Source organism: Sinohyriopsis cumingii, chromosome 18 (genome assembly GCF_028554795.1).
Source record: "Sinohyriopsis cumingii isolate HCF-2022 chromosome 18, ASM2855479v2, whole genome shotgun sequence".
Taxonomy (NCBI): Eukaryota; Metazoa; Mollusca; class Bivalvia; order Unionida; family Unionidae; genus Sinohyriopsis; species Sinohyriopsis cumingii.
In genome coordinates this window covers 9546763-9677832 of record NC_142978.1, presented here as the reverse complement: position 1 = coordinate 9677832, position 131070 = coordinate 9546763, and the positions used below count along the sequence as shown (strand labels likewise).

The 131070-nt window shown below is 35.2% G+C and overlaps 1 protein-coding gene across 5 annotated transcripts; it reads right to left on the bottom strand.

Annotated features, from left to right (window-relative positions):
* Positions 1-11364: 11364 nt before the first annotated feature.
* LOC149776050 (uncharacterized) lies at positions 11365-128487 on the bottom strand. 5 transcript variants are annotated; one of them, XM_089942301.1, is made up of 27 exons: positions 128053-128481; positions 98410-98525; positions 97033-97248; positions 96460-96666; positions 94885-95010; positions 90355-90459; positions 87756-87834; positions 80057-80178; positions 73353-73571; positions 66618-66675; positions 57644-57727; positions 55990-56064; positions 51922-52000; positions 48608-48691; positions 47467-47550; positions 46386-46471; positions 44705-44786; positions 43331-43414; positions 42461-42546; positions 34604-34750; positions 33908-33991; positions 31936-32025; positions 29931-30017; positions 20992-21075; positions 17512-17577; positions 16785-16868; positions 11365-14065 (listed from the first exon to the last, which is right to left on the bottom strand). In XM_089942301.1, exons 2-27 carry the CDS (start codon positions 98509-98511, stop codon positions 14013-14015), a joined length of 2673 nt encoding a protein of 890 aa, XP_089798427.1. In that variant the 5' UTR covers positions 98512-98525; positions 128053-128481; the 3' UTR covers positions 11365-14012. The 5 variants fall into 5 exon arrangements, with proteins under 5 accessions (XP_089798427.1, XP_089798430.1, XP_089798428.1 ...); XM_089942304.1 differs by having other exon boundaries at positions 55990-56061; XM_089942302.1 differs by having other exon boundaries at positions 31936-32022; positions 128053-128477.
* Positions 128488-131070: the final 2583 nt, after the last annotated feature.

The following is a 131070-nucleotide window of genomic DNA, read 5'->3' as shown; positions in this document are numbered from 1 at the left end:
AGTTGATTCTGCCATAGCTGCTTACGCTGAAAGAGGAAACACGTATCATGCTCACCAAGAAAGTGCACAAACCAAAGATTACATCCATTTTAACACCAGTTACGTCTTCCTGACAAAGTTTTCCAAGAAGACAAAAGCAATCCAAATGTCGATGCCATATTAGCTCCAGTCAGCAATTTTACATATTCGTTGTTCGGCAAATTCGACTTGTACTTAAATAACAAATTAGTAAGAATCAGCAAGGACACTTACCCTTACCAAACGTTTCTGGAAATTCTCTTGACCTACGGAAAAAAAGTCAAGAATTCACAACTGGATGCTATTGTGGAATGAAAACTTGACACTTTGGACAATTTGGACGACAAAGAGTTAAGTTCCGCAGTGGTTGTTTCAGAGATTGTTGGAAAAAATTAAATAAGGAAGGAAGTTTAGAATGATGAATCATTTACATTTGGAAATGTGGCAGGAAATACTTATTTTTTTAATGTGTGAGTGAACACCTAAAACTGAATCGAAGTTATACTACGTTCCATTTAATGGATAATGCTAACGAGTTCAAAACAATCATTGAAGCTGCCAGACTTTACTTGCGCCTTTTTGAGGTCTTATATAAATCGCCCAAGATAGAAGTTACATAAGATGGTCAGAAGCTGTGGAACAGACCTTTTGAACCTAACTTTACGCAGAAATAGTACTTGAGATCTTATATGACATTGACTGAAGTCAGAAGATAGGTATGTACTTTGTAAATAAACAGGATGAGAGACATAATCCTAGAGTATTAAAAGAAACGGAAGACGGAAAATCGACAATGGTAGACATGCTATTCAGAATAACAACATCATAGGATATATATATATATATATATATATATATATATATATATATATATATATATACTGGCAATTCATTTATATTAGTTTCAAATACTTACATATATCAAAACTGCCGGATGGTCGAGATTGTATATGATTATTATTATATGCCTGCTTTGTAAAAGACTGATATTATAGAAGAACATGCGTCATATTAAATGGTAGTTTTCTACTCGGATCGTCTGCTGGGAGTACTAAGCTTCCATTAGAATAAATACAAAGAGTGGACTTAATAAATCAAGGGTCACCAGAATCGATGATGTATTTTTAAAAATTCCCATAACTTAATAAAAAAATTAACCTTGACATATTTTTTTTTTTAAATTCCCACCTGAAAGATGCAGTTGTAAAGCTGAAGTGACTGACCACTAGCAATATATAATTTCTGCATGGATCATTAGCCGCTTGCAGCCACAATACATAATTTACTGTTCAAAGTGGGAATAAAGACCTTAAATATATATTTTTTACTCTGGTATTCTTTGTCGATACCAACAAATTTGTAGGATAATATTTTATATGACTGCAGTGAAATTATAAAATCTGCTTCCGATTTGTTACACTGCTTGATGTATCATTTCGTTATAATATGCAAGCTGTTGATAAACCATATGGGAGTGGAAAATTAAAGTCTTCTAGCACAAAGGTTCTACGTAAAGAGAATGCTGAGTACTTCGGACCCTTCGGGAGTCATTTTATGTGTAATCCAATTGCAATTATTGGCAATAATGGCCGAAATCTTTGCAGAAATCAGGTCCGATAAGAAAGAAATAAACCGACTTAAACTGATACTGCCTCGAACTAACTTTGCGTGGCGACCCGCTTGTTACTTTTCAAGTGAGTAATGTGCTAAAATTAAAATAAAACAAACGGCCCATTTGTGTCTTTTGAAATATTTAAGTCTCAGTAAGCAGTTACTACAGCGATCCCATGCTTTTGCGTTATGCTGATATGTAGATTGGGTTGAAACTATATTGTTTCACTGAGCTTGTGAGTGGTAAGAATCAAAAATAGACGAAATAACCTGAGCAAATGTTTATCATGCAACTGTTTTATTTACACAGTTTATCTATCTTTTTTATCAGTACACATATATACATGATGTGACCACATCATAATCTAATTTATTACATACGCAATTAAACTCGCATGGCTATTTGGTGTTCGATACAGATTTTGAATCAGTTAGTACGTTTCGCACATTCCGTATAGTACAACTAAATTTTCCGTGTCCCGCACCCACCCTGGAACAACTTCTATAACGTAAACTATTCAATAATAGTCCACATGTTAGTAAGACGCCGAATCTTTGATTTTTGAATTATATGTTTAAAATATCACTTTAATTCATGTGCATTATTTATTTCTTGCATTAACTGAAAACACAAAATAGAGCTTTTGAATGTGCTGTAAATGCACGAGCTTTCAGTATAAAGTTGATTTTATTTACTTAATATTAGCCTGTCAGTTTTACCCTGAAATTTGCTTAGAGATTTTAATGAGCAAGAGGAGAGTAAGAGTAGGGGCCTTTTCAATGGTCTAAAACCTATGTTCCATTTGAGAAATAAGGAAACATTCACTTGACAGTTACTTCAGTTAAAATCTACTCTTACGATATAACATATTTAAAAATTCACAACTAAAGCGTAAATACATATTTGAAATAAAGACATACAGAAGAGTCAGCTACATGGTTTATATAGACTTAGATACGCGTACGTACATGTACATCTAGAAGATTGTACATTATCTTTCATAAAACACCAAATGCCAAATTTATATTTTTAAGCATACCATAAAATTTATTTCAGGAATGTCTGAATAAAAAGGGGGTAGGTAATAAATACAAAACCACTTAAGTGTTTTTTTCTTCCGAGTCGGAGCAATATATTCGTTTGATACGGCGTTGGAACATACTTTCGGCATAACTGCCTCCACATTCCTACGCCGTATTAAACTCAAGAACAAAACATATATGAAGTTTTGTCAGTGCAGTAGGTGATTTTAATCTGACATGCAGACATCTAATCAATAAGGGCTATTTTCTCTCCCCGTTTTTATGTTGCAAAAAATATTTATTAATGATGACTAGTTGCCTCTATATACAAATCACCACTTACTACATGAAATATGTTTATGAATTTCCTTTTGATACCAAAATATTACTTTTTAACATACGATGGTGTTGGAAAGTGAAGAAAAATGCTTCAATTGAGCAGCTTGAAACTTTAAATAAGATCGGAACGCAGGCTTACTCTAAGAATTATTTTCCGCAGATTGTGTATTCCTTAGGTAAAAATGCTTTTTTCATATTAACATATGGAGCAGGGTTGTGCTGATCACTAGAATCTAATCAATTTTCGAAGTTCACTGCCTAGGTAGAGTTAGCATTTGTGCAGTCGCTACTTGCGTATCACGACGCGGGAACAATTAGAAACGCGTTTTCTACAGTGCGTATTTTTTAAATCCAGCCTTGTACTAAAAAGTCCACACAAAAAACGAATGAAAGTTTGCAACAATATCAATCATTCATTTATTTGTTCATTCATTCGTTCATTCAATTCTTTCTTTCTTCCTCCTTTTTTCTTTCTAAATTGCCATAGACGCGGGTTATTTTTAAAAGAGTAGCTGACGTGGCATTAGGTAACTAAAGTGAACAAAGACTATTCGGGGTTAACATTCACTAGCATTTTCTTTTCCTTGCGACCGTTCCAGTGGCCTAAGTGGTTAGAGTGTCCGCCTCGAATGCAGGAGGTCGCAGGTTCAAACCCTGGCCGAGCCATACCAAACACATACAAATGTTACTAGCAGCTGCCTCGCTTGGCGCCAAGCATTAAAATGTTAGTGTTAGGACAGGTCAGCCTGGTTTCAGGAATTATGCTCACACTCTGGATGGAAGCTAAAGTGTTTGAATTATTGTATTGTTCTTTAATTAGAAAGCCTAGTTGTTTTACTTCTATCCAACACTCTCCAAAAAAAACAAAAGAAACAAAAAATACAGGTTCAATCTATTATCTCAATACTGCATATTTACGAAATTGGTAATTTTTTACACTTGTTTTATTAAATGTTTATCTCATCTCTTTATACACTTACCTATCAGGTATTAAAACACAAAGTGTAACCAAAAATATAAAGATATCACACTTCGAACCGAAACTCTTTTATTCAAAGGGAACATGCTTACAAATAATAACAATAATAATAATAATAATAAAAGAAAGCCTATCTACCACGTTTTTTCTAGGTGAAACAAACGTGGGGGGTCTTACTTACGACTGAAGTAACTGCATGAGCCAATAATTAGTAACAGTATTCAACAATACAATACTGCCTCATATGCATTATAGTATTTGTAAATATTTAACTCATCATCTAGCATAGACTCTCCAAACACAAATCATTATGATGATTAAGTCCATTAAGTCCATTATGAATCAAGAATTTATTTTAAAATAAGGTATCTCCAGTCACGATTTCGTTGCATTTTATATTTCTTGCAGATTATGTTATATTGTTTCTGGTCTATATTGTTGTGGGTTGAAGATTTCAACTTATTCAATATATAATGATATTGCATATTCAACTGAAATTTTTCACATATGTAAAAACAACGTAAAACTTGTATACAAAATGTATTATCCCTGGCATAATTTGTCCTTTTAACTGCAAATAACAATTCCTCTTCCAGCTCTTGACAGAATGCTACCCAGTTTAATTCAGTCAGCATGAATTTGATAGTAGTCTGTTCTCTGTCTAGTTATAAAGTCATCATTGATTAATCTTAGTGTAGGAACTGTTATCAACAATGTGTAATCACTTGAATGTGAGACGGTTATTTTCTGTATAGTAGATGTTCATCTCGTTTAGTATATATGCAGGGTTTCGGTTAGCTGGAGAATTAAATTGAACTGAAGGAGAAAGATGTACTGCATCTTACAGATGAAAATCTTGAATCGATTAATATTTTAAAATATTTATTCTAAATAAATCATAATCTGCATCACATTTACTCTCCTTTCCTTTCTCCTTAATAACTTGCATAATTCCTTCTAGGAATCTTTCTGTCGTTCATATTTTGGTGATATAAATTTGTCCTTCAGTGATTGTCTTTCATTGAGTCATACATAATCTCCCAACCACACTTACATTTAAGCTTTCCATCAGGCATAATTTCCAATTTGTCTTACTGCGATATCGAATATCTACAGTCCTTTTGATAGTATATGCCCACTGCTAAACAATTTGATAGATTGTTTCATGTGTTTCTGTCTCTTCTATTGTCAGATGGCGTAGGCTCTATTTTCATTTATTTCCATTACCAATTAAGTATTTTTAAATGGATGTATCTCCAGTAATGATTTCGTAAGGTAGTGAATTTATTACTGATTATATTACATTTTGTCTAATATATTTTGATAGTCGGTGACGCATATAGCTTGTTTAGCAGATAATGATAATGCATATTTAGATATTAGCTTTCATACCTGGAAATTAATGTGAAATACATACATACATACATACATACATACATACGTACGTACGTACGTATGTACGTACATACATACATACATATCACATTGTGTTCTATATCTATTACCAAAGTCATCATTGCCAAATCTTTAAACGTAGTTGTCACAAATGTTCAATGTATTTATATAGCAGGTGGTCATCTCCTTCAATATTTATGCAAGGTTGCGGTTAACTGTAGCATTAAACTACGTTAAAGGACAAAATAGTAATGACTTACAAACTGTACAGTGGGAAGAAAATAAATTGTTACAAATTTTCATACTAGAATACATAACATTTCCTCTCTTCTTTTATAGCACTCGTATAATTTCTCCTTAGCTTCTTTATCTCTTGCATACTGTGGTTATGTAAATTATCAGAATATTTGTGTCAATCATCAAATATTTTATATATTTAACCGCCTTATCACAGTTACATTTAAACCTTTCTTCATCCATAACATCCGATATGATGTGTAATAATGAGATATCAAATGTTGTTATGTATATAAATATTGTGCGTCTAACTTTTATCTATGATTGTAGATTATAAGGCGCATTTGTAAACATCGTATTACATATATATTGTTGTCTATGATTTTAGATTATATTTTAAGATAATGATACAAATTTAAGATGCAAATAGGTTGTTTCCTTCGGTTTCCGTTCTACCTCACTACTTGATTATTACCTTAGAAGGTTTTAGATAATGAACCTGTCTAGAGTATAGGATAATGTTTCGCTGGGATGATTGAGTTGTATTGCGGCATACGTCAGGTGGGGGATGTAATGTTTCATAAATCCGTTTGAGTTTATCTAAGAAGCAAGAAGCAACAATTATTCATTTCAATTTTTATATTAATATTAATATTTTAGGTGTCTTAAGCTATAATTTGAGACGAATCTTTAATTTAAAACTTATTTGGAATTACAAAGTTCTCATATGATTGTTTGGTCTAAACGCTATTTACTGACTAATGTTAATTCATTCAAAGGCATTCCAGATTATATCCTTGTGACATATCGAGACTGTAGGCATATCGGCATCTTCAAATCTACTCACGCATTAGCACATTAAAGACGACCTGGAATTCATTAGTTGCACTCTATATTTGACACAAGTAATTATTAATAGCCAAAGGTCCCTGATAATTGTCAACAACCTCCTTTCTTATATCAAGGTTTCTATCGGGGTTTTTTTAAACTATAAAAACAAACTACATTCATCTGCAAAACAACTCGGTGAATACAGGCTCTACACGCACATTCATAAGTCCTAGAATTTTAATAACTAAATTATACTCGAAACGAACCTACTTTGAAAATAAGCCTCTATATTATGGTCAAATTTTATATTATATTATATTATATTATATTATATTATATTATATTATATTATATTATATTATATTATGTATAGATATGCCGATATTTAAATACACTTATTTTAATAATAGGCCTATTCGTTAGTATCAAGATTTTGAATTAACAAACTATTCATATCCCAAACGAATTGCCTAATGCATTTACTTCACGTCAAGCTTTTATATTTGAAAACAAAAACACAGAAAGAGGAAAATTTAAATTATCACCAAATGACGCGGACATTCTAAATTATTTTGAATTATTCCTCTATCGTTTCCAACATTCAGATTTTCCATGTGCTTTTAATTTTTTCTTACGCATTCATATGAACAATCGAATGTTTCACTATCTCTAGCAAACTAGGGACAGAACAAAACATTTTCCTGGAACAATATAACTGGAGATCTTAACTGGGTGGGGGACAATATAGACAGAGTAGGAACCTTAACTACAAATGATTTAAGATATAGGCAAGAAATATAAAATTTTGTTAAAAATCATAATTTTGTGGATATATATAGACGATTAAATTTACCCAGAAGGGAATTTACATATGAATATAAATTGAATAACAGTAGCAGACTGGACAAATTCTTATGTACAAATTTTAAAAATAATATCTATAAAGAAGCAGGAATCATTGATTTCAAAGTGTCTGACCACAAACTTATATATCTAGAAATTGAGTTAAAAAACAAAAACAAATGGGATAGAGGGAGTTGGAAAATCAACAAAAGAGTACTAGACGATACAGATTTTTACCAAGGAAATCAGGAAAGAAATTAAAAAATTCTTAGAAGAAGGAAATAGGGATATCATTATAGAATGGGACAATTTAAAAAAGACTTTCAAAAGCAAAGCAATAAAATGTTCAAAAATAAGAATAGAGAAGCAAAGGAAGGAGAAAGAGGAGATAAAGAGGAAATAGCAAGAAGAAATCACGTTAGAAATCAAAAATAAACTAAATGAAAGATTAAACAAAATACTAGAGGAGGAACAATAGGGGAGGGAAATTAGAGCGGGACAATTTACACACATATATAAAAGAGCAGAAGGACTTTACAAACGGGAAGAATTAAGAAGATTGGGGTAAATGTATGGAAAGTCTAAAATTGGACAATAATGAAATAACGACGGACAAAAATAAAATCTTAAACCATATAAAAAAAAAAACTTTTACACTAATTTGTACAAGTCACAATATATTGAAGAGAAGACAATAGAATAATGCCTAAAAGATGTTCAGTGCGATATGATATCATCACAACATAAAGACTTATGTGATGATTTCATCTCCACTGAAGAAATCACCAATGCTATAAAAAAATCTAACAAAAGGGAAATCCCCAGGTGGAGATGGACTCTCTGCGGAATTCTATTCTAAATTCAGCGGAGAGTTGTCGCCCATACTAGAATGGCTATTTAATAATATTTTACTAAGAAACGATACTATGACAAAAAGTATGAGAGAAGGAATTATAAAATTAATATATAAAGGGAAGGGAGACAGAGAAGACCTAAAAAGAACCGGAGGCCCATCTCCCTCCTGAATACAGACTATAACGTTTTAAGTAAGATTTTAGCAGAAAGGGTGAGAAAAGGGATGAATATGATAATCAACAAAAATCAGACATGCGGGGCAAAGGGAAGGGATATTCAAAACAACATTTTAAGCATTAGGACAGTCATAGATTATATAAACGAATGCGGACAAAAAGCGCTATGCTACATTTTGAACAAGAAAAAGCCTTCGACAGATTAAAACATAGCTATATACAGAAAGATTTAGAAAAATTTGGTTTTGGAAACAATTTTCAGAAATGGACTAAAGTTCTGTATAATAAAATAAACTCAAGAGTACAGGTAAATGGAAAACGCACGGAGCAATTTGATATTAATAGATCAGTGAGGCAAGGATGCCCACTATCTATGCTATTATATGTCACAGCAATATAAATACCAAGTATAAGAATAAGAACTAATAAAAGGATTGAAGGTATAAAAGTTCCAAACAATATGGAAGAGTTAAAAATGCTGCAGCACGCTGACGATTGTACAAAGTTTATACGAGACCCAAACTCATTTAAACATTTGGAAAAAATATTCGAAGATTTTGGAAAAGCCTCAGGGTCTAAAATCAATCATGACAAAATGGAAATTTTAAAAATAGGGAACTGGTGGGGGAACCACCCTGAACCAACCCCACAATTAATTAAAGACAAGGTCAAAGCATTAGGGATATATTTGGAAGAGGAAAAGAGAAAGAAAACTGTAACAAAATGTACGAAAAGATCAATAAAAATGTGGAAATCTGGACGCTTACGCAATTATGCCTCATGGAACGGGCCCAAGTACGCTAATATAAATTTTATTCTAAAATCTACTGATATAGATAATAAGATACTAAAAAACTCGATATTCAAATTGTAAATTATATATGGGATTTTGAAACGCACTATGTAAATAAGGATACATTTGTACAGAGCAAGGGAAAGGGCGGGGGTGTGGTGGGGCTGGCAATACCCAGTCCAATACTAACCAAGTGCGCAGACATTTTAAATAGATTTAAAAGAATACATGCAGAACCAGAAGTACCATGGGAAGGGATCTATATTTACTGGTTTGGTTATATTATGAGAAATAGAAACGATATTTACCGGAACAATAATTTAGTTACAAAATTAGAAGCACCATGGAAATTCAGGAATATTAAGGAACTTTTACATCAATTTAGGGATAATACAGAGCTATGGGATTTAAATGAAAAACTTATCTACAAGTGGGTTAGGGAAACAATTACCAAGAAAATTAAAAGTAAGGTAGAACAAAGGAACATTCATATCAACTGGGACAGAGCATGGGGACACTGGGTCCAACTAGGTTTCCTCAAAATACAATGCCTCTGCTTCAAATACATGCACGGTGCATGGTTTACAGGAGAGGTCGCAGGGAGACGGCATATGGTCAGAGTACCGCCAAAATGTCCACTGTGCAAAAACGCTTTCTTCAGTTAGCCACATACCATGGTGCAATGCGAAGTGAGCAAGACAAAGAGACTGAAGTTAATAGCGGACATTTGTAAAACAGATAAGTATAACAAAAGAAACCATTTTATATCTAGACGGGAATTTTAATTCAAAAACGCTATATCAAGTAATAGATTATATTGTAGAAACAATGAGGGCATGCGGCCAAATAATTGTGATAGGGCAATAACTGAGGGTAAGGGGTAGAAAGGGGGAGGGGAGAGGGAAGGGGGGCAATGGATGACTACCCCATAAGGATAGTCGCCCGAATGGACCATGGCCCCCATACTCACCCCCTGGCCTTAAATCCTGCCTGCACTCAATATTGAAGTAAAACAATAAATTATAGTAACAATTTAACAAACAAAAAAACAAAAAAAACAAATTTCAATTAATTAGTCATCTAGAATTAGAGGGAAGGGAACACGGAACTTATATGGGGAAAGTATGCATTAATGACGTCATGGGGCTATGTCACAAGGCGCCACGCGAAGTGAACAGGTCTATGAAAGAGCTGGGAAAAACCACCCCATATGGAATATAAGCATACAAATAGAAAAACAGGGAAATAGGACCCTAACGCTCTATTTAAAGTCTCTATCCTCAACTATACAGCTCCCTCACTGTATAGTTTATTCCCCTAGTGGGCATTAATAACAAACTTTTGGACTGTTGATGAATAAATAATTAAGAGGTGGCCTACTCGAGTCAGGAGAAATACACACTAATAAAAAAAACTATGGAACCTCGCTCGAGTACAGCCGGTCTCATTTTAAGATCAAAACGAGACACGACTCACACAACTACATACATGAAACACTAGGATTTATTTTTCAAAATAACGCACCGATTTCTCGTCAAAATTTCAAAATTAATAGTAAAAGGTAAACCAACAAAAACATTGGAGTTTCTTTTCACCCAATGAGAAACATAATACAACTGGATTTGAATTTGATATATCTATGCCGTCCCCACACAAAAACTTTATAGCACAGATACAATATAGTATATATACACAGATACAATATAGTATATATACACAGATACAATATAGTATATATACACAGATACAATATAGTATATATACACAGATACAATATAGTATATATACACAGATACAATATAGTATATATACACAGAGCATACATGGGACATAGAAGACCTCTGGCAAATGTCAACAACAAAACTAGGGAAGGAATTACGAGTAAAAATACCCCAACAAAACATTTCTAATTTAAAAAAAAAAATTTGTTTCAAAATTCCTTTTCTAAAATAAACAAACAACTCACCTTAGTGGGTTACACGTACATATAAGCACTTTTATTTTTTTGGATAAGTGGGGAGGCATATGTCTGATGCCCCCCAAAAATGGAAAAATTGTAACTGGTCCACACTTTGCAATTCAAATTGGATCGTTATTGACGGGTATCAAAATATCTATAAAGACTGAATTTTGAACTTGTCCTACCGAAGACTGGGGATGTCAGTTATTACAATAATGTTATCTTTTGTGAAGTAACAACGCTTACCCATGTTTGTGCTACTGAGATATAAAGAAACATAAAATCATGTAAACACCAAAATATAGCAATTTTGAACTCAATTTAATTTCCAAGGAATATTCATACAATCACTTGTTTCAAAACAAGCACGAAAGAAAAACTAAGAACAAAACATTATTACAGGAACACATTAACAGCTGTTTCAGTAATCTGCCTTCAAACAAAAAGTGAATCATCCTTTATTAAGAAGAGTACATTATACGTACAAATCTTGTGGGAAAATTATTAATGAATTATTTATATAAGCCAACATCACCGAATGACCGTCATATTAAAATGAAATTGACGGTAGCGAGAACATTTTTATTGCTACTGCCTCTTACCCTGTACATATTAAAGAAAAGGACGGACAGTCGCCTTCCTTTCTGTTAGGTATGTGCATTTACTTGTCACAAAATGAAGTTTGTTTTTGCATGTTTCAGTGCTGAATGCAATGTGCATGCTACTTTGATATGATCAGCCGTGAACTGAACAAATCCAGAGGCTTTTGTTGCTCGATTCCACCATGAAAAAGATATGGTTCAATTAGAGTAATGAGCCTGTAGATGTAAACTTTTTATATCTATTCTTGTTTTGGAAATTTTATTTCTTATTGAAGCTTTTTATATGTGCATTAATCCTAAATTGTTATTTATTTGATAAATATAGTTTTTGGTAGTTAATATTTTCTACTCTACATTCTTTTTTGCAATCACATTGGCAATGTTAATGTTAAGAACGTTATATATATATGTATACCCAAAGGCATGTTCTACATTTTTTACAACATTCTACCAATGTACATTTCAGACCGCTCCGGTGGCCTAGTGGTTAGAGTGTCCTCCTAGGGTGCGGAAGGTCGTAGGTTCGATCCCCGGTCGAGTCATACCAAAGACTTATAAAAATTGTGCTTGGCACTCAGCATTAAGAGTTTAGTGTTAGCACTGGTCGACCTGGTGTCAGGATAATGTGACTGGGTGGGACGTCATGCTACATGTCTGCGGCATGATACCCCATGCTAGACATCACTATAAACTGCCACATTGCAAACATCGTAGCGATATGACTGAAAAATTGTTAAAGTTACGTTAAATATCCAACTCACACACAGAGAAAGAGAGAGAGAGGGAAACCAAACCAATACGGTGATTCCATGCAGATGCAAACTTCTGTTCCCCATTCTTTTGTCTAGATTGGTCAGACCACTATTGATTTTCCTATCTATTACATGTTTATCATAGCTGAACTCAAATCAGACATGTTTTCCTGTGGGTGACAATATCATTATATATCATTCACAAACAACGGGACTTTACAGCACTTGAGAAAAAGTTACCAAGGTCAAAATTCCATTTTTAGGTCAACCAAAATATATCTTTTGACGATCATGCTCTGATTTAACAGGTACACTTCCACCACCTTTCTTTCACAAACATAATGATATGCATCTCCAAAAGGAGAACGATTCTTTCTCAGTTACCCAATGGTAAATAAATTAGAACTTTCTTAATAAACCACAATAAGTGGCATGGCCAAATCAAGCCTTTAAGTTAGATATGAAGAACGTAACTAGGCGCTGTCTAGAAAGCATTTTATCATAGGATGGAACCAGATTACAATGTTGGCATTTAGGAACAAAAGCCAACCAATTTGTTCAGTGTATGGCTAATATTTTATATCGAAGCATTCTCCTTGAATTTATCCAAGACTAATTTGAACAAATAATTTGTTAGCAAGAGGTTTCGGCTCATATGACTTTACTGAATGGCAGCCAAGATTGTACAGATAAAAATAAATGCAACTTGCAACATTAGGATCTGTTACGAAACTGAAACTTGTTGACATGTCAAAGGAAACAAAATACATCTTGGCCAAGTTACTTAATGAGCGATTTTGTCTCCTTGCATCCGTTTTTAAGGGATGAATTGGACTATATTACAGCACAATCAATCTGTTTCAGTGTTAATATTTTTCATCAGTGATATGAAATATTAGTATCTGGTAATGAAATATTGAAAATATGACGGACGATATTCATTTTTACAGTAACAATAATGAAAACATAGCAATGAATGTGTACATGATATCATCCAACAGTCGTGAACAATAGAGGTTATTTGTAATTTTCGTGGAAGCTGTGGCTTTCCTCCATAAAATAATTTCTTATGCAAGCTAATTCAAAGAAAACCTATATTCTCATGTTAATTTATAATTATATTACGCTATGTACAATTAAGGATTATCTACCTGACAAAACAGTTTAAGGATTAATTGGACACAAGGAATGAAAACCAATTTAACAAACCGTTTCTCAGTACGCATGGCTTCATATCTGATTCCATTATACAATATACCAAAGAATATAAAAAGAGCAAACACGCCGACAAAAAATGAAGACATAAAACAGAACTAAAATTAGGCAGAAACAAAGGATGCTCTGTAGTTTACTCAAATGACCCAACTTATCAGATTACCATAAAATATTAAAAAGTTAAATAAGAAACAATAAAAGTAACATGCATGGCATACAAAGCAAACAGATAAGAAGCCCACAAAATGTACAGTGACAGACATTGGGCCAGTTAACTATTGTACATATTCTTGCAAAGTCCTCGGGAACAGGGCGTAAACGTAGCATGAATTCTCTAATCATAGATCAATACATTTGTCCATGGATCACCAAAATGCCAGTCCTCATTGACCCGTCATAAATGCTGGAAAAAAATATTTACTGAATGGAATCGACCCTGAAATAAAACAAAGTCAATATACTTTAATATTACAATGACCCATAACATGTTATTGAAATACAAAGGTATATTTTAAAAATCTTTAATACAAAAAAGCATCTGTTATCGTCTAAAATGAGAAGGGTATGCATATCGGGATGATACTTCCTTGAACTTCATGATGAAATAAACATTTCTGCAAATAACACTGAGTAGATATGTCCAGAAGATGATAAAATGGATTGGCATTGTTTGTTTATTTATTTCGTTTACATATAATGATACAATAATAAATTAAAGGTTATGTCGTCCTAATGCATTTAGAGTGAAGTATATTGTCAAGGAACACATGATAACTGATCTGGTTTAATCTCAACAGCGTTTTAACCAGAATTAGCCACTGGTCATGTATTCTAACAGGAAAGCCACAGTAGCTGCTGAAAGCAAATCATACAAAATACTATGCTAGAAACGGAAAAACGAGCGTTTGACTTACAATGGTATTTAAATTATTCCTCATCTGCTGAACCCTTAGAACTCTTCGAACCTTGACTGAGCTTTTGAGTGATGGCATTTATCTTCTTCAAATATTGTTTCTTTAAAATGGGGAAAATTGTTGTGACAAAGTTCTACTTGTCACGAGGTAATTAGGCTTACAGATGACAATATGCTATGACAACGTTTCTGTTGTTATGAAGTAAATATGCATAAATAATATTACCTCGGTAAGTTGCGACTTTCATTTATCAATCTGTTTTAGTTATGGTAACATATCTGAGTCAGCTTGAGTCAAACTAGTATCCAAAAAGTGACAAGCGTAAAACTGCTACAAGGTTTAGTGACTTTCCAATCCCTCTACTGAGAGTCTAGTGCTATATAGGTCATAATTAGTGACTGTTCAATACCACCACTGACAGTGTAGTGACAACATAATTAAAATAAGGTCATAACTTTTGAAAATGAAATGTGGTTTATAGTTAAGGAACATATATCATGACATAAAACATAAATTCCTGGTGTATATTCTTTCTTTTCTAATTTCCTCAATACCACATTTGATGAAGCATCTACAATAAAACTGCCTTTAAAAAGAACATTTTCTCGAAATAATTCTAAATTTTAAACAAAATAGGTACCAGAGTCCTTTCTTTTGGTTCCTAATACTGAATATTACATAATTGTACTCTTTAGCAAACTCCATTTGAATATGAACAGGTGTTTTTTAGAAACGATCTTCATATTCTGAGCAAGCTCTGATACATTGGTTGCCATCTCAGCAAAATGCTTAAAATTAATTGCACTTAGCTGAAAGCAAAATTATTTCCAACCACATTCATTGGAAATAACATGTAATTGCAATTATTGAAATGCCTCCGTACCCATCTGCTGTCGCAATCATTTCATCAAATTAAGTCTTTGATTAATTAACCCGCATAACGAACACCCTACACACTACAATATCCCTCTTCTTACAGCGGTATTACAGGGGATATATTTTCTCTCTTTGGAAACAAGTGAGCGTTAGAAATTCAATGAAACTGTTGCATTACTTGTACAAGCAGTATAAATCAGAAACGGAGCCGCAAAAATGTGATATGTTGGATTATTTTTACTTGTTACTTTTTACTTCACGCTTTCAAAAGTTTTATCTGTTTAAGCTTGGATGATATAGCGTGCATACCAAATAAATTTATTTCAATGATTTGCAACCGTTTACATTGTGTCTTAAATCATAAAGAATTAAACAGTTCTCATGCCACCTTACCCCATCAAAGGGAATGGTATGGTTATGGGATATATCTGTTGTCTTTATAACCCATCTGAAAACTAACAGTTAACCAAAAGATATCGTGATCTTTCTTTTTCTCCGATAAGCTGCATATGTACAGAACGATCGGTTTTGAGCGTTCGATCTTGAATTAAAGCGGTATCAACATGGTCTCTTTTGAATGAATAAAAAAGTATTAAATGGATAATGGATTAAAGCATTGCTTTCTGTGATGCTTATATAAAAAGAATCACAGTTCCATAATTGTATATATTTCACATGCTCTTATTCATCTTCAGAGTCACAGTAATGAATACTATTTTCAACTTAAAGATAATTTCTCCCAGAATCCATTTATTTATTTTTACATTGACCTGCTTCAAAATAAACTTACAAATACACTGTTAGAGAGAGGGAAGACAATATATATTTAATAGACAGTAAAGAATAAATTATACAACCAGACCGTCTGAGATAAAAAAAACAACGTCTTTATAACATTCTCCTATAGTTGCAATACTTTTTTCCACACCAACGATATCCCATCATTTCTGATTCAGCCTTTTATACGAGTAATTAATTTGTTCCAAAGAAATCAGTATATAAATTTCTTTTGTGTAGATTTATGACGAAAATAAAACCCCATTTTTATTAAGAGAAAAACTTTGTTGGATACAGCAAACATCAACAGATAAAGCAACCGTCCCCCTAAATTAATATAAAGAGAAGTAAGGTTTTCACTATTGTGAAACATAAATGGAAAACAATATAGCAGAGATTAATGTCAATATAAGCATTCAAGTAAACTGAAATAATATTATCTTTCTTGGTCACTGTTATATAGGTTTCATGTGAAGTGTTAATATTTCTGTGTTGTTGCAGCATAAAACTTACTGTGACTTAAATCGTGACAGCTAAAACAATGAAATGAAATATGGAAAATATAGACATATAATAGACTGTTCTTACCCTGATGTTCCCTCTTGTGTGTCTTCATCGCACGCTTGGTGGAAAACTTCTCGTCACAAACGTTGCACTTATAGAGTCTACGATCTGTTAATGAAACTATAATCATACAGTCTCTTTCGAAATGCACTTCCTGAATATTACTAAGGATACAATATACTGTGGAAGTAATAAAGCACATTAATATAATTCTATTCAAACTGAATCAGATTTGCATGTATATAGAAAATGATTTTTCATTGCATGTTCTAATAATTCACTAAGGAATACTACCCGAACCGCTGTTATAGGAAGAAATACAGATATTTCGAGGCATATCCATCATCCTCTACTTTCTTTAATGCGTTTTTTTTTTCACATCAAGGTTAATCATGTCCAGTTCTATTCAATTTATATGTTTATATAAAGACAATTTTTTTGTAATATTTTAACAAAGGTATGGAATCGCTTTCGTTCCTTTTAAAATAAAAGAAATGATCTCCAAATCGAAGGTTCCATGCTATTTTGGAACGAAGAGGATAACAATGTACGTGCAATTACATGTACTGACAATATAGGTTTAAGCGAAGCGGTAGAATATTATCTTTCTATAACAATGTTACGTTAGCGTTAATTAGATTTAGAAACGCCAATGCTTTATATTGGAGCAATGAAAACCAGCCTGACAAACAATGGATCGTTTAAAAGAATGAAATGAACTCTGCAAGATATTTTATAAAATCTATCTTACGTCCATCCTTCCCGCTCTTTTTGGAGACTATCTGGTCACAAGCGTCGCTCTGAGTGGGTCTGATTTCTGTTAGATGAAAATAAGACTGAAGAGTGATCTCTAAAAATACTTCCTGATTAGATAAATCAATATGATATACGGTGGAAGACATAATAATATAATTTTGTTCAACCTTAACAGGATCTCCATGGATTGAGAGAACGGCTTTTTTGTATCCCTTTGAATAAATGTATTACTATTTTCTTTAATATTGAATAAACGTTAGCAGTATACGCAAACAGAGAATGAGTTCAGAGCACTTCTTTATAACAAATTGTCCAAAACAATGGTCTGCTATTAGAATAATTTCATCAAATTAAATATCATAATAGTTAAACCAGGGCAATAAATACGCGACTGTAATCCTTCAATGATAATCGTATACACAGGGGCAGACTTAAAGAACGTTTCACTTTGAGGCCGACCATATCGTACTGCAACCTAAGATACAGACTTAAAACTTAACAGCTGTCAATAGGGCAACTTGTGGATGGCAAACGAAAAGTTTAATGACTCGTGGAAAGTCACAAAAATTACTTATTCCTGAATGAATTTGCTGAATTCTTATATAATTGGTTAAAACATATATGGAGCAAGAAATATATGAGTAACTCCTGCTGGTTTTTTTGTCAAATGAAGCGTTGACCTTCACGCTAAAAAGTTTTGATATTTAAACTGGGAATCAATAACATCTATTTTACATTTGCCGACGGAAACTGTAGTGCGACAGTATGATTTAGCTTCTTGGTCATTTTGATGCATGGAAATAACTTGTGTCGCTGATCATTTCGATACTGAGAAACCAAGAGAATATGATCCCTCCGAATGCGCAGTTTCCGACAGAGATTCCTCCTTTATCGTGTTACACAAGCCTGCTAAAAATTGGTCTTCGTGTTTGGCTAAGGTCAATAACTGCCAATCCTTTTGTTCTCAAGTTTTCAGTGTATTGATTTGGCGGCAAATCTAGATCCCCATGGAAATATCCACTGAAGTCGCTGCGGCATCCGAAGTGAGAGGTAAAATTAGCCAGGAAGGGGTATGAACTTTATAGCTAGATGCAAAGACTAACGGTCTCAGCATCGGGAGGGAGTGGACAATCCCTTATGTTATGTAGCAAAAGTTGCTGATATTTACTAATTCAATCATTCATGGAAAAGGCAAAGAAATATATATTAGAAATCTATGATGATTTTAAGATGAGTGGGAGTGCTGATCTGGTGCTGTTCTTGTCTAATTTGCCATCTGTACGACGATTCTCAATCCCCAACGTACAGTCCGGTACCTGGTGCCTACTGTGTGGACTATTATCGGCGCCTGGTACCCTATGACCGGTGCCCTGTGCCATGTGATCAACGAATGACCTGCGTTGTGTAATCGTTGACCAGTCGATGACGTCATAAGCGACTGAGATCTATAGGAATATCTTTCCCCAGAGCTGTAGACTTAGATCGTAATACTGCCCCTTACCGTGTGAATCGATCCCCTCACTAACAACGGCACCTGGGGACTGAAAGGGCCATGTTTCCCTAAATGGGGTAAGTGGGTGGCGCGACCCTCTTTCATCTCAACGAGCTGTGGGAGAGTAGATGGTACTGCTCTTCCATCACCGAGGGAAGGGAACATATTTAATATTTCATTCTGAATGGAAGAGGGTGCTACTCAACCTTTACGGGAGGACAAGGGAGAGCACGATTCAGTCTGTCCTCTCGAGAAAGCTAGATTTCTGCTTCTCCTTCACATGAAGGAGCAAGTCACTGAATGGGGTACTTGCTTCTCGTCCCTAAAGACAGTGTGCGATTCACTCTGCATTCGTTTATTACCTGCGAAGACACGTATCCACCCAACCACACCCTGTTTAGCAATTACTGCGAAAAATGCTGTAAAGGTTTATGTAAAAACTTATATACAAATAATTTTATAAATGTATAAATGTATTTGCATGGACTAAGTCTAATCTAACATTTTAAAAGAATGAACTCACCTTATATAGGTGTCGTCCAGGAGAACAAAAACAATGACTGATATTTTAATTCAAAATTGAAGAAATTCTATGCTGAGAACTAACTGGCGTTCGATAACAGAAAACAAAATAAAGGGAAAACGAGTGTGCCTGTTTTTCCAAGATATAAATATCAAATAACATTAAACGAAAATGTGACATATGGTGATTGTTTACTGTGATAAGCAAGAAACAGAACCAATTAGAGTCCGCAGGTAAAATTTACTTCAGAAAAGGCACAAACCAAAATAATAATAATAATAATAATAATAATAATAATGAAAACAATAATAATAATAATTAAAACTTGAGGTGAACCAGCTTTAATCGACGAAGGAAACACGACTAAATTAGCAACAAAAAACATCTTGGTACGATTTCTAATAAAAAGGGTAATAATATGGAATACTATCCTATATCTATTAGTATTATGAACTGGTGTTCAATAACTGAACACACAACATAACGGACAAATCAGGTGTGTAATCACCTTTTCCGAATCAAAAATAGCGCAGTACACACTAAAAGAAAATGGGAAATATCATGATTTGTTGCTGTAATAAAATAATAAACAGAATCAATCTGAGTTCGCAGACCAAATTCGGTATTAATAGAGATATTTAATAAATACCTACCTGAGCTTGAAAAACTTCTTAACAAAAATAACGCAAGGTTATACCAACCGTAACCAGCACAAAATGCGAATAACGAGAGAGAGAGACAGAGAGGGAGAGAGACTGATTATTGTATTAGGTGTAACTCCACGCGATACAAACGATGAACATACAAAAATGACATTCAAGACGTAGAATACAAAGGGAAGGCAATTTTTCTCTGCAACCAAGCATTTAAGTATCCACTGCTGCGCCATGAAAAATACAGAACAGCAGCATTGCATGAGATTCTGCGTGTCGGACCATGAATGTTTGGATGCTTCTGATTCATCATGTAGGAGGATGAATTTTCATCATAATTCATTATGTTTTTACCAGAAACTAGCAAAAGCAACTGATTTTGTATTACTGATAGCAAACTCAAATTCTTACAGAGACATTAGCAACCCTGGATAAAACAATCAGATCATGAAGCCAAAAGTTTTTGTTTCGGTTTGAAATTAAATAAAGATTAAGTGTTTCTAAAATCCAAATACCAGTCTAATGTGAAAGTAAGTGTTTCTAAAATCCGAATACCCGTCTAATGTGGAAGTAAGTGTTTCTAAAATCCGAATACCAGTCTAATGTGGAAGTAAGTGCAAAATGGGATATATGAAATTACTGACAATAAGTGAATAGACAGCATATTAGCTTTACAGATCACTGCTTAGTTAGATTTAGATATTCACAATTTGCATATGGGTGAGACGAAACAAATACCTGGCTTCACAGGAATCATTTAAAGCGACGAAATATGTAAGATGTGGACATAATATACATTTTGCATACCTTGATGATGTCGCTTATGCTGCTCCACCTCACTCATGGTGTAGAATCTCTTATCACAAATGTCACACCTTTGGTGACTTAAATCTGTCAAATAAACATATGTTTGAACTGTGATCATTTGACTCCATTATGTCCCATGATGTCCACGAGTAGTTAACCCACCACAATGAAGACGTTTTGTGATACAAACTCCATTCAATTATAATAATGTGCATATGGGGTAGAGTTTCTACCGTTGGTAAGTTTATAAATATTAAACGTTAATCTAACAATGCCAATAGTTTTCTCCTTCTTCTTAAACTCAAAGAATTATGACACATAGAGCAGTCGATTTTGAGATCTACTTATTTCTATTGCTATCAATAACTTGAACTAAAGCTGACAAGTTTAAATAAGGCTTCGAGTGGATGACTAAAGAGAACCGTAATGAATGATGGATCCAAGTCCTCATTTGTAGCTTATATACAAGTTTTCTAGCAACCACGGATCCAGAAATATATGAAAATAACAAGTTCAGAATATTGGTTACACGCTCATTACACATCCACACTCTCAACGGGTTTTTTGTCATAAATTATATTCTTTAATATGATTTCCCGCCAAATTTATATCCATTGCTTTTTACTCATAACTAAACGTGCCATACAAAAATGTTAACAATTTGTACAAATTAGTTATTTGAATAAAGATGATTGAAGTTGCTTAGTGTGCAAAAAAGTTTATTTAAAAAGGATCATAATAATTCTATAGTTAAATAGATTTTGTAAAATTATATTCATACAAGCTGAATTTTCATTACATGCAGCTTTTACATCGACACTCTCAACGTTTTGTTTAAGCTTGGGTTGTATACCATACCTACCCAAGAACTTGTCTCAAGCGATTGTCAAGCATTAATAATTGCAAGATAAAAATGACACTAATTTCAACAAGTTTGATCCTGACGTCATTTTCGATGTGGACGATTAGTGTTGCTTGATAAAAAAAAATGTTGCCTTCAAAAAGCCATCAAAACAATCATGTACTAAATTCATTTTGTTTAAACCAACCATATTGAGTGTCGAATTTACTTTAATATGTACTTCCTATCTTGATATCTTCTAGTTTTCTATCTCATATCCTTACATTCCAATCAGTCAACATAATTAAATATTACGCTTGGTAAACGTGCATGTGTTTAGGAGCAGCTAGTTATAAATGGGTCTTGATTGTCATTGCAATTTTGCTTCACAATGTTATCATTTTATTTGCTAGTACTGGTGATATAGACAAAATATCATTATAGACCAAAATTTATTTTCCCCACAATATTTTTCTATCTGAACGAAATTGAATCAATAGTATGCTCTATATAATTAACGTTTAATATACATAATTACATCTCCTGCACAAATAAAGATCTTGTATAATGTGCAGATACAAGAACTGGGACAGATACATGTATACTGAGAAAATAGCCATGCTGGATACAACGTAAATCTGTAGCTAAACATGTGACCCTTTTGTTAGGCCTTACAGATGAATATAAAGGGCAGAAAGGATTTGAAACAGGGAATACACCAGACTGATGTGAAATGCAGTGGCAAATAGTATGTTTGAAATTACTCACAATATGTGTTTCATTGAATTGGAATAATATTAGCTTTTTAGGTCACTAGTGTGTAATTCCGTATCTGTGTTTGTCGCATGGTTTTGCACCTAGGATTGGTCATCTTATCTATGTATAAAACATGTCGTCAATAAAATATCTAGCGGAGATGGCAAGCGGTTTAGTTATAGGGTTAGTTCCCTAGAACTTTCGTACAGGAACAGCGGGCTCGAATAAAAAAAAAAAAAACCCAGAGGTTATAGGAAACGGATATGGAAGCGGAAACATTAGAGATAGAATTGACAGTGGAGCCGGAAAGGAGGGTATTTAAAAGGAAGAACATTTCTTCAGGACATAAATATAGGGGCGGAGAAGGAAAAAGTCAAATTAGAGAATCAAACGGAGATGGTGAATATAGAATTAGAGTAGAAGGCAGAGAAGGGAAGGGTGGAACAGAGAACCCAAGTTGGAAGCCATAGAGTTAGAAGACAGGAAACAGATTGGAAGTAGGCCTACGTCGGTGACGAGGTCGAAAGAGATCGAAATAAAACTATGAGCTCTACCTCAGCCAATCTTTTATCTGCATTTAAAGTATTTTGATTTATTTTTGGGTGTACATGTATCGGCACGGTCGTCTAACTATAGGTATGAAAAGTGGTCATATTTTTATAGATGTTCTAAACGTGTCGCTGTCTGTCTCGCCAGAAAGGATCTTTATGCAAAATATATCAAAATAGATCATTTATAATCTATGATTGTCTGTGCAAGAGGTTATCATTAGTTAACTCTTGTAGAATTCCTATTGGAAAACTATAGATACTGACGTTTTGATCTGTGTTTTAGTGACATAAAAGATTCAGCAAGTGCTTCACAGCTTAAAATGCTATGGACAGAGACCAATGTACAGGTGCTTAATCCGTCTATTTGGGAAGTAAATTGTCTATCGTTAGCTTTTTATATTTATTTTATTTTCCGTTTAGATTTCAAGTTTAAAGTTTGGGTTATAGCACGCATGAGAATATTCAAGTTAAGTCGACGTGAATAATTTAATTGTTTTCATGTAAATATATCCTGAAGTATTAAGTTAAGCGGTATGTAAGTAGCGCCAGTCTTGCAAACAATTTAATGTGATTATGATATGAAACGATATGAGCTTTTATTCTGAACAAGTCATATATTTGCAAGAGTGTAGACCAGTTTCTACAAAGCGTGTTTTTTATTTAATAGAACATTGAAAGAACAAGAATTAAAACATTTTATTATAATAGTTCTTTTCTTTTCTTTTTTCTTCTGTCTTTCTTGTATATAGGTTCTACTTAAGTTTATAAAGTTTTCAATACATATTTCTTGATTTTCTGGCAGCACATACGACTTGTGACAATTACTTCATTACACTAATCTCTTATATTTTAAAGGCAATCGGAGAAAGATTGCACAAATCCTGCGAAAACCCTCTCCGCTGGCCCTAATACTCTTCAGTAAGGATCGGCCCTCTTGATCAAGTGGATACGTCCAACATGATTCTTAGAAATGTTTGTCAAAGAAAACGTATTTCATATGATTCATACATGCAGATGACATACACCTGCAGGAAAGGTCACACACAGATCAAACATGCATCAGAATGAAAGCTCATCAGAGACAGTATCCTTTGAAAACACTCTCCACTTAGTGTTTCGAGTGTTGGACCTTCTAATAAAAACAATTCTCATTAGCACTTGCTCTGAGAATTGTTTGCGTCTCAGGGCCTGTTTGATATGATCCAAATGGTTTAACCATTCCAGGTGCAAATGAAACGTTACGGTCAAGATTCTTGAAGAGATTAGGAAGATGACCTTTCTTTTGATTTCATCGACAAACATAATATTTTATTTCGAATACAATCAGGATAAGAGAGCACCTTTATCCCATCACCTTTCGCAAGGCCATCGAATAAGCGGGATTGAAAGGAATGTGTATGACCATTAAATGTTCAAAGAACATCAAATGGTCATGCTTTTGGACATAAAACAGGAGAGACTAATATGCGCAGCTTTTAAATCCACCTTCCTGCAAGTAAATCCGTGAGTTATCAATCGCAAGGAACGCAGATAAGTCTGACCACTAAGAGATGAAGAGAATTTGGTTTGAATTAGCTGATTATGTAGGGAAAATTAATCCTTAAGGACAATGATTATGCCAAACATGTAGGTTTGAATGTGAATTTTTTGTTGCGTCACCATCTGAATAAAATATGAAACAAAAATGCATACTTCACATGCATTTGATTCCAAAATAATATAATTATTACAGTATAGGTCGAAGAATGAGACTGTCCTTCTAGATAGCATCTCCATTCATGACTAAAATACATTAAAGGCGACTTTCATCTCATTGTTATAGATACGTGCTTCTAAATCGGTTACATTCCATCCCACTCGCTTCGCTAAATGCAAGGAAGAGTTTAGATCCCAAGTTAACTAATCTGGCATATATACAGATCGTAATTCACAGAGGCAGAATTTGTCAGGGTATCCTGAAACGGCAACCGTAGTTATTTCATCATTGGAATCATTTCCTCTAATCAATGAACCCACCACAATGAAAATCCCTTATGCGACCACATCTTATGATTAGAATGCTATGAAGGCAGATTTTATGGCTTTGTAAATATCTAAACACCAATAGTTAACTAAAACGATGTCATTCCCTGTTCTCTTTCGTTTGCAATACTCCACAGTAACGTCGCATATATTTCAGGTACAATTTGCTGCAAAACTAGCAAATGCTACCAACCGACACTAAGAATATGAAAATGTCACTCATTTCGAAGTAAATTCAACATTCCCTATCGACTTCAAACCTTTTCATTCTTGAAGAAATTGATTGGCTATTTAGTAGATTTATTGACACTTTTATGTGCATATTAATTCTTTGAAAATACGTATCCAATCCTGATACCTTTGGAGAATTACTACCTCGCAAATCCAGCCCTAACAGAAACTATTAGCTAAAGGGAGCTAAATGTTGTCTGCAAGCCAAAATGTTGGTCGGGCATAGAGATCTCCCCTTAGGTATAAGGTTTGGTGGCAAAGCCTAAGAATGGGTCGGTTACTACTTAGAACACTCTCTGTAGATGTAACTGCTCGACGGCCGGGAGGATAAATGTGTATTATGATTGGGTAAGTTTTCTCAAATAAACATTTTTTGCTAGGAAGAATTGCTTTCTTCTTTAAATACGGTACAGAATCATACTAGCTTAGGAGAATACGTTATAGCTTAAGGGAAGTATATCCCCTTACCCCTGAGATATCATTTCCGGTACCTTAAGGTATGCGAGACGGGTTCTAGGTAACCCGACTCGAGGGGACCTAATCTGTGGGGGCTAGGCTTCAAATATGGAAACTTACCAGCCCCAAATCCAACGGAAGTCGTGAAGCCGTGTCTTAAGAAGATGACGATCGATACGAAAGATAAAAGTGAGAGAATGTAGGCTCCTATACCATGCCACAGCTTGAATGATATTGGTTAGCGAAAAGTTCCGGTCGAATGCTAGGCTTGTATTAAATGTTCCAGCCTTGTGAGCCAAAATGAGTAACAAGTTATGAGGTTATTTCTTTATATAGCGAGCGGATAACCCATTTAAGCTAGGACAAGATAGTCGGTTTTGATATATCCCCCTGTCCTTTTTTGACAATTGGAAAGAGGCATGATCTCCCTTGACGCAAAGACTCTGTTCTATTAAGGTACCACTTGAAAGCCCGAACTGGGTTTGTAGGTGGCCGTCAGCTAATGTGTCCAGACTAGGCAGAGGTTTCATGACAAAAGTCTCGCTATCCGTGGAAGAAACCAAGTTCTTAGCGATGAAAGAGAGTGCCGTCATGAGTAAGACTGATCCGTCTTTTCGGAACTGCAGGTAATACGGCCTGTCGATAAGGCATATATTTCGCGCATTCTGTCTGCAGTCGCTAACGCCGTGAGGAACTATGTCTTGCGGGAAAGCTGTGCCAGAGATACCCTTGAAAGTGTTTCAAATATGTCTTATTCCGCCAGTTAAAGATGAGTTCCACACTGAGCATAAGGCTAACGTTTATGATTATGGCATACTCAAAGCTGGAGAGGATAATGTGATACACTGATTCTCTTGCTTTCTTTATCACTTTTTTGGAATCAGAGGTGCTGGAAGGTAGACATATGCTTTCAGCCAGTTTCCAATCAATTCATAGAGCGTCAACTGCACGGACTTTGAGTCCGGAAGTGGAGATACAAGGCTTGGAGTTGGTGTTGCACATTGTCGCAAACAGGTCCACCAGCGGTCGGTCTCATCGGGTACATATCTGAATGAAAACCAAAGGATGAAGAGACCATTCTGTCTGTAGCAGTTGACAAAGCTAGTAGTTAGAAGTCCATGGATATAGCACACTTGTATGTGGATTTGTTGTTGACAACGCCACTGCAGAAAGTCCCAAACCAGGACGCAATGGTCTTTAGATTTGGTTCCTCCTTTTCATTTGAGATAAGTCACTACTCTAGTACTTGGTTCCTTTTTATCGTCTTGAGATAAGTCACCACTGTAGAGTTGTGGGACGCAATGAGAACTCCCTTGACATGCAAATATTCTTGCCATTAGTTACAAGCTTTCTCAATGACCGTCATCTCCAGAATGTATTGCTATGACGACGTTGCTTCTGTGCAGAGCATGCACCGATGTTTTACCGACAGGAAGATTGCATTTTGGCTCCCCTGCCTTACATACTTGCATCTGTACAGACTGTAATCTTGGGCGGTTGTACTTGTATATTAATATCAGCCGTGAGCCAAGTTAGGTTGCCCAATGGTGCCTTTACTGTGTGAAGATGGTCCAGTGGCCAACTTTAGGCCTACATTTGGGCAGAAGAATCGTTTACAATGGGTGCATAGGAAGGCGACCTAGCACCATCCGCTGCCACGTTGAACAAGCCTAGTAGGCGAAGGAATTCCCGTGCGGATAGCATTCCTCGAAAGTGAAAGTGCTGCTACGGTTATGATTTAAATGTCCGAACCTGAGATGACCAAATATATGATGTCAGTGTAATGAACTCCATAACTATGTGAACAAGTTGTTGAAATGGTACTAGGTCGGATTATTTTGTTGTTGTTGACGTACAGATTGGTAACAAGGGTTATCATGTCTTTTTAGATCTACCTCATTAATGTTTCTGCAAGATGTCATATAGGAACTTTGATGCAGCAGCCATAGCAATGGTCTGGATGTTCGTCGTTGCTCGATTCATCAGATGATTGACGACCCAGGGGTCGATATTGAGACCCATTATGAATGCCATGATGTTGTAGGTGAAGGTATGAACGTCCTGGAAGCCTTACGAACATGGACATGAAGGTATGCGCCCTCTAAGTCCACATTGATGGCGAAGTCTCCCTAATTGATGGCGTTCAAAAAACGCTGAGGTGTTTTCATTGAGAACTACGAGGCGTAGATGAACTGATTAGGTTGATGACCGGACGCAGCGTACCGTTTGCCTATGAGACCAAAATAAGTCATTAACGAACGATAGGACCCTCTCGGTGCTAGATACGCTTTAGTATACGAGAACTGTTGTTTTTGCTCGGCGGATCTTCAAAAAGAAGGCTTACAGAGGTTCGTGTCCCATGAGTGGCCCTTGGGTCCTTTTGTTGACTTCCCGTACTATCCCTGTGTCAACGCTGTGGTATAAGGGTTAGAGTGGTCCCTACGCATGTCTGCAAAAGTTGGGTTCGACGTACTGGAAGCCGAGCTGTTAAGGACTGAGTCGATACTATTCATATTGTGGCCCCTCGTGATCCATAGTATATGGCCTTGGTCGTTCGCAACGGAAATAGGTCATCAATGTCGGCATCAGTTGGGACAGGTTATATGATATTTTATCAATGATACTTGTCCGTATCTTTGCTGAATGTGATCAACGTGGGTGCTTGAAAGCTCTGTCCCTCGCTGTTCCGCAGTAGGAATTAAATCGAACCCCGATAAATATTGTAACCCGAACCAATCTTGTGAAGTCTCATAAGCCACCCGTGCGAGTGACTAACAGCATGATTATGCATGCAGATAAACATGAATCAAGTGTCCCCTTTAGAAACATGCATGCTCAAGTAAACCATATATATATATATATATATATATATATATATATATATATATATATTGTACCTGTACTTGTTTGACCAGAGCGAAAACAATACAGAAATGTACACAAGTGTCTATAGTACATATAAAAACCTTCCCATAAAGAAACTGATGCTCTGTAATAGATACTTAAAGTAGGTGCGACAATATATATTAAGAGGCGATTACCTGCAGTGCAAAAGCCCACAGACTGCCTGTGTAAGTAAAGACATTGAAGTTGGCGTCCGGATGCTGCGAATACCTTGGAATACAAACTCACCAATATGTGCCCGTTTGTAATGGCATTAAACTTATATTTCAGTTTTTGAAAGCCCTAGAGCCTTGCTTGTACATAAAATATTGTTGCTGGAGTTTAATTTGAAGTCGCTTAAGCTCTCCGTGCAAATATCTAAATGTGTCACTATTACAAAGTGCTAGCAAATTGTAAAGGCACAACTTTGTCGGGATAGGAAGAGAAGACGTTCGAAGTATAAATGGAGCATACTTTCCTTAAATGTGAAGAACTCCTCCAACTTGCATTCGTACATTTTCCACATAGATGCGAGATTTTTGCGATGTCTATCGTGACGAGAGCATGTTTCTTGGTACGAGTAGCAACTGCCACTTTCTTAGGCTTTGCTGTCAGGTCTTTTACCTAAGGGGAGCTCACTCTGTCCGACCACAACATAGGTCAGCAGAAACATTTTATCTCCATTTAGCTATTGTACTGTATGGAAGGGCTAGATTTTCAATGTTCATAAGGTATTATGATTGAGTAACGTATCAAAAACAGAGAGTGTGCTCAATATACTTCTATATATAATAAATGTTCAAAACCTTTTTTCTTCTGTTAGTGTCTCATCAGAAAACTAAGTCATTAAAACATCACAAAGAACACCCCTTTATGCAATTACATCTCATTAATGAAAATGGTATGCACCGAAGGCAAAACCTTTGCTTTAGGTAAACACGTTAAGACAAAATGTTAACCATAAATCTCTATTTTGTTTCCTTTAGGTTGTCCAGTCTACTGAATACTGCTAATTACAGTAGCTTACGAAACACATGTTTTTGGATTAATTTATTTATATCACCTAATATCATCTTAAATTTAAAGCGTATTAGTTTTCAGTTATTGTGGATAACAAACTAAACCTTTCATAGGTGGTGGACTATACTAATCATTACTAACATAATGTTTTAAAAAGATATAAAATATATCGTAGTTACCCTGATGATGGCTCTTATGCTTCTCCATCTCATTCATTGTGGAGAATATTGCGCCACAAATCATGCAGCACTGATTGAGATGGAAACCTGTTCAATGAAAGTATGAATGTCAAATGGTCTTTCAGGCAATAATGTCTGAATATTGTCGAAACAAAATGGAACAGAACAAGTCAATCAGTTTCTCACCACTTGAACGCATAAATCATTCATTGTTAGAACTTTGAATTGTCCCGTTCCTAATTTATTCTAGTGTTCAAACAATCTTCTCCAGTTAGGGTCACTTCATCATCAAGTCCTTCAATAGTTGGCCCACCACAACCACAATTCTTCATGGCACCACATCCCCTCAGTTGGATTCGAATGCATATGGAGCAGATTGTAAGCTTTGATAAACATATAAACATGGTGTCAAATCCCAAAAGTACTTCAGTAACTTCTCGAGAAGAAAATCAAACACAGTCAATAAGATTTAACTGGGAGGAGAGTGTATGTGTGTCATTGTATTATGATTGGGCAAGTGATATTGCAGAAACACATTTTACCTTAACATTAATTTTTCTTCTTCAAATATATTACCAAACCCTAATACTTTAGAACAGATAAGTGCTGCAGGGAGTTACTTCCCCTTACCACAAGAAACACGTTCCATAAGGTACGTGAAGCAGCTTCAAATCTTGTGAAATATGTGGAACACAGTAGTGACTGCAGACATAGCTTAAGGAACGTATCAACCCATTCCTCCTCGACACATGCAGCAAATCCAATAAATGTCAGGTAACTGCATCATTCTGAAGTTGTCAATTGATATTATAGCATGTTGTACTGCAGCTATTTGCCTCATGGGATCAAACTGAACTAATTATGATGAAATATTTATGAGGATAAAGCATGAGAAAGACATTGTTGCCGTCTATGATACGACCTTAATAATGTCACGTAAATGTTATACACATATTTACTGTTATACCCACACAATAGTCAAACTGCAAAATGAACATCATTTGGCCTCGAGTTATATCTCGATGGGGACATGTAAAAGTCCATCACATTTTGTATGAAAAGGTCTGAGCTGGAAAATTGATCTTTCCTTCCTTCAAAGGTAAAAATTAATTAAGATCCATGTCTCTATACCAGGTCAGTTTTTTACAGTACCACTTCAATGTACTTTTGAAGCCTGAATTCTCCCCCAAGATACAGGATCCAATGACAAAGTAGGTTTCAAAATAGCAAACTGATTTCCCTTTGAGCAGACGCCTATTTCAGGCAAAGAAAACAGGTGTCGTCATGACTTTAATTGCACAATCATGATGAAACTGTATACAGTTTAAATCAATGGATAAGGCATGCATCGCACTCATTCTGTTGACGTGGCTAGAATGATTTGAATCAGATTTTATATGAGATGAGCCAAGGAGGTTCTATGTAGTGGTTAAAACATGTTTATTCAGCCATATCAGAACTCATTGTAGGTTGAACATAGAACCAAAGTCTTTGGTTATGACAGGTCAAACGTAAACAGAAGGTAAGAGGATGATTTGTGTCAGCCTATATTCTTACTTCTGTGGTGACAAAACAAGGTCTAAAATTGTTGAACAGTAAACATTTATCGTGTCGAGATTGTAGTTTTTTGTTCCATCTTGGAGAATGCCTATATGATCAATGTATCTCAAACACTTATCCAGAATGAGTAATATGTGTCATGAAATCAAGTAATAGTTCAATAGTTTTTAAACATTGGTTGTTTCAGACGTAGATCACTGTGCCTCTAAAATTAAAATGCAATCGCATAACTAAATTGATTGTTTTTAAACTAATCATGATGTGTGTAAAATTTACTTTTAAATCCACTTCACTACAATACACTATTAATACTATCATACGGCACCCATCGCCTGATCTAATCGCACAGTCCATATACCATTACGACTATGGCGCTGTTGTGTTGGATGGAGTTGTAACTCCAACTTTGCGTATAGGTGCAGTGAATAAAATATATTGTACCTACCCTTATGATGGACCTTATGCTTTTCCATCTCATTTATTGTGGAGAATATCGAGCCACAAATCATACAGCACTGACAGAGACGGAAATCTGCTAAATGAAAATAGTTCTGTAAAAAGGTCGTTCAGACTAAAATGCCTGAATATATCTAACTATCAAATCTAATCTAGGAGAAACATGGAACAATATTATCATATGGAACCATATGAACGCAGAAGTCAGTTGCTCATTATATCTTTGAATAATTTAGTTTCTAAATTAAAATGTATTTTATTGTGTAAAGGTAATGGGCCTTTTTATAATTAACTGTCCAAAGCAATCTTCTTCAGCTGGGTCAGTTTATCACAACGACTATGAGCAGTTAATCTACCACAACAGTCACGCTTGATGCAACCATATAACTTCAGTTGGACTGGCATGCGTACAGGGAAGAGAGCCTGCCTTTGTTAAACACATATACACTAAATGTTAACCGAAAGAGGTTCATTCGCTGTCCCTTCTTCTGAATAGTTTCATGCTATGGGGTTGTATACAACAATATATTCTGAGGCCTATTGTTCCATGTTGTGATCTTGAATTAAACTTAATAGCTTTCAAAAGGATCTCCTTTGGATGATAAAAGAAAACCCTAAAGGAACGTAATAAATAATAATAATTAATTGATTAAAGTCATCGTAGCAATCATGCTTTCTTAGAATTGCTTACGCAATAAATTACAAAAATATATAAAAAGCCAGATGTATATAATAGTGGCATATACCTAATTTTCATTACATGCAAATATTTTAACAGCTAAAGTCCTAATATATGTTTTCCTTAATTTTGGATTGTAAAACAGGCCTACACAACAATTTAAAACACGTTTCAACTGTTAATAATTGTGTCATAAAAATTGTGACGTATCAAGAGTTTTAAAAATAAGTCATTTCAGATACTGAAGATTGGCCTTGCTTGGAAAGCAAAACTATTTCCTTCAGAATGACTCATAAAGTATGCATGACTAAAACTACTTTGTTTGAAACTAATCATATGGTGTGTGCAAATTTTTTAAATTTGTTTTTCATACTTTCTTATTTTGTATAGTCCAATACATTCTATATCCAATATTCTAGTCAGCCAAATTAAATGTTGCAGTAGGTAAACTAAAATGTGTTTAGAAGCAGCTAGTTATACAAATTTATTCATAAAACATTTGCATCAAAATGTATTAACCTCAATGGAAATACCACCTACCCCTGAGTTCATTCATTTTTTTCTTAAATTCTAATAATGCTTATAGGTGTTATAACTTTAGTCACTTCTGAAAGGCGATTGCTATCAGTTTTAACAAGAGAAAAGGATGTATATATTTGAAGGCTAAATCTGGTTTATTGCAGAATTAAAAATTTTTATTAGCACCGCTGATGCTGACAAACGTAACACATTTTAAGCATATTTCACTTTATTGACTTCGATAATTTTCTTTTAAAATGAATAATATTCATAAGATGTAGATTACAACTGAGAATAAAACAAACAAATACACGTAACCAGAAGCTATACAGGACACAAGTTACATTAATATATAAAACCACAAAGTGAAGCATATTTTGTTGAGCACAATTAGACTCATCCCCGGAATAAGTGCTACTGGGACGAGTGCTTGGAGCTTTTTCTCTGAAATTTGTGGGGATGCTGCAGAAATGTGACAGAGCAGAATTATTTAAATTATTTGATAGGGAAACAGCTTTAAAAAATGGTTTGAATGATTATGACTTTAATATTTGCTGACACATGCTGCACCCAATTTTCAATTGACATTTCATCTGGTCTCAAATCACCACTCATCTGTCTCTGGTGTTTTTAATATGTGTGAGTTATAATCACTACCTAAACTATTTTGTAACTGTACTTAATCACGAGCATAATGTACAGGTATCACATTATATCAAGCAAAAATAGAGTAAGATATGGACATATAATACTTAATTCGAACCTTTATGATATCTCCTGTGTTCATCCATCTCCCTCATTGTAGAAAATCTCCTGTCACAAATGTCGCATTGATAGGTACCGAAATCTATTAAATATACATAGGATTGCACAGTTCACCCAATGATTACATTTAGAAATACATTTAACTATGGAAGAAATGAAGCACATTAATTATATTTGCATGTATACTGAAAATGATTGTTCATTTATATTCCAATAATTCTCTTCCTCTATCCTCTCTAAACGTGAATGGTACTGTGACGTACACAACATTCAATTCTGAGAACTTTCCTTACTTACGCCAATGAGATCTTTAAATTGCAGATTAATATATTTTAATCGGGCATCTTGTGGATTACAAAGAAATTTAAATTTCAGGTGCGATATTGCAATCACAAATTGATCAAAACCATAATAAAACTGTATTAGCTCCTAAAAGAAGTTCCATGTAACTAATATAATCGACATCGTATATATATATATATATATATATATATATATATATATATATATATATATATATATATATATATATATATATATATATATATATATATGGTATTGACAGTTGTTGGACTTTTGCTACCCTATTTTACACATAGTTAGTTTTGCCCCGAGTCAGGAAAGTTCATCGCGTTTAGATTCCAGAGCATAATACAATACAAAATAAATAAGACATAGATATAGCATTTCTCACCTTTATGATATTTCTTATGCTGCTCCAAATCACTGATTTCGGAGAATCTCCTACTACAAACCTTGCACCTATGACTCTTATGTAGGTCTAGCTCTCCCAATTTGGATAATTTATCTTCAAAACCGCCGATCTCATAGAGTGTGAGTTCTGTTAAATAAGAAGAAGAATTGCAGTGATCTTCCTCCTGTCATATATGTATGCATGCGTGCGTGCATGTGTGTGTGTGTATGTATGTATGTATCTATGTATGTATGTATGTATGTATGTATGTATGTATGTATGTATGTATGTATGTATGTATGTATGTATGTATGTATGTACGTATATTTGTTAATTTTCATGATTGTAGATTATATATATTATTGTGTGCAGTGCGTGCTCATCCATGTAACAGTGTCATCAACAGCAAGGTGCAGAGCCTGCAGACCACCAGGGAACTTTTTTGTCAGTGGACAGTTGTTCACAGTGTGTGACATGTTATGTAGAGCTCCACAGCAACAGGAACAGTCGTTGGCCTGGCCCCATCGGACAAGGTTAACTGCACAACGACCCTGTCCTCTCCGAAAGCGGTTCAGCGTGGTCCACAGCTGACGTGGAAGGTTGAAGCCAGGATGACTCAGTTACGAGGGAGTGGTTGACAACATCTGTTGAAGACCACTCGACACTTCATGCTGAATTAGGTGCTGTCATACCTCAGGTAACGAACCTAACCAGACTGGGCGTTTCGAAGTCAGACATACTGCTGAATGTGAGGTGATGTTCATGTACAGTGGAAGTTTCTCAATGGCATAGACCTTAGCCAACACTTTTGATTCTAGATTGAAGGGACTAAGCAAAAGATTAAATAGCTACTTCTCTATCGTTGTGAGTCTGTATTATATTATGAGGTCATTTCATTCTTGTAAACACTGTGATAGTTTCAGAGATAGTGAAAAATACTTTTATTGAAGTAAAGGTGTTGAAGAGACCAGATCAGGTCATGTGATTTGATTTCAAAATATGAGCTCCTCAGAAATCGGGCAGATCTATATCCTGACTGGTTAGTGGCTAGAAATTCATTCTAGTACTTAAACTTGTTGGCAATGGTGATTCGAAATTACTCAATTCGAACTTCATTATGCTATCTGTCTTGCGACTCAGTTTCTCAGATAAAAGATTACTAAATGATAATTATGTATCCCTAGCATTGTCATACGTCTTAGAAGATACAGATAGATTATTTGAGTGGATTCATTAATTTATTTCAATTATTCATTGGAATTACAAAAGTTCTCATACTTTTCAGAATTAGTAGATTATTGAATTACTGTGAGTTAATGCAAAGACATTTTGCATTAAATCACTGTAATACATCAAGACTATTGGCACATCAGCACAATAGTTTAATCTTCATTTGGATGTCCACTGGAACTCATTAGGATTACTCGATACTTTTGGACTTGTAATATAGCTGTTATGGCTATTTAGGATTTCATTCATCATACTGTAAGATATTTTTAATTTTTTAATTTCAATTTTACGGAAATAAATGATATTTATAATTTTTCAAAACATGCTGTCTTTCACTAATTTCTGTTGCTTAGTTTGAGAGAGACGTAAAATATATTTCATATTGTGGAAGGAACCGAAGTGGACGTTAGTAAGGGGATATTTAGACAGGAGTAACCTTGCAATGGCCCTGTGTACACACACACACGGTTTTTTTTTTCTTCTCTCTCTCTCTCTCTTTCTCTCTCTCTCTCTCTCTCTCTCTGTGACATACACACATACAAACACAAACATAAATACACACATATAGTGGATTATATTACAAGTTTTACAACTAGTAAAATTTGTGTTATATAGTTGGCTTGACTTCGCTTGCGAAGATTAGGAACGGGTATGTCCATGTCTATTGCACGCGCTGGTGGCTGACGAGCTCTATACGTGACAGGCACGTCCGTCCACAGAGGCTGCAGGAGAATGTCTGGGTTGTGGTGGGTGCTGCCTATGGTTCCTGGTTTGTTCTTCGCCATCGTTTTTCCTCCATGATGCCCCGTCTGTTTTGTTCAAAAGTGTAAGCGGCCTGGTGAATTGTACGTCGTCAGCTTTCACGGTCAGCAGCTTGTGATGCCCATTGTCGGTGATCGGTGTCACAGGTGGTGAGGGTCTTTGTCAATGTGTCTTTATATCTCTTTCGAGGTACCCCTCTATCACAATGGCCAGCTGACAGCTCACCATACAGTGGGATCTTTGGCAGGCGATAATCCTCCATCCTGGACACGTGCCCTGCCCAACGAAGCTGTATGTTCATGAGCGTGGCCTTAATGCTGGCGATCCATGCTTGTTTGAGGACTTTAGTGTTGCTGACGAAGTCACTCCAGTGGATGTTGAGGATGGTACAGAGGCAGCGCTGATAGAAGCGTTCAAGGAGGCGGAGGTGGCGGCTGTAGGTGACCCAGGATTCTGCGCTATATAGGAGGGTTGTCAGTACGATAGCTCTGTAGACGCTGATCTTTGTATCTCTCTTGAAACTGGCCTTGTGCCAGACTCGTTTTAGAGACTGCTAAAGGCGCTGTTTGCCTTGCCCGGTCTGTTGTCTATTTTTTTGTCAATCTTGGCATCAGAGGATATCACAAAGCCCAGGTAGGTGAACTGGTGGACTATGTTCAGCTCTGTCTGATCAATGAAGATGCTTGGTGGTCGATACTCTTCCTTGGGAGCAGGCTGGTGAAGTACCTCAGTTTTCTTTAGGTTGACCTCAAGACCAAAGAGCTGGCAAGCTTCTGCAAAGCAAGATGTTACGCACTGTAAGGCAGCTTCCGTGTGGGCAGCAAGGGCGGCGTCGTCTGCGAAGAGAAGTTTTCTAATCAGTTTTTCCAAGGTCTTGGTGTGGGCATGAAGTCACCTTAAGTTGAAGAGGTTGCCATCTGTCCTAAATTGGATATAGATGCCATCTTCGTCATCAAGGTCTTCTGTTGGTGTTTGGAGCATCGTGCTGAAGAAGATTGAGAACAGTGTGGGTGCTAAAACGCAGCCCTGTTTCACGCCATTTGCAATTGGGAAGGTCTGTGACATGTCGTTATTGTTTCTGAGCTGACCAAGCTGGTCTTCGTGTAGTTGGATGACCATAGTAAGGAACTTAGGAGGACAGCCGAGCTTTTCAAGGATTTTCCACAGTCCAGTTCTGCTCACCGTATCAAACGTCTTCGTCAGGTCCACAAATGTACAGTTATTCGTTTTGTTCTCGGCGTTTTTCCTGGATCTGTCTCAGGACGAACACCAAGTCAGTTGGCTCCGAAGCCACATTGACTCTCTGGAGCATGTTCTTCTGCAATGGTGGACACCAGTCTGTTTATCAACACTCTAGCAAGGATTTTGCCTACAATGGAGAGCAGAGTTATCCCACGACAGTTTGAGCAGTCAGACTTTTCCCCCTTGTTTTTGTACAAAGTGATTATGACTGCATCTCGGAGGTCTTGTGGAAGTTTCCCTCGCTCCCAGCAGCAAATGAAGAACTCGTGGAGTATGGTGTGCAACGCTAGGCCTCCTCTCTTCCATATCTCTGGTGGGATATCATCTTTTCCTGCAGCCTTTCCTGTCTTCGGTTGTTATATGGCTTTTACAGTCTTTTGCAGTGTGGGTGCCTTATCCAGTTCCATCTTACGTTGCTCTTGTGGGATGCGATCAATAGCTGCCTCCTGGTCTGTACGGCTAGTGCTGAAGAGGGTGTGGAAGTGCTCTGAGCAGCGGTTCAGGATGGATTCCCTGTCAGTGAGTAGCTCTTGGCCATCTGCACTCCGTAGGGGGCTCTGTATTTGGAAGGAAGGACCATACACTAATTTCAGCGCTTCATACAGCCCCTTGTAGTCACCAGAGTCAGCGTACAGCTGGTTTTTTTCTGCAAGCTTTGTCCACCATTCATTTTGTATGTCTCGGAGACTGGACTGGAGGGAGCTGCACATAAGGCGGAAGGCTGCTTTTTTCTGTGGACAATATGGTTGTGCGAGATGGACTTGGTACACTGATCTCTTTTTGGCAATCAGTTCTTGGATTTCTTGGTTGTTTTGTGGTGAATTCAAGGATTTCTAATGGTTTGCAGAATGATAGCCTTGATGTGATTCCACGTATCGTCTGGAGGTAGATCTGGCGGACAATTAAGTTCGTCAAGCCTAGACTGCAGGCTCTCTTGAAAATCTGCCTTAACGTCTTCAGACACCAGGTATTTTATCTGGAGCTTCCTTTTCGGGGTACTCCCTTGTTCTTTGGGTCTGGGCTTGAAGTGGAAGTCGAGCTTGCATAGGACAAGACGATGATCTGAATACACTCTGCACTGGGGATCACTCTTGTATGAAGGACATCTTTTAAGTCCCACTGGCGTACTATGATGTAATCAATTAGGTACCAGTCTTTTGATCTAGGATGCATTCAGGTAGTTTTCAGGCTGTCTTTCTGCCGAAATACGGTGTTTGTGATGGTGAGCTGTAATTCTGCACAAAATTCAAGAAGCAGGTGCCCATTGTCATTGCAGCCACCCAAGCCATGTTTCCCAAGGACGGCTTTTTAGTGTTCTAAGTCTCGGCCCACTCTGGCATTGAAATCTCCGAGGATGATTATTTTGTCGCTCTCTGGGACACTTTTGATAAGTCTGCGCAGGTCAGCGTAGAATTTATTCTTTTCAGAATGATCTGCTTGGAGTGTTGGAGCATATACACTGAAGAGTGTTGCGTGTTGTTGGTTCCCTAACGGAAGACGCATGGACATAATGCGGTCGTTGTGACCAGTGGGAAGGTCTTTCTGGTCTGTTGCTGCCGGTTCAGTCTAGCATTGTTCTGATGTTCCAACAAACCAGTTTTAGTCTTTTGCCACCATGTGAATCAAGTGGGGCATGCCTTGTTTTTTCTGCTAAGTTTTGACTGCGTTGGAAGATGCCCGTTGGCTGTGGCAGACCAAGGGGGGTGGGGTAAGGAGACGAGCCTTGGTTAGGGCACCTATTCTAGGCCCCTCTCCATACGAAGCCAGCAGTGCTGTCCCTAGAGAAGGCTGCTTGGTCACTCAGGCTGTTGCCGGGTGATCGTGTCGTCTCCGGATCAACACCAGACAACCAAAGGCCTGAGTCGCCTGCGTACAGGATTGGGACTGCTGTTTCCAGTGACATATTTCATCTGCCATTTTCGCCCCTTTCCCATCGCTGCAGGGCTTGATAGAATCGAACGTAAACAGTAGACAGTAGACAATTCCTTCATGCCTGCGCAATGGGGGAGTGCAGCCTGCGCAAACTGGCCCCACCCTTTAACCTAGGCTTCATCTGCCATGGCCCAGCAAGCCAGGACTTTGACAGCGTGGTCCACATGCCGTAGGTTTTATATCGAAGTTTCCCTCTCATAGGCAGATGGCCAACCATGACTGAAGTGATCTGACTTCCCTGCTATTTCGAACCATAGCTGGTCGGTTACAGCCGCAATCCAATAATACATATGGTGTGCCTTGGTCCGAACACTTGGCCGTTGATCTGTAGAGACCTTCCGCCTTAGCCGGTGACTTCCCTGTAGACGTTCATACGACAAGTGATGCAGTGTTAACATCACCCCCTCATATATTATATATATTATTCCCTATACTATGATCTTGAGCATATATTAATTTAGATAAAGGCAAGTAGGGACTGGGCTTGATAGCAAAACAGTTTTCTTCTGTCCGATACAAATCATGGAATTAAATCTGAGGTGTTAACTCACCACAACGTACACACCGTGCAATCTTAATTACAATGGCAAGCACACAGCGCAGATCATATGTCTTTGGTAATCATGCGAACTCTGAATGTTAACGAAAAGAGGTTAATCCTCCTAAGCTTTCGTTTCAATAACAATATTGTTTGATGACAAAGAGACAAATCTATCTTGAACATAATGATTCATAGTAGAAACTGAGATTTTCAATAAAATGTCAGCAGTGTTTAAAGGGCATATTTATCAAAACATAACCTTAATGGCTAGTAGAACACGATTATATATATATATATATATATATATATATATATATATATATATATATATTGAGCGAGTCGACGATAATGTCTCTAATTGACTCTTCAATGAAGTGTCCTCATTGCTTACATCAAATTCATGTACATCGATTTCGATGAGAATATTTACAATATTTCCACCCCATATAGTGTGTCACTTTCATTACGAAGTATTACAGTTGTTGGATGTTCATGTGAAGAGATGCAGAAATTAGAATTTATTGTGATGTTTTTGGGATTGGATATTTGCATTATTTGATTCGAAAAACGTTGACATAGAAACCGAGAATTTTTATCGAATTTCCGAAATGCACCACATGATAAGAAACATAATCTCGTTAATGGTATTTTACCGCGTAAAAAATGCTGTGGTTGATACCATTTGGGGACCGGAGTATGTCCATATTCTTCTCGAAACAGAGATGAGCTTATTTACTCTTAGATGTAAATATTTAAACCACGCTTGTCATCCTGTGGATTCCATATCCATGTCCCTCTCCTCTTATATCCCTCTACTTATTGACTGATACCCGGACTTTAATTTGTAATGAGCCGATGTGGGACAAATTTACATTATTCCGACATACAAAACCTTTTTCCCAATGCCCCATTGGTGAAATGATTAGAAAAATGCAGCCAATGTTGGTGGTAATAGTAACAAAGAATGTCCAGAATTTGGGGTAAGGAAAACTTCCTCCATTGCAGCCGATCAGCCAACAAAATACAGATCAAGACTTTCATCGGCTTATTAGGATCGATCAGATTCACATAAAGAGATATGTTAACATGTTGATATATCAAAAATAATAAACTGAACATACTAGTTGTAAAGTGTACCAACTATGTGAAAAAGTCCAGTACATGATACTATATAATTATAACAAAATCCTGACAGAAAAGATGTCACTTGGTAAACTATGTTTTCATAAGCAACCATTTATACACAATAATCGAATATATGTCTTATTCATTTACAAACCCGTTGAATTAAGACATTTACCTTTCGGTCATGTACTTCTCTAATGCTTATTTCTTTGATATATGTTGTGGAAAGGGAATATAAACACTATTATAAGTAAGAATAGAGTATTAATTTGATAATATTGTTCCACTGCAGAATTAATCAATATTTTAAGTGTCATTGATACAAAAACGAAAACAGATATCTACCGTTCCATTTTTACTTCAATACTTTTGTTTTGTACAGTACTGAATCTATATCATACCCTAAATGACTGCCACATTTATATACACAATTATGTTTATTCTCAGACATGAACTTTCAAATTGTTTAGATTCCAGACGATCATATAAACGTTACAGGGGTGCACAACCTTTTCCGGCTAAGGGCCAGATTGCATTTTCTTAAACTACTCGAGGGCTGCAAACACGACAAAAGCGACTTGGTAAACGAAATTAACGTTAATAAATGAGTCAGACTTAGGCAGTGTGTTAGGTTGGCATGGGTCGCAAATTTGTTAGTAGCCTAATGGATTTCTAATTTCCTTAGTATAATTACGGTTCACGCTGTGTTCTGCTGTGTTGTTTTAATTTATCCTTAGGGCTGGGCAGAACACGTTTGCAGGCCGCATCCGGACCGAGGACCATGGGTTGTATACTCCTGGTATAAAAACAGATTTATACTGAGACAAAGGCAATGCTGGAAATACGATGCATATGTAAATAAAGCCACATTCAGTTTCCAAAGATTTGCAAAATAATACAGAAAGAAGAAATGGAGATTCCAGATTGGTACGGAACGCCATGCAAAGCGTCATACCTAAAATTACTGACAGCATGTGTTCAAGTGAATAAGTAGCGAATAAGGATGCAACATGCATTGCTCTTACCCTCATGAAGACTCTTATACTCCTCCACCTGTATGTTGTTGATGGATCTCTCGAGAAATACGCAGCTCTCATATGGGTTGAAATCTATTAAATATAATGAAGACTGAACTATGATCTCAGGAACATAATTTCTGAATATTTCTACTGATACAGTATACATTGGAAAAAAATGACGCACAGTACTATCAGTTTGTTCTACTTGCATTTGTTTACCATTAATTTGTGATTATCTATATTAGAAATATTGCTTACTACGGCCTTTAGAGCGGAGTATATGTCAGAGATATAAGGAATCATGTTTACCATTAATTTGTAATTATCTATATTAGAGATATTGCTTACTACAGCCTTTAGAGTGGAGTATATGTCAGAGATATAAGGAATCATACAATTTGCTCCATGTATATTGTTATAATAAATGGACGAGACTAATCATCAGCTGTCACAGTATTTTCATCAGATAGAGTCTCTAAGTAGTTGCTCCAAAGCAACGAATACCCACATTTCTTAAATAGCGTTGGCATGACACTGGTAGCAATAGATTTAAAGCACTAATATTACCTTTTCAATTCCGCAAATTCCTTTCTGCACCAAATGGAATAGATAACATGCTGTATGTTGGTGACAAATTATGTACATAATAGTTTTCCTTTGCCAAGAAAGTTAAAAATGTGCACATTCATGTTGAGAAAAAAACACATTTTTGTTAAATACTAACACAAGAGACATTGTAGGTATAATTAACACTTGAAGACAAACCCACAACCCATTTGTTAAGATTCACAAATCAATAAATATAAGTAAATCAACAGAAGAAATAAATTGAAATCGGATGTAAAACGAGTATATAAAAATGAATTGTTCTTTCCTTTATGACGTCGCATATGTTGCCACAGGCTCATCAGTGTTGAATAGCCCATGTCACAGATCTTGCACTCATACCGTGTGGAATCTGTTAAAAGAAAAGACTTTATAATGCCGTCCCAGAATATTATACGTAAACGCTTCTAAGGATAGGGTATAATGTGGAAGTAATGCAGCATGATATCATTACGCTTGAATTTGACGAGATTTTCATTTGTATCATTGCGTAATTCTTTTATAATATTCTACAGCGCTGAATAAACGCTAACTGATTCAACAAATAGAGAATGTGCTCAATATGTTTCTTTCGCAAAAAGAAGAATAAAACAATATTCTTCTGTCTATTTTCATTAAATGAATTTGCTGAATTGTTATCCCGCAACATGAACACTCGACATACTACCAGATCCATTTTCTTATAATATCTATTAATTTATCACAGCAAAACCAGAAATCCTCTTTAGTCATGAAGTTGCTGCAAATCTCAGTTTCAAGCGTTATAAGCAGCAAGAAATATATGACAGTGCTATAGGTTACATGGTTTTTTACATCCAAGTTCTAAAATGTTGTAATTAAGAGTGGAATCTATTACAAGTTTTACAACTAGTAATAATAATTGTGTTTTATATATATATATATATATATATATATATATATATATATATATATATATATATATATATATATATATATATATTGAAACATCATTCATTTAAGATATAGTATTGCTTAGTAAGGAACATTTTGCATGGAACTGTACAACTAAATATAATTCTTTCAACACGCAGTCGTATTTTGTATATGACAAATTGAGATATATCTTACAGTCTTCTTATATTCTGGACAGACGTTATAATTAAATCTTGCACTTGATAAACAAAGATGAGTTGAGAAACAGTTACATATACACATTAATTAAGAGAATATTTTATTCTTAAGGTACTTAGCTTAAAATGCTCATCAGTGTAAAACAAATCCTAATGAATACATATATTTCTCCTTAAAACTTACATTCATTATTGATTTGGTGTCTAGCAGACAGTGAATTGCTATTAAAGAAATATAGGAAGAAGAAAGAGGAGTATTTATTGGGAGTCAATATTGTTTTACTCAGGAAATAATGAATGATCCCAGTACCGCTGATATAGAAATAACAACACGTTTCAAACAGGACTACGAGTCTCTTTACTGTCAATACTATTAGACGTTTTAGTGAGTTGCCATATAATTAGCTTTCTTCACCACTGTTAATTTGGTAAGATATGTTGTGCCTCCTTTGCACGCTGATACTGGCTAAAATATACCTGATACAAAAATAAGACATTATTGTGATCAAATGAAAAATGCAAAATAATAATATAAAAAGAATTATTCTTTCCTTCATGACAATGCAAATGTTGCAAGAACTCCCTCTTTGTCGGCCATCCCTCGTCACAAATGTAGCACTCATAAGGTCTGAAATCTGTTAAATGAAAAGATCTTGTTATGCTGTCCCAGAACACAATTCACGAATATTTTCAGTGATACAGATAGCGAAAGGTAAGCAATTCCGGTAATAGATGTTTCTGTCAGCCTAAATTTGATTCGCCGAAGTATAGAAAACTACGTTTCATCATTTTCTTCAATTTCGTTAAATGTTCTATAATACTAAGTACATGTCACTAATATAAGCAAGGGAAAACTGCTCAACGTGCATGTTTATAAAATAAATAAGGAAAAGCGATATTCCATTATTGGACTCATTTCACCAAATTAAGTATCCATGTAGTTAACCAGTCACAATAAGAACCCCTCACATCACTATTATTATATTGGTATGTTTGAGGCAGGTTTTTTACCATTGGTAAACTGGTGAACATTAATAAATTATCGAAACTGAATCATCTTTTTCTCTCTTTCTTGACAAATACTGCTTGGTATGATTACATATAGCACAGTCAATGTTCAAATATATTTATTCAACCTGCCATCAGGGATCTTGAATTAAATTTCATTAGCATTTGATGGGTCCCCTAATTGATGAAACAGTGAAACCTTAAATGGATAATGAAACACAATATTAATTATTTGATCAAAGCGATCACACAAATAATATTTAGTATTGAAAGAAGTTTCTCAAATCATAGTTTTCTATCGCATAATGAGCTACAAGTATATGATATTGATATATGCTGCATTTATATTGTATAGTACTCTTACAACTAAATTCTAAAAGGTTTTATTTGTTTAAGCTGGAATATATAACATATCTACCCAACAAATGCATCTCAAGCGTCTTCGAGCTGTCACATGTACATCATATTTTCATATATCTTATAATCCTATATATCTAGTTTTTTCATGTTCTAGAGAGCCAGCATAAAGGTATTCCCATTGGTAAAGTAGCATGAGTTGAGAAGCAGTTAATTGTACTTAATAAGTTACAGAATATTTTATTCTGAAGAAATTTAGTTCTGCAAACTCATCCGCTATAAAAGAATGTTATCGTTGAGTCCATGTTCTTCTCCTCGAACGTTACATAAATTATTTTTTTCGTTATGTTCTTAAGTGAATCGCTAGCATATGCTTTATGAATGAGGAGAGTGAGTATATATTTGATGGACAATATTGTTTTACTGCAAATCTAAAGAATACTTCCAGAACAGCTGATATACAAATAATAACAGACTTTAACAATAACTAATATTCTCCAAAAACCTTAGAAGTTTTTCTTCAGCAAAATTGGTTATGATTTCATGCTATGCTATTTACAAGAGACAGCAGTTACTAAATTCACAACCATTTTGTTAAATTTAGAAATTAATAAAAAGAGAAATGGAAAATATGAGATACCAGATTAAGAGGACGAAAATGGGAAACAGTAGACCGCAAAAAATACTGACAAAATGCATTAATTTGAATTGGCAAATATTCGCATCCTATGTAGCTGTTATATTGGTTTTATTGGAAGTCCCAACACTGCATTTGCATGCAATCCAAAACATCGCTGACATAAAATAACGTATTTATTATAATTGCATGCAAATTGCCAAGATGAGGATATAAAATGAAATGTTCTTACCTTTGTGATCACGCAAATGTTGCCACAGTTCCCTCTGTGTCGAGCATCCCTTGTCACAAACGTCGCATTCGTAACATCTGAAATCTGTTAAAACATAATACATTATATTGCCGTCCCAGAACATAATTCCTGAAAGCTTGTAAGGATACATTATCTTGTGGACGCAATTTCGTTATGCCTGAATTTGATTTGCAAGGATGAAAACAGCAATATTCTCTCTGAATCATTAAATTAAAGTAAGGTTCTGAGCAGTTAATCCATCATATATAACATTCCTCGTTCCATTCCATCCTGTAATTAAAATCAATTGCAAAAAAGGCATCTTTGCTCTAAATGAAGTTGCTGCTTATAAGGAGCTAGAAATATATGATAGTGATACATGATGTCTGTTCCTATAGTGATTGATATCTGCTTTACATTATATGTTTGCTTCAGCTTATATTCGATAATATTCCGATCTTACACATTTATCTCAAAACTTCGTATTAATAATTGTGTCATGTGGTGTTGCTTGGTATATAAACGTTTATAACAGTTGGACAACATAATTCTTTTAAAACTAGTAATATTGTGTGAGAGAAATTTACATACCGGTATATCTTACAATCCTATATATCCAATATCCTTATATTCTTGGCAGCCAGTATAATTAAATGTTACACTTGATAAACTAGCGTGTATTGAGAATGTATGTATTAGTCGATGGAATACTTTATTATTCGTAAGGCACATATATTCAAACCACTCATCAGCTTTAAACTTTAAAACGAATGTTTCATATCGAGTACATTTTGATGTCTAGCAGAAGGGTAATTGTTATCAAAAAAGTTTAGATGGAGCAAATGGAGATATTTATTTGCTGGCAATATTATTTTGCTGCATAAATAACGATTGATCTCAGTTCCACTGAAATAGAAATAACAACGTATTTTAATTTGGGTATCATTTTCTTTATTATTAGTACTATTATTTCCACACAAAAGAGAATTAATATTATAGATTATGCCCGACATACAAAGACATCTAAGCCAATCAACTGAATTATATTAAGATAAGGATATAAAACGAATTCTTCTTTCCTTTATGAAGACGAAAATGTTGCCATCGATCCCACTTTGCTGAGTATCCCTTAGCAGAAACGTCGCACTGTTGGCGTCTTGCACCTGTTAAAAGCAAATTATATTTTATAGTGCTATCCCAGAACATAATTCCTGAATACTTTTAACGATAACAATATGGACGTAATGAGGCATATTAATAAAAGTTTCTTGACTTGAATTTGATTTGTACAGCTGCAGGAAATCTTTCATTACTCGCTTGAGCAATTGATGAGTAACAATATTCCTGTGCCCGTAATAAACTTCAGTGATATGAACAAGAAGAAAATGTTTGCAAAGTGTTTCTTAATAACAAATTGGGAAATAATAATATGCTGTCTAACTTGTTTCATTAAGTTAAATTATGTTTAGTTAAGCCATCACAAATAACACGCGTCATGCCACCACATCAATTTCATTTTTGTATATAAACTTGGGGCAGATTTTATGCCTTTGAAAACAAGTGAACACTAAACATATACCATAATTGGATCATTATCTTTATCCTATCTTTCGAAAATTGCAAAGTACGATTGCAGATAGAATAATCAGTTCTGATATGATTATTCTCAGTACAAGCTAAGACTGATGTGAATAGCTTTTTCATCTCGAACCCAACGCTTACCACTGACCATGCAGAAGCGAGGTGGCACATTTTCCCATCCCCAACCTGAAATGCTGCATACCGTACAGATCGAATGTTTTGCCACAATCCACTTCTGTCTTGTCAATTAAGTAGGTTTTTAATTTAGGCTGAGTGCTACGATAAAAATCCAAATCACACAATTTAGGCTGAGATCAGAATCGGGTGTTATAAATGACCAACGCCTGCAATCACTGTTGAGACCGTATAGAGTCCACATTTATATGTGCGACTTTAAACCAGTTTGTAAAGTTCTCGCACATTACGGCTTCCCAACATGGTAAATTCATAAAATAATTATATGATTTGTAGTCCCAACTTAGAACAGATGTGAGAGGTACACTTAGCAGCACACATTTATAGTAAAAGAAAATAGGTAAGTTAGATATTTTAAATAATATGTTCCTTCCTCTGTAAACCTAACAGCAGACATTTAAAGTAATCAAAGTATGATCATGATATTAAATGAATTTTTCTTTCCTCTATTGTTACGTAAATGTTGCCTCGTCTCCTTCTCTGCTGAGTGTTCCTCGTCACAAACGTGGCATCCACAGGTTCTGAAATCTATTAAATGAAAAGAAGATTTAAAGCGCCGTGCCATTACACAATTCCTGAACGCTTCTAACAATAAAAATATAATGTGTCAACAATAAATACGATAATACCATCTTGCTTGACGTAAGGTTGATTTGCATTCATACTAAGAAAAACATTTCCTCATTTGTGGGAGCAATTCTGTTACACTATTATTTAGCTCTGAATAAAAGTCATTGATTTAAAAACTATAGAGATGATGCCCTATGTTCTTCTTTGTAACATATTTGGCAAAATACAATATTCTGCTTTCTGACTGATTTCATTAGATTGGGTCTCTGAGAAGTTAACCAGTCACAACAAAAACACCCCTCATTCCAACACATTCATATTACTGATTTGCTATAAACATGAGACAGATATTATCCCTCAGGTAATATACCATCGCTAAAAATCAGCTAACACTGAATCATTCTCTTTCTCTTCTGAAAACCGGAATGATGCGATGAAATAATGAGCAACTGATTTTATAGACTCAAATAAATTGCTCGCGAATATCTTGAAATAAAGAATAGCAGCTTTCTACAGGTCCTGTCATGAACGAAAGAAGAAATGTATGATGAAACGTAATGTTTGTAAATTGATGAAAGCAATCATACAATTTCTATTTACTCTTGAAAGAAGTGGCTACTTTTCGTACATCATATTTTGGATAATATGAGGAGCTTGAAATATTTGAGTGACATTACATGGTACATTTACATCAACACTATAAGTTTTGTTTGTTTAAATTTGGACTTTGATAATCGCGCTTAAGAGATTTCTCCAACACTGGCTGTCAATAACTCTTTGCTTCTAAGGGCGCATTTTAATACGATCCAGGCGAGGACGTTCCGAAACTCTGAGGTGGGATGAAGCATCTGTCGTCGTTGCTGCTTAGAGCTTAGGGTGAGATAATTTAGGTTCCTGTGATTCGGTTGCGAGATTGATGAGATTGCTCCAAGATTTTTCATCTGAGTGGTGTAATCATATTAAAGAGTCGCTTCGATTCATTTACTTTTTGTATCACCGTTCGAAACCTGAGGCGTTGGAGGAGATGTGTATGCATTTAGCCGTTCCAATCTATAGAAAGAGTTATTTGATCCAGGGCTGGTGAATCAAATGTTCGGATTTTGGCATTCCACCTTATCCCCAATCAGAAGTCGGTTCCGGCTGTGTCTTTAAACTGGCTTTTACAATACAATAAATCGCTAAATGCATTAAGCAATGTCGAACTTAGTCGAGTATTCGTCGTTGAGATTACCACTTAAAAAATTACAAACAAGAAAACAGAGACTGGGGACATGTTTCCGCATTGCCGTTTGAGAAAGTCATCACAGCGGAGTTGTCAAACAGAATGGAACCTTGTCCCATGTAGGGTTTTCAGCCAAAAATGAAACCTTTAGGAACTAATTTTATATTGGAAATGTTCTTATGTAACTACGGTTCCTAACGGTGCTACAGTCCAGTGACACCCCGAGATGATAGGAGACCTGCCCCGTCCTTTGTTTTCGCATCCATACAGATAGTGATTGCCGGTGGTTGTACCCTCTGAGGTATCTCCGACTTTAGTCTAGTGATCTAAATCACCTGTCGGGTATATATGCTGTCAAGGCAAATATTCCACTTTCGGCAGCCACAGATCGGAGCCTTCTCCCTACCGGGATCTATAGAGTGAGTGTGAAAGTGACGTCATTTAGATAGGGAGGGTCTCTTGGAAAGAACCGTTGCCGAAGATAATCGCCCTTTCTTTGCCTACTTTCCACTTTGGTTTAGTAGCGTTGCTCAGAATAGTTTAAAAAGAGATGACTGTTTGCAGGTGATCAGAGCGGAGGGCAGCATGTCAATGGCGGCTTTTAGGTGGCTAATGGCTCAGTTGATACCTAGTTCATGCTTGCAAAAAATTGATGGACCAGTTCATCAGATCCCCATATATCTCCACTACAGCACTACGGCCGGTTTGCATACGGAACGACTTAACAACGTGATATATTCCAGCTCACTGATTATCGATCACAGCCAAGTTGAAATGGCTAGTCGGCTCCATGAAAGATGTCACACATTCTGAATGTGTGGAAAAATAATTCCCCAGCATCCGAAAACGTACCCCATGTACTGTCAAGTACGAATTCTAATGTCGCACACGGACATGCAAGGGGAAGGGGTGCTTATCACATCCGACAGACTAGTCCTGGGCGTACAACCTCCCTTACATTCCAACTCATTATCGAAGAAAAAAGAGGACTGGTGGGAAACAAATTTAGATTAGTCGATCAGCTTTGTATTTACCATTTTTAATAGTTACTGTATCTGTAATTTTGACAATGAAAATGTCCCTACGTAATGGTCGCCATTGACACTGGGTGCATCAATTTCTACTTGGTGAAACCATCATGGTATCCAGGCATGACAGTCAGGCCCCATACATGTGCTCACATGCCTTAAATTGTTTATGCGTTTAATCGACATCGTCTATTTTTTGTGGGAGGATATCGAACTGTGTTCACCTACGGAAATAATAAACGCTTGTTTCTTAATAAGTGAACCTATGCTAGTAATGTACGCAAAAACAACCAACGACGGGCATTAACGATTACGTATTGGAGCACTGGGTCAGAAAAAACTAATAAAGTCCACAAATGATAAATTTACATATCACAAATTTCATAAAATAACTACTGCAATATGCAGTAAAAACTTATACTGAACGCTCTACAGTCTTTTCTTGCTTTTCCTCGACTGTGGAATTTCATTTTTTCATAACATTGATGTAATGTGATAATATGTTCAAAGTATAAACGTATTGCCGTCTATACTCGTTTAGAATCATTTTTGGCAGCCCTGAAAGGGATGAACACCTCCAGCTAATTCGTCTTACAAACGAGAATAAACGGTATACTGACACAATAGCCTCGTTAGGTATAACTGACTTCTGTGGATAAAGAGACAACTATTTTCTGAAGAATTACAAATTCATATAAAGAGAAGGCTTTCCAAACTAGATGATACCAGGTTCTTATGAAATTGAGGAAACGGTATACCTGAAATATCTAACAATCTGACTTTAAGTAAATTGGATAAATATTTGCTTACTGTGTCACTGTTATGTTGGTGTTATTTGTCATTCGGCGGAAATGTGAAGCATGCCTGACTAAAAAGAAGACATTTAAATTAATCAAACAAAATAGATCAAACAAGGATATAAAAGGAATTCTTCTTTCCTTTATGATGCAAATGTTGCCACGGCTCCGTCTTAATTGAGTATCCCTTGTCACAAACATAACACTCACAGTGTGCGTAACCTGTTAAATAAAATAAAACATTTTACAGTGCTGTCCCAGAAAATAATTTCTAAACTTTTCTGGCAATATAATATAATGTTTCAATTTATGAAGCGTGATAATACATTGACATCCTTCATTGTTAAAGGATACTACATTCTCGTGTCATGGTTCTCGAAATTTTATACTAATCTGACAAGGTGTGTTGTATTCTGAAAGAAAACATCCTACTATTCTTTATAGGGATACAGATGTTCAAACGTTCAATTTGTGAATGTTCATTTAAGTTGTCAATAGTCAATCGCTACACTTTACTCTTACATTTCAGTTGTCAATAGTCAATCGCTACACTTCACTCTTACATTTCAGTTGTCAATAGTCAATCGCTACACTTTACTCTTAGCTTAGCTTTGAAAGTTTTGAAAGACAACAGCTCTTTCAAAAATGAAAATTGCTGATCTGATTAATACTGAACTGTCAGCAGCAAAACTATTAAGTCTTATATGTTTTTAGTGTTAATGCATCCTGTGTAGAGTCATGGCATAATGATGGCTAAACAATAGTCAACATGTGTTTGATTAGTCAGCTGGCATATACAACCAAACACCAAACTATGGTGGTTGAAAAGTGTTTCTCACTGAAATTTATATATCAATTAAATTTACTTACCTAATTAAGGGAAAAGGAGATGATTATTTGGTAGATTATATTTCTCCCAAAATATGTACCCAATCACACTTACATTAGGAAATATAACTCTGCTACCTTCTAAATCAGCCCTTGAGTACAGTATACAGAATAACCTATTTACAGATTAACTTCCCTCGCTCTCACTAGGTGGTCACCCATATCGCAAAATCAACAGTTTTTGCTTGAGTGAAACATATAACAGGAGAGGAGGGTAGGAGGCACTGATGTGATCGAGTATGTATTTTTAGAGAAACATAATTGACTAAAACATAGTCCTTCTCGGTCAAATTTATTACCCGATCACTTTGACATTAGAAGAATATTTCGAAGGTGGCGCAGCGGTAGGGACCTGCATCAAATTGAAAGGACTATGCCTATGCCGTGTGCATTCGCATTTCTTCAATTCAACATCCAAACAGACGAGGGGAACTTAAGTGAATGTAGCGTATGGTCACTGTTTGGTAGTTAAAAGACATGTGCAAGAGTACATCTCTTCTTATTTTGTGGTGAGCAAGCCTATTTCCTGCATTGGGGATATGGAATTTAGATTCCCTGACATAGTCACATCCGAAATTCTTGGTTAGGCGAAAAATGGTTAGAGATGCCAGGTAGCGTCCAGAAGAAGTATACAAGATGTTTCTGACCAACTTGGACCTGAAGGTAAATACTTTCATGTCCACTTTATAACAGAATGGTGCAGACATGTTGACGGCAGTAATATCTGAGTCTAGGCTAGTTACATCCGAATGATAAACATCGATATGTAATTTGTACCACTGTCGTGAGAAATTTGCATGCAATTAATCCTCCAAAATAAGAACCTTGAACTACAGACATCACAATTTTTGTAAAGTACAAACACATTAATGTATGTAACCTTTAGCGGTTGTGGTAAATTTCTGAAGGATAATTGTTTGTCATTATCATCAATATACACCAAGATTTTGACCCTCTATGTAGTATTGACTGCCTGTATATGAGGGGATTCAAAAGACAACAAAATTCTGTATATATGTTCGCATATCGCTATAAAACTAAATTATGTCCTTTCCAAGGTTTTATCAGACTGTACAGACAAATCTGTATCGCTTTCGTCGTCAACCAAAGGAAGATCTTCCTACCATATTCATTGTGTCAATGTATATAGTATTCTGTTCGGCAATGATGACACCAAATTGTCACCATGTGTAAATAAGGTTCTACATGTTAGATATGCTAGTAGCGCCCTGGGAGTCATGCATGGAGCGTGGTCCAGCTGATGAATGTATGTCCGGTGCAGTCAGATGAGCCGGGTTGGAAGGCTACCGGTCTGCAATGGATATGGTCTGTCCGGCTAGTCGGTCGGTGGCAAGTCAAGGCGGTCAGCTGAGTATAGGATGTCATCGATGAAGGAACGTTCGAGAGACTTGCTATTCGCTAGTCGCATATGTCAGATTGATCGAAGGTGGCAAAGAGTAATTCCTAACGTTAATATGATCAGGTCATATATTTCATGGATAAATTATCGATCGTCAATTCCTGATCACTTAACTGGTTTAATACGTACCCATGCACGAAACAATGCTGCTTTTGATATATGACTTGAATTGTCATAAACAGTTTTGACAATTCCATAAAGATGTAAATATATCTCCACATTATGTATGTCATATAAAGGTTTAGGCTATTATATAGCTATACCCATATCCTCAAAATCTGAATGTATACGTTCAAATTTCTGAAAGCATGACACAAATTACAGAAATTGGCATTAAATTACTCAAACGGAGGCAACTTGTCACTGCAACGCTAATGTTATATGTACTGCAGTCGAACACAGACTGGAATAGAACCATTTAAGTTACATTGGTTGACATATTTGATTTTGTAATCAAACATGTTACCCATGTCTTTGCTCTGCAGTAGTACAACTCAGTTATCCACCAATGTTTCAAGCAACCTAGCAGTTCGTTGCATTTATTATTTTACTCAATTGAATGACAACTTCCTGGAGATCACTTTTTACCCATGTACGAACTTTTCAAGCCTAAACTTAAATTTCTCATTAGAAACTCCCAATGTCCAATTTGGAAATTTTGTTGTTGGCAAGCATATATGAATGTTTACATAATATAGTGTTTCGTAAGTTAGTGTGAGTGCATCAGCAGGAAATTAGTGGAATCTAGAAATTGTGAAGGTTCTTTGTGCAAATAAAATTTGGAATTATTATCATGATTACATTGAGATTGATTGTTGAGTAAATATACTTGAATCATTTGCACTTTTCAGTTGCCAATTTGTTAATGCTTGTCTACGAAAAAAAAAAACATGGTTCTGAACCAAAAAGAAAGAAAAAAATAGATAATCACTGATTAGGTATTTCTCATTTAACGTCCATCACTTTAAATTCATATCGGCATCACCGAATAGTGTTGCTTAGTAAGCAAAAATGTTTCCTTCAAATGGAATCGAAACAGATGCTTAACAGACTGTTAAAATAAATTATACTATGCGAGAGATAACTACTTTCACGGTCATGTATATTTTATAGTCCTATATATCCAATATCCACAGCCACCATAATTAAATGATACACTTGAAAAACTAGCATGTTAGACGTAGCTAGCTATACTCATTATATATAATTTTATTCGTAAGGAATTTTTCTTCGGAACACTATCAACAGTAAACCAAATTCATTATTGGATCCATTTATTTCTCTCAAAAGCTCATTTGAGTCATTTTTGTGGTGTGTTGCAGAAAGGAAACATTTTTATTATAGAGAACACTCTAAAGAATATAATTACAGCTATATCTAGCATTTTCCGTTTTTAATATCTTTCTTCTGACTAAACATTTAACTGTTATCGTTTCCAATCTCACTGACATTTTTGCCTACCAAATTCGTTTTTCTACGTCAACAAAGTTCATACTGTGTAGATTCCAGATGAGAATAAAATCACACATTTATACTTTGACAGTAAGTAGGTAATGCCAAAACCCATTTGTTAAATTTGCATATTAATTTAAAGAGTAGTTAGGATACTGAGATTAGAAGATACCACATGAATGCAGAAGGAAGTGAAGTAAATCGGAAATAATAGGCAATGTGCTAGAGTGAATAAGCAGAATATTAGTTTTCTAGGTCACTGTTGTAATAGTTAGATATGAAAATCCTAACTTTTGATGATTGTCTTCTTTTTGTTTTTGTTTTCATGTCACTTGTAGCACGTCACTAGCTATAATCAAGCCCAGAAGGTACGATGTCAACATTGCATGGCTTGAAGACACTCAAAGCACTGAAATGAAATATGTAAACTATTGATAACAAAATACGTAACTCTTTTGTCGCCTCAGCTTCGTCTTTGTGAATAATCTCTTCGTACAAAACTCGCATTCATGGTCACTGAAATCTGCTAAATGAAAATAAAATCATATACTGTTCTCTAGGAATATTGACCTCTTGTAACATAATTCATTAATATTTCTAACAGTGTTATTAAATATGGAAATAATGAAGATACCATAATTTTGCTCAACTTGAATTTGATTTTACACAGATCCATAATATGGCCTTTATGATGCTTTGAATAAACTTCCGCGATATAAGCAGAACGTCTGTTGTCGGAGTTATATCATCTGATAAAGTCTGAGTAGCTAACCTACCACAATGCCACCACATCCCTCGACTTCAACCGATATGCACACGGGCCTCGTACAAATACCGTTGGTAAAGATTTAAACATTAAACCTTAATCGAAAGTGAATAAGTGTCTCTCCTTTCCTTCCAAACAAACCCACAGTAGGGCGCAAGATAGAATAATGGATTTTGAGACAAACTGATTCCTTTTAGACGCTGAATTAAAGTTTAACAAATGACAAAATAAAACTTTAAAGACTGGTGGAACATGATAATAGTCACTTACTCTAAACAATCCAAGAAATCATATTTACTCTTGATACGGCTGCGTCACTCTTCTCATAGCTTTAAGGCAGATACAAAGTTAGCAAAATATGACAGTGACATAGAAAGGACGAACCACTGAGTCCGAGAGGATTCCACTGTGAGAAAAAAATTCCATTCCTTTTGTGAAGAGGCTGCATTGCTCACAAACAGTCCTCAAGCATATATGGAGTCAGCAATGTATAATAGTGACATATGACGAATTTCGTTACACGCCGCTTTAACATTCTCTCATATATTTTAGGCAGGCAGCACAATTACATTTTGTGCATTTTAAACAAGCACGTGTTCAAAAGATCTAAGTATTCAGTTCATAGATTTTTAAAGGAAATTAGAGCTGAGTTAAAGAAATGTCCTTTTCAAAGCTTGCGGGTACTATTACTTTGGTTGGTTGTGGAAGGAGAGTACTATCAAAAATTGTAAGAATCAAGAAAGATAATCTATATTATATATACAGTATAGTGCTTAACTAAGGAATGTTCCTAGTCCCGCTGATATAAAAATAATAACAGATTTCCAATAAATCTTAGTATACTTACTTCGACTCAAACTGAATTCATCTCATTTTCTATGCTACACACACTTGTGTGTACCTAATTCATTTTTTCCTAAGTCAATAAAATCAATAAAGTTCATATTACTTAGATTCCAGACTAGTATAAAATACATTAGGTAAATTAGATTTCGAAGACCCAACACTGCAAGTGGATTCTACGTAAAAATTGGCTGCATAATAAGGAGGCCTTTTAAAAAAAGAAACGAAATGTGCAAGAAATATATATACAATAAATTGTTATAACCCTTATGATGTCTGTAAAATCGCCACAAACCAGTCTTTAAGAAAATATCTCGACAAAATCCCAGTTCTCACTGGCTCTAAAATATCTTAAACAAAAGGAGGATCTTACAGTACTCTCAGGGAAAATACTATCTTATGTGGTGTGACAAAAAAATTGCCTGACTTAAAAGGAAATAATTAAAACAACAAAATGAAATATCTAAGCTATGGATATAAAATACATTGTTCTTACTGTTGTGGTGTCTTTTATGTTGCTCCATCCCACTCTTTGTGGCAAATCTCTTATCACAGAAACTGCACTCATAGGATTTTGAATCTATTAAATCAATGGAGAATTTTATGACTATTTCTCAGAACATAATTTCTTAATCCGTCTAATTATTACCACATGCTCTGAATAAGCAGTATAATATCATCTTGTTTTACTTTCATTTTTTTTTGTACATTTACCGGAAACAGTTTATATATTCCATCGTGTATGTTGTGACGTGGTAAATTCCACATTAAAAACTGTTTGCAGAAAGTCAGCAATCAAACATTTCTCTTTGTACAACATATCAATCTATATACCGGTAAAAATAATAGCTTATCAGCTTTGATGCAATTTGTTTATTTTTACAGGAAATTAAACTGGTTAAAATTATGTTATGTCATGAACAAATGGGGTTTTATCACCTTTAGTCCTATTGATATTATATTTGCAAGAATTGCTTTATAAACAACACAGTTAATAGTACATTATATTTGTCGATAATACTTACCCGGTCATATTAACAAGAGGAAAATAACTGCACTACTTCCAAGACACCAAAACGAAATAGTGTCTTCTCCGTGTATACAATATACAAAGGGAAAATATTCTTATCAATTACACCTACCCCTGTCTCTGCTAACAGACGACCTATCACCTGGTGGTGTACCTGTGTTTAGCTAATGTATACATCAATTTGAAGATCGCATTTGCATGGAGGTGTGAGGTTTTCTAGTAATTTGATCCGTTAAGTGTTCGTGCGGAAACATCATTTACTAAAATATTTACTTTCTTCTTCCCTGATCACGTTTCGTTTGGAACAGGATGAAGCAATGATGAGCATCCTGCCACTACTATGACTTAATTTCCTATAAGATTAATGATTCTTCAAATATAATACCAGTACAACGAAACAATTGTAGACGGAACGAGGAATTTTTTTTCATGCCTTCCAAGTATAACAAAGTCTTGATTTTATAGATCTGACTTGTAGATGACAAGAGTGGACATTCTGAGAGTGGCAAAACTTTAAACATTTCTGTAACAGTTTAACTCCAAAAGATCGAATCGAAATATACTTCATCATTAAGATCATTTCGCATCATCGTGAAATTTACCTACTAGCAAGGAATGTCGCTGGGAATAACTTGCCAGCCGGGTGAGTTGTCCGTCGGTCAAGCCACATAACGCGTCTTTTCTGTACTGGAGGCTGGAAGAGCAGCCTGAAAGTGTGCCGGAAGGTTATCTAGATTCTCAGTACAGCTGTCTACTAGATAGTCTGCTTTGCAGCTAACTGAACGACTGACTCGAAACGTGCTTGGACGAAATGTGCAGTGAAATAGATGGACAGATTCCGCTGATATCAGTATAATTCTGCATGCCATAGAATGGCCAAGCAGAATGTGTCATAGCTCATTATTTACTTATCTATGATTAATGTTAGTGTAACCGTGGATAATGGACACAATCTAAATGAATCAGTACAGTTGTAGTTATTATCTATAGCTAAAATAATGTGTATAGGCTCTGTTTTAAGACACGAAGAATATAAGCTTGCGTAGGATCTATAAATAAATGGTTGGGTAAGTATTTACAGTTACTAATAAAGATATCAGTAGTGTAAACATGTTGTCAAGTTTGGGGCTGTTTCTCATTGGATGGGTTAGGTTACGTGTGTTCTTTTACAACGATTTTTACATCATCGTGTCACATAACCAGTAGTAGCAAAATACGTTTTCACCTGTGATGGCTTTATACAAGTTCCAAGGACTATGCAATTTTCTCATTCTCATTTCTTGTGTAATAGTTATGATGAAGTCTGCAGATTATTTTATGCTGTATTTAGATATTATTTGAGAGGAAACATTTGTTTGTATTATTCAATGGAAATAGAAAGTGCTCATGGGACTAAACTATTATTCTGAGAATGTAGTGAATTATTCAAAAGCGGTTCTGAACAATGCCATTTTGACACGTCAGAACTGTTGGCAGACTAGTACATTCGAGAATCTGGAATTTATTTGGAACAGTTTATTTTTTAGGACTTGAATACAACTTTTTAAGGATTACTTTGGATTCAATTCATAATACTGCAAGTTCCTCATAAATTGTCATTTTATAACATTGATAATTAAATTGCTTGTTCAATTTTACTAAACTTTATGATTTTGCTTGTTTATGTTGCTTAGTTTATGACCATAGAGTCAAAACAACATATATTGCTTTAAGTTTTCATATGCAGCACTTTCGAAAGCAACTGACTGTCGTGCTGCATTTTAAAATAATATGTAGCAGTGATTTGCACACTGGTAGAGCAACAATCACTTTAATGAGACTAGGTCCACATTCAGGTTCTTTTTTTCTTCTTAACAAAAATGTGAAAATCTCTAACAGTCAGCATTAGAGTGGCAAGAAAATAACATTCTGTTCATAACCTGACTAGAATGAGGGAACTTACATATTCAATTTTTGGTCTTTTAGCTGGAAAATAAGGTGCAATTGCACAATAACCCTGCCTGCATGACATATTTTTCAGTAAGAATGCCAGCTTGATACTTTAGGAATTCTCCTTCCGAGTGATCAAAGGAAGATGAGTGTTGCAATAAATAGAGATAGCAGCAACCAAAACACTTAAAAGTGCTTCGTTTCCATTTGAAAATTTCTGGAGCATGTAAATACGTCATCACAGTGTGTAGCATAATAATCTCAATAATCATCACAGAATAAGTTGAATTCTGTAGCTGTAGCAGTCACTGCCATAGATCTTCATTGGCAAGGAGAAGGGGTTTGCTCTGTCATGAAAGTCAAACATCAGTTAAAAACTCGGCTGATCTGATTATTTGTGACTTCATAAACCCCATTAGTAAATCTGCCAACTGGAGTCTGACACAATCATATGTATAAAAAGAATAGCTGGTTTATTTGGATGTACAACAATATTTGCTTCATCAAACAACAGAATGGTACACTTCAAAAAGAAGAAATATGGATTATGACAGGATCGCTAAGTAATTTAGAAACCATGCCACACCCTGACCTTCTTTACAAAAAAAGATTATGTTTGTTTCTGTTATTTCTTGGTGTCCAATGTGTAGTTGTTCCAGTAAGAATACGAATATCCAGTATGCTTCTTACCAATTTCATTTGTGCTACGCATTTCCTTTGAAGAACAAAATCCAGTTGTTTTAGTTTATTAATAATTGATTTAAAATTTTGTCACAACATTTACCTTTTAAATATAGAACTGAGCTTAGAGGCTCTCATGCTGGATAGATAAATGTCTCTTAAATAAGGAATTCATAGATATTTTTTTTTCTTTCTGATCACCCTTTATCCTCATCTCTTCTGCCTTTACTTTCATCTTTTTATTTTCTGACTTGAAAGAGATTTTGCTTTAATAAGATTATTAATCAGTCTTTTTACCCACTTTCTCTCTGCTGACTTCCTTTCATTTCAAAATAAAGCTACAAGAGCTGCCTGCAGTTCAAGAATATGTCCAATAGACTTTCCAATGGATTACCATCTTGTACACCCATGCTTTATAACTCTAGAGTCTTCAAGGTCAAACTCATCTTGCAACAGCTCAAGTGTCTTTTTGTTTGAAGACTTTTCTCCAAATAATAATAGATGTCAATTAGCAAAACTGTATGGTCTGATTCTTATGGTTCTGAAATTCCTTGAAGTTTATATTGATAACCATTAAACAAGCAAACCTAGCTGTAATTTTTTTTGGGGGGTGGGCAAGTGGCCAAGTGGTCTAGAGCGCTCTCCATCACAGATCACTTCCATCTCACCTCTGTCTGCATGGGTTCGAGTCTTGGGCTCGACCAAGGTGGATATGTGAGAAAGCTTGCTGGTAGCTTCCCGTGGGTCAGTCGTTCTTTCTGTGGGTTTTCCCAGGTTCTTCCTCCACCATTAATACTGACTGCCATGTATAGCCTATCTTGTGCTGAAAAATGGCGTCAAACCCTATAACAACAACAACAACAACTGTAATTTGGGAACATCGCTTTAAATAAAGACTAGCTTTGCCTAGCTACTATGTGTGGACGTGCATGTTGCATTTATTACACTTGTGACTACAGCTGAGTTTTGCTGTGAAATAGTTACAAAAGTATTTAAATTACAGAGATGAGTTAAAAGCACATGCCTCTTTGCTTTCAAGTATTTTTCCACTTCAAATTTACCACCATTCCGATCATGAAATCTGTTCCACGGAGATTGCAATAGCTTAGACAGAAAACCTTATCCCATGCTGATCTTTAAAAACTTCTGATGGTCGTTATTTGGGAAAGACATCGGAATGCATAGTTTCCTTATGTATGCAAAATCTGGCCTTTAAAGTCTCTGGAGCACGTTCATATATGCATCATTGGAAAATCATACTTAGAATGCACAAAAATAAAAGGTTGTTCTATTCATCCATCACTAATTTGGTACTAAAATACCAATTTTACCCACCTTCATCAAGTTTCATTTCCAAGACAACAGTTTATAATAATAATAATAATAATAAATGGACTTAGTTACAGCACCTAATGCTTAGAAGCTCTAAGCGCTTCACAATATTAGATAACACATAAAACATAATCAACAATGAGATTACAAAAACAAACATCATGAAATTACAAAACAAAAGCCTGCTGACAATAGTTAAGGAAATAAACATTATTAAACATGTTCTTGCAGTCCAAATAGATGCATTTTAAGGTCCCTCTTGAATGATAAAACAGTTTCCTTGTTTCTAAGATCTGTGGGTAAATCGTTTCACGTAGCTGAACTTGGTAAGCAAAATGACTTTGTCCATAGGATTTCATTTAAACAGGGGGAACACTGAGAATATGTGTGTCGGAAGAGGAGCTTACATTTTAAGATGGGATGTATACTTGGTTGAGGTCAGATATGTATTTTTGACTTGAGCCAGTCAAAGTAATGTGTCCTACTGAACATATTTTGTGTTTGAATCTGTATAAAATCAGTAGCTAGTGAAAGTTGCATGGGTGAGGGAAGTGTTCTCAGTTCTTCATACTCTAAGAATGATCTTAGCAAACCATGAAGTCTCTGTAGTAGTTACATGGGTGAGGGAAGTGTTCTCAGTTCTTCATACTCTAAGGATGATCTTAGCAAGCCATGAAGTCTCTGTAGTAGTTACATGGGTGAGGGAAGTGTTCTCAGTTCTTCATACTCTAAGGATGATCTTAGCAAGCCATGAAGTCTCTGTAGTAGTTACATGGGTGAGGGAAGTGTTCTCAGTTCTTCATACTCTAAGGATGATCTTAGCAAGCCATGAAGTCTCTGTAGTAGTTACATGGGTGAGGGAAGTGTTCTCAGTTCTTCATACTCTAAGGATGATCTTAGCAAGCTATGAAGTCTCTGTAGTAGATACTTAGACCAATAAATCATCCACTCACCTGCGACAATATTGATTTTTGTTTTATGGGCTTATATCACCAATTCATTAAATGCTGCACAAATTTGAAGCCAATTTTGGCTGCATACATCGGTGTACATTGTATACACTTACCGGCATTTCTCGTGGCTGTTTTGATACTGTTGGCTGAAGTGTTATTTTGGTGACATGTTCATTATATTTTGGAAGCAAATCATCTGCTGAGTGACTTGTAAATCCACGTGGAATAAAACAACTATGTGTCCTGTGTCCATTTTGATTTCACACTAGATATGGTTGTTACCAATTACCAGCATGTGTCTAAAGTGTACGCAAGTTTATTCCGGAAAGATTTACATGCAGCGAAATTGCACATTTTAATGAACATGTGACAACAGATCCACATATCGTCCATCAGTATCAACACAGCTTTGGGGGGTTGATTTAGCAGGCTAGTAGATGCTGAATCAAACCAGACTGAAGCGAGTTATGATAGTAATATATAACTCCAAATACTCTATTCTGGCTCTTCCATCTAGTGAAGAGTCAATCAAATTGCATCATCACTGATGGAGCTGATAATGAATGTTACTATCACATGACTTCAGACTATCAATGAAATTAAGAGAATCTCACTTGCACTTGACTTATTAGCTTTCAAATCTACTGCGGTGTCACACTGTGAGAAGTAATGAGAACCATTGTCACAAGCCACTGCACTCCTTTATTCAAAAGTGCAGAGATTTCCTCATTTCTCAAGAATACACATAAACCTTCTTAACCCATCACTGCAAGCACCCATACACTTTTCTCACCATTGTGGCACAACATGACCCTGCATGCTCTTTTAATGAGCCAATCAAAATTCCTCTTCCAAGCGCTCAGGCATTTATCAATTGATAAAATGGGTACATTCATTTAAGTGTTGGAGAAATCTCATCAAAAGAGTGTCGTGAATAATTCTTAACAGCAACAGCAATTTTACTACTAACACTAATATTAATAATAACAATGTTGATGATTATTGTTTCTTTCCTTGAAACAATAATAATAATAATAATAATAATTATTATTATTATTATTATTATTATTATTATTATTATTATTGAGCTTATAAATAGTTTTTAACGTTTTCTCATTTACCCATAAATTTTGAAATAAAGGAAGAAAAAAAGTGACCAATTTAAAAGCCACATTGGAGTACGACTGATATTCAGGAGAATAATGGCATTGGTATTATTCTTACAAAACTTCTTTCATTTTCCATAGACTCCAAGCAAAAATAACAATAATAATAATAATAAATACATCAACAATGATGATGAAAGTTGTCATTAGTATGTGCAATAATAATGATATACATGACATTATAACTGAATATCTTAAAAAAGTAAAGGAAAATGATGATGATGATACCAGCTTTTCTCCTTTGGTCACTATACTCTCTTGTTCTTCAACTTTCCTTAATTAGAAAGAACATTAAGAGCAATTTATTTTAGACTTGAGGAATGAAAATGTAAAGTTAAATCAACAGAAATCACCACTTTCATACACCAGCTAAAAGTTGTCAAATTTGCTTTGTTTTAGTTAGTATTAATTATACTGTGTTAATATTATTATTAAATGGGTATGAAAGAAGATGAAAATAATGATAATAATAATAATAAATATTCTTACTATTTTTATTATTATTATTATTATTCTTACTATTTTTATTATTATTATTATTCTTACTATTTTTATTATTATTATTATTATTCTTACTATTTTTATTATTATTATTATTATTATTATTATTAGTCTTTTTATTATTATTAACCCATCAGTTTCCTATAAGAAAGGTTTGGATTGGTTCTTTATGGCACTTCAACACAAGTAAGTTATTTAATGCCTAAACAAGTGGAATAAAGTACATTCCCCAAGAACACACCATGGTAGTTGACCTATGCTGGTCTGATGGTAGGATTCAAACCTGCATCCTTTTAGTCATGAGTTTAGCATGCTAACCACTGTTCCACCATGGCTTCTCCAAAAATATAAACATACTGTGATAAAGTCCATTGGTCCAAACATAAGATCTTTTTAAACTAATGTCACTGAAATCTTGATGCACCACAAAAGCTTGACTAAGACAGACAATAATAATAATAATAATAATAAAAATAACAATAGGAAATGTTATAAAAAATTTAAATACTACTTACTACTACTACTAATACTACTGGTATTATTAAAAATAATAACTAGAATTCAGTCTTTGTATAATAAATATTCTGAACTTCTCTGTTGTCAACTCTACCACATACTTTGAACCACTTGGGTACGTCCCTGATGCTAAGTGTTACTCCGGAGAGACAAAAATAAATGTTATTGATCTGCATTTTATCTTTTCTTGACCAGTAAGTGTGCATGTAGTTATAGGGTTAACATTTCATTAGTTGTTACCCAGGTGTTAAGTCCATAATGGTAAGGATGGAACAAGGTATCAATGTCAGATGTATGTATATTTTTGTTATTTCAAGCTCAGTAAAAGTACATGAGGGCAGTTACAGAGTGGTGCTTTCAATAGTTTCAATGCAATGTTATGACCATGGGGTACAGGGAACAACTCCAGGAGACAGCACCCATGGTCTGAGTCTAATATTTGTTAACACTTGAACTACTGATTACATTCCCATACATATGCGACATAACAACTGAAGAGTTATTGCAATGTGTGCAACCCTTATGACCTTGGCCTATCCTTAGGGAACTGATCATATTTTTAAAAATGATGTCACAGTCTACACCCATATGACTTGTTTGCTCGAGTTTGATTGGCTTTAATAGTGTAGCAGGATTTCAGGAAATTAGTCACATAAGTCTGCATTTTTGGACTAGTTGATTTTATATCATATGCCGTGACTACTTTGAAACTGATGGTGTAATAACACTACAACTGAAAAAAAATTATTATTATTATTATTATTATTATTGTTATTATTGTTAATGTTGTTTCTCTTAGTCCTTCTTTCAATTACTTATTAGTCTGTCCACTTACACCAGACTGAGGGAAATGGATCCTATATTCAAGGTCATCTTCAAGGCATGATTATATATTAATTAATAAAATTCTCTCTTATGCAAGACTCTTGTGCTCTTTAAATGTAATGTATATGGCACTATTAATACCTGAAATGCATATATAATGATCATGAGAATAAAACAAAAAAGAATTGTTATTGAGACAGATTTATTGTACTGTCTTATTTAGAGTTTCCTCTAACTCTTCCCACCCCATTTTAGGTATTTTTTCCTTTATGTTAGGGCATGGGTCAATACACATTTCCTAGAAAAAAACTTGATGGCAAAGAGTAACCAGTCTGAATAAAACAGTGCAACTCATGAATATTCAAGATGCTCTCTGGTCATGAGACTAACAAGTCCTACTACCAATCCATGCAATCCAATGTTTACCTTGCCTACAACAACTAGAAGAAGAAAACTGATGTGATATATTCTGAAGGAAATAATATGCTAGTGATAGGGTAAACATGAATTGAATTTATACTGCTTTTATTTACATACCACTTTTGTGTGAACCTTTTCCAAACCCAAAACGTCTTTTGTTGGCTTTACTGATTGACTGAAATAAACCAAAATAATAGATATGAGGCCAAAAGATGGCAAAAATATTGAAACAGTTGAAATAGATAAAAAGCATTACTTATTTCAGCTAAGCAGTAAAATTTGAAACAATGTCTCAGCTAATTTGCATACTATACTGAATACTAATTATGGTCAAAGACCAAAGCTACATAGCACTGATGGGCTATAAATAGTTAAGGGGATCAAAAAAATTCTCAGTTTTGGAATTACTGTGCTTAATTCACCACAACTTTTCAAAGTTACCATATATTCTTCTGTAATAATAATAATAATGATCATCATTATAATTATAATAATAATGGTGGGCCCTAGAGAAAATGGTGACCTGTGCAAACTTTGCATCTGGCACACACACCACATACACACCCAACCCCCTAACTTTGCATTTGTTCACCCCAACCCTTCTCCCCACCCTCACCCATCATGGTGCTCTATATTGTTGCACATGCTGCTCCCTCCTAGGTCTGGCTTTGAAGATAATAATAATAATAATAATAATAATAATAATAATAATAATGGTAATAATAATAATAATAATAATAATAATACAGTAAAACCTGTTTTGAAAGACCACTCTTTCTTTCAAAAAGTAACAGTCTCTCAAGACAGATGGTCTCTCATGACAGGATTTAATACTATATAATCAGTAAATCTGTGCAAGAAGAACCTGGTCTCCCTTGCTGTAGCACTATGAGGCCAGCTAGGTCAAACAAGAAATCCTTTGTGCTGTTTATGCATGGATTATGCCAAAAGACAAGTATAATTACAAATAATGAATACACCTTTATGTACCAGATACATGAAAGGATGAAAATAAGAGAGAATTTCCAGCTGTGTTATCAAACTTTGATTAACTTTTGGATAGGTCAAGTTATTCCACAGGCAAAAGAGGTGGGGGGAATGAGAGAGAGAGATGGAAATTAGGAGAACTGCACAGAAATATTGCAGATCATTGCAGATATCAGTCAAAATGAACAGTACACACAATAAGCATGCAAATTTTAACTGTAGTAAATTCATATTTTCAAAATGTTGATATTTTTCAATAATACAACAGTTGTAAGTTTTATAAATCTAAACATTATAGTATTGCAATCAGCAGCTGTTCTTATTATATGTGTCTACATTATTGCACTGGGAATGGTCTTTTTCCTATATATTCATTGGAAACTTTTATAGATAATTGGAGGGATTATAAGTAACCATTTATAAAAGTAATGCATTATTTTTTAATTTTAGCAAAAGTGATGCATTGCATTTGGGAAAAGTAATGTGTTATTTTTTACTAGCTCTGGTTTTCTTTAAACAGTGGCCATCAAGATTTAAAGTCATTTATTTGGTATACCAGATACTTATATAACACATTTATTTGGTATACCAGATACTTATATAACACATTTATTTGATATACCAGATACTTATATAACACATTTATTTGGTATACCAGATACTTATATAACACATTTATTTGGTATACCAGATACTTATATAACACATTTATTTGGTATACCAGATACTTATATAACACATTTATTTGGTATACCAGATACTTATATAACACATTTATTTGATATACCAGATACTTATATAACACATTTATTTGGTATACCAGATACTTATATAACACATTTATTTGGTATACCAGATACTTATATAACACATTTATTTGGTATACCAGATACTTATATAACACATTTATTTGGTATACCAGATACTTATATAACACATTTCTTATATTAGTATGTGGTACTATGGTAATAACGGGACTCACATGTTAAACAGGGTCAAGAATGAATGGGGCATAATGTGAATTTAACAATAAGCAGCCATTTTGAAATATTTCGTAAAAGTGTAACATAATCAAACTCTTTGCTCTCTAACTGAAATGCCGTATTACAGGATACATTTCACAGGATCAATCTGTCTGTTTATAACATGTGGGTTATATTTTGGTGGGAAATGTGAGTTTGCCTGCATACTGTCTGAAATGCTATATAAAGTTTTGCTTGATAAATATATGGACATAGAAATTATAATATCCAAGTAGTGTATCATAACAGGTGTGCAGTCATTGCACATTTGAGGGAAAAGATAGATAGAGGATTTACTCAACCAACAGGCTAGACACCCAGTAACATTTTTTTACTGTTATTTTTATTAAATCTTCATAGCTTTTCATACTGTGTCTGATTAGAAAATGCATATATATTTATATGTGTGCATTTGTGTGTATGAAACTTTGAAAGAGAAGGAGAAAGAAATTGCTATTATTATTATTATTATTATTATTATTTGTGTTCATGTGCAATCAGACTCGTAATGTTGGTTGGTGTTTGTGTTCATGGGCAATCAGACTCCTGATGTGGGTTGGTGTTTGTGTTCATGTGCAATTAGACTCTTAATGTGGGTTGGTGTTTGTGTTCATGGGCAATTAGACTCTTAATGTGGATTGGTGTTTTCTGTTCATGTGCAATTAGACTCCTGATGTGGGTTGGTGTTTGTGTTCATATGCAATTAGACTCCTAGTGTGGGTTGGTGTTTGTGTTCATGAGCAATCAGACTCCACATGTGGGTTGGTGTTTATGTTCATGTGCAATTAGACTCTTAATGTTGGTTGATGTTTGTGTTCATGGGCAATCAAACTCCTGATGTGGGTTGGTGTTTGTGTTCAGGTGCAATCAGACTCCACATGCGGGTTAGTGCTTGTGTTCATATGCAGTCAGACTCCTAGTGTGGGTTGGTGTTTGTATTCATGGGCAATCAGACTCCTAATGTGGGTTGGTGTTTGTGTTCATGGACAATTAGACTCCACATGTGGGGTGGTGTTTGTGTTCATGGGCAATCAGACTCCACATGTGGGTTGGTGTTTGTGTTCATGTGCAATTAGACTCTTAATGTTGGTTGGTGTTTGTGTTCATGGGCAATCAGACTCCTGATGTGGGTTGGTGTTTGTGTTCATATGCAATCAGACTCCTAGTGTAGGTTGCTGTTTGTCTTCATGAGTAATCTGACTCCTAATGTGGTTTGGTGTTTGTGTTCATGTACAATCAGACTCTACATGTGGGTTGGTTTTGTGTTCATGTGCAGTCACACTCCACATGTGGGCTGGTGTCATGTTCATGTGCAATCAGAATCCTAGTGTGGGTTGGAGTTCGTGTTCATTAGCTATCAGACTCCTAGTGTGGGTTGGTGTTTGTATTCATGGGCAATCAGACTCTGATGTGGGTTGGTGTTTGTATTCATGGGAAATCAGACTCCTCATGTGGGTTGGTGTTTGTGTTCATGTGCAATTAGACTCTTATTGTTGTTTGGTGTTTGTGTTCATGAGCAATCAGACTCCTGATGTGGGTTGGTGTTTGTGTTCATGTGCAATTAGACTCTTAATGTTGGTTGGTGTTTGTGTTCATGGACAATCAGACTCCTGATGTGGGTTGGTGTTTGTGTTCATGTGCAATCAGACTCCACATGTGGGTTAGTGTCTGTGTTCATATGCAATCAGACTCCACATGTGGGTTGGTGTTTGTATTCATGGGCAATCAGACTCCTAATGTGGGTTGGTGTTTGTGTTCATGTGCAATTAGACTCTTAATGTTAGTTGGTGTTTGTATTCATGGGCAATCAGACTCCTGATGTGGGTTGGTGTTTGTGTTCATATGCAATCAAACTCCTAGTGTGGGTTGGTGTTTGTCTTCATGGGCAATCCGACTCCTGATGTGGTTTGGTGTTTGTGTTCATGTGCATTCAGACTCTACATGTGGGTTGGTTTTGTGTTCATGTGCAGTCACACTCCACATGTGGGTTGGTGTCGTGTTCATGTGCAATCAGACTCCTAGTGTGGATTGGTGTTTGTGTTCATTAGCTATCAGACTCCTAGTGTGGGTTGGTGTTTGTGTTCATGTGCAATCAGACTCCTAGTGTGGGTTGGTGTTTGTGTTCATGTGCAGTCAGACTCCACATGTGTGTTGGTGTCATGTTCATGTGCAATCAGACTCCTAGTGTGGGTTGGTGTTTGTGTTAATGGGCTATCAGACTCCAGATGTGGGTTGGTGTTTGTGTTCATGTGCAATCAGACTCCTAGTGTGGGTTGGTGTTTGTGTTCATGTGCAATCAGACTCCTGATGTGGTTTGGTGTTTGTGTTCATGTGCAATTAGACTCGTAATGTTGGTTGGTGTTTGTGTTCATGTTCAATCAGACTCCTTCTGTTGGTGGGTGTTTATATGAGAAAGAGAGATAGACAACTTAAAGAGGTAATTTTGAATATCATGTTCATCAAATTTCAGAGAAAAACATGTAGATTCTCATTTTTGTTATATTTACCCAATGAATTACAATTCAATTTCAAGAATGCATTCCAAACATAATCACAATCATAGGAAATCAAATCATTATTTCTGGCAACATCTCATAGGATTGAATTCCATTGACACATTTCTTCTTTCCTAAGCATGGATCTGATGTTTACAAAAATTCCAATAATTAATATCAATAAGGCTAGCATCCATTTATTACAAAAGCTATATCAGTACATTATTCTACTGTCTCTTCTACATTTTCACAGTGATGAAATAATTATTCTAAATACACCTGTTGCAAGTGCAATAAGGCTCACAAATATTTAGAAGGTCAATTTAGGTTTCTTGAGAACATTCAAAGAAAAACCATAAACTCCAAATGATGGTCCTGTTTCTTTGTCTTATTCTGGCCATCACTCCATATTTCATCAAGTTTATTTTCATATCATCGAATATAACATTATCTAACTCAATAACTTGGCTGACTAAACATGACATCATTTCTTTCCTGCACCAATGTGAAACATTTTGCTATTGGTACAAAAATGCTTCACACATGCTCAAGTGTAGGTGTATCTTACATTCATGCTACTCTGGGTCTTACAAACAATTCCACCATTTTAACACAGAAGTTGTTATCTTGATCTGACTTTAATTTTGGATTGGATAACCTGCAAACTTTTTGTTGCATCCATTTTATTGAATGTGATGATTACATTCTATCCAAATTAAACAAGATTATCATAAGTGTTATGACTCTATGGTCTTAAACTAAGTAAAAGAAAGAAGCAAAAACCAATACCTTTAGTAAAATCAGCCAATAATTTAACTCTCTATGTTATAAATGAACTTTAAGAGGAATTTATAGCACTTTGAACTAAATCACAAATAATCCTAAAAGTTATACAAGAAGTCCGAAAGTATAGGGTGTTCCAAATGAATTCCAATATTGAATGTGTTGATGTACAGTTGCCTTGAATGAGCTGATTTACCAGCAGTGTTGATGAATCATAATAACATAATCCAGATGATCTTTGAATTAAATCACAATAATTCCAAAGTAAAGTTTTAGTCCAAAATGACAATGAGCACTGTGTAATTCCAATCAATAATTTAAATAAACAATTCCTGTCAAACTATATATGAACACAACTAAACATGATTCCACAAAGACTGATATTAAATTAGGAATAAACTCTTTGTTTACAACCTCAGCTTTACATAAAAACTTACAACAGAATAAGATATCAAATTTTTAACAAGTTCACTTCTAAAACCATCTAAGGTCATAATTAAGGCTACATGTTGAACTCAAACTCTAGGACACATGGATTTTTAACTTCCAAACAAAACAAAAATGCAGGTATGCATCAAAACTCTATCCTTGTTCAAAACACGCAATACAAACATAACAGTGAGATTATTTGTTTGCATGTCTCTGCACAATTTTAGGTCCACCACTGGCAAAATTCAAAGTAGTTGCTGGTGTGAGTAACTTGTATTGCCAAAAGAAAAATGCAGTGTTAAGTCTAGCAGAATTCAGCACAAAATTTAACCATGTTTACAGCCATAAAAAAAACTTTCTGTTTATGCAAGTGAGACAAGCAAGCCAGAAACTCCTAGTACATGTATGTTAGCATACAGTGTAAAATCTTTTTCATAATGTAATATTATACAAAAAATTTCAGTTTAATGTTGCTATTGACATTGAAGATATATGACTTTCCAAAACTTTAACATACAATTTGGACATTGTTTACCATAATGCTTGTGCAATGTAAGATAGGCAAGATGCTTACAATGGCATAAACTTCAGGGCTAGATTGATATTATTTTAGAGTTTATTATGCAGTTGAATGTAACCAACTCATGTTAAATTTATATTTACATTTATACAAAACTTTAACATTGCTCTCACTGCCATCAGAAAATTAGCTACTGTATCTGAACATGCTCAAACAGGTGAGAAAGTAGATGAGTAAATGTACAAGATATCATATGACATTAAATACTTGCAGCATAATACAGAATTTTTGTTAACAAGACTAGCACTCTATTCTGCTATTTATGTTTTTTGTACCAGACAAAAAAGTTACATGATTATGCTGTCTTGCTGTTTCAATGGCATTATGATGAATTTGCCTTGTACCAATAGATAGGAGTGTTTTGGGGTACACAATTTAGACCTATTGATTGAATACAGCATATGATGTGGAAGATGCTCGACTCAAAACGATCAAAATTTTTTGTATTGTTGATGAAACAAAAAGCAATATAAGAACCTTCAGAATGTGTTACCAAATTCAGGCAAAACCAAATCAAAAGAAAGAAAATGTGCTTTAATCTCTCTAACCAACTCACCTTCAGTTTTTTGAATTCTAACAAGTGTTTTCTTGCATAGTGTGCACATCTTTGTGGTCCACGAATTACTATTTTGTCACTAGTGCTGCCCTTAGGGGGGAAATGGATAATTACATCACCACACTCATCCATAATTGAATGTATCAAGCATCCCTTTACACCAATAATGGAGGCATGGAGTTTGTGTGGGATCGTAATGGTAATTTCTTTTGTCATGGCCTGAAAGGAACAATAATAAAAAGATTGGAATCAAGTAAGATAAAAATATGTTTACTGTCACGCAGATGTAAAATGTCAAACTACCTAATTCGATTTGTTATCTGAATTAGATTGATCCATGAATTAGACTGATCCCAAGAATTGGACATTCAGAGAGTTTTGGACCATTAAAAATACCATGAATTCATTATTATTCATGAGCTGCCAACTTTTAGTCAAACTGACCATCGCCTCCATCCTGTGCTCAAATGCCATTGTAAAGCAATGGTATAGCATGCCTTGATCATTCGATCTACCGAGAGTATTTACAGTGATAACAAATAAAATATAGCATAAAATATTTATGAAAGATAAGAAATAATGTAATATAATTACAACTTGTTTTACAAGCAAAATATATGATGCTAAAGTAATAGATGCACAATTCCTCATGGTTTGTGTCTTTCTTTTTGTCAAAAAAACACATAGTATAATCATTTAAAATAATGAATACTCCATGAATTGTAAAAACTTTGTGAATAAATAGAGATAAATAGTTTTATTACATTCATTATTATTTTATATAATGCATTTATTTATAATATATTTTGACTTGATAAAATAATGAAGATTGTGCATAATCTTCAAAATATCAAAGTTTTTCATTTTTAATTTATCTGTCACTATCCAATTATTAAATGCAAAATATGTTACTTTAGAAGAAAAAATTTTAAATAGTGATATTTGAATTATGTGCCCTGGTACAATTATTTAAAAAGAATTCAATGTTGTTCTAATTTATCAATTTATAAAATAAATTAAAATATGTGAAAACGTTATAAAAACAATATCATAAGAGCATTTTTAATAACAAGGTTATTAAAACCTAAATATTTCATGAATTTATATTCTAACATATTTATTATTTTGTAGAATACATCTTTATCTCTATTACTCTTAAAATAATATACAAAAAAATTTAAAATTATATAATTTTGGTTAAAGTGGCAAAGCATGCAGTTCTCATTGCAACCAAGAACACATGAATACAAGAAAATGCGAATTATATTTTGAATGTATATTTTAATGATTGACATTTAAAAGTTTTGAATTTTGACATTTTGTATATATTATAAAAATGGTGGATAAAATAGTTTCCTTGTACAGATGTTCCATTCCAAATTAATTATATTAATAGGCTCAAATGAAAGATCTTTTAAAGTATGGAAACAGCTCAAATTCTTTTAATTTTTAAAACAAACACATGACATGACAGTGTTTAAGTTCAAGAACATAAACTGTCGATGAACATATTCTTGCATAGTTTTAGTCACAATATATGGATAGAAAAATCCATTTCCAGGGACAATTAAACATTAATGTCGGACAGCCATTTTTCCCAATTTGAAAGCCTTCACAGACATCAAAAATGTATATTTTAAAACCTTATCATGTAACAGATTATACTTGAATTTATAATTTTATTATATCTATATAATATTTTTAGAAAAAATTCTGTCTGCAACCTTTCCCTTGGCTCCCTTTAGGTAAAGGAATATTGAATAATACTGGATTAACAATAATGTGGACCATAATGGTGCAAATTCAGATATACGTAAAATGTAGATAAGTTCCAGGTCAAAGTGTTCCAGCAATAAAAATGCTGATGGACAACAAATTACAATTTTGTTTGCTAATCTCAGATTCAATAAGAGACACTTCCCACTAGCAGCCCTGGTGGTGAGTTACAAGCCGTGTGTGTAATTAGCAATGCCGGATCAAGGCCTTCTAGTGACCTCAGCACTGAAAATATTATTGTGCCCTCTCCTAAAAATTATGAAATTCAAAAAACACAATAATAAAAGCTAAAATGATGGGAAAATATCAGTGTTGCCATCATTCCAAATCAAAATACTTGTACATGCAGATTGAAATATATAGGCAGCCGTCACCGCCAAAATTACATTACTCAAATGATGTAGTATGAAATCAAATGATTTAATCCAGCAAATGAAATGATAAATCCAGATTCCAAATGATGTGGTGTCACAGGAAATGATTTAACGAACGAAACCAAATGATGACTTTAGATTTGAAATGATGTGGTAATAAATGAAATGATTTAATGTGAAATGAAATTATTTAACCCAACTAATGGAATGATGAATTCAGATTCCAAATGATGTTGTGTGATAGGAAATGATGTAGCATGAAATGAAATGATTGAACCCCAAAAATGAAATAATGAATTCAGATTTCAAATGACATGGTATTTAATGAAATGACTTAGTATGAAATTAAATGACTTAAAGAACAAAACAAAATGATGTGATTTAACTCAACAAATGAAATCATTAATTTGAATTCCAAATGATCTGGTATATTAATAAAATGATTTAAACAACAAAATGGAATGATGAATCCTGATCCCAAATGAAGTTTTATTAATTGAATTTACATAGCATAAAATCAATTGATTTAAACCAATAATGAAATGATGAATTCAGATTCTGAATGAAGTAATACTAAATAAAAGGATTTAAAGAAGAAAATGGGATGATGAAATCTGTTTCCAACTGACATGGTATTCAATTAAATGATGTAGTCTAAAATGAAATGATTTATTCCAACAAATGAAATGATGAATTTAGATTCCAAATGATTTGGTATTGAAGAAAATGGTCTAAATAAAAAGATATTTGCGAATTGAGCTGATGCGTCTCAGCTCAAGATATGCAGCCTTGCATATGTTCATGACATGTTGGTGCAATGCAAGAGTACTGTCTCGAGTAACACCTAGGTTTCGTACTGATTTTGTGAATTTAATGTTGGTGTTGCTGATATTTATTGTTTGAGGTAAAGGATGTGAATGATAAAGTCTTTGTGTTGTAATCAAATGGCCTCAGTTTTATCATCATTCATCTGCAGCTTGTTACATGTCATCCATGATTTCACATCAGAAATGCACCTCTCTACACCTTGGATGGTAGCATCAACCTCAGTTGGGTGGCTAGATTTGTATATTTGGGTGTCATTAGCATACAGTTGGTGAGACACTAGATGATGATCTATGACACTTGAGAGTGGCTCAGTGTACAGAATGAAGAGAACAGGTCCCATAACAGACCCCTGTGGAACACCACAACATAGGTCAACTGGACTGGAGTGTATTACATTTGCAGATACAATTTGTGTCTTGTTGACCAAGTAGGACTTGAACCACAGTAAGGCTGTATCTTGAATGCCAAATACATGCTGGAGATGGTGAAGTAATATGTCATGGTATATTGTGTCAGATGCTGCAGATAAATCAAGGAGGGTGAGGACTGTAATCTTTTCACTATCCAATGCAGAGAGAATGTCATTAACTACTTTTAGAAGAATAGTTTCAGTACTGTGGCAAGGGCGATATGCAGATTGTACATTGCTAAAAAGACTGTTTAAATTTAGATGATATACAAGCTGGGATAGAACATCCTTTTCTAAGATTTTTTATATGAATTGGGAGATTAGAAACTGGGCGGTAGTTCTTTAAATCGTTATGGTTTAGTGTTGGTTTCTTCAGCACAGGCTTTACAATGTCAGTTTTGAAAAATGATGGGAATTCCCCAGATGAGAGAGAGGTATTAATAACATCAGTTAGTGAAGGCAATACTGGATCTAAGCACTCAAGCAGCAGTGATGTTGGAATTGGATCAAGTTCACATGACTTTGGTGCACCCTTCATCAGGATTGTACGTACGAAATCCATAGAGACAGGTTCAAATGCTGCTAATGGTTGCTGATCAAATTATGTATCCCAACTGTATGGTGATGACGAGTCAATTGAAATTGTGGTGTCAAGCTTATCTCTAATGGTTTGTACTTTGTCACGGAAGAAATTTGCAAACATGGCCGGAAGTTCAACTGGAGAGAAGGTAGTTGGATTTGGTGTAGATTTGTTCCTTAACATTAGCTTGTTAGTAATCTCGAATAGCTCTTTGCAGCTGGAACTTTCCATGATCTTAGTAGTGTAGTGGGCTGATTTCGCTACATGGACTATATTTGTGACATTATTCTTTGCGGCTTCATAGAATTGCTTATGAATAGTGAGTCTGGTGTAAAGCCAAAGCCTCTCAGCTTTACGGCGGTCTCTTTTAGCAGTGCGAAACTGGTCCCTAACACTGCTATACCATGGCTAACACTTTTGAATTGATACTCTGCACTTGGTAGCTGGGGCATGTTTGTCAAGCAATGAACGCAGGCAGTTATCGAGTTGTTCTGGGGTAGGAGGTAAGCAAGTTGTTAAGATAGCTTGGATGTTCTTGATTAGTTTTGTTCTAGTTATCGTATGGCGGTTTCTCTTAGTAGCAGATAAAGGTGGAGGGTTAGGGACTGATACGTCAAGATGGCGTATAATGCAGAGCTGATCTGATGCAACGTCATGGGATACCAGGGAGGACGGTAGAATGTTATCATCATGTCTATGAAGAATCCAGTCTAAAATGTGACCATGTTTATGGGTGGGTTGGTCAACTGACTGTTTCAGGTTAAAAGCATTAATGGAATCTATGAGTTTTGATGTATTTGGGTTTCCGGGACAGTCAAAGTGAAGGTTGAAATCTTTAAGAATAACCAGGTTGCCACCTATTGAATTTCCTAGTCCAGGAGATTCGGAAACTGCTCCAAAAAGAGAGAGTCAGCCAGCTTGTTTTTTGTACTAGGAGGAGAGCGGTATAGGCAGAAAAAAATGGACTGACATTTGCTCCAGTGTGAGTGTGGTTTGGACTAGTTCAAACGATGTGTGGTCGAAATTGAATGTTGTGGTGTAGTTAAGACGTTTTATCATGGTGTTCTTTGTGATGACAGCAATTCCGCCTCCACGAGAATTACGGGGGAACGACTTGATGGAGTAACCAATGGGAGTTAGATCCGCACACTTCGGCTCATCGCCTGATGTTTTTAACCATGTTTCTGTCATGAAAAATACGTCAATATTTTGGTCGTTGATAAAATTAACTACTTCTGTGCACTTTTCCGGTGGTCCTACTGACTGAGCATTGAATACTGCAATATGCGGAGTTATCTCCTGGATAGCTGACACAAAGGATGACGAATTATTAGGGATTTTAATTAGGTTATCTAAATAACGGTCGATTTTGTTTTAAATTGTTGAGCCGAAATAATGGAGATAACTCGAATTCTTCTTCCTGTTCTACGCCGGCCAGCTCTGAAACAACGTTTCTTTTTTCGCTTCTGTTTACATTAAGGTAATGATGGATGCAGTCCCAGTTCATTTAGTCTAGAGCACAATGTAGTGTGGAGAGCCAAGGAGTGGTCATTTAAAGCAATTAATGAGGGTCCATCATAGCATAAACGGGTTGACTGGCAAGTATCACGTGTTGGCGGTTTGTTCAAAAATAGTGGAGGAAGACTGCTGAGAAAAAAACTCTTCTCGTTTCCGAAACAAGGAGATGAAGAAACACATACGAATTTAACAGCCAATACATAATGAACACAATAAAGTAGATGAAAACAGGCAACAAGCACAAATATCATGAAAACGGCAATAAAAAACGGAACAGCTGCTTATACTATGTTTCAATTATAGATATGACGATAGCTGACGTAACGAGAGACAAGATACTATTCCATCTAAGAAATAAAAACGAACAAAATATTTAAGTTGCCTGTTTTTTATTTTTAAAACGGAAATAACTACGTTCGCCCACACGATAGTGGAGAGAAAAGGCAACCCTGTTGATGACCCAAAAGAAGGTGGATGCTGGAGAGAAGCTATGGGAATAAGAAGACTCTAACCTTCAACCATGTTGAATCTGGAGTGACCCCCAACCAACCAGGATATTCAAGCATTCTGGACAACTGAGTTCAAATGCTCACTTGATTTTATGATGAAATTTGTCCTATCGGTGTAAATAGAAAAGATATTTACATTTTTTATAACTATTTGGCAATCATTCTCCAGGAGAAGTGTATCCCTTCAATTGCCATGTTAAACTTTAATTTGTTTATATAATTAATTAAATTGTTATATTCTGTATACGGGGGCTAGTGTTGTTCTATTCAATATCTTTGATGAGATCACTTTTATTATTCACTTGGTCAGAGCTATAACACCGAGGTCGTTCATCCTCTATATAATACCCCATTCCATGGATGAACAGCCTTTACAGATCTCTCACACGTCATCTCTGTACGTGTGCGTTCAAGGCCTGACTTGATCAACAAGGGTATGTGAGAGAGCTTGCTAGTAACTTCTCATGGGTTGGTGGTTCGTTCCTGGGTCTTCCCGGTTCTTCATCTACTAAATATACTGGGCACCACGTACAGCCAATCATGTGCTGAAAAAGTACCTTAAACTTCATGAAAGGAAACTAAACTTAAGAAAACACAACTGATACTCAAAATATGATTAGTCTGCTGCCACTGCAACAGTGTATATGTTTCTCATAGCACAAAAAGGGTGATTCCTGTGTTTAGTAAACATACTATTTTTATGCCATTACCATGAGCTGCCGTTTTGCCCTCTGCACTCCCTCTCTTTCTCCTTCAATGTGGATACTGGAGGTGTTTTCTGCATCTGAGGGGATACGAATCCTCACACCATTCTCATTCCTGATTCGGTTAACTGGGTAAAAAAATCAAAGTAGTAACCATTTTAGCATTTATGTGGCCTTCTTCATTTACCCATGTTAATTCTCGCAAGGACAAAAGCCTAGAAATGTGTCCATACTACATGGCTTTCCTCTTAAATATGTTGTGTTACGACTTTGTGGTCTTAAACCACGTAACAAGAAAGACAAAAACAAAAAAGTTATGTATAATTGAAAATATAAACGTATTTCCCTAAAGTACAAAGTGAAATAATGATACATAACATTCATGACGGTCAATGAATTCCTCAATTCCTAAATGTTATACACTTTCAATAGTTCCAAGTAATCCAAATACGTTCCAAGCGTAATTCCGAATGATCTTATCACTATATTGATAAACGTTACAGAAGAAATCACTGATACAACCACATATTGTCTACAAAAGAATTTAATGTAATTCCAGTACTGTTATTAAGCCAAATGTCTTTGAATGTATAAATTTACAGTAATTCCATATAGTTATTATATCCAAATAGTATTTAAATTAATTCTAGAGCGCTGTAATTCCAACGAACGGTTATATTAAGTAAATGAACCTCTCTTCTAAATAACTCTTCCAAGACCAATAATACTATTAAGAATGTCTAATTCTGCGTAATAATAGAAACATAATACTCAATAATCACAATATTAAACTTAGACAAGAGGAAACAGAATAATGCGATGGTCTACTTACAATTAATAAATACAACATGTCTCTATAACGCATGAAAAATGGAAATAGTCCTGGCTCAGATGGATTTACGGCAGAATTTTATAAATTCTTTAGGAAGACTATTGGGGGATTTCTATGCAGATCAATAAATTATGGATATACTATAGGAAAATTTTCAGGTTTTCATACTCAAGGCGTCATAACATGTCTACCAAAAGAATACAAAGAAAGACGATGTTGGAGACCTTAATCACCCCTAAATATGGACTATAAGACAGATTCAGGAACTATTGCATCTAGGATTAAAAAAGTTCTTCCATCAGTAATCAGTGACAATCAAAAACGATTTATGAAAGGTGGATTCTCTGAAGAACTACTAGGCTATTATATAATATCATGGATCAAGCAGAAAATAAAAATTGATATAGGTTTATTATTTTAATAGACTTCACAAAAGCCTTCGACTCAGTTAACTGGAGCTTCGTGGAAGAAAGCTTAACAATCATTTAATTCTGGTAATAAGTGGTTTAAGCTGTTTTGTAATAGCTCTGAAAGTTGTGTTATAATCAATGAAAATATGTCATTATTTTTTAGACTTGAAAGAGGATGTCGTCAAGGGGATCCTCTTGCATCTTATTTGTTTATAATTGGTGTTGAGATTTTAGCTATAAATTTAAAGCAAAATGCTGATGTACGGGGACTCTTCTTTGATGTCATTGCAGATAAACTTGGTCAGTATGCCGATGACGCTTTCATTTTTCTCGATGGATCTCAACATTCTCTTAAAACAACTAAGAATATCTTGCAAGACTTTTTTATATTAACTGGACATAAATGTAGCATAACAAAAGCAAATGTTATTTGGATTGGAAACAAGACTTTTTCAATGATAGACTATGTCCCGATATGGAACTAAGCTGGTCTTCTTCCAACTTTACACTCAATGGCACTGTTTTTTCTCAAAACTTAAAAATAAAATAGTGGAAATTAATATTAGGAAAAAACTAATAATAGCGAAATTTAATTTTGGCAAGCTGGAGTCAACGACATCTTTCAATACTAGGTAAAGTAATTGTTGGGAAAACTCTTGTTTTGCTCATATTCATACATCTTTTTTCAGGACATTCAAATTCATCAGCAAAATGTGACGCAGAACTAAATCGTACTTTATTTAAGTAGAGAGAATTAAACGCGATATACTAGTAGCCTGGAGAATAATGAAGGACTAAATATGATACACATTTATTCATTATTTAGGTATATTAAGATAAGGTATGCTAAAACATTCCTGGAAAACGAGAATGGAGCGTGGCAGAACCTAGTCAGTATAACTATTCAAAAAATGAAGGATATTTGGAATTTAGAGAGAGAAAATTAGAAAAAAAATTGGTAAGCTCCTTAAAACAGTTTTTCGAGAGATGTAAATTTGGCAGTATTAAAATGGAAAGAGGGTTCGTAAAATCCAAATGAGTATTAATTTTCCTGAGATTTGTTAAATTTTGCTCCACCTAAAAAGTCCCATAATTGCAAATCATTGAAATATGCCGGCATTGAAATTATCAATGATTTAGTTGATGATGACGATATGTTAATACCTTTTCAAATGATACGACCAAAAACCGGATGCGATGATTTTTAAATACGGTTCATTAATATCCAAACTTCCAAAAAGTCTTGGAAAGATGCAATCCCAAACCATTTGAAATACAATATATTTGATAAGCAGGAGAATAAAATAATGAACTTGCAAAATAATCTCACTGAAGTTTGCTTACAGTAATTGTTAAAGAAAGGTAAAGGCAACACACTGCTAAGCAGGAAACATGACTACAATTATTAAATAAAACATATCAGTAATGAAAAGTGGTCTAATAGTTATAGCAGAGCAAAACTTTGTACTAAGGATACAAACTTGATATCTATCAATTTTAAATTAATTCATAGAAAAATTGTAACTAATTTTGAGAAGAATAAACATAGTATGCGATGACAAATGCACTTTCTGTAAGAGTGAGAATGAACGTATTGAACATCTATTACGATTGCAATTTTACTTCAATATTTTGGCTCTTTTGTACTAAACGTGTTGCGCCTTGTTATCTAAATAATGTAAATTTGTCTAGAAAGGTCATAGTTTTTGAAAGTGAACAATTTGACATTTTGTGTAATTTTTTTAATTTATTTTGGCTAAATATAATATTTACCTTGCAGATTCAACATGCAAAATCCTTCGATTTATGGTTTCAAGCAAATAGTTGAAGCGCATAAGAACATTGGAAAAAATACTGCTAAGTTAACAAAAAAAAAGGACCTATCTCTTCACAAAAATGCATCTATTATGAACATGTAACATGCACTGCGGTAAACAGGAACCAATACTGTAATATTGCGATGTGGACGTCACCTAAACACTGTACTGGTTGGAGTCCAATTCTCGACAATTTTTCCTAGTTTTTATTTAAATCGCCCAATAACTACATGAACTTGTTCCTTGGTTATCGAATAAATAAAAGCAAGTTCCTTTAATAATATTTTTCCCCATGTTCAATGCGAAATCATCAACATGACCTGGTATGTTGGGACCGTTAATTAAAACGGTGCTTGTGGTGCATGCGATTCAGTACCCGTTGACGCCACGTGTTGAAAAATTATGATCCACTCCGATCAGATTAGTAAATTACTTTTCTTATTGAATAAAAGAAAAATATAACAATTTCTAAATATTTAAAATTTACTTTGTGTTGCTTTGTAATTCAAATCAATGTTCATTTATGTTTTAAGAAATATGACAGTAATGAATGTAGTTTTACTTGTTCAAGGGTTAAAAAGATGATAAGTTTGTGACACGATGTGATGCGGAAAGGTTGCAGTAAAGTTTACTTCTCTGTAGTTTTGAGAACTAATTGGAAGTAGTGAAGTTTCAGGAGTCGAAGATATATAATTTGACGTATAATTAGCTATTAACAAGCCTTTTTCCACATTGAACTCTGTTATCATTTCACGTAGAACAGCGAGGTATATAGTAAAATCATTTGCTTAATGGACACCTGTTTTATGAAATTCTCACGCTGAGTCATTGTAAATAATTATAAAAACAAGTTTGACAAGAAAATCTTGGAAGTAAATACAAAAGTAATAACACGTGACGAATGGAATTATAATAATAATTTCAATTTAATTTGGGCAACAAAAATAAAAGCTACACACTGTAAACAAATTATTATAAATTTTCATCAATGAAAATGTATTACTGATTTATTTATTTCTAATCCCAGGCTGTGTAATGTGTCTGGAAGAAGAGTGCATTATTGATTCATTACATCCATATTTGTCATTCTATTGCTGCTTCGGTCCTGTAGGTCAGCGTGTTTCTCAGAAAATTCAGGATGTCTTTTAAAAACATTTCCAGAATCATTTGTCACTTAGACGTTCATTCATGGTGAAAAGAGAACCCAGACCCATTTTCTATCGTGATGGTAATTACGTATTGCCGGGTAATGTTTCTGGTCAATGGAAAACGTTCTGTGCCGAATACTTTATATAACTGACAATGAACGAGTGAATTATTGAAATTGTGACAACAATTATAATGAAACACAAAAATACAATGCATGGATTTAATTTTCAGCTGAATAGTCCTTTCATATCTGTTTCATATACGTTTTTGATAAGCAAAATAAGCATAAATAAAACATCTATTAAATATCAATTACGAGGAGTAATTTAGAAATAAATTAGTATGGCCTGGAAAAATCCGTAGTTACTTTTGTGTCAATAATAATGGTGTACACTGTTCCATAGAAGGGCAACATTTGATGCTCAGTGTGATATTGTGTAAAAGAGTTATTTCCCCATTCTGAGCAGAAGAAAAAAATCAATGTTCCCTGGCTATTGACCCATAAAGTTTCTTGCAAATAAAATATGGAGCCTGGAGACACTGTGAATGCTAGAGGCGTGGTGTGAACAATTTCTGATACCATATTGGAGATGATTGCTCCTGTCATGCTATTGGGTGTAGGTTGTGTTAAGAGTGAAAACGGATAACTCAGTATGCTTTATTGTGGAAAATATGGACATCTCATTTACAGCATCTGCTGTAGAAGCTGGGCTGACATCAAGGTATGACAGTGCTGTCCACCCCGCGGCCGGTGAGCTGATTTTAAATGGTCCGCCAGAGCTCGAGCAGCTATATAGTTGCTGCTTTTCCATTTTCTGCTGCGGCCTTCGACTTCAAGAAATACAGTTTTCAGTGCCCCATAGTGTCAAAAAGGTTGGACAGCACTGATGTATGGTTTTATGACGTACTTCTTGTTGACCCATGTATGCTAATTGTACCACATGACTGCCCGCGTCCGTTAATGGGGGCGCAAGGGGCTAAAGTGGGAAGTTTTGTTCTTTTCTTTACCTAAACAACTTACTAACGCTTATTTTCGCTCTAACTTGTCAACTGCAATCACTCTTCTTATTTCTAAACAGGAAAACAAAACTTCGTGAGCGATCGCGAGCTGTTATTACTATGACGACAATTTGTGCGCGGCGAGAATCTCCAACCAGTATACTTGTGTCAGCCTAATTTGTGTCAAGAGATTGCATGATATATGCACGTATGCATGCAAGTGTGTGTGTGTGTGTGTGTGTGTGTGTGTGTGTGTGTGTTTATTTGTGTGCATTATATTTATTGTCCCTAGATTAATTAATAACCAGAGATGTTTGATTGTAAGGTGACCTGTGATGGTGTTCCCCGAATCAGCGGTCAACCTATTACGGGGATAATATTAATAATGCAAATAATAATAATCAAAACAATATTACGCATAGCTAGATTTGCACGTGGTTTATAAAAGCTAATCAGGAAAACGGTCTGGAGTCATTTTAGAAAACCAATGATCCTTACTGAATCACGTGAACTATTAATGCTACTGAACCTTGAAACTTAGGAATGAAATAGCGGTCGCACTACATAGTTCATCTTTAAAATGCAGACCCATTCATTGGATATTAGTATTAAAAATGTCATTAACTAAATGACCCTTACAAAAACTATTATTACGAGAGAGAAACAACTGCACATAATATAGATATACATATATGTATATATATATATATATAGATAACAGGTGGAAACGAAGTTGGTTTCTAAACCTAAAAATGGCTTCACAAAACATTGATTGCACGTGCTTGAAAGGGGACGTCATTCTTGAAACATCTATCATATTATGTTGGAACAATTGGTTCATATGTGGATTTAAAGATTTCCAAAGTAATTACATTTTCGCACACTCATCTCGTAGCTGTAACAAAGGTTCTGCAAAGAGAAAAATACACACACACACACACACACACACACACACACACACAGATATATATATATATATATATATATATATATATATATATATATATATATATATATATATATATATATATATATATATATATATATATATATATATATATATATATATATCGAATGTGTGGCCGGTTTCGCTTTAATACTTCATCTGATTGAATTCAAACTGAATTCAATATCATTGCTTACGTCATCAGATATATTCTAAGTGTTTAATGAAATAAACAATATGACATGAACAATATGACGTCATAGCTTACATTTTTAACGTAATTATCTTATACTTTAACGAATAATTGACATGGAGATATGCATATAGAGCACATATTAAGGATAGTTTAATACATAAAAATACATAAAACTTGATCTTAAAGATACGTATATCTCCATTGATAACCATCTCTAAAATTTATGACTAAATAGAGATAAAGTTTTATTATTATTTTATTATGCATAATGCACATTTATAAAAGATATAAAAATTATTAAATTTTAAAAATAAAAAATAAAAATAACAATTATAACAGTGTATATCTTGATATATTATTGAAGAATGTTCAATATTTCATCAGAACTCAATTTATGTAATAAAACATTTTGGTGTGCATAATACTTACTATCAAATTTTTTTATAAATAATGAATCATAATTTATTCAGAATTAATTCCAAACTGCACTTTCCTTTTTTAAGAATTAGTAAACTTATTTTTATGATATCAGTTCAAACTTTCACTAGTTAAGGTTTTCTGTAAATTAGAATAATATAAAAATATTCTTAACTAATTGAAAACAGAGAACATAATTTTAAAAAATGATTTATGAATGTTGTAAAGTGTATAGTGTTTTGGAATTTAGACCTTTTGGATATACCGTATTAAAACGGTGAATCCAATAGGTTTCCTTTAGCAGATGTTCCATCTCAGAATCAGCTTTAACAATAGGTTTCCAATATATTATGATTAAATATGTCTAAAATTCGTGATAGCAAGTATTATGCACACCAAATTTTTTATTATATAAATTGCGTTCTGATGAAATATTGAATATTAGTCAATAATATATCAAGATATAATTTATTATTATTTTTATTTTATTTTTGTTTTTCTCAAATTTATTTATTTATTTTTTATATCTTTTTAAATGTGCACTATACATAATAAAAATATTAATAAAACTATTTATCTCTATTTCGTCATCAATTAATATATATATATATATATATATATATATATATATATATATATATATATATATATATATATATATATATATATATATATATATATATATAAGCTTCCGTTTTAGCGTGCTGCTTAAATAACAATATATAAGAATTCCGTAAATTTGTGGAGAGCGAAACGGATGAATTTTTAACCAGGAAAATGGGCTATAAATTTGACTCATGGTGGTACCTATGGAACTCATTGTCAACATGTTCAGCGAATGATTGTATTCAACCAACAGAAGGTAACCACCTGCCCTTAATACTTACTATTAGCACCTGCCCTTAATACTTACTATTACCACCTGCCCTTAATACTCACTATTAGCACCTGCTTTCCCAATGACGTGTTTGAGAAATTGCCATTCAATTTCAACGTCTGCAAAATCGAATCTACATTGCTGAAAATATAAAGTGCACAACTTTGAAACTGAAACTGAAAAGTCGGGTAATTGAGAACAAAAACAACGCGGGTTTCAAATATCCTTATACGTTTCGTCTCGTTTATTGAAGATGATCAAACATATATTATCTCATGCATTCACATCATATATTTATAAATTCATAACATTCACTTTTGTAGTATTATATGCCTTGCATCAGTCGTGTTATGGTCTGACTACAGTTGACAAAAATAATCATGTCACATTTTCAAGATGCAAACTTTTAAAAACCGTGAAATAGACTGACTCAATAAGAGAGTCAAAACATAAAACAGATAAGTTCATATTTAATGCAGAAATAATAAAGTCGATGACCCGACTGCATGTGACCATAATCAGCCTCCCCTGTTGCCAACATTCCATATTGGAAATTGAATTCGTCATACTCAAATAACTATTTCCTCCAGAATTTAGTTTGGAATAGAGAAGTCTACATTGTTCCTCCCTGTATGTTACTTTGGAAATAAATACAGAGGTTTTTATGCTTCTCGTCTTGACATTTTCTATTACTGATTATCGTCAATAATCTCTCAGCTGGTGCCAAAGCTAACAAAATCGGTCAGACAGTTATGCCAGCCAATGGCTTATGTCATCTTATGCTTCTCTGGTAACGAAATGCACTTAATTCAGAAAACTTAGATGCACTCGATTCCGTTTAATATGAACCATATTGATCTTTAATCTTAATTTTCTTGCATCTTCTTTTTGCCCCATGAGTGACATAGAGAGAACTTTCTTGTGCAAGTATAAATGAAAGGTCATTGATTCAAGGACACAACCTAATCTGAGTCTTCAGTGAACAAAATAATCATCTTGTTGAATATAAGAAAGGATTATTGTGAAAGAAATGGGTGATTATACAAGCTACCTAATTTAGTTAAGAAAATTATACTTATATTGGGTTTTGTACAGTGCCGCATTTTGTGAGTTTGTTTTCGGGAGAAGTGAAACTTATTTTAATTATGTAATACTTAACTGTCACTATTGCCTTGCTTATCTCTTCTGGAACCATGGTATAGTCAAAGCGTATAATTACATCATCTCATTATACGTAAAACTCCAGAACATAAGGAACACTGACTCACACGACCCATGTAAGATACATTTTTCTTTCGCTTGAACCTAGAGTAATCTTAGTTAATCAGAGTAAGGGTGGGAAGATGGAATAGTTTACAGGCACGTATTACATAAAAAATGGTTTGGCTATCTCCCCAAAATGAAAACTATGTTTTAATAGCAGTAATACATTACTTGTCACTATTGTCTTCCTGAACTTTGGATCTGATTTAGAAGCTGATGTCCGCACAAAACTGATTTAAATTGATGTGCTCATCCTCGTGGTCGGAGTGTCCACTACTCTACGTTCGTGGCAGACAGCAAATTTTCGTGATATGACTATTTGACCCAAGGAAAGGTTGCCTTCGCCCAGAGAACCAAATGTAAAAGGAGGAGAAAGTATTATGTTAGAGCTAAATGCATGCTCTCATAACATCCTCCAATGAAGAATAATTAATATAGGCCCTAACTTCATATGTTTCATTCCCATGAATGAAAGATACTCATAACCCATAAGTGTGTATGGTGATGATATCTGACATAACAAGTCTACCAACTAAATGTTCTCGGAAAGCGTATTCGATGCTGCAAAGAAAATAAATATTTGATTTTATTTCAAATTTGAATTTCTGATCATTTTCTAAAGGACTGTCGTACGTGATACATTAGTTTCCATGATATCTTGTTACTCTCAAATACAGATTTTGAGTCCCAAAAAGGTCGTAAACTCTGTCTTGAAGGTTGGTAGGTATGACGTTGCAATAAAAAAACTTCAACTGGCCACCATGGTCAGGAAACAGGTAGGTACCATTTTCATGGAAGACAAACGAGACATCAAAGAAGTCTTTTAGTGAAAACTCAGTGTTAATACAACAATTCATTGCGGAGAAGCAGTAATAACATTTTCCTAACAGCCACCACAACGAATTTTCACGAGGAACAGTTTTCAATTGTGGAAACTTGACGCTTCGATGAATTTGTATGTTTATGGCTTCACGACACTCCTGAAAGCATTAAAGACGTAGTCAGAACTGGTTTCAACGGACATACTGACTGACAATGGACAATAGGCCACTACATGACCCTTCTGGTCTTTAACCAGTAGAGCTAAATAAAATAACATGGATTTAACATTTGATTTGCTGTTCACATTTATATTTTCCAAATTAAAAAGTAAATTGCACAACTAGAGGAAGGACAAGTTCTAACTTAGTATGCCATGAAGAGATCCAATCATCCAGAAATCAAATCAAATGTCATTTTGCAAGGTAATTATTTATCAAGATAGAAGAGAGAGTACGATTTGAAGTCCCTGGATCCAGACTATGCCAACTATACCTGAAATGAATTACATTAAACGTTTACACTTTACAAGAGATAGCATACGCTGCAAATAGGTTTCCACTAAAACGTAATTCTTACCAAGCTCTTAACATTCGCCTTAAGGTTAGCAACAGCACGCTTCACTTCTTCGGTGGGGCCTTCCACCTGTATTTTATCCTGACCTTCCAAAAATTTAAAATGAACCTAAAAATACAAATTTGCAGGGGTTTTATTTTCAACCATATGAAAGAGTGTCTCCGCCATTTGATAAAATATTATTTTACTGGCGATAATAAATACCTATATATCAAATTGATTTTCTGACCATGATGGCAAAATTAAACAGAATAATATTTACCAGAGAAAAAAAACACAATCGAATATAATAACATAAAATTACAATGGTATTACGAATAACGTAATTATCATATTAAACTACATAATATGTGGATGACGAAGGGAGAGAGGGATGTACAAAAAAAGCTTAGTCTTACTGCAGACTGGTGCCAGGTGAGTTCTGCTTTGACATTATGCAACATGTAATACAGAATTCAGAGCTAATTAAACATGATCAAAACTTCATAATGGTGAAATCAAAGGCATTCTGTAGTCTAAGCCATTATCAATCAACAATGAATAGTTACATAACAGGAGATAAACATTATTCACCTGTAGACACATGTGTGAATGGATCTATGTCAATCGGATTTACCTGTAATATATCGTTTTCAAAAGTGTTTTTCAAAAGGTCACTGATAAAAAGACCGTCCATCTCATATGTTATCATTCCATCATTTTCAGTTCATACATTTTGAGCATGAATTTTTTAATCATTCCTAGGACCAATATCCAGATGAACTCCGTGTCTCTTGATGAATATGAACATTAAATGTTTTGCTATATAATTCCCAACCTAATGGGCAGTAGATTTTAAATAGTGCACTAGTCAATTTCAGCTGAAACTGGCACTATAACGAACCATGTAACAAAATTGGCCATGACTTTCAACTGCATAAAGTTGTGTTGATAAAATTGAACAAAAATCCTCCATAAGTGCAGATGCTTCTAAAGGATAACAATGCACAGAACAAACTGATTTTGGAATCTTATACAGCATTTATAATCATAACTACAAACAATATGCATATGGTAAGACCAATTGCCTTAATTAATTGGGAACTTTATCAGAAACTTTATGTATGGTCTTCGGTTAGAAGATTTATCACATATATGTCTCCAACTGCCAACAAAATGAAGTTCTGTTCGAAATATTAAATAATCATACGTGTTTTATGCACTGTCCTGTCTATTAAAAAGTACTAGTCATGGAAACAGGATGGAATCTGTAAATGTTGTAAAAATAATATTTGTCATGCTGTCATTTTAACATTTCAAAAGGTTTTCTAATATATATTTTTTATAGACGATGAAATACTAAATTTTCAGAGGGAAATAGTTTTGATAATTCACTGGAGTGAAATTATTTTTTCTCACTTTCCGTCAATAGACACTGATATCATTATGACCAAGAAATTTGAAATTATTCTTAGACTCTTCCTTTGTCGAGCGGAAAGTATGATGGCTTCTCGTTGACGAAAATCGGGTTCAAAACAAACGAAGGGCAATTCTTTTTGATAATGTGCTATTTTACTTTGACTTGTAAGGATACTTATGTTACTGTTTATACTTCTGGTAAATATTCACAAATCACAGCAGAACATAAACAATGAACTGTTGACATCGCGCTGAATCGAGTAAGAAATATGCTGCTTTAATATGGTATAAATATTGCTAGCAAATACGTTTGAGCACAAAATACGAGTGAATAACGGATATATTTCATCCGTGGGCATAAATACTGCGTTTTTTACCCATTCGATGCAATAAATATTACACTTTGCATTCTGACATCTTGCTTCCATAAAAATGAATAATTGTATTACATTTATATGCAAGTCTACTAGCAAGAGTATTGATTGGACTTCTAGAAATGGATAGTTTATGGAATTCAACTAATCGGTACCAAGGTATTTCAAGAGCAAAGTTAAGCGTGGCTTGACAATCATAATATGATTCCAATTCACTTAAATCAACGTGATCGTAATTTGTTCTCAGTGAGATTTGTCTTTTAAAGCAACAACTTGCTTGCCAAATGCCCAAAACGAGCTTCAATTCAAGCCTACAAGATGTTTACCCACAGGCAACTTTAAAAAAGAGAAATATTGCGTTGAAATTATTGTAGCAATGCAAATAATTCCGTGCCCAAAAAAATTAAATAGTGTTATTTGGTAGGGATTATCTGCCTTAGATAGCTTAAACAGTGCTATTGGTTTAGCATTCTCTGCATCGAAATAGCTTACACAGTGTTATTGGTTTGGGATTCTAGCTCTGAGATATTGAAAAATAACAAGGCATTTTATCAGTGGACTGTCAATTTCACCTTGGTGTATCCTTTACAAAAGTGTAGTATGTAGAGAAGGTGAAGAACATAATATATTTATGCTGGTTAAATACTGCATCTTTATTGCAATATTCCATTACATTTCCTACAGCAACACTCGCCTATGCTGAATTTAACTATGGACTACTATCACAATGAGTGTGCATGCGTTAGTCAGACTAAATTTTCTTACATTCACAACATTTCTGCTTTCCGGCATGAATTTCTGCTGTAAGGAATTTGCGTAACGCAGGAACTTCCTAGAAGCTTTGTGAGTGGGTAAGTTTAGATACGTATCTTGTAAGTCCACAATGATTAAGAAGTCTCCCTCCAAATCGGCACTTAAAATCCTTCTCAGTGTTCTCTTCTTTTTGTAATGAAAAGACGGTGAAATTACATTGCGAGCGATTTGTTCCGCCCCTATCTGGAGAAGGTCGGTGTATTGTTTTTTGGCGGGGTGTTTTTCCTACTGCTGCTTACAAGTTACCGAGGATGGGTCCAAAAGGAATTACACTGAGCTGCTAAAGACTGTATGTAAGCCAAACGCAGTAACTTCCTGGAAGTTTTGTTAATGGATACGTTTAGATAAGTCTGTTCAGTTTAGACAGTGTGTACGATACTTGATGATAAAGGAGATCGGCTGTGGAACCTTTATTCAACCAACTGGTTCTGCCCAGAAAGGTTTATCATCATGACGCTTAAAGGGAGACGCTCTAACGGTCGTTAACCATAACAAGCTGCATCACCTCGAGGTTGATGAACTTGTGGATAACGATACCCATCGAAAAGTAAATTATTCATTGTAGCGACATCAGCATGTATACTGTGTCTTCGCCCCTGAAATCTTGTCTCTGCGCCCTCCCGTGGCGTATGCCCGTATCACTGCAGCTCATTGACTTTCATCCACACACACCGGCGAATATATGACATTATTCGTAGATTGGCAAACTACACATGACAGATGGTTGTCTTTCTCATGCCTTCAATGTTTACATAGTTTACGTATGGTCCGAAACAAGGTGTAAAACTGTAAGTCACCAAACGAGAACACAACATGTACTGTAAAGCCCTGCACACGTACTGCTTTACTATCCCAGGGAGTGAACATACAAACTATGATTTGTAGAACAAAAGAACTAAGCACATCCATAATATTATAATACAAACAAATATTCTTTTTCATCTACAAACAAAAAAAAAATATCCAGGTTTAAAAGAATATCCCTGCCGATCCACTCACCAAAATTAAAATGGTCATTTCCAAATGTTTCTCACAAAGGTGGATGTAAATTGTAAAAAATGTCCCCATGCAATCAACCTCAACTAAAAGAACTTCAGAGATGATGGACATGTAAGCTTTTCTGATTTTGTTCACTTTTGTTTTCATTTCCTAAAACATTGCAGTGATTCTTTTTCCAATGTCTTCAGCAGACGTATTGGAATTTTAAAACAATAGTGTAAAGTACTTAACGTTTCACATATATGATGTTACAGTGCTTCCAAAAAAAAGGAAAACTAAAGACGGTCATAAATACATTTTGGTATCTTTCTAAGAATGTGAAGTCATTTTGGAATATTCAGCTATTACCAAATTCAACAACATATTTTACAAAATATTCGAAATTGATTATTTAAGTAATTCTGTAATTCTGAACACTGCCCTTAAGACAAAATATGGATTTATTTTAGGTTCAGCATTAGCCCACAGCACGAGTATTGAATTATAAATGTCAGACATGAAGTATAATTCTCTTGTCACCAAACAAACATGTGCATAAACAATGCAAGTTGAATAAAAAAAATTATATAAAATTTAATTTTAAGCTTTAGAAAGATCTAGCTTGTATTTTGTATCGGTTTCTTTTGATTCACATATAACTGGACCTGTATTACATTATGACTTTGATTCTGGATGATACTGAATGGCTGATCAATGACCATAAAGCTTGCTGAAACAATTTCTGTCAAACCTGCAGGCTATTGTATATCAGTACCAGAAAGTTGGTCATAAATCTAACATTCTAGCAGAGTTAGATATAATTCTCAGTTACATTTAAACAGTTAGTTAACCACAACAAGCTATAAACTTGCAGCTTCCAACCCAGACGAATCAGCTACAAGATGCTCATTAACATTGCAATCCAGCGAATATAAACACGAGAACATGAACATTTGTAAGTGTCTCCTACCTTTGGGCTGTCTTGAGTGATTCTTTTGATATTTCCTCCTTCCTTTCCAATGATGTATTTGTACAGCCATTCTGGTGCTTTAACATCAGCAGAAATGATACTAGCTGCCTGAATGCCAGTCATGATCTTGTGAAACAAAACAAACAATATGAAGAGGCCGCAGTTATTATTCACAAGCAGAAGGAAACTTATTATTCACAAGCAGAAGGAAACTTTTATTCAATACAAACCATTTCGTTGATTGGCTCCAGTTCAATATACTCATTTGACCTCACCCAATGTACATATTCGCTACTCTTACGACACTTATATTCTCATTGTTCCGAGTGTAAAACGAAGTCATGCAGACAATGTTCCTTTGCGTACCTGGGCTCAGCTATATGGAACAAATTGCCTATAGATATTTGACACAAGGAAACTGTGATATTATTCAAAAGTTCAAAAGCGCTCTTAAAACCAGCATATTTCGACTACAGAGACGTAAAGACTTAATAATGTTTACATCTTTAATTATTGCTAGCATGCTTTTGTTCTGTAATTTCACGTTGTTTGTTTCATAATCTTGTCGGCGTGTATGTTTGTGTTATGTAACATTGTAAAGCACTTAGACCTTTCAAAGAGCTCTGTACTAAGTCTGCAGTAGTAGTAGTAATTTTAGTGACTTTAAATACTTATATTAATAAATGTGTGAGAAATGTATAGTTTTCATTGCTTGAAATATACTCGTGATAGACTGTAAATTGTAATTCATTGATGCCCTCAGTAGAATGTTGTGCAGTTGTATTAAGCAGTAATTGTTATTCTTTCTCACCCTGTTTACAAATATTAATGCGTCACGCTTCCGGTGAACTGAATAAAGCATGATTTCGGGGCAAATTATTTACCTAATCTTCGTATACCCACCAGATCCATATATAAGAATACTTAATCGCCCATGTCAAATGTTTGGCAGTCCCTTTTGAAAATCTTGATTTGCCAATAGCCCCATCAGGCTGAATCCTAAACTAAACACACTGCCATTGTAATGCTAGAATAAAGCACTTAGACAAATCCATACAATCGTCTAGTGTGATGATTCAAGTCAATTAAGCATGGTATTTTTGCCACAGTGACCTAAGTTTGTAAGGAGATTCTTGTATTCATCAAGATGCGTTGTCACACCAAGTTTAATAATTCTATGTTTAATAGTATTTACAGTGTCCACAAGACCTCAGCTAAACGAAAAATCCAAAACCCCGCTTAACGTACATTATGTATAAAAATTATCCTCCTGCGTTTATAGGTGTAATGAAACCAACTCGAACTGTGGTATATGACCTCGGAGGAAAGAATAGCTAAAATGGATTAGGGCTGAACATGTACGTATGCTTTAATTTGTGTTGACGCTGATACAGATGTCGTTACTGAACAAGAGATCATCATCATAGGGGTTAACTAAAGGGGGATGTCCAGGCTCATTTATTCTGAGGAAACAATATTATGGACACAAGACCATATATTCCTTGAATATTTAATTTAATGGAAAACAAAACGCTGAACCTATGGTAAGGTGGGATAACGTTCACCACTTTATACCTTTGAGTACACCATTTTCAATCCTAATCCGAGTTGTTCCTGTTCACCACGGAGAGTTATTCTTTCTGACGGGCTATCGCTAAAGGGAACTTCAACTGACACTCCAGTAATGTCCAGGATCTCCTGAAGATTGCTACCAAAAAGTCCAATCACGTACTTGTGTTGGGATTTCTTGATCTCAACTGACATTGTCTGGCACTTATGTTTCTGTAAGAAGACACAAACTTTATGCAGTATCTCTGTAATCTTGTTTGTCATCTGTCATCTGAACACAAGGAACACAAAGAGTACAGTAAAATTTCATTCAACCAGATACTGTTGAGACCACAAACGTTTGCAGTTTTATACATCAATAAGGCTTCATCCAGAATAGCTGCTTTTAGAAATATTTGTGACCATCAGAGGTGGAAGCATGCTTACGAAGAGAACTTTCAAGGACGTTCAACAATAGTATGTTTCTAAGTTATAGCATTAAATGTGCCAAATAAGTTAGAAAGAACAAAAGATGAAATCAGAGTAAGGGAATGTAAAACAAATAGATTTAATTTATAAACTAAGCATATATTCTGTTACCTTTTCTTGATAGATTCTCATGATGGTTGCCTTACACCAGATCACATCGTTCTTCTCACCAGAGACCACAATCTCGTCCTTTTGAACTCTGAGAGGGGGTACATAAATTCTGGCACCAGTTTCTTCCATCAGCTTATTGATGATAGCATTGTTTGGACCACAAACAAATGGATGATAAATCTTTTCAACTGGGAGACGTTCAGAAACGATTGCGGCCTATGCCAAAAGAGCTCAAAGTTAATGCTTTACGATAAAATGAATTACAGTGTCATGGATACAGTTTTTACCTATATACGATCCACACTCATTATATATAAGGTTTTCTTTGCACAGGAAATTTCAATAATATTTGTCTGTTTATAAGCAAATATAAAATTATTTTTAAAATTTAATTAGATACGAAAACGTAATAGTTTTTGAAAATTAATTATATACTGTGAAAACCATCAAAATCGAAAGCAATGCGACTAAATTTAATTTTAAGTTTTGATGGGTTTTGGTTTATGAGGGTATTTCAGACGTGAAAAACTATGTATTTTATATATGTAGATGTAAAAACACATTATCGACGCTCGTATTAAATTGTAAGAATGAAAAGAGTCACAAAACTTAATACCAAAATACCATTAATGTTTTTCACGTGATTGAGAGATACATTGAGATAATTTTATTCGTGTGTCTGTATGTGTGACCTAAGGAAAGTGCAGTGTGAATTAAGAGAGCAGATGTAATTACGAGAGAACATTTATGTGTACGAGTCAAATGGCAGATGTAATTATGAGCCAATATTTCTGTGTACGAACCAAAAGACTGTTTGCCTTTTTGTTTTAATATGTAATCAATGGCATCGAAAGCAACTATTAACGTGTCCAGTAGATGAAAATGCCTGCAAATACGCTACAAATGAAGAAGGCAAAACTTCTCTAAATTGTTACCAATAAACATAAAAATCACACTTTATTTTCTTCTTCTTGATTTTAAACTTGTCAATGATGGCTAATATGCATAATGTCTGTCAAAAGCACTTGCTTGGAGACAATTTATGTCATCAAAAAACGAACACGAATAGTAGTGAATGCCCCTTCTACAACAAAAAACATAACTAAGAAAGCAGCAGAGTATTTGTTATTCTGATACCAACATAACCCTATGCATTGCTTAAACAATACTTTCTATACATACACAGAAAGTAACTAACACAAAGGCATAAATTAGGAATTGACGGCAACACAAAAATGTATAATGTTCGAAACAAATCTCTTTTTTACATCAACCCTGCGATCTAAATTCATGTTACTTTACTACTTGCAAACATGTTAAAAGATATATCATTCACAATTGAAACATTCATAGACCATGAAAGATGTGAGGCTGTACCTGTAATTGTAAAGTTTCCATGGTATTACATCTAGCTTTCTTTAGAGCTTCTTCTTTACCGGTTACCACTACAGTCGGACTCTGGTCTCTGGACAAGCTCATTTGGATGCTCACCTCTAAAACATACCATTACAAGAATTTTTTAAGGTGCCTACACCTACTATCAATAAGTTCGTAAGTGCAATGAAGTAAAAAAAAATGCAAACAACTCACTTTTTACTAGGGTCTGGTTTTTATGTTGTGGTCAGATCGTTACAATTGTCATTCAGAACCAATTAGACACGGCATTAAGAACATTAACACAAAACAGGTTTACAGTAATGACTAAAAAATTTAGATTATTAATGATGATTAGTAACACGTGTTCCCACGATATAATATTCGGATTATTTTAGTGATGATGTCAGTGTGCACACACACCCAAATCCTTAATATCACCGTCGGATGTCTAACAGTGTAGGACTAGTTCTGGGTTGTGCTCCTAGGGTTAGGAACTTAACCCTGATCCCTAACTTAAAAGAAAACCGATAAAGATCCACACGCAACAATCATGCATACATTTTATAGACATAAAGGAATAAATGCATTTGTATCTTCAATACATGTCCTGGATCATGCCTGTGGAGTATCTTACAACTTCGAAAGTATAAAGATTTCAACCTTAAAACCATATTTACACCATTATTGAAACATTTGCCGGATGATGCCCATAGCGCGATATATGTTTGTTGCACGGCGACATGCAATTGCATGTAATAAACATAATTACAATCTTTTAGAAAAATTATTGAATCAGTGGGCATAAATACTTGCACACTTTTGCAATAAATATTACAAGTTTATTCTGCTTGGAAGGTTTACTGAGATTAGACTATTGGCTGGATGACATTTTTAAAATGTACACATCAGAAGTAAATTATATGTTGATGTCCTTTAATAGAGGTCACAGATCATGTTACCTTTACTTTCGATGTGCTGATTGCAATATTCAAACTGAGAAATAGTTTTCTGACAATTGGTAAACTTTATGGCACATATAAGACAATGATATCAATTTTACCACTTTCATGATTCTCACTTCAAGGTCAGGGGTGGATACTATTGTGTTTGTTCGGAGTTGTAACTCTGTGCAGTATGATATAATGATTTCACTTTCATTGACCTATATGCAAGGCAAGGTTTATTCCCAATTTCATTTTTATGTGAGCCTAAGCCATTCCAATTGGCTGTTAATTTGTCACAGATAATAGAATGAAACGTTCCAACCTTTAAAATGATAGCCTGAGTTTGTATTTTGTACCAGTCTTAGGTGACAACATCATGGTAATATCACCAAGATGGAAAGTATATTTTATACTTGCTCACCTTTGGTATTAAAACTGAAACTCTAAAGCTACTTATTGTAATGTAATTTATGTTTCAAATGTAACATCTGAAACGTGACATTTATTCTTCATGGTATTTCTATTAAGATTATAAGTAAACACTGTTTATTCTTGTCTCTAGGACTTAGAAATTCTCAAGGATAGCAATACTGGATGAAATGTTACACATTATTGCAATATATCTTAAAATAATGTGACATAACACATAATTGATTCAATTTTCAGGATTACGCTCATTTGTTATGGTTGCTCTGTTAGTCAGAAGACACTGAACTAATGAATATGAAATATTTTATGTGGGTCTAAATGGCTACTAATAAGATCCTATCCACAAAGTTACGGTTACTGTCATCTCAAGCTTACATACTTGAAAATTCGTAGTTATTACTGTAACTCCATTAAAAGTAGTAACGTTTTAGACTTTAACATCATGACTTGTTATGAGTATTATAAACTTGGCCTCAATTTTATGTTCACACGCTAACGTTGATATTTACAGTGGGAAATTTAATATATTCACATCCCTGATAATCTACAGTGTTTCGTATATCCCTTTCACAGTTCTGTCTTGAAGGTCAGATTCTTAATTGCTGTATCAAGGCTAACGCTCTGAGCAATTTGGGCTTTTTATTTAACCGTTACTCCAAAATACAGTATACAACAACTATTGCGACTGATTTAAATATTTAAGGTTGCCCTATTCCTTTAACTGAAGCTCACCAACAAAGGCAAATATCATTAAGAGCTCATTTCTTGAACAAACCGATGACAAAGCGTTATACTAGATCAAAGCAGAAAAGGTGCCAAGATAAAAATGAATGAAACTGCTAATTGTTGCATTGTGTTGACAGAAAACCAACATTTGGGAGTCTTGTCTCTTTGAAAGTATATCCAGATTGCTGGTATTATGGACAGTAATAGCTTTATCTGCTTATCTAGTAGTTCAGACCTGTGGATTTGTGTTCATTCTTAACAACAGCACAGCCCTCAAATGTAGAATTATATTAAAAAATATGTCAACATTGCTTTACATACCCAGAGGGAGAATCTAATGGTCAAATATTTATGGCTGGAAAGTATGTAAAACTCCATTATTAATTTGAACATGATCATTATTTCATCCTTCTTGGTTGCCCAACATTGGTAGAGAAAGGTGTTCAGAATACAGTTCTTGCTTTGTAGTTTTTCTAACCCTGATCTAAACGCTATGTAAATATTCAATGATGAGCTTCAGCAGAACCTGGATCCTATATCTGATGATCACGATATTCTTTGTTTAAATTTTTCCGCACATAAGTAGTCATAGATCGCGAAGCCATTCCACAGACTACCTTACCATTATTTTATCCAGCATGCCTTTTTTGTCTCTATAAAGGTTTCTAGCAGCTAAACTTTGGACTTTGAAATGGGGAAGGAGCCACAGAAAAGAACAAAAAAATAACAATGTTAAAGGAGAAGAGGAAAATTGATAGCAAAGAGACAAAGGAAAATATATGATGTAAAGATGCAATTGTGTTAATATAGCTATTGTAAGCCAGAAAATGTTAAAGTTAGAAAAATAATAGAAAGAGATATAGACTAGAGAGAGATAAGAAACAGAACTATTGCGAATAAGAACATGCGTATATAATACATATACATCTTATTAAATCGGTTTACGATAATATGAAGAAAAAAAAAAACATAAATGAAATAGTAATTCGACATTGTGGATGCATCAATTGAGTTTAATAAATGTATCTAACCATTTTAATCCCACAGACAGAACTGTTTCTGAGCTATATTGCCAAATTAATGTATACATGATCCTTTCAGCTTAAAAAGTTCAACTTTACGTGTCTCTTTTGCTAAATTTCATCTATCGTTTTCAGAATGTTTTAAACAAAGGCAGAGCTGATGGCTTTCTATCATGGAGCATATATATATATATATATATATATATATATATATATATATATATATATATATATATATATATATATATATATATATATACATGCATAATTGGTGAAAACTTATAATAACCAAGCGTGCATTGGAATTTGTTGTTACTTAGTGAACTTACTGGCAAAGCTCGTGATGACTATGCTTCACTGTCGGAACAGTAAAGTTCTGATTGACCTTGTTAAGGAAGGTATGTTAAAGGGATATGGGCTGGTACCTCACACATACTGACAATGATTTAGAAATTATATAACAAACACTGGACAAACCCATGTCGAATTTGTAAATGTGTTAAGACAAGTAGGTTAATGAAAATTACGAGAGACTCAGACAGCTTATATTAGTTGCCGAGGTCAAGAATTGAATCCATAGTTATGTCAAGACCTATCGTGATGAGCAAAAGGTATAAACTTTGTTTAATGCTGCTCGTATAGCTGATGATTATTCATTGATTCAAACTGTTTCATTTGCCAATAAGTCTTCCTCTCAGCAGTTGGAAGAATATCATCTCACTCTTACATGACAACTTCCAAATCTCATTCTTGTACAAGCTTCATAAATCAAACTTTCGATAACAGTGAATGAAACTCCTCATCTTTTCTTGTGTACAACATATTGTAAGAACAAAGGGCATTTATTCTGATTGCTACAGGTTGAAACCTAAGTAATATAAAAAAGGAGAGCTTTTCAAGGGAAACCTTTTCTAAATGTTCTTATGTCAAAGATGTCAAAGTCACACACATATATTAGAAGGATTGCGTTGTTGGAGACACAGGGGCTTCCCAAGATTTGTGTACCTTGCCTTGTGTGAGAAATCTTATTCTAGTGAAAGTATTCTAATTCAAAGGGTAGGGTACTGCGTTTCTAATGTTCCTGTCCACTGTGTTAATTTTGGATCAGACTTAGACTCATGACCCGTGACAGACGAAGTGGCTTCTTTATCCATTGATACATTAGGGCTCGTATGTTATACTTTTCAGTTAAAAAAACATTACATCGAGTACTGTTCTAATAGTTTCAAAAATGGATCTACCAGCTATAAAACTAGTTTGAACATTCCTTTATTACTAGGCAATGACCTAGCTGATGATAATCCACTTTGTAACTGATAAGCCTTGTTTGCATCGAAAAGTTGATCCTGTTTAGATGAAAATGCCTGATTTATATCAGCAGTTACAAGAGCTATGGCAAAAACAGCACTTAAGGATGGTTTTGATCAGGAAATTATTTCTTTTGAAAACACATTTATTGGTCATTTTTTGGTGTCGTTTCTACTTCTCGTATTGATCAATCAACAGAGACTGATCACAGTGATTCTCTTTTTAATATATTCTAATCAGGGTAGCAAATGACAGTCACACATTTTCGAACAGAAACAAGTTCCTGAGCTTGAATATAAGCAAACTTGAAGCTACGCATCACAGTGTGTTATTTTGTTAAAAATGGAGTCCTTCCTTATGAGAAAATGAAGACCACGATAGGTGGTAAGTGATCTATCAAATCTTCATAATCTAACCCCACTGGCTGGTTATTTAATAAGACTTATCACATAGCTTGGAATCATTCTATTGTCAAAAATTTAAAAGTAGTCTGTCGAAGTGCTGTTGAACTTGTCACACTTGTCAAATGATAGGGAAACCCAATCAAAAGATACCCAATGCACATTTTCAAGCTATTCCTGCATTTGACGAACCATTTAGCTGAATAATGGTAGATTGTGTCGGTCTTTTACCTAATACCAAGTCAGACAACTAATACTCCTTGACCATAATCCGGGCATCCACAAGACTTCCGGAGGTAATTCCTCTGAGAAGTATTAAAACTAAAGCCACAGTCAAAGCGTTGATAAAGTTATTTTGCATATGTTTGCCCTTCACAATTCTGTCCAACCTGATCGAGGGGTAAATTTTATCTCTTGAATTTTCCAGTAAGTTAGGTATCCAACAGTTTAAATCATATGCTACTCCTTCTGAAAATTCAAGGAACTTTCGAAAGATTACATAAAACTGTAAATATTCCATATTTCAGTTACACTGTTGCCATGAGAGAAAATCTTCATTACTCTGAACAATATCATTAATAAAAAGTATACCTTTTTCAACCCATTTTTTGCAAACTAAATAAATACCCTCGTTAATATTTTCGTTATAAATTAGGGCTCGTATGTTATACTTTTCAGTTAAAAACATTACATCGAGTACTGTTCTAATAGTTTCAAAAATGGATCTACCAGCTATAAAACTAGCTTGAACATCATTAATTAAGCATGCCAACTTTTTATCCTATTTGCACTATACGTTGATGCTTCAATAGAAGTTATATAAAAGGGTATATTGGTCTCTAATTTTTTTTAAATTCGTATCATTATCAACTCAGGAAGACGAGCAATGACCCCTTTGCTCGGAGTTTCTGAGAGACTATGTATTCCATAACCGTAATTAATTGACCTAACACGGTAATATACTAAATCTTAACAAAGAGAAAATTGACACAAATGAGTAGAAAGCAAGTCGAATTTAGATGCTAAAAATCTGTCATGCATCCTCGGGTCAATCGATGGTTTAGAAAAAGATATCTTTTAAACTAAGTCTCGACTCTGTTTTCTATTTAGCGTTTAAACATCACAGTCATCAAGTATTACGTTAAGGTTCACGTTTTCAACATCTCTTTAGGTATTTAGACGATAATATTGGTATTATGTCTCAAAAATATCGTTTTCTTTATAAGGATAATGATTTTATAAGATAACCTCAGTTTTCTAAATTCTAGATCTTATCATATGACCCTGGAATAGTTGCTAATGCAACTCATTTAATTCGTTGTATTCCTTCACACGTCAAATCAGTTTTATTTCATTAGAACTAATAAAATATTAATCTCTTGAATCAGAGTTTTTCTCTTTTCTATTTTTGCCGTTCATTAAATGAAAACTAATCAGTTGTTCTTGCTTTAATGTCCATTTTTTATACAAATTCAGAAATAATTGAAAATTTATCTTAAATTGTATTTCAACATTTGTAATTGCATTAACATCATTTTGGAAATAAATTACAGAAACATACAGAATTTTGTTTTCTGTAATTATTTTTTTATATGTAAATATCCTTCCTTTAAGTAGTGAGTTACTGAACTTCCAAATTGTTTTCCCCTTCATAACGCTCCCTATTTTATGCACTAATGTTGAAAGTGAATGATCCGCTCTGTACCCTTGTTTAGTATCAACAGTTTTAATATCTGTAAACAAGTTCTAATAAATCAGGAAAAAATTAAGCCTTGCTCTTTCTACCCATTCTAATGTATATTCTCTTTTTCTCTATGAATTTTCCTCCAAAGATCAATAGAACCAAATTCCTTAGTGAGATCAATGAGTTTCTAGCTTTATCTTGGGTTTTATAATCTGGGATAATTATGTTTATCATATCTTGATCATAACTAGATTAAAATATTCTCATGTGATTATCGGATTATCACAATAGCCATCTAAATATATTCCACTACCCGTCAAAATTAAGAGAATATTTATTCAGACAGTAAATATTTAATGTTTAATTTTCATTGTGCATATATTTTAATATGAATCTTTCTGTTTTAGTTTAAGTTCGACATTATTATTTGAAAAGACCCCTACTCCTATTGGTTGATTTCAAAGTTTACTGAAAAAAGCATTCATATCCTACAATGACAGCGTACATATTTTTCATTTTGTAGGAAATGTGTATAATGTAGAAACGCACTTGAATACTGTTAAAAATAAAAGACATCCTCCATGGAGTTTTCACTCATACCCTGACAATTCATGTATGCAAAGATAATTTATCAGTCATTTATTAAAATATCCCATGTTATTTTATTTCGAAAACTACTCTGGGCTGATATATCTGGAAGTTAAGTAGATCAAAACTTAACATAAGTATGTATAAAATCTTAAGTTAGAAATAAAATAAAATATTTACCTTTCACACAGTAAAGGACACCGATAAAGAGAAAGAAAAATAGACAGTGAAACGACAAAAATAAGAAGATTCAGTAAAGTATAAATCTTTATACCTCCACCCCACCCTACCTTCCGGTGTAAGAGAGCCTATTAACATACTTTTCTAATTTTTCATTTTCTACAAATACTTCCACATAGTATGCTTATATTTAAATTACAAATTTAAATAAAGAAACAAATCCTAGAAACAAAAGTACGTTTAAAAAAAGACAAAAATAATGCCTAGACACCTTAAATGCCTTTGCAACAAAGAAAGCAAGCTAGGAATTATTCGAATCACATAGCGTGAAGATATAAATACATTCGGAACACAAAGCCATTAGTCACTAATACGTTTGCAAAAGTGAAAGGAAGCAAACAAAAGATGATACAAATCACATAGCATGAAAAGAATGCGCAAAAACAGTCTGTGATAAAAACGAGAACAAAAGCAAATACCTTGATTTAATGTTAGATAGGTTTCAATATTTAGTAGAACATTTTATGCATAAAAGACTGTTTATGCTATAAAAAGTTTTATTCCATTTAAAATATATGCCACCAATTTTTTGTAATTAACTTATAACAACAAAATGAGGTCAAATGTATTTTATTATTGTTGTTCTTTGTAGAAAATATATGTAAATGAACACAACCGTTAAATATTTCTTTTGAAACCAAGGTTAAGCTGTCCTTACAACCAAAAAGATTGCAAAAGAAGTAGATAAGAAAGAGGCATTTAAATCCAATTTACAGGACAACCATGTCCTCTTGTCGTGGCACTAGCATGACAATACAAAAAAGTAATAACAAGCAAATACATGTCCAAGTGACAGTGGCAGAGGCATAGCATGAAGGACAAAGGCCAGGGTCCCATTTTACTGCTAAATAGATTTTCATAGCCAGTACAGATTTTGAAAGATGTCAAATATGTTTAAGATTTTTAATATTCTCTAACCAATCCAATAAATCTGAACCAGTTAAGCATTTTAGACAATATAAATAACATTATTATTCCTATTAAAAAGGCTGAGTGATTCAAGGAATAGAAACACAGTCACTTTTTATGTAAGCATATTCGCAATAAAGTGGTTCACTGTATACAAAATACATTAAAGCACATTATACCAATAGGCATTGGATTAAGATATTCAACAATATACTTACAATATTTTAGCCTTTTTAATAAAAAGAAGAAAAAATCGGGAAGCATTAGTTCAACTTTTTGCATTGTCACATTATTATTCCTGTTTCTTGCTCCATTATGTTCACAGCCAAAGCCTCTGATCTAAACAAAAACCTAACATCTTTGTGCCACTCTGTTTCTGTATCTTTTAATTGGTATTATTCGTTGAATATATTTTTTGTTTTATCTGTGAAGATTCAAACACCAAAAATAAAAATAAAAATATAAACGAAAATGTTATTTTTTCAATACGTATTCATCGATAAAAGGACAAAGGTCTAAGCGTTTAAATGTGAATTCTGTGTTATAATCGTGACTCTTCCATTTTAACTAGTCAAACTCTAAATAATTTTGTTCCACCAACCATAGCTGGTATACTTCCTTATTTCCATCCACACATCCGGATCTTCTTCCCTTATTCTTGGTTGAATGTTTTCATTTTTTTGAATAACATAACCTTCCTTTAATGAATCTCCCTGATTCTATCTTGATCTTCTAACCTTGTAAGAGATTAGCGCAAGATAGCGCAAATGTCCAATCTTCACAGCAACTACTTATAATTTTATAATGGGAGCTGGAACAGGGTCAATAGTAGGAGTTCTTTGAGCATTAACAAACCACATGTCTTTTACTCGTTGTTGATTTATACCAAAATCTTTCTCAAGCACTTACTTCACCAATCGGTAAATATTTTCACCAGGATTGTCCTGTCTCACACGACAGAAAAGAATTATGTATTTGTGTTCATGATTTCCATGAGAAGAATATTCCCCTCAAGAGTTGTATCAATTGATCGTATCTACTCGGATATGGATTTCTTCATACAAGTTAACACATGCTAAAGTTGAAATAGCTCAGTGGTTGTCATGTTATCAGTACTGGTAGTATACCCCCACACCCACCCTATCCCTGTCAACAATCAGTGTATGATCCGATCAGTCTGGACTCCCACGTTCTCGGGTCAGGAATATCCTTTGTGCAATCACATTTTAATGTAAACAGTTAAAATCTTTCTTACATAAAGTGTAGAAATAATGAAAGTGTGCAGTCTGTTCTGTGTATACTGTCTGCTGAGGTTTTAAAATACATTTTGTCGCGTCTTTGGTAAAGTCTGTCATATATTTTCCTTCTTAATTTAGGCAGACATGTTTGTTGGTTTTTGAACAAATATCATGAGGTGAATAATAATTTATTATTATTATTATTATTATTATTATTATTATTATTATTATTATTATATCATGTTTTTTATCTGCTGTCTTCAACAAAATTATAACGTTCTTGTTCTTGCTATTGTCCATGTTAACGAAACAAAATCATAAAATATGGGTATATACTGTCTCTTCAAACATTTTATCCCATACGAGATTACTGTATTCTGCTCACATCAATCCATTCTATAAATTAAATCATCACTAACTTGAAATAATTCATTGATCTTATTTTTTATGCACCATGACAAAACACAAATTTCACTGATCATTTACAACTTAAAAATGACTGTGGAAGAAGAGGACGGGCGGTTCAATTGGCCAGCTAGTATAAATTAGAACTGGAAACAGCTGTTCATGCTTCAAAATCAATTACTGGATTATCCTTTAGCTCAACTATCCAAGGTAAAAGACATTACTTATAGGAGAAGCCGCATCGTCGCTATAAAAAGCCATTTTCCTCTAAGATCCTTTTTCACCTATAGCCACAGAGACTTGTGATGTAAAGGGGGAATCAAAAGGGGTCATACATGACTTCACTTTGTATTCTATGAACCTCAACTTCGCCTGCATTTATAGACAAGTTTCAAAACCTGAATTACCCCGGATCCTACTTAAAAACGATGCAACTTTCATATCTCTTATAAAATAGTGACGTTTTCTTTCATTAGAAAAAGGTATAAATCGATAGCAGATCAATGAAGACATCAAAATATACTTTTATAACTGTCACAATGGCACAAAAGGCAACTTACGTTTCTGCTGCGGTAACACCACTATCTTTTGAGAGCATCCAACAAACGAATTACTTGGACCCTCTACACCACACTGCACCATCAATGCTAAGCAAGCGAAACACCGGAAATTATGAAGTCTGTCCTCTACCCTGACGATAAAGCTGCCTCGCTTTCGAATTAGACACATTATATATCTATAAATGAGCCAGGGCGTCCACCATGGGAATGGGAGAAGTTGTAACTGCACCCTTTGCTATTTTTAAAACATCCATTGCGCAGTGTATAAACATGTGGTTATTTTTTTCTTCTTTTGAAATCTGTAATCATTCTTTAAGTAAGACAAAGTAATCTGAATCACAATCCCATGATTTTTCAAACTTACATTCTCGAACCCCCAACCCCCCACCCCCGTTTCAATGTACATATACACAAAACAAGCAAATACAACTTTATTGTATCGTTTTTGACTTGACTGCTCATACACAGTAAAAATAAATTAGGGACTCTATTTTTCAAAAAGAGTTTAATTTCGGTATTATTCTTCAGAAACGAGTTTCAATTTAGTTTTATCCATCAAAATGATTTTTCTTTCAGTATTATCCAGAGATTCATTTTAGTATTATCCAGATATCCTATTAATGGAAGCACTTTTCCAAACATTGGTACATTCCTTCCATGGAATTTCAAGGTAACGAAAATGCTGGAGAAAATGATACCTTAACATATACAAATTAGATACAACACTTTAATTTTTAATTGAACGCGTGAAATATAGAAATAACGATAAAAAAACAACAGGAAAAGGCTATCATTCATCTTAACTACTGCGTTATTTAAGCAATTGTTCAAACATTCTTCTATCCCTGGATTCAACCTAATTAATAATATTATTTCTTACTAGTGAAGTGAAGACATTTAGATGCTGGTGACATGCTTTAGACTGTATTACCTTAGGTGACATTTGTGTTTTGATGATGCAGGATCAAGATTATTTTTCTTGAAAATGATATGCATGTTCATGATGCAAATGACATGATGCAAATGACATGCATTTTCATGATGCAAATGATATGCATGTTTATGATGCAAATGATATACATGTTCATGATGCAAATGATGTGAATGATCATGATGCAAATGATGTAAATGTTCATGATATAAATCATATGCATGTTCATGATGTAAATTACATGCATGCTCATGATGCAAATGATATGCATGTTCAGGATGCAAATGATATGCATATTAATGATGCAAATTATATGCATGTTCATGATGCAAATAATATGCATGTTCATGATGCAAACGATATGCATGTTCATGATCCGAATGATGTGCATATTGATGATGCAAATGATATGCATGCTCATGATGAAAATAATATGCATGTTCATGATGCAAATGATATGCATGTCCATGACGCAAATGATATGCATGTTCATGATGCAAATAATATGCATATTCATGATGCAAACGATATGCATATTCATGATCCGAATGATGTGCATATTCATGATGCAAAGTATATGCATGCTCATGATGCAAATGATATGCATGTTCATGATGCAAACGATATGCATGTTCATGATCCGAATGATGTGCATATTCATGATGCAAATTATATGTATGCTCATGATGCAAATGATATGCATGTTCATGATGCAAAAAATATGCATGTTCATGATCGGAATGATATGCATATTCATGATCGGAATGATATGCATATTCATGATGCAAATTATATGCATGTTCATAATGCAAACAACATGCATGTTCATTATGCAAATTATATGCCTGTTCATGATGCAAATGACATGTATGTTCATGATGCAAATGACATGAAGCAAATGACATGCATTTTCATGATGCAAATGATATGTATGTTTATGTTGCAAATGATATACATGTTCATGAAGCAAATAATATGCATGTTCATGGTGCAAATGATATGCATGTTCATGATGCAAATGATATGCATGTTCATGATGCAAACAGCAGCAGGGAAGTTGTACAGACCAGACGTTCCAGACCAAATAAAGCTTCCTACGAGAACTTTCTCCGTAGAAGCCTCAGATTTCAAAAATAAGCCTTCCTACGAAAATTAATTTGCGTAAATTCAACCCCGATTGCAATTTTTGTGTGCAAATTCAATGATTCTAGACAAGTAAAAAAGGGGGGGGGGGGAATTTATTCTGGTGTCGACAAAGTTTGCAAAGTTTGGCTGCTAATCCTAATTTTACCTCGCATTAAAACAATATAGTTGAAAATAATATGAGTCGGAAAGCTAGTAGAGTTGGAGAGCCTCATTCTGCCAGATTAGCGCGAGAAGAGTTAGCGGCAGCAAGGAAACTTATCCCGGCAAAACAATTATTTAAGAAAAAAGTTCGTGATTACGAAGACTCGCAATATGGAATTACTGAGATATCGTCAAAGTTGTTGAGTCCAGTCACTGGAGCAATCGAGCAAGTCGCATACGGCGATAAAAAGGAAGATAAGGAACTTAGGAAGCGCGGTCTTATTCCTATGACGAGAGATATTGAGCAACACACTCGATTATTGCGGGAGCGAATAGTACAAACACAAACACGAGCACAAGCACGAGCACGAGCACAAGCACAAGCACAAGCACAAGCACAACAAGAACAAGCACAAGCACAAGCACGAGCACAAGCAGAATTGAGGACGGGTCAAATTCCTGAAGAATTAGATGAAGATCAAAAATTACGGCAAGAACAAGCGCAAGAAGAAGAACAAGAGCAAGAGGAAGAAGAAGAAGAAAAAAAAGAGGAAGATAAAGATATTCAACCTCGAGATATAATAAAAAAAAAATTTACCGAGAATGGTTGGAAAACATTGCAAGAACAATTTGACCTTTTTGGCAAAGATACTAAAATATTTGCTATATTTGCCGAAGATTCCTTTGACAATAGAAAGATGTTTTTAACGGAAGACGGATTGAAAAAAATTAAATCGCGGGATGTTTGGTATAATAATTTATTTCGAGCCAAATATAATTTACCTGAGGCGAAGAAAACAAGCTTTCTTTACAGTGATTTTCTGGACCACGCAAATGCAAGGAAGGAGGAAAAAAAATCTTCGGGGATATCGCAAAAATCAACTCAACAAGAGAAAGAAACTGCGAAGTCCGACTATGAAAATCTTCATAAAGCTATCGGAATTGTTTTTACCCGTGATGTGCATGAACAAATCGCAAGGGGGGAAAATTTAGTGGATATTTCCGCGGATTATGATGATAGGGATAAATATTTAAACCCCAGTGTTCGTGGAAAACCTCTTGAAAAAAGCAAATATATCGACTGGATATATTTTTCTAGTAAAAAACCACCTTACAAACGTGATGACGAATATTTTAAATTTATGGAAAAAGTAAAACAAAAAGAAAAAGAAAAGGAGGAGAAGGACGTGTTAACGGAGTGGTTTAACGAACCATCAACACCAAAACCAAAGACAGGAAGCGGATATACCATTTGCCCTGACAGTGTTGTCAACGACGTATCTCGCCTCGAGGTATTAATCGGAGGAAAACGAGCTGGAAATAACTCCCGTGAAATAATCAACGAAGCCTCGGATATTTGTCAGCGATTATTCCGCGGTGGTGTCATCGACTCTCACATTTACAAGGAACTTGTCGATGAACTCATCGATTAAAACAACACAATTGAAATAACATGATTGTTCACAAATATCAGCGCAGACCCAAACAGGTCCGCGTAGTAAACTCTCGATTGCCCGTATACAGATATATCCACGGTAATGGATTCGGCGATATCATTGGAAGTCTCTTTACGCGAGTAATACCTAAAATTGGACCCGTGATCAAACAGCTCGGGTTAAAAGCAATAGGAAAAATTGGCGAGACTGCCATTTCTGGTATCAGTAATTTGGCCAGTAAAGGCTTCAATGTTGTCAAAAGTAAAATATTAAATTTAATGCGTAAAAAACAACCCGTCAAATTGCCTATCACCAGAGAAATGCCACCCGAAATCAGTAAAGCCATAAACGACGCAGCAAATAAAAAAATAAATGATCTAGCGCAGGAAGTCGCTAAGACAAATTTAGCGCAGGAAGTCGCTAAGACAAATCTAGTAAATAAAGTTGCTAACACAAATCTAGCAAATGAAATTGCTAAAACAAATCTAGCAAATGAAATTGCAAATACAAGCTTCATTTCAGGCAGCGGTCTTCGTTTTAGATGATATTCTTAATAATAAATGTTCGCACAAGTGTCAAATGAAGTGTTCGACATGGACGAGCCTGTAGGCAGAGACACATCCGTGCGGGATTTCCAGTATTTCTCGTATGACGCAGTTGACCCAAATACAAATAATCGCTTGGAAATTCAAGTCCACGATACAACAAGATATTTTCTTCCATCTGAGGCATATATCGAGGTTGTTGGGAGAATTATTAGGACAAACGATACCAACTTTGGCGAACATTTTAAAGTTGGATTCGTCAATAACGGCATTATGGCATTATTCAAGAGCGCCACTTACATGATCGACGGAAGAGAAATCGAATCGATTACGGATAACGTTGATATAGCAACGACGATTATAGGCCTAGCGAGATACTCGGATGATTTTACCAGATCAGCCGGTCCTAGTATGATGTTCGCCAAAGATAACTCTGATACTGCTGATCATGTCCAGTATGAAGCCAGGAGACCGAAAAAACATACTGTCGGTGCCGATGACGCCGACGTCGAAAGTGTGATGATAAAAGCAAATAACAATTACAACCTTGGATTTGCCACGAGAAGAGCTATGCTGACTAAGAATGAACTAAGATTTTCCTGTGCAATTCCGCTATCTCACATTTTTGGATTTTGTAGGCATTTCCGAAAAGTTATTTACGGAGCAAAACACACGATAACTTTCGTTCGAGACGCTGCTGGCAGTAACAAAGCCATCTGGCGAGAAGCTAGTGCGGATGCCGCTAATGTCGGTAAAGTTGTCCTTGAAAAATTTACCTTGTGGATGCCAGCGATAGTTCCATCGATGCTCGAGGAAGAAAAATTATTATCATTCATGAACCAAGGTGGAAAATCCGTCATGTCCTGGTTGACAACGATGACCGACTCCTGCGATGTTAATATCAACGGAATATTTACCTGGCGAATTGCGTCACAACAGGGCGCTTCGGCACCTAGGCACATCTTTGTTGCTCTTCAAGCCGCAAACAGATACGATCAAGAACACAGTCATATGATATTCGACAAATTTGCAGCAACAAACGTTTCACTGAGAATAAACGGCCAGCAGGAACCATCAGAGGAAATAGCCATCGATTTTAACAACTATTCGACGGCCCGCGCATATCATCGATTACTAAGTTTCATGGGCCGCGATCAAAATATCGATACCGGATTGCAAATATCACAGCTAGATTTTAATACTCGCTATCCTATCTATTACTTTTCCCTGGAGCATCTCGATTTGGTAAAACAATCCGTTGTCGATATCCATTTCAAAGCTAGAATTAACACAGCCGGAGCAGCAAGAGCCATCGCGGTAATCCTCAGCGATAGAACAATGATCTTGGAAGGCATCAGCGGCAGAATGAGAGTCATCGATGCTCCTGTCGAGAACATGTGACAAATTCCAAATTTAGATTAAGCGATTATTAATATGCCATACGAACACGTCAGTGTAACTCTGACCCCAGGTCAGATGAAAAAACTCCAAACAGCGATATCAAAGCGATGCGGTATGAAATTAACACTGAAAAACGATCAAATTCACGGTGGGCCTAACAAACTATCGCTAACTAGAGGTCAACGCGAAAGATTTACCAGAGCCAAATCAGCAAATTCTGGCGTTCATGTGAGCCTTTCCATAGGCGCCATCAGAGACATGATCAAAACGGGCGGAATTTTTCCTTTTCTTCCTCTGATAAAAATGGCTCTTCCGATGATTGCAAAAACAGTAGGATTAGGCGCGCTAACAGGCATAGGTTCCAAATTAGGAGAGAAGGTGGTGGGAGGGAGATACAGTAAAAAAAAGGGAGGGTTACTTCCCGCCCTCTCTCCCCTAATCGAGAGAATGTTGCAAAAACAACAAAAAGGATCCGGCCTTTATCTAAGACGGCCCCCATACGGATCCGGCCTAAGACGAGTCTACCAGCCTCAAATTTAGATTTGATCAGCGAAGCAAAGAATAAAAAAATAAAATTTTTCAGAGGCGTATTTATGCGAGATCAACTACCAGAAAAACCAAACCCTACCGAGACGGGAATAATAAATCTCGATAAAAATACCGGCCCTGGTACGCACTGGGTTGCATACGCGATTAATCCTCGCGAAGTTATTTACTTTGACTCATATGGATTAGCACCGCCAAATGAATTTATCAAATACGTGTCAAAACTAAATCTTCCGGTTTGGTATTCGACACTTCCAACGCAGACATTAGCGGATCCACCGATATGCGGCCCTGAATCAATTAACGTCCTCGATGCAATTTCAAAATCATCCGGTCCGTATCACAAAATTGTATTTGAATACGCCGTAGATAAATATCATGGTTGATATTTACGGTAGATTTATCTACAGGAAGGAAAAAGCAGAAGTGACTGACGTCGATCTATCAAAGTTCGCAACCAAGAGTGATATTAACAATCTTCTATCGCTGTCAGAGGTGGACCCTGGCGAAGTTGCTGTTTTTCAAAATACCGAAGGAAGATTACAAACCAGCAATGTCAAAATAACTGATATAATCAAGCGAGACGAATACCGCGATCATATTAGTCAATTTACTCGTCAATCGGAGATGGTATTAAAATCTATTGCTGATATTACCGATATTATCGCGGTATTACCACTAAAGGCCAATATCGCGGATGTGGAAAAATCCGACAAGGAGCTATCAGCGGCGATGCTTCTAAAGGCCGATAAAGCATTACACGACGATCTTCAGGACCGAGTGACAAAAAGATTTACCAAGCTAACTAACGATCTTAAAAAACTAGACGATACATCAAAAAATCTCAGTAAAAAACTCGACGAGGATATAAAAAAATTCATCGAAACCTCCTCAACTACACACAGCGATCTCAGCGAGAAAACAAAGAAAATAAACGAAGATATCGCCCAAATCAACAGAGAGATTGAATCGGCACGTGCATTAATATTTCAAAAAACCGATAGAACATCACATAACGATCTCAGCGAGAAAGTAAAATCCATCAACGAGGAAATTACCAAAATAAATACCGCGATGGGTCAGAAAATCGATAGAACATCACATAACGATCTTACCGAGAAAACAAAGAAAATAAACGAAGATATCGCCCAAATCAACAAAGATATTGAAGCGGCACGTGCATTAATATTTCAAAAAGCCGATAGAACATCACATAACGATCTTACCGAGAAAACAAAGAAAATAAACGAAGATATCGCCCAAATCAACAGAGAGATTGAATCGGCACGTGCATTAATATTTCAAAAAGCCGATAGAACATCACATAACGATCTCAGCGAGAAAACAAGAAAAATCGACGAGGATATTACTAAAATCAGCGTAGATATTGACGTAATGCGTGAATTAGTAAGTAAAAAAGTTGATAAAACATCACACGACGAGAAAACAAAATCCATCAACGATGATATTAATTCGGTACGCCAAATCGTAAATGAAAAAGTCGATAAAACATCATATGACGAAAACGTTATAGAAATTGACAATAGGGTTACCACGGTGGTTGGTCTAGTAAATCAAAAAGTCGATACAACAGTATACGACGGAGAAATTCAAAATATCAACACGAAACTTCTCGAAGCAACTACAAAAATTAACGATATTAACTTACAAATATCATTGTTGGATATTCCTGCGTTGACGCGTATTTTGATACCGGATGAGGCGGTAACAAATAATTTATACTGCCCTGTGATATTTCTTGCTAGATCATTAAATCCCATTTGGACCCCCGATAATGATTCTTTTAAATTTACCGCGTCAGTGTCTGGTATATATCGAGTTTATGTTATATCCAAGATAAAATTCAATATAAAATCGACTTTTTATGAAATTTATGAATTTTACCCGGGAATTTTCTTTATTATGTTAGATGATGGTAACATCGCAAATTTCACACTAGAACCACTAGACAGAACTAACATGGGACCAGAGTATTATTTTGTAATTTTCGAATATTTACCGACTGGGGGTATAATCGGTCAACCCAAGCCGGTCGCAGTTGACGAGGAAGAGAATCACAAGTCAGTTTAAAACGGAAAACCTCGATTTTACAAAGAATTGGCTAGATAAATAACTAATAAATGACCGCATCTGACTACCGTTACAATCAGGCGCGATCATGGCAGGATTCGCTAAAAAAAACTCCTCGACGAATATCAAACAAAAATAAAAAAATACCAGCGTAGATTAGTTATCATTGACGTTGCTGTGTACGCGGTATCTGCGGTAGTCGCCGGTGCTGGAATAATTTTATCCGCGGTAACAACAATCGCGCCAATCGTTGCAACGATAATAATCTCGTCGACAACAACAATCGCTGGTGTTCTCAATATCATCGCAAAAAAAATCTCCTCGTGCACGAGTGAGAAATTATCATTGTACAAAAATAAACTAACTAAGATCAACGACGCGTATTCGAAATTATCATCGCTGCTTTCGGAGAGTCTCAACGACGGCGTTATCTCCGATCTAGAATTTTCGGCAATGATAAGTATTTACTCGGAGATTGAACAAATGAATATTAATAATGTCCGAGCTAGCCCAGATCGTGACAAACACGACACCGCCGACAACAACGTTAATATCGTTAAGCTCAACCAATCCAGAATTTAGCATCAATTTTCCAACACCAATTAGCGTCAAAGAAATTGCGTTAACACAATTGCGTGTCTACAACAGTTGGCCTAATGTTAGATCGACGTCATTCGGTAAATTATTATCAAATAATTCGCTTGTTTTTGCCAACAAAAACAAACCCGATGGAACGCCAGATTGGATCGTCGTTGGCATACCAACAGGCAGTTACGAAATTGATCAGCTAGATAAGGAATTTACCAGTAGAATATCAAATATAACCGGCGATGCTACTCCGGGAATAAAGATATCTGCGCATGAACCAACACTGTCATCGATGATAGAAGTGAAATCGCCGTACATAGTAGATATTTACCAATCATCGATTAGGACCATATTAGGTTGGCCTGAAATCGCACCTCTAGCAAAACCAAAAAAATCAGATTTTATTATTCCAGGTTGGTACGAGGAAGCTCCTCCAGAACTACCGGAACCAAAAAAAGAAGATTTTACCACCAACGAAGGATGGTATGGAGATATCAAACACAAACCTCTGATCGATAGCGCCATCAACCTCATGAATAACCACAAAATTAACCTGGTAATATTCGCTTTTACTTTTATTAACGAAAGAATTCTCTCGTGGTTGCCTCTTCCTAAAATTCCCCCCGGTGTGAAAATCTTCGACGCTACCCACATTAAGATAATAGCCCCCATAGATGGTATCTTGGTAAGAAGAACCCTCGACGAATTTATTCAAGAACATAAATTACAATTAAATTTATTGCGGGAATCCTTTCATGAATGCATCTTAAATAAATCAGGCTCATGTAGCGAAATTATCAAACGCGTGAAGATTTTAAATCAACTCGCGAATGATGTTGAATATTATCATGGTATGTTTATTCAGGCGATAGTCGACGATATATCAATTGCCGATTATGTTCTTCCTATTAGCAAATTCGAGTTGATCAGAAATTCAGGAGAAAAACAAAAATTCATGAGAGTATTTAGATTAACCGAGGAAACGCTACCAAATTTCAAATTTCCCGATTATGATGTTGATAAAATGAGAAAATCCGTCACTGATACCATCGATGATTTATTTCCGAAGTTACATGCCGCGTGGACTAAAAAAGTACAATCAGAATCGATTCTCAGACACGATAATGATCCCACCGGGCAGGGGCGGCATATCTCGCCAGGTATCGTTAATATAACGGAAATTATCGCGATCTATCTTCACGCGGATGTTGTCGAAGGCAGCTACAATGTTGATTCGTCAGAGTCAAATCAAGCGCAGCAGGGATTTATCTTGTATTCGTTTTCAGCTAGCGCTTCTCCTGGTTATTTGATAATAAAGGAGCCGGTGAATCCGTTTTATCTGCGATGTCATAATCGATTGTTGTCAAGGATAAATTTCAAACTGACGGACCAGAAAGGAAATTTGCTTGATATCCGCGGGGAAACTGTTAGTATCAATTTGCTGGTGAAATCGTAAATCTGTCCACCGGGAAAAACAGACCAAAAAAATAAATAAAATCCAAGGAAATTTTCAAATCGTGAGAATCTGTCTGCCAGGGAAAAACGGGCCAAAAAAATAAATAAAATCCAGGGAAATTTTCAAAATTGGAAGATTTTTTTAATTTTTATTTTTTTTTTGTGGAATTTCTTCAGGAAGATATTTCCTTGGCCTTGCTCTCATCGACTAGCTTTTTCAACTGCCTGACGCGCGAGCTTGTAATTTTTCTTGATTCATATTCGTCGGATAAAATCAATCTAGCTTTTTCAACCAGCGTCGATAATTTAACAAAATCCTCAATTTGATCATCGCTGACTGTAGCTAACGATTGATACATCGCAATTTGGATTTTCTTTATTAATTTGTATTCGGATGGTAGCGTGTATTTATATTCAAGTTTCCCCTGAACAATCGTCTCGAATTCGGATCGAATTTTATTCGTGTCCAACTCCGAGGGAAGATTTATTTTTTTCCTTAGATCATCGATGGCTTCGATGATGTTATTTATGTTTTTTTCATTCATGTTATATTAATTTTGTAATATTCAATTAATTTTCTTCGGATATTATCGGAATATAGTAAAATTCGATCCACTCGCCAAATCGATAGGAAAATGCTGCGTTAGTTATTTTTTCTGCCGCGAATTTCACCGATGCTGGATTAATACTGAAATATTTTGCGGCGGCGGTCATCGACGTGAATATAATTTCTTCATTTGTCTCTTTATTTATCGATTTGACCGCCTTAGCTGATCGTGCGCCACCGGTATTACCAAATTTTGAATTTTCACTCGGAGTTACCGAGCGAAGATTGGATAGTTTGTTGTTAAGTTTATTTCCATCGATATGGTCGATAACAAGGCCAATTTTGATGAGTCCATGGAAACACTCGAACACAAATTTATGAAGAAAATAATTTATCCCACTAAAATTATGCGATAGATAACCCGAATTGCAAACTCTACCAACATTTTTCCTCGTTCTGATATGCCTGACAACGCCATCAGATGAAGCCTCGTATCCCTCGATCGTAGGATGAGATCTATACTCGTGCGTGCTTTTCATTGCAGGAATCGTCGATTTTAGTTCCATATACAATATTCTGTTTGTTTAAATCGTAATTTGCCTTGAATCGATTAATATAATCCTCTTCGCAGGTTATCACCGAGGAAGATTTCTTTTTGTAATATCTGAGCAATTCCCGATAATTCTTTCCTCCGCAGGATAAACACAATCGAGTCTTTCCTCGAGTGCCAACTTGACAAACTAAGCACCGCTGTGGTCCTTTACTGCCTCGTCGAATCGCATATATGTGAGCGCCACAATAATCGCCTCTGCAGGATTTGTCGCATGATTTTGTTGATCCGATTGGTATCCATTTGCACTGCATATTATAATTTAAATATTTGTCTAAAATATAATAATGGATATTTTTGATCTTGATGAGGCAGAATATATCATTCCTGAGGTCGATCGCGCCAAAAAAGAATTTTTCGATGATGGGGGGATTCATGTTTGGTCGACATGGAAAACTAACTCCGTTGATGCTACGATGAATCTGGAACGGGCCAAGAAGATAATCGAGCATATAAAATCCGAACACAAGGAAGAACGATTTATCTTCGGAATAAAATTCATCGCACAAATGCCTGACGACACTTGGATTATTCGCGATAAACGAGATCCAATACGTGGCAGTAAGAAAAATGTTGTTCTTGATAAAAATTCGAAGCCAGGATTATTATTGGGAATTGACGGTCCTTATTATGCTAGGGCATATCCATCTAGCGCTGTTGTTTATGGAATTTATCGGCTAAATAACAACCCGGATGCGAAAAATCTACCTGCGATGAAAGAATCGCCGATGATAAATTGCGTTGCCGAGCGTGTTATCGAGCATATGAAAAACGCTCGTCGTGGATCTGGATTGACTCAGTTGAGGTTGGATAAAATTAACGCGTGGGCGAAGACTGTTGTTGATGGCGCATCGATTGACGATGTTGCTGTGTTGAGCAAAAAACTTAAATTGCCTATCACGGTGAAAACGCTATCGGGAGAAATATTATACTCGTCGCCGTATAAATCTCGAGGAGTACCAATCGAGATTGTTGATCATAATTCACATGCGTGGTCACAATCGGTAATGATATTTCCGCGAAATCGCGCTGTTAAATTTTATCCCGTTGAAAATTCTACGGAATTTTCTGCGAAGGACAATTCCGATGCCATGTTCCGATATATCAAAATATTAGCCGCATCTGATCCGATATCAGTTTGGTTATTTTCGAGCGAAGAAAAATATGATCAATTTATATTGCCGCGAGGAGATATTTACCGTGATGAAAAGTTACATGAATCTATGAAAAATATCGCGGTGAAATATTCGTCAAATCCCGATCAGTTACTAACAAATTGTTTTACTGTTCCGTCTGTTGCCGCTCATGCTGCCAGAGAAAGAAATTCGTGGAAACCTACGAGAAACGAATACCTCGCTGATATTCAACTTAGCTGTATCGAATACGGCCATGGCGGATTGTGGAATACCAAATATTGCTTCGAAGATATGATCTCCGTTGATATGAGCGCGTGCTATCCTGGAAGTTTCCTTGGATATGGCGATTGTGCGGATTATTTTGCTAAATTTGGCCATCCCACCAGCGAGATGACGAGAGTGGCAATTAACGGACCGTTGCCAGATTTTGTCATGACCGGATTCGCTTATGTTACCTCATTCGAATTTGCTGAAAATTTACATAAAATTTGTTATATTTGGTTTGGTCGGCATTTATCTCAACGCAGATGGGTCCCTATTGTGTTGTTGAGGTATATGCTGGATTCGTCAATGTTAATATCATTGACGGTGAGTGAGGCGATTATATCATACAGGAAACAAACTGAAGTGTGGTTGCCGACGGATTGTGAAAACGCGAAGGATATCGGAAGAAAAATAATTGGCAAATTTACTCAAGGAGGATCCGTTGATCATAAACACCGACACGCTAGATTGTTTATCAACGATGCCGAAATTGACTTTATTATTGCCGATACAGTGTCGCGAGGAATATTCTGCAACAGAGAGAATATTATCATTGACGGAGTAAAGTTGGGTACCGTAATTAGCTATCTCGATGGAGAATCAGCGCAGTATACACATTTGAGATCATCGATGCTCGCTTATGTTAGTATAAATTTACTGTCGATGATAAATAAATTTTCTGATATCGCGGTAAGGGTCGCAACGGATTCGTTTTATATCGATAAGAAATATCAGTATAGGCTAGATAATTTAATCTCCGATGGCTCTTGGGGCACTTGGAGGATAAAAAACGAGGATATCCTAGATTACTGTGAGGACGCTGATGTTGAAGATTGCGATAAATTTCATCGAGATAAATGTGAGGAAATATCGACGGCTGCATCTGCATTTGACCCGATTTCACGTAGTAAATTCGTTTACCTAAATGGACCTGGTGGTAGCGGTAAAACAACGCGAGCGATAAATTTATTTGCGAAATCTGATATGATAGTGTTGACTCCAACTCACAGATTAGCGCGAGAAATAAGGCAACGCGGCGTTGATTCTGGTACGTATCATAGTTATTTCAAATACAGCGGTGGATTATGGGATTCGGCTCGTATGGGAAATAAATATATCAACAAGATCATAATATTTGATGAAATTTGCACAGTAAATTTAGTTGTATTAAAATCGTTCCTAACCTGGCTGGAGGAGAAAAATACAGCCGTGATAATGTGCGGAGATCATGGCCAACCTGATCCGATTGATGGTGAATCTCCTCACGAATGGCTCAGGAACTTTGTTGACTATTATGAGGAAATCAACGCCGATTATAGATCCGATGATATTTTACTGACTGAATTTAAGAAATTAATTCGATTACAACCGAATAAAATTCAATGCGATGTGATGAGAAGAATAATCGACGAGACTCCGATGAATATTTTTCTAAATTTGTGGCGTCCCGATCATCTGATTGTTGCTAGTAGGAAAATTGTTCGCGATGTTATTCAGGAAATGTTATTCAAGCTACATTGCGAGAAATTTCCAACATTGCAGGTGCCATTATGTTACAGACCCGCTGATACCAGGAAACAAAATATCAGTGTTACCTTACCCTGCGGAGAGGAAAAGATCCTGGTCTTGAACGATATTATTCTTGTTGATATTAATCTTGTCAATGACGCGATAAACGCAGAAAGATCGCCATGGAAACTTGGATACGCAACAACGATACACTCATCGCAGGGATTGACCGTCGATGGTCAAGTTTGGATTGTCGATGATAGAATTTCCTGGTCAAATTTAGTTTATTTAGCCGTGTCAAGAGTAAGAAAATTATCTCAGTTAGGTAGAATTCGGTTTCACATTAATGACGCTGGCGGTAGTTGAGTATCTTTCGGTATTATTTGTAATTCCTCCTTGGTAAATCCGCGTTGTGGCGCTAGCGAATCTAGGAAATAAATTGCCGGTCTTCCCGATGATCTTGTTACGGCTGATATTTTGTGTGTTGTAACGCTCCAATTTGGATCAGTTGCTCTTTTTCTTCCTCCTTCGGCCTCGCCTTCTTTATATAAGTACCTGACCGTGACGCTACCTAGCACAGGCGGAATTGCGGAATCTCGCTTTAGGGGTATATTCGATTTTGTAATTGCAATTGCGGGTTTCATTGCTATTGTTCTCGTTGTCTCGTTATTTAGTGCGTTAATCACATGAGGCAACCTCGATACCCAATCATGAGATCGATTATCCTGAATAAATTCGCGCGCGTACTGGTATCCGAATAATCGTTCCGCGAGAGTTTTATTGAATCTCTCAACGATAGCTTGATTGTGATGAACACCTACAATACCGCGACGGATTTTAACATTATTCTTTTTCATCAGTGAAGTAACCACGCCAAGAAATTCTCGACCTGGATCAACCTGGAGAAGCTTCGGCCATGTTAATGGAGATCGTGAATAAATTTCGCTAAACGCCTTAGCGATCTCCGTTGCTGTTTTATTCGATAACGGTTCCGCTTCCTTGTATCTGCTAGCGATATCAACAACCGTCAACACATACTTGTATGTGACTCCGTCGACGGTATCGTAAGGAAGAAACATTAAATCAGCCTGATGAACTTCATTAGGGACGCTGACAGAGAAACTCGCGTACGGTATTTTCTTAGGTGGAGGAAGATAAATTTGCCAGACTGCCTGTTTCGATAGCCACGATTCAGCAACGGATTGTTTTACTTTTGCTGCCTTGGCGAGTTTGGCTATTGCTGATTTTCCTCGCCAAAAACCTCGCGGAGAATAATATATTTGCTCCATTATTATTTACCAGCGCCGAATACTAATTTACCTTTCATCGCGCCTTTTATCAACCAAGTTGCCAATTTTTCTTTGAAACTTTTGTCAGGAATCGCGTTTAGTGCGTGAATTAGCCTAATATCAGCGAGATGTCTTTGTTGTAAATCCCCGCTGCGATACGCAAGATCATGATAGTAACACACGTTATCGATGGCGTTTACTGGATCTTCGCCGGGATTTGGTTGATTATTATCGTTGAGTCTTATATCGAGCCTTGTGCCGGGTCCGCAGTAATTGTATCCTGGCAGATGTTTTTCTCCGGGATATTTCGCCCAGGGCAGCCCAGGTAGATTTTTCATGGAGGCGGTAATGTCTCCTCCGGTTCCTCTATTTTTTTTTTTACAAATCTGAATTTGCGTGTCTTGCAAACTTCGCATTCTCCTGCAATTGCGTTCCTGTTATTGCGTGTGACGATTTCGGTTGGATTTATCGTAGCTGTGCGCGTGCGACATTTAACACAATATAAATCCATATATTCTAGTAACATGAATGTAATTGATTTTTCAGCCACGAAGCGACGCGAGCAGGTGAAACACAACGCGGTGTTACCAAATTCGATAAGGATGATAATTATTGGCCCGTCTGGTTCTGGAAAGACGCAGTTGTTGCTAAATTTGATAATGCGATGGCTAAAATGGGATAAGTTGTATTTGGTTGCACCGTCCGTTGATGATCAGCGTTGCTATCAAGTACTAAAGGAATTTAGCGACAATACCGACGAAGGCACGATAGAATTCATCACAGACATCAATGAAACTCCATCCGTGGAAAATTTAGATGGCGATGTTAATAATCTTGTTGTTTTCGATGATGTTATGCTGGATAAGCAAACTAATCCGGCTAGGATATTCTCGCGTGGCCGACACAAGAACACCGATGTTATTTACGTGACGCAGCGATATACGCAAATTCCAAAGGTAATTAGGGACAATTGCAATATCTTATCGGTGTTCAATGGCGTCGATACTCACACGCTAAGAAATATTCATCAGACTTGGTGTAACGGCGATATGGACATAAACAAATTCAAAATTTTCTTCAGCCGCGCCCAGGCAATACCGCATGGTTTTATCACGATTAATCTTCATGATCCGCGTAGTAGATATCGAATCGGTCTTGATCAAATTTATTCATGAAAAGGCAGCCAAACTTTGCAAACTTTGTCGACACCAGAATAAATTCCCCCCCCCCTTTTTTACTTGTCTAGAATCATTGAATTTGCACACAAAAATTGCAATCGGGGTTGAATTTACGCAAATTAATTTTCGTAGGAAGGCTTATTTTTGAAATCTGAGGCTTCTACGGAGAAAGTTCTCGTAGGAAGCTTTATTTGGTCTGGAACGTCTGGTCTGTACAACTTCCCTGCTGCTTGCAAACAATATCCATGTTTATGTTGCAAATGATATACATGTTCATCATGCAAATGATATGCATGTTCATGACGCAAATGATATGCATGTTCATGATGCAAATCATATGCATGCTCATGATGCAAATGATATGCATGTTCATGATGCAAATGATATGCATGTTCATGATGCAAATGATATGCATGTTCATGATGCAAATCATATGCATGTTTATGATGCAAACAATATGCATGTTCATGATCCGAATGATGTGCATATTCATGATGCAAGTTATATGCATGTTCATGATGCAAACAATATGCATGTTCGTGATGCAAACAATATGCATGTTCTTGATCAGAATGATATGCATATTCATGATCGGAATGATATGCATATTCATGATGCAAATTATATGCATGTTCATGATGCAAATTATATGCATGTTCATAATGCAAACAATATGCATGTTCATTATGCAAATTATATGCCTGTTCATGATGCAAAAGACATGTATGTTCATGATGCAAATGACATGATGCAAATGACATGCATTTTCATGATGCAAATGATATGCATGTTTATGATGCAAATGATATACATGTTCATGATGGAAATGATATGCATGTTCATGATGGAAATGATATACATGTTCATGATATAAATCATATGCATGTTCATGATGCAAATCATATGCATGTTCATGATGCAAATGATATGCATGTTTATGATGCAAACAATATGCATGTTCTTGATCAGAATGATATGCATATTCATGATCGGAATGATATGCATATTCATGATGCAAATTATATGCATGTTCATGATGCAAATTATATGCATGTTCATAATGCAAACAATATGCATGTTCATTATGCAAATTATATGCCTGTTCATGATGCAAAAGACATGTATGTTCATGATGCAAATGACATGATGCAAATGACATGCATTTTCATGATGCAAATGATATGCATGTTTATGATGCAAATGATATACATGTTCATGATGGAAATGATATGCATGTTCATGATGGAAATGATATACATGTTCATGATATAAATCATATGCATGTTCATGATGCAAATCATATGCATGTTCATGATGCAAATGATATGCATGTTTATGATGCAAACGATATGCATGTTCATGATCGGAATGATATGCATATTCATGATGCAAGTTATATGCATGTTTATAATGCAAACAATATGCATGTTCATGATGCAAATTATATGCATGATCATGATGCAAATCATAATGATGTTAATGATGCAAATGATATGCAAAATGTATTTAATATTACCAAATAAATTATGAAGTTTTTCAGAGACGTACTAACAGAGCAAGTGACATTATTTAGCAATAATCTGCACAGACAGTAAAATGGACTTGTTTAGTACAAGAAAATGATATATTTTTAAAATAATTAAGAATGGTTGCGAAACGTACCTTGTACATGAATATATTTGAGTTCTTCACTGTAGATGCCTCCACTGTGTGTGTGTGTGTGTGTGTGTGTGTGTGTGTGTGTGTGCGGGTTAAAGACAGAAAGTGTTAGTGAGACAGAGTAAAAAATTTAATTTGTGAAACATGCAAATTTTAAATTAAAAAAGACGTATAGTCATTTTGGGATGTGTTGTCTTTTGCTTTTTGGAGGACCGCATTGGGTGATTAGTTTTTGTCTCTCTAGTTATGCTACCCTCTCTAAATTAAGTATTTACTTTTAACCTTCCTTTTCATGATTTCAAATTCAACTTTCACTTTCGATTGAACCTGTTTTCTACCATAACTGATGTACCCGTCGCCAACGGTTTGTCTATTTGAGTAAACTTTGGTACGATATGTTTCAATCAGTCAATAAAAATATTGCAATGAAAGCATCGGCAAAGGAAGGAGACAACTAAATCCTGACAGAATGGAAAGGAGAGCAACACGACACGTGAGACTTAAATGGGTAAGCCATACTGAAATACACACTTTCACTTTTGTAGCTGTATTAACTAACGTGCAAGATTTTGCTAATGACCGCTTTTTCCGCAAAATCAATTCAATTTCATCAAATGATCTTAATTAATTTATCACATTCAGCAAAACAATATCTCATCCATCAATATATTAATTTTATACTTTTCAGAATAGTTCGATCAAGTGAGAAAATAATACCTCGTCATACGAATCAAGAGTCATATCTCAAATTTCACCATTTGTAGCTGTTTCTTCTATCCAGTCACAAGTTTCGATGCATGAGAAGGTACAGGGATCTGAGTGGTTCGAAAAGGGGCTATCAGCTTACAGCCACCAGCAGACCGAACATCACCAGCAGCCGTGAGTCCACAGGCAATCGGAAACAGTTCTGCCTAATTTCAGTGTACTGTTTCTATTAGCCTCTTCATGAAACGGAATAAACTTTAAACAAGGAAAAAGTTCGGAATAATAAATTACAGCGAATATACTTCTCATATATAGTAAAATAATAAAATAAACTAGAGTCAAACAGTAATACATATAATTATATTTTTATAAAGGATATACAATGTACCAATTTAAATTATACAATTTTATATAGTACATTATCATTAAGTCCATTAGGATACAGAGTATCTAATTTATGAATTGTTGTTTTAAAATAAAAGACGTCATCCGTTCCTTTCAAAACATTTCGTGCCTGAAGAAGCATACATTAAATGCGAAACTAGTTGCAAAAAATTTTCGGCGTTTGTGTTGTTTTTTATCACAATTCTCATATATATATATATATATATATATATATATATATATATATATATATATATAGAGAGAGAGAGAGAGAGAGAGAGAGAGAGAGAGAGAGAGAGAGAGTGTGTGTGTGTGTGTGTGTGTGTGTGTGTAATTAAATCTTATAAATTACTATTATAAGTATTTGACTTTTCATGGGGTTGTTGTTGTTTTTGTTCTAGTTCTTGCTATTATCCATGGTAACGCTACTGTTTATATTAATAATAATAATGATTATAATGATAATAATATCAGCAACAAATGCCATGACAATAAAAGCGATGATAAACATAACAAACCATAAATAAATGGCAGCGAATGAAAGAAGCCTGAAACATCGCCAAACCGTGTACCTTAGTGTACCGCAACGATTCATGCGCTAAAACACACTGGCTGTCATAAGCCCTCAAAGGACCAATTTCGTCAAACATCAATACTCCGTCAAAGCCCTACGCTGGTTAAATTACTTGTGCGACAAGAAAGACAAATTGATCCAACACGCCCGCAACAGAGGAGGCAAAAAAAAGACCATCGGAACGTATTCGGTGGGTGGCTGAGACTTAGAAAACCCCAAGACCCTGTAAAGTTTAACGGATGCTTATGTCCTCTCTGCTACCCTCAATGTGACAGCCAAAATCAGTTTATACAACGAACCATGGAAGACTTGTACCAGGCCACTTGTCAGCGGCGCTTGAAGTTAGAACATCAAGGAAACAAAGTGGTAGAAATGTGTGAACACGAGTACGATCACTGTTTGAAAGCCGATCCCGAGTTTAAACGCATCGTGGAAAGTTACAAGTTGGTGGACTCACTGAACCCACGGGATAGTTTGTACAGAGGACGGACGAATGCCACCTGTTTGATGTACCACGACAACAAGGAGAAAGGAGAAGAAATCAAATAATTGGACGTGTGTTCGATGTATCAATACGTGTGCAAATATCGTCACGTTTTCGCAGGGCACCCACAATTGCTGACCGAACATCGACCTGGACAACATTCGACTATGCGAAGGATTGATTAAATACAAAGTCTTCCCTCCCACGGACTTGTACCATCCCGTTTTACCTCACCACTGATGTTTCCTTTGTGCCGTACTTGTGCCGAAATGTGCAATCAAGCTCAGCCTTGTCAGCACACCCAGGAAGAACGTGCCTTGACGGGAACTTGCCTTGGGATACCAACTGATAGAAGTGTACGAAATTTACCACTTTCCCAAGAAAGAAATATACCACAAAGGTGACGAGGCTCAAAAAGGCATTTTTGCAGATTCATTCTGTTTAAAGCCTTACGTTTTCGTCTCAACCTCTACGGCGAAAAAAAGATTCGTGAACTTTAAAGTACTGAAGATGTGTACCTCGATGTGTGTGTAGCTTGTGACTTACATCCTCACTGGACAAATGTACGTGGCTGGAAAAGTTGGGGTTTCGAGGTATGGACCAAAGGAGTGGCCAATTATGCCCAAGAGTAGTGATCCTAAATATAAACGTCTAGTGAATAAATTAACTTTCAAACCTGTGTTAGTGACAGTGTCAGAAGAAAAAGAAGCCGACACCGAGGACAACCACTCCCTTCAGGACAGGAATGTCATGGACATTCCCGAAAGACCATTCCGGGAGGACACTTGTGTGACTGTACCTATTGTAGAGACTATAAGATTATTAAACACTGTCCCTAGGACACCTTGTTATAAAAACATGTTGAACAGTCACTTTTTTATATTTCACTTTGATCTTTTGATGAGTATTTTATCGTTGTACTTAACCATTTGGCTTTTATGTATTTTTGTCATTCGAGTTGTTCTATTTTAAACATATGTTGAAAAAACACGTGTCTTGAAAAAAGTATAAAAACTTGTCTTGCTTGTCTTCGTGACAAACGTGACATTCCCTGCACTATGGCTACCTCTGCTGTCTCTGTTCCCTCTTGCTCCACTTTCAAAGTCATCGACGGCGTTCAGCCTCTTGTGAGAAAGTGAAGGCGATTCCATCGGATTTGTGGAAGGCATTCCTGGCGAAGACGACGGGATCGTGTCTAACACCAGCAAAACCCATCTGGTCATTTTCGAAGACATGTTAGGAGAAGATGAAGAAGAAATTAAACTGGTTTACGCGAAAAGGGCGTCATCGTTATGCCAGTGTCATTTGCATCACCCAAAATTTGTTTCAACAAAATAAAGCGCATCGCACCATCAGTCTCAATGCTCATTACGTGGTCTTGTTTAAAACCCCTAGAGATAAATCGCAAGTACAAGTCTTAGCCAAACAGTTAGGAACGCCTTGGATGACTCATGCGTACGACGATGGCACTAAAACCCCACAAGCCCACTTATTCGCTGGTTTAAAACGCATCCTCCCCCCCAATTCTTTGCGATTTCGTACCCAACTGTTTCACCACTGGTGCCGAGACGGAAGAACTGTCGTGTAC

Excerpts from the sequence above, each read along its gene's own strand:
- LOC149776050 (XM_089942301.1), bottom strand. The coding sequence starts at position 98,511 with ATGAGCTTGTCCAGAGACCAGAGTCCGACTGTAGTGGTAACCGGTAAA. Across the intron at positions 95,011-96,459 it reads TGAAAATGGTGTACTCAAAG|ATCATGACTGGCATTCAGGC; the intron begins GTATAAAGTGGT and ends TTGTTTCACAAG. Across the intron at positions 52,001-55,989 it reads GAAGCTGAGGCGACAAAAGA|GTTACGCACACTGTGAGTGT; the intron begins GTTACGTATTTT and ends TTTATTTAACAG.